Source organism: Callithrix jacchus, chromosome 2 (genome assembly GCF_049354715.1).
Source record: "Callithrix jacchus isolate 240 chromosome 2, calJac240_pri, whole genome shotgun sequence".
NCBI classification, from domain to species: domain Eukaryota; kingdom Metazoa; phylum Chordata; class Mammalia; order Primates; family Cebidae; genus Callithrix; species Callithrix jacchus.
In genome coordinates this window covers 69,836,642-69,980,462 of record NC_133503.1, presented here as the reverse complement: position 1 = coordinate 69,980,462, position 143,821 = coordinate 69,836,642, and the positions used below count along the sequence as shown (strand labels likewise).

General features: G+C 45.8%; 2 protein-coding genes, 1 long non-coding RNA gene and 5 pseudogenes across 13 annotated transcripts; 2 read left to right on the top strand and 6 right to left on the bottom strand.

Moving 5' to 3' along the window:
• Positions 1-13,277: 13,277 nt before the first annotated feature.
• On the bottom strand, positions 13,278-16,222 carry LOC100396119 (putative protein SPATA31J1). The gene is made up of 4 exons (XM_035290676.3): positions 15,891-16,222; positions 15,121-15,178; positions 14,534-14,594; positions 13,278-14,324 (listed from the first exon to the last, which is right to left on the bottom strand). The coding sequence occupies exons 1-4, from the start codon at positions 16,011-16,013 to the stop codon at positions 13,676-13,678; spliced, it is 891 nt and encodes a 296-aa protein (XP_035146567.1). The 5' UTR covers positions 16,014-16,222; the 3' UTR covers positions 13,278-13,675.
• A 43,625-nt stretch (positions 16,223-59,847) lies between these two features.
• On the bottom strand, positions 59,848-61,117 carry LOC144576488 (calcium-dependent secretion activator 1 pseudogene; annotated as a pseudogene).
• LOC100396489 (calcium-dependent secretion activator 1 pseudogene) lies at positions 60,922-63,489 on the bottom strand (annotated as a pseudogene).
• A 71-nt stretch (positions 63,490-63,560) lies between these two features.
• Positions 63,561-67,703, top strand: LOC100396847 (serine/threonine-protein kinase SIK3 pseudogene; annotated as a pseudogene).
• A 463-nt stretch (positions 67,704-68,166) lies between these two features.
• Positions 68,167-69,315, bottom strand: LOC100397213 (PDZ and LIM domain protein 2 pseudogene; annotated as a pseudogene).
• A 10,704-nt stretch (positions 69,316-80,019) lies between these two features.
• On the bottom strand, positions 80,020-125,413 carry LOC144581378 (uncharacterized). 11 transcript variants are annotated; one of them, XR_013532019.1, is made up of 9 exons: positions 114,129-114,457; positions 113,745-113,873; positions 107,442-111,927; positions 97,040-97,159; positions 94,659-94,726; positions 94,182-94,206; positions 90,402-92,011; positions 86,719-86,845; positions 80,020-85,400 (listed from the first exon to the last, which is right to left on the bottom strand). XR_013532019.1 is itself a non-coding variant. In XM_078364694.1 (5 exons), exons 1-5 carry the CDS (start codon positions 107,467-107,469, stop codon positions 91,947-91,949), a joined length of 306 nt encoding a protein of 101 aa, XP_078220820.1. In that variant the 5' UTR covers positions 107,470-107,505; the 3' UTR covers positions 90,878-91,946. The 11 variants fall into 11 exon arrangements, 1 of the variants encoding a protein (XP_078220820.1); XR_013532020.1 differs by having other exon boundaries at positions 80,021-85,400; positions 107,442-110,922; positions 111,669-111,927; positions 113,745-114,456; XR_013532016.1 differs by lacking the exons at positions 107,442-111,927; positions 113,745-113,873; positions 114,129-114,457 and adding exons at positions 100,408-100,452; positions 101,936-103,392 and having other exon boundaries at positions 80,035-85,400.
• On the top strand, positions 120,297-122,444 carry LOC118142789 (coiled-coil domain-containing protein 86 pseudogene; annotated as a pseudogene).
• Positions 125,414-128,616: 3,203 nt separating the features above from the next.
• On the bottom strand, positions 128,617-132,462 carry LOC118151357 (uncharacterized). The gene is made up of 2 exons (XR_004739551.2): positions 131,265-132,462; positions 128,617-128,793 (listed from the first exon to the last, which is right to left on the bottom strand). It is a non-coding gene; the product is annotated as an uncharacterized LOC118151357 (long non-coding RNA).
• Positions 132,463-143,821: the final 11,359 nt, after the last annotated feature.

The window sequence follows — 143,821 nt, the reverse complement described above, 5'->3', positions numbered from 1 at the left end:
ATTTTCTGTATACCGAAAACGAGAGGACTGAGTTACTTTCTAGATCGACAGCTTTATCAGCACTATTTATTAAATAAACTAACATTCTCACATTGAATCAAACTGATCCGTTTATCATATACATTAAATTTCCACAGGTGTTACAGTCTCTTCCGGGCTCTATTTTGGGGCTGGTTCTCTCAGCAGTTTTTCAGGCTCACACGACCTGGGGTTTCCCTCGCCCTCCCACACTCGCCCCTGAGCTGGCCCGGAAAGCGGAGGTCAAATTCTCTGCGCCCTTCCCTTCTACATTCCCCAGTCCTCGCCCACCTCCTCTCCCGCGTTCCCGACCTTCCGAACCCCGGCAGGGGAGGGGAGAAGGCTACAAAAAGGGAGGGGTGCGCACTAAAGGGCTCTTCTCGACGCCCAAGCGCCGGGGTTCTGGCGCCTGCCGTGCCCTGGGCTGAACCGGCGGGAGGTTTTGGAGCTGAACGCCGCAGCCTGGCGCCCCAGCAACCCACCTTAGGCGATAGGGCAGTGTGCACCCTACCAACTCCACCCTTCCCTTCTCAGGAGAGGAGATACTTTTAAAGCTTAAAACCGGTAGAGGGTTGGAAGTCGTTGCCCCATTTGCGATTAAAAAATAAAAGGACTCTCCTTCAAGCAGCTCCACCCTCGCTCCATCCCATTCCTGCCAAGGGGAGAATGCATCTCGGTTGAAGGTGAAGTCATGAATTCGACTTTGCGCTGGGAAATCGCAATCCCGGTTGTTTCAGTTAGGGCTTTTCCCAGCAGGATCCAACTTGTTTAGAAAAGGGAGGACTTGGAGCTGGAAGTGGTTGTGCGGGGCAGGAGCTCTGAGTGGCCTGGCCGGGAGCACAGCTCCCGGGGATGCAGCGATCTGGGCGCCCCTCACCACTGAAGACCCCTGGACTGGGGCGCGGAGACCTGGCGGGGAGACGCGGTCCCCTGCGCGCTCCTGAGGGCAAAAACCCTCTCATCTTGCTCCGGAGCCGCAGCGGTCGCCTTGCCAGACACAAGTTTAACGAGGGCAAAGCGGAACCTTAAAATAGGCAGCTTCTGGCCGGGCGCGGTGGCTCACGCCTGTAATCCCAGCACTTTGGGGGACCGAGGCGGGTGGATTACGATGTCAAGAGATCGAGACCATCTTGGTCAACATGGTGAAACCCCGTCTCTACTAATAATACGAAAAAAATTAGCTGGGCGTGGTGGCGCGTGCCTGTGAAGTCCCAGCTACTCAGGAGGCTGAGGCAGGAGAATTGCCTGAACCCAGGAGGTGGAGATTGTGGTGAGCCGAGATCGCGCCATTGCACTCCAGCCTGGGTAACAAGAGCGAAACTCTGTCTCAAAACAAACAACAACAACAACAAAAAAAAAACAACAGGCAGCTTCTGTACAAGACCTCCCTTGCCTGGAACGTTCCGTCGAGGGTCCGGCTGGAACCCGCGGGGTCCCTCCTGCACCTCAGGAGACACCGGGCCGGCTTTACCCTCTCATCTTCACGGAGCCGAGGGCAGCGCCTTGCTGTGTGCTCCAGGCACTTCTCGGTCCCGGACTCCGGCCCATCTCCGCGCTGTCCGCCGAATGAAAACTGCACTTGGTAGCCCGCGGCTGGGACGAGCTCTCCTGGGTCGGAGCTAGCCCGGCTCTACCCGCCTGCGCCTCCCGGGTGTCCGGGGAGCTGCTTCCCCAATGCGCCACGTCTGACGTCCGGGTCTCCAGCTCGGCTCCCTGTGGTACCAGCTCCAGGGAGGATTGGGGTTGCAAGTCCCGCAGCAGTCTACACCGCCCACCTCTGCAAACCGTACCCCCACTTGGTTCCCTGGGGACCAAGGCTTGGCCTGCCCTTGGGAAGATGGACTCGGGGAATAGCTGGATGGGCTAGAAGCGGGACCCTGGGCTAGAAGCGGGAGAAGGGGCTGTGGCTCCGGGAGGCTGGTGCCCTGGACCCTGAGAACTACCCACCGCTCTTCCGGCACCACCCACCCCGGACAGGCGCTACTGCACGAGGCCCAGGGCTCTCCAAGGCTGGCCTCAGACCAGGAGGGGCTCTGCCTGCTTTTGGGTGGGCATGACAAGGGCTCCTTTTTTCCAGGTTTTATTGAAATTATCTGAACTTCTCCCCTGAAATTGGAGCACCCACATCCTCTCTTATTAGCTGGAAGAAGCTGAAGAGGCTCTCTGAGACTCCTCTTTTGAAGTTGAGCAAAATTAGCCTGGAAGTCTTCCAAGTTCCCACCCCACCAAGATCATCCCTCCCTCCAGCCTGCCCCTCAACTCACCCCCTCACAACCAGCATCTGGACAGCCAGGGGGCGCCTTACTGCTGTCCCAGCACCCAACAAGCAGCCCAAGGTGGAGGAGAGGAAAGGGTCATCCGCACAGAATGGCCATTGCCCGGGTGTGTGCTGTCGGGGAGGATGGGGAGAGAATGACTGTGAGTGTTTGGGGGAGTCTTCAGTATCTGTATATGGCCAGCATTTTCTAGAGCATATGGGCCCATGTTGCCCCAGGGTAAGGAGGACACAGGAACTCCGGGAACCAGGACCTGAGGCCTAAGCGCTGGCAAGGTGAAGGGGGATAGGGTGGTAACAGCCAGCTCCCGACCATATCAGCTGTCCAGTTTCAGGGAAGGGACAAGTGCCAGAGTGAAAGAAGTCAGGTCACCTCACCCATCTCCAGAAGACACCCATCTCCAGAAAATTGACCCTGGGGAAAACGACCTACCTGAGCAGCAGTGGACAAACTTTCAGACCCCAAGTCCACCTTCCCTCCCCTCGTAAAACCTCTTCCACTTTTCTGACTAACTCCTCAGATAGCACAACTGGAATTCTGATTCTTACAGAATCCTGCAGGTATGTATCAGGCACCTACCTAATGCCAAGCAAGGAGCCAGAAGCTGGACATTTGTCTTGGATGCAAGAAGTTCCCGCTGGACACTGGAACACAGCAGGGCAGGATCATGTGAGCCCAGGCAAGGCTTCTAGAGGAGATCCTCTCCATCTCCCGTGTCGGAGACTTGGCTCCACTCTGCGGAGGTCCTCTTCTGAGCACAGCTTTAGACACTGAGTTTTGTACATTGCAGGATGTTGGAGGGGAAGGGAATGTGAGGGTCAGAGAAGCCCTGGCCCAGGACACCTGCGGAAGCCCATGGTCTTGGAAGACCTCCTGCTACACACTAATGGGCAGGGGACTTCCCTTGTGTGCTGACCATCCACAGCCACCACTCTGCAGACCCAACTGTTTTCTGCTTCCTGAGACATCATCCCAGCTAAGCTAAGTGTCCCCAGCAGCCTTGCTGTCCCAGATCCAGGTGGAGGGCAGCAGCAATGGACCTGCCGGGGAACTCTCTTGGCTACTACAAGCAGTGCGTCCTTGTAGCCTTGGGTGGAGCCCTGGGTGCTGGCAGCTGTCCTTCCTTTGCAAAACCTTAGGTCTGTGGTGCCTCCTGGCTGCTTCTTCCTTGGAGGCGGTGCAAAAGGTCCCAGGCACTCTTTCCTCCCCTCTGGGGACCATGTTGGAGGTGAGGGGTCAGATCCCAGGGGAGGTCCTGTGCCCTGGGGGTGAGAAAGAGAATGATGTTGTTGGCAGGAGAAACGGTGTGGTGGGCCAAAGACTGGACTACTGAGCCCGGGTGTGGCAGCGGCTGTGCGTTTCCCCAGATGCCTGAACCCTTGCTCATTTGGGACGGGGTGCAAATGTCAGGTGGTTCGGGGAGGGAAGGATGGCAGCAGTGCTGCTCCTACTGTCTGACTTCTCTGGCCTTTGAAGCAACTTGTCAAACTTCCCATTCCCCTGGCAGAGCCATCCATCCATCCATCATCCATCCATCCATCCATTAGTCCATCCATCCATGCACCCATTTGTCCATCCATCCACCATCCACCTGACCCATCCATCTTTTTGTCCAGCCATTCTGCAAATATAAATAGAGCCCCCACCCTATGCCAGTGTTGTTCTAGGCACAAGGGATACTTCAGCAAGCCATTCATTCTATTTGGGCGATAAACAATAACTAAGCAAATAATCAAACAAGAAAATAACGATAATGCTGTGCTGCAATAAAAATGGAGCCACATCGCCCCAGGACAGCGCCACCCACACCATGATGTACAAAAGTGATGCACAGGAGGGCCAGAGCCCTGGTCCCTCCCACGTTCTCCTCGGCTGTCCCCATGCCAGCACGGACATCCCGCTACCCACTGAGCAGTCCAGAGACCTGGGAGTCCCTAGACTCCTTTCCATCTCATGTACCCACATGACCTCAGCAAGTCCAGGGCAGGTGAGGTCATGTCACACACCCAGTCTTCCCACTTCTCTCCAGCCTTCCCACCATGCCCAGCCCATGCCATCATTATGCCCACTCCCACCACAACAAAGCCCCCTAACGTCCATTTGCTTCAACTTGTGCTTGCCATGGCAGCTGCCCATGTTTCTCAAGTATGACCAGGTCACACTACTCTTGGGATTAAAACCTGCAGCCGAACTAGAATCTGAAGTGGCCACCAGAGCCCATGAGGCCTGGCCTGGCCAGGCCCCTGGTCGAGCCCCACCCTGCCCCACTTCTCTCTATCCCTGGTTCTCTTCTCTAAGCCCCACCGAGGAGCCGCCTTTCACTCTCAGGGCTCTGCACTGCAGCCACCTGTGCTATGAACATGCTCTGCCCGGTCCTTTCACAGCGGGCTCCTTTACTTGTCAGAGGCTCTGGCCTCCTCCACTAAGAGATCCTGCCCCATCTCTCTCCCCTCCTCAGCCAGGAGAGCCACCCCCTTTCCAGTCTGGCTTCCATCAGCCACTGAGTCTTGGCAAACCAGAAACTCCCCACTGGCTGGAGAAACTGACTGATTGGCTGGGGGCAGACAGAGCCTGGCTAAGGCCTGGCTAAGAGTTGAGGAGCTATGTGGGAAAACATGGTTCCAGTAAGTGCTGGGAAGCCTGTAGTTTGGGGCAGCAGCAAGCTGGGGACAGGCCAAGGCTGAGAATGGGACCATGGGCATTAGGACTCAGTTGTGCCAAAGAACTTGGATCCTGCGTGACCCTGTGTGTCCTCATCCCCCATCTGGAACCAGGGAGAAATGAGCCCCCATGTGCTCTCTCTCTCTCTCTCTCTCTCTCTCTCTCTCTCACACACACACACACACACACACATGCACACACACATGCATAGAGGTCCAAGACCTCCCATGAGACTGACAATGGCTCAGGGCAGTCGGCGAGGTGGGCAGGAGGGCAGGGCAGGCTAGGGCAGCCGGGGAGGTGGAAGAAAAGAGAACCCAGGCTTCCCATGTGCTCTCCAAATGTTTTAGAGCCCTCCAGAGCACTGTAGGTGTCTTAATCTGTCTAATCCTCACAGGCCCTCGATGACGACCACAGAAACGGCCCTTTCCAGAGCATGAACTCTGTGCTCAGCCGTTCGAGGTTTCATCTCAGATCTCCACGAGCACTCCACTGATGGCAAAGTGGATGGAGCACAGGGGTGGAGTGCCAGGCAGGGCAGGCTTACCAGCTGCTGCTGAGTGCTCCCGGGGCCCTGCGCTTTCCTCACCTCCTGTCCCACCTCCTGCCTCCTGAAAACACTTGGCAAAGAAACAGCCTCAGTCGATGGACGTTTGGGTACTTTCCACTTTTTGACGACTGTGAATGGTGATGCTAATGAACAACCGTGTACGAACTTTTGGGTGAAAGCATTTCACTTCTGTTAGGCAGAGCTGTTGGGTGGCATGGCAATTCTGCTGACTGTCTGACGGACTGCCACACTGTTTTCCAAAGCAACTGCACCAACATCCGTTCCCACCAGCAGCGAGAGGGCTTGGATTTCACCACATCCTTGCCGCCCCTCATTGTTAGCCCAATGTGTGGTTCCAGCCATCCTAGTGAATGGGAAGTGGTATCTCACTGCACCTTGGACTTGCATTGCCCTGGTGCCTAATGATGTCCAGTGTCTTTCCATGTGCTTCCTGCATATTTTTTCTTTGGATATGGACATAGACATAAATATAGATTTTGTGTGTGTGTGTGTGTGTGTGTGTGTGTGTCACATCATGTGACTGTGGGGGCTGACAAGCCTGAATTATGTAGAGCAGACCTGCAGGCTAGAAATCCAGAGAAGAGTTGTAGTCTTAGTCTGAAATTTGTAGGCTGGAAACCATCAGGGTTTCTATGCTGCAGTCTTGAGGCAAATTGCTGCTTCTTCAGGAAATTTCAATCTTTGCTCTGACTGACTGCATGAGGCCCTCCCTCCCCACCATGTTATGAAGGGTAATCTCCTTACTCAAACTCTCCTGATAAAATGTTTTTTGTTTGTGTGTTTGTTTGAGATGGAGTTTCACTCTTGTTGCCCAGGCTGGGGTGCAGTGCCGTGATCTCGGCTCACCACAACCTCCGCCTCCTGGGTCCAAGCAATTCTTCTGCCTCAGCCTCCCAAGGAGCTGGGATTACAGGCATGCAGCACCATGCTCGGCTAATTTTGTATTTTAAGTAGACACAGGGTTTCTCCATGTTGGTCAGGCTGGTCTTGAATTCTCGACCTCAGGTCATCTGCCTGTCTCGGCCTCCAAAAGTGGTGGGATTACAGGCTTGAGCCACTGCCCCCGGCCTTAAAATGTTAATCACATATAAAACATACAATTACAGCAACAGCTAGACTAATGTTTAGCCAAACAACCAGGCACCGTAGCCCAGCCAACTCTCACGTGTATACACACATGGGTGAGCATCCACACATGGATTTTTGTGCTCAGTCCACTGAGAGGGCCTAGAGCACACCGGAACCTAGCTCTTGTTTTCTAATACCATTCTCCAGTGAAAAGAACCAGAGATCCCTGGAGAATGGTTGGCTTCTAGCACTGGGCCAGGAAATACACAAGATGAACCTGGAGGATCAGAAAGTCAGAAAAATGGTAAAACAAGTAAATGAACCAAACAACCCATCAACCCCCTATGATAAAGATGTGTCAAAGAGACATGGGGGCCCGGGTGTGATGACTCACGCTTGTAATCCAAGCACTTTGGAGGCCAAGGTGGGCAGATCACCTGAGGTTGGGAGTTCAAGAGACATGGGGGTCAACTGGAAGGGTTCCCAGTGGCCAAAAGTGGAATGCTTTGAGCAACACAATACATCAAGCAGTATTGGATTATAGCCCAGAGTATACCATCAGTATCCATGAACCAGTATTTATATGAATACAAATAAATTACTGAATACAGAAATTAATGAAGGAGAAGGACAAATATTCTGTGGGGGAAAATTCCAAACAAGTTATGTACCTAGGCCGCCCTTAAGGAGAGAGAATATAAATCCCCACTCCTGGAGTGGGAGCTGTGCTTAATGACTTCCTTCCAAAGAGTGCAGTGTGGAAGTGGGGAGGAGTCACTGCATCGCAGGGACACCTGCTGAGCACCATCCCAGCCAGATGGTCAAGCTCAGCATCCACAGTGGTAAGCCCAGCACTATCCCCAGTAGCAAAGTCATGAATGAATCCATGTGCCCATCAAGGGTGTATTGGATAAAGAAAATGTGGCATGTATACACCATGGAATACTATACAGCCATCAAAAAGGACAAAATGGTGTCCTTTGCAGCAACATGGATGGAAACACCTGAAAACACTTCCCAAATAAACACTCCCAACTAATGGACATTTCAGTACTTTCCACTTTTTGAAAACACCTCCCAATAAAAAATGGAGGCCATTATCTTAAGTGAATTAATACAGGGACAGAAAATAAAATACCATATGTTCTCACTTATAAGTAGGAGCTGAATCTTGGGTTCACAGGGACATAAAGATAGGAACAGTAGTCACTGGGAGCTGGGCACAGTGGCTCACAACTGTAATCCCGGCACTTTGGGAGGCCAATGTGGGCTGATCACTTGAGGTCAGGAGTTCGAGACCAGCCTGACCAACATGGTGAAACCCCGTCTCTACTAAAAATACAAAAAGTAGCTGAGTGTGGTGGCACATGCCTGTAATCCCAGCTACTTGGGAGGCTGAGGTAGGAGAATCACCTGAACCCAGGAGGTGGAGGTTGTAAGGCACTGAGATCATGCCACTACACTCCAGCCTGGGTGACAGAGACTCTGTCTCAAAAAAAAAAAAAAAATGACTGGGGACTCAAAAAGTGGGGAGAGTAGCAGGGGAAGGGCTGGAAAACTACGCGCTGAGTACTGTGTTCACTATTTGAGTGACAGGTTCACTAGAAGCCCAAACCTCAGCACCACACAGTTACCCATGTAACAAACCTGTACATGTACCCACTGAATGTAAAATTTAAAAAAAAAAAAAGTGGCCAGGTGCAGTGGCTCAAGCCTGTAATCCCTTGGGAGGCCGAGATGGGCAGATCATGAGGTCAGGAGTTCAAGACCAGACTGGCCAACATGGTGAAACCTTGTTTCTTTTAAAAAATACAAAAATTAGTGGGGCATGGTGGCTCATGCCTATAATCCCAGCTACTTCAGAGACTGAGGTAGGAGAATCACTCGAACCAGGACCTGGGAGGTGGAGGTTGCTGTGAGTCAGGATTGCGCCACTGCACTCCAGCCTGGGCTACAGAACAAGATTCCATCTCAAAAAAAAAAAAAAAAAAAAAAAAAGGCGATAAGCCATGTTAATAGCAGATACCCTTGGTGTGATGTGATGTGATGAGGATGACATTTTCCCTGTGGGCTTCCTCCCCGTGACACAGGGGCCACCCCAGCTGTGTTTACAGCCCCGGCCCTGGACAGTATTGAGGCCCCGAGGCCCCAGCACTCGTGTGTACAGCCCCTGTCCCTGGCCCACCACACCTGGCCAGCTCATTTTGACATATAGCTGAGCACTGTGCTGGGAGGTAGCCATGGTACAACCTGTAAGCAGGGCTGTAAATAGTCACAATGGGCCTGTAAATAGTCCAGCCCCAGCAGTATGTGCTGGTCTAGCCAGCTGGCTGCAGGCAAGTTGTTTCTAGAACCAGAGTTTATTTAATGAGAAAAAAAGAAGGGATAGAGCAGTGTGTTCCCAGAACACACCTGCAGCTCCCACAGGCTGGGGTGGGGGTCCGGGGCCCGGCTCTGCTGGCTCAGTCACTTTGCTTCTCCTCAAATTCCCTCTGTGGGACTGCGGGCCACCAGCACGTGCTGCTGGGGCTGGACTGTTTACAGCGCTACTTACAGGCTGTACCATGGCCACCTCCCAGCATGGTGCTCACCAAACCATCTGCTCTCAGTGCCACAGGGTGTTGCTGTCGGTGATTCTACGGCCTCTCCTCCTAGGCTTTGACTGATTCGTTGTTCTTTTGCTGTATTTTTCTTTGCAGGTTTCAGAATTTTCTATTTACTAATGATAATTTTGGAAGGATCCTGTGAGAGCGAAAATAAATGAAATGCTCAATCTGCCAAGTTTCACTGGAGGCTCCACTGATTCTTCCACCATGCTCAAAGCCTGCAGGAAATCTGGGGAATCATCTTTCCTACCCTAAGACCCTGGGGCTTAGCACTGGCCCTGAGGCCCCTGACAGGCATCAACTAATCAGCAAATGTGCAGGAAAAATTCGGGAGCTGCAAGATCAAAGTCAGATTCCCAGTCTCCCTAAAGGCCTGTATTCCCCTAGAAACCCATGGCCCCACTGCCTGGAAGGAGGGGTGAGGACCCAAGGGAATGGCTTTGGGCATTAACTGGTCCAGGCAGGAGGCGGCTCCCCATATCCCACCTTTCCAGTGCCCAAGGGAGCCTCTCAGGGGACCCTCATCACCTTCCCCCACCATCGCAGAGCAGTCCGTACCTGACCTGTATTAAAACACTCTTGTGGGCGCTGCTCTGGGTGTGTTCCCCTTCCCCTGATGCTCCCTTGAACTCTGGAGAGAGAGGCTTACCAGGGTCACTCAGAGAGTCCCTGAACCCACATTCTCCCAACACATGAGGCTTCACTCCAGAGGAAATAGGAAAAGGGAGTGAATCCCATGGGCTCCCCTCACACAAGGAAAGCTGTATGTCACTTGGGTGCAAGGTGGGCTATGAGGCTGGAGAAAGCTCCCAAGGACCACGCCTCCTGGAGTCTTCTTTTTGAGGTGGCATCTTGCTCTGTCACTCAGGCTGGAGTGCAGTGGTGCAATCTCAGCTCAGTGGAACCTCCGCCTCCCGGGTTCAAGCAATACTTCTGCCTCAGCCACCAGAGTACCTGGGATTACAGGCACACGCGACCATGCCTGATTTTTAGTAGAGATGGGGTTTCACCATGTTGGCAAGGCTGGTCTCAAACTTTTGACCTCAGATGATCTGCCCGCCTTGGCCTCCCAAAGTGCCGGGATTACAGAGTTGAGCCACTGCGCCCGGCCACCTCCTGAAGTCTTTGCTTTACAGGGGTCCATCCTTTTGTGGAGCCAGGAGGAGGAGATTCTGCCCTCATCTGCTGGCCAGTGCTCCCACTTCATTTTACTCCAGGGACAGCCCAGCCGGGAGAGGCTGGCCTAGGATGCGCCCACCACCTGAGGTCCTATTGAAGGTAGGCACCCCTTCCTGGCTGGGCTGAGTGCCAGTCTAAAAGACCTGCCTTATGGCAATAGCATCCTCTGGCAGAGTGAGAAACCCTGAAAACCAGGGGTCTTTTCACATCCTTGCAACTGGATGGCACCGTTGCCTTCTGCAGCTCCCATGGGGACCTGGGAGGTGGGCATGAGCCCACCAGGAAGCTGCTCTCCATGTGGGAAGCTGAGGCTTTAGGGGTTTACTTCCTTGCCCCAAATGCAATGCCAATGAGGGACACCATGACCCAGGCTTGGCCTCCCCACCTGCTGTACCCACACCCAGTGGCCTCAGGGATTCAACCCTACCTGGCCCTTTCCATCACCATCTGAATGCTGGGTCTCCTTAGCAGAAATACGCACTGCTCTGCGGTTGGGGAGCCCTGCTGAGTGGGCAGCAGGTGCAGGGGAGGGTAGCTGAAGGGCTGCAGGGTGCTAATGGCACACCACATAGAGACCCCTGCAGGGCTGGGTGTGCCCAAGGTGGTCTCCTGAGGAGCCCGGGTCTCAGGGGGCTCTGTCCTCTGGGAGTCCTTGAGATTCCCACTTTCAGGTGACTTTCAGATGCTAGACAGGTGTGGTATTCTGGGCCAGAGACATCTTGGCATGTGGCCCTGGGCTCTGAGCTCTTCAGGTTCAAGGCAGGCATGGGAAAAACCTGGCCCTTTCGTGGAGGTCAGCTGTCTGCATTCCAGCTTTTCAGCCACCACCTGATACGAGCTGTGTCAGGCACTGTGCTGGGTTCTTTAAACCCTGCAAGGAAACTGCTCTCACAGCCCTGTTCTGTGGGTGGTGGGGGATACTGAGGCTCATGGAGCATACATAGTTTGCCCTAGGCCACAGCTGTTGGAGGGTCTGAGTCAGATTTACAACCCAATGGTTAGATCCACAGCCCAGGGGCCCTCTTTCCATAGTGGTGCAGGCTGCAGGGTCAGCTCCCTCAGCCCACAGCTACCGACCCCACAGACCCCAAGTGCCAGCCAAGGAAGCACAGCCATCCTGCTCTCCATGAGAGGCTCTGCCTGGAAGCACAAGAAATGCAGATCCTTCCTGGGTGCAGGGGCCTCAGGCCATGCCCCTCTTTCAGGCTCTGCATTAGTCAGGGTTTTCCAGAGGAACAGAATCGATAGGATGCATGTGTGTTTATAAAAGGAGATGGATGGTAAGGATTTGCTTCATGAGACCGTGGCACTGAGAAATCCCCAGATCTGCAGCTGGCCAAGTAGAGCCCCAGGAGAGCTGATGGAGTTTCTCCAGGTCTAGAGGCCAGGGGCTCGACACCCACGAAGAGCCAGTGCTTTGGTTCAAGTCCAAAGCCTGGAAAAGACCAAACTCCAGCTCAGGGCAGCCAGGCAGAATGAATTCTCTCCTACACAGCTTTTGTGTTCTGTTCAGGTCTGCGGTGGATGAGGTGGGGCCACCCACACTTGGGAGGGCTGTCTGCTTTGCTGTCCACTGCCTCAAGTGTTAGTCTCACCTAGAACCCCTCATGCACACCCAGAATAATATTTGACCAAATATCTGCCCCCTGTGAGCCAGTCAAGCAGACCCGTGAAATTAATCAGCACAGGCTCTGAGATTCCAGGCCCAGGAGGCCTTCATCCTCCATCTTCCACTGATGTGGACCAGGGGTCCCTAGGGACAGGCTGTGGCTGGGTGGCCTGGATGGGGATGGGACCACTCAGCAGCGTGTCCCCTGGGCATGTCCTTCACACCTGAGCCTCCTTCCTCCTCTGTAAGTGGCCTATATGGCCCATAACTGATGTACCATATGGTGTGCTTTGATGACCTGCCCCAGTGATGGACGTGACACCAAGACCCTGCCCAGGTGTGTCCCCGTTAGCTGCTACGAGATGAGGGCACTGGGGCTGGGAGGGGTCGGCTAGCTGCCCAGGGTTCCATGGCCGGTCAGAGACATAGCCCAGGCAGTCTGGCTCCAGAGGCTGCACTCCCACCCCTAGACACCCCACTGCCTGCCCTCACAGAGGTGGTGCGGTTTCTCCCACTCTTGCTGGCTCCCGGCTGCTTCTGAAAGTGGTGGAGGGGCCCACCAGTCCAGGTCCTGGGATCAGTCCAGGCTTTGTACCAGGAAGTTGAGGCAAAGCAGAGGCCTCAGGGTGGGAGGATGACCCTCTGCCATCGGGAGAGGACCTTGTCCTTTGCCAGGGCCAAACCGGGGCTTGTCATAGGAGGGAGCGCCTAGGGAATGAGGTTGGAGGGAGTTGGGTGGCCTTGAAGAAAGAAGGCTCCTTATGCCCTGGTGAGAGAACCCCCAACATGGAGACCCCAGATTTAGTGTAAGATTCCAGACAGAATGGCCTTCACATGCAGTTGATACAGGCTCTTCAATACTGAAATAGTTCTGGTGAGTACTGAGATTTGTTGGACTGTTTAAAATCCTGGAATGGGTGCATGCTCGTGTGGCGGGGGGTGAGGGTGCTGGTGAGCTTGAAGAGGCTCTAGTCTTAAAAAGGGGACTGGCCCTGAGAAGCTCTCTGACTGCAAGGGAAAGCCTGCATGGTACTGGAGGGTGGGTCTGGGATTCCTGCTTCCTTGACAGTCCCTGAGGGCTCAGGATTGAGGCTTCTGGGGCTTGTGGAAACGCCATGTTTCTGGCGTTACTCAGGTGGAAGCATGATCCTGCCTTCTCCAGGCCTCAGTTTCTGTCTTCTGGCCCCTGGGACAGTGAGGAAGTAAGTTGCTGTTGCTGTGAACCCCCAGGCCTACGGTAGCTTGTTACAGTAGTCATAGGAAACTAACACAGAGGTCTTATTTTCTCTTTAACTTTAATAAACTGCCCTGAACACTTTATCATGTGCACCAGGATGGGCCCGCTCTTGGCCTAGATGCAGCCAGTGTCTCCACAGGGTCCTCTCCCAATCCATTAGAACATGAGCTTCCAGTATCAGTGGGGTGTCCAAACCAGGGAGGGGACGTGCCTCCAAGTTGTCCTCGGGAGAGTCCCAATTGTTGGTGGATGTTGGATGTGCGGTGTTCAGGGTGGTGTCTGGGATTTTGGTGTCTCGTGTGTCCAGCAGCTTTGGCACGTCCAGGCTGAGGAATGTGGGACCTCTGCCTTCCCCTGCCTGCATGTGGGGTCTCCCTCGAAGGAAGCCTTTGGTAGGCAGGTGGGAAGATTAGGGCACTGGAATGGACACTGTGAGGAGGTGCAGAGGCACTAGGCTCTAGCAGCCTCCTGGCTCCAGGAGAGGTCCAGGTCAGGATCACTGCAGCAACCAACGCCTCGGATCACGCGAGGGCTGGAAGGCAAAGGCACCCACCAGCTGTGTAGAGAGGAGCGCTCAGGGGCATTGCACATTGGGCATGTTGTGGCGTCAGTTTGAGAATCAGCCTGGGTGGAGTCGGACCAGGACACCCAGCCAGGGTTCCGATGTCGGGGAGGGGAACGCCCATGTGGCTTGTGTGAAGGATGCTTCAGGGGATGCAAAGGCTCTGGTGGCTGGGAGGAGCTCGGGGATGACAGAGACCCCAGGGATTCTATGGAGGTGGTCGGGTTTGGTAATAGGGTGCCTGCATGTGTCGGGTGTGAAGGGTGCTTCAGGGGACACAAAGGATCCAGTGGCTGGAAGGTGCTCAGGGATGACAGGGACTCAAAGGACTCTGCGGAGGTCTTCGGGTCTGGCGATAGCATGGAGGCCAGAGGAGCCAGGGGAGCCTGTGGAGACAAGCTGGTGGGAGAAGCTTTCCCATGCCTCCCATGTGGCTGGTGAACGCCACGTGGTGGACCTTGTTTGAATGACTCCATCAGGCGGTCTTGGTTTAGAAGGCAATGGAAGCTGCCGTCCCCAGGGAGCTTCCTCAGGCGCCTGCAGCAGACAGGAGGCACAGGCTGCAGCCGGGAGCACTGGGCACCCATGGCCCATGCCCCTCCAGAGCCCCCACGCTGACTTCACAAAGCTCTGCCTACACCTGCCCCAGAGCTTTTGTGACATCCCAGCTGTAACCTCCCCCTCCCAGATCCGCCCCCGGCCCTGGTAGGAAGGAGGACATGAGAGAGAAGGGGAAAGAGCCTCACTTTTCCAGTAGGAGAGTGTGGTTCCTAGCGTTCTCCAGTTTTTTCAAGAGACTTTGGCAAGCTGGAAAGCAGGAGTGGCTTACGGTGGCGAGAGGAACTGGGACTTACAGGAGGCTGAGTGCAAGTGCCCTTAGGGGAGACCCCAGGGAGAGGATTAGATGCTGGAGCCCCAGCATCTGTGTCAAAGGCCACGTGGCCCAAGAGTGATAGCCAGATGCCCGGTGGGCAGTGCTTTGTCATTTACTAAGTGCTTCCTAACGTACCCTGTCATGGGGGTCATAACTCTCTCCTGGGCAGAGAGGACAGGGGCAGTCTCAAAGAGCACTCAGCCTAGCTGAGTTAAACAGCTACCCACATGGACCTGGAACCCCTCCTGCACGTCCAGGCGGTCACTGGTCCCCTCCCCTACAGAGTCCCTCTTGGCTTCATCCCAGCAGGGAATTGGAGACAGATCCCAGGTTCCAATTGTCCTTCCAGGAGCTTCCCCTCAGGCCTCTGCAAATGAATTCCTAGGAGACTTGGTGCTTGTTCCTAGGGACAGGTAAAACTGCCACCTCTGGGGGCTTCTGGGACTCTCAGAGCCTTACCTTTCAAAGTGATCTTTTTATTTCTGATCCTGAGCCAGCCCCTCACTTCAGCTTGACCCTGAGAGACAGAAAGAGTGAGGGCACAGCTGGGTCTCAGGCTCCTGTCCCCACAGCTGCAGACCCGTAGTGCTCGTGAATGACACACTTTCTCAGCTCACAGAGCCCTGTGTGCTTCTCTTTCCTTTCACTTGTTTCTAAAGTGCATAACAACATTTTCTGGTTTCCTTCTTTGAACAGCACAGAGGGGTTTTCTGCATGAGACCTGCCCTGGGCGTCCTCAGTGCCTGTTCTCCTGCTTGGGAAACACACACACTTGTGTCCTGCAGGCGCCTCTGAGCTGGCAGGGAGGATTCTGCTTCCTAGGAGGCCAGAGGCGACTCCAGTCTCAGGTGGGAGGCTCTCAGGGGCTCCGCACAGCCCCCAGAGCACTCCACACAGAGGCTGGGTCCCAAGGCACCTGCCCAGGAAGGTGGCTGATGAGCTGGGGCTCAGGGCCTGTCCTCCCAGAGACCTCACCCCTCTCATGGTTGGGTCCTTGCCGCTGAGTCCCGGGGTTTGTTTTTGCCCTGACGCCTCCCGTGCACCCCCACAGATGGTGTGGGAGCTTGGGATGGAAATGCTGTGCCCACTCCAACCCCTGCCTGCCCTGCTGACCCTAGAGGGATAATGAGACTTCTCATCACAGGAGTGCCTCTGGTTGATTTGGAAAGTGGAAAAGAGCAGGAAAAATAGAATCATTCTGTGCTGGGTGTGGGCTGAGGGTTCCTTACCTTCCCACTGTTCCTCTTTCTGGGAGGCATTGAGGATGGTTCCCTGAAAAAGTAGGAGCATAAGAAGGCCAGGATCACCAGGCTACACAAAACAATTATGTTGAAATGCATCATCCAGAGCATGGTGCTGGAGCTCAGGAGTCAGGGTCAGCATTCAGCGATAGTGGTTCCCATTGAGGCCGAGGGCTGGCTGCAACCTTGCCCTTCTTGTGTGTGAACAGCTGCTCCCTCTTTGGATTATGTGGTCCAATCACCTCTTATATTGCCTAAGCCTAATGCTTTCCAGAGGAAAGAGAGTATCCATGTCAACTGCACTGCACCCTCAGGCAGCTGAGCCCTGGGCATACCCTTTTGGACTAGTTATAAGGGCTCAGGTCCACATCACAGAGCTGGAGCCTCTCCCTCACAAAGGGCTGCTGAGGCTGTGGTGAGCAGTGGGAGGAGGAGGCTGAAGCCAGCCCCACCCACCACCACCCACCCCTGCAGTTCCCTGTACCCTCCTGGCCTTCTAGATCCCTCCTTCCCACTCCACCTTCTCAACCTGTCAGACAGACCCGGTCTGTTTCCTTTTTTTGAGATGGAGTTTCACTCTTGTTTCCCAGGCTGGAGTGCAATGGTGCTATCTCAGCTCACCACAACCTCCACCTCCCGGGTTCGAGCAATTCTCCTGCCTCAGTCTCCCAAGTAGCTGGGATTACAGGCATGTGACACCATGCCCGGCTAATTTTGTATTTTCAGTAGAGATGGGGTTTCTCCATGTTGGTCAAGCTGGTCTCGAACTCCTGACCTCAGGTGATCCACCTGCCTTGGCCTCCCAAAGTGCTGGGATTACAGGCGTGAGCCACCGCCCCAGGTCGACCTGGTCCGTTTTCTATCCTCCCACCCTGGCAAACAGATAGTACCTGATTCCTTGGAGATCTCTGCTCAGGCTCCATCAATTTCACAGTTTTTGAAGATCTGGACTTGTCCCTGAAATTTCTGTTATTTCCAGGGATTATTGCTCTCAGTGTCTCCTCTGCCTGCAATTCTAACTCTTCCACATAATATGTTCTTGCCTTGCATCAACATAGAGCTTCCTTTTTTTTTTTTTTTTGAGACTGTGTCTCACTTTGTTGCCCAGGCTGGAGTGTAATGGTGCGATCTTGGCTTACTGTGATCTCCACCCTCTTGGGTTCAAGCAGTTCTCCTGCCTCAGCCTCCCGAGCAGCTAGGACTACAGGCATGCACCACCATGCCCGGTTAATTTTTGTAGAGTTGGGGCTTCGTCGTGTTGGCCAGGCTGGTCTCAAACTCCTGACCTCACGTGATCTGCCCACCTAAACCTCCCAAAGTGCTAGGATTATAGGTGTGAGCCACTGCGCCCGGCCAAGCTTATATTTTTTATACTTATTTATTATTGTGAATTTTGAATAAAATTTTTATAATTTTTGTTTTAATTAATCTTTACTATCTTCAGCTAGAGAGACAATAAAAATTAACTCAATTTTTATTATTAAAATGTATAGGACTAAATAAGTCATTTTATAAAAATTGAAATAAAAATTTAAAAATCCTTCAAAGGATTTTTTTTAATTGCATTTTAGGTTTTGGGGTACATGTGAAGAACATGCAAGATTGTTGCATAGCTACACACGTGGCAGTGTGATTTGCTGCCTTCTGTCCCATCACCTATATCTGGCATTTCTCCCCATGCTATCTCTCCCCCAACTTCCCACCTCCCACTGTCCCTCCCCTATTTCCTCCTGACAGACCCCAGTGTGTGATGTTCTCTCCCTGTGTCCATGTGTTCTCATTGTTCAACACCCACCTATGAGCGAGAACATGCAGTGTTTGATTTTCTGTTCTTGAGTCAGTTTGCTGAGAATGATGGTTTCCAGGTTCATCCATGTCCCTACAAAGGACACGAACTCATCGTTTTTGATGGCTGTATACTAGTCTATGCTGTATAAGGATTTTTAAATATTTGCTATATTTTTACTTCTAAAATCAATTAAAGTATATAAGAAATTTTGGAAAATTCAGTACATGCACACAAACACAGACACATACCCTGTGACAAATCAATCTAGTTTTTTTAAATCTAAAAATCAAATCTTTCTGTTTAAAAGCTTTCTTTTAGTATTTCTTATAAGGTAGGAGTGCTGGCAGCAAATTTTCTATCTGTTTATCTGGGACTATCTTAATTTTTAAAGGATAGATTTGCTAGACATGGCATTTTTAGTTGACAATATTTTTCTTTCATTCTTTGACTATGCCATCTCATTGCCTTCCCACCATTGTTTCTGATCAGAAATCAATGGTTAATTTTATCATGGTGCTCTTGTACCTGAAGAGAAGTTTTTCTCTTACTGCTTTTCATATTTACTCTTTGCTTTTTCACAGTTTGACACAATATGTGCAGGAGTGGATATGTTGGTTTTTGTTTTACTGATAGTAAACAATCATTCGATAGACTATTTTATATCAAATTTGGTAAGTTTCCAGCCACTATTTCTACAAATAATTTTTTCTTTCCCCTTTTCTTTCTTTCTGAGACCCTCATTCCACATATGTTGTGCTTGAGGTTTTGTAGGTCATTTTTCTTCAATTACTTTTCTCTTTGTTCTTCAGACTGCATCATTGCTATTCATCTGCCTTCACGTTTACTGAGGAAATTTTTTCTTCCATCTCTCATTTTCTGTTAAACCTCTCAATGAATTTTTCATTTCAGTCATTGCATTTTGCAATTTCAAAATTTTTACTCAGGTCTTTTTCTGTTTTCTTTATCGCAGTGGTCCATTACATCTACTTGGGTCTTTAAAAATGTTTTATTTTATTTTCTATAATCCAGGACAGTGCTGACAAAAAATAATGTCTTAAGTCTTTTGTGGGGTTTCTTAGTTGAGTCATTATTGCACTTTCTTTTTTTTTTTTTTTTTTTTGAGACGGAGTCTTGTTCTGTCTCCAGGCTGGAGTGCAGTGGCATGATCTCAGCTCACTGCAACCTCCGCCTCCTGGGTTCAAGCAATGCCTCAGCCTCCTGAGTAGCTGGGACTACAGGCACCGGCCACCAAACCCAACTAGTTATTTGTATTTTCGTAGAGATGGCGGGGGCAGGGGGTAGTTTCACCATGTTGGCCAGGATGATCTGGATCTCCTGAATTTGCAATCCACCCACCTCGGCCTCACAAAGTGCTGGGATTATAGGCGTGAGCCACTGCACCCAGCCTATCACTATACTTTCTTTTAATTTTTTCTACTTGTTTTTGTTCCTTTAACATTCAGTATCTGCTTTGAAGTCTTTGTTCGCTAACAGTGACATCCAGGGACACCTAAAGGCAGTTTCTATTAACTGGTTTCCCCCACACTTTCTTGTTTCTTTTGTCTTGTAACTTATTGTTGAACACTGGATACTTTAGGTCATAGACTGTTCAACTCAGGATTCTGATTCTTTTCTCCTGAAGTTTGCTGTTACTGTCTTGTTTGTTTGTATATAACCTGCCTGGACTAAATTTGTAAATTCTGTCAGCAGTGTGTAGCCACGGCCGTCTCTGCTCAGTTTTTGTTTGTTTCTGTTCTTATGCACTGCTTCCCAGGAGTCACTCCTTTATCTGCCTGCATGGCAGGCAACAAACAGTTGCCTGAATTTGTACACTAACACCTTGAGCCTTGAGTCGATGAGGCTTCCATTGTTTGCTGATGGATCTACGGGTGGACTAGGGCGTGTGCACAGAGCCCAAGCCATCTGCTTTCCACCAGGCATCTCTTCTCACTGTGACTTCTCTTCACATGCACTCAGGCACCATCGTCAGTCAGGGATATCGGGTGGTTTGGGCAGGTTCTGGTCTCTGATGAGACAAGCAGAGCTACTGGTCCTTCCTGTTTGTTTGCAGCAATATCCCTGTTTGAAAATTCTCCAAATCATATGAGTCCCTTTGATGGTGACAGCAAAGCTGCTGGTTTCATGGCTTTCCCTGGCCTCATTGAGCTATCAAATTGACAGAGCATGTGATTAGGGAATTGTTAGCCTCTGGCAAGGATGCCATAGACTTGAATTATTCTTACATGTAGTTCAGTAGTTTTTATAAATAATCATTTCTTATTTTACTGTGCTTTTTTTTGATCAATTACTAGGATATTGCATTTTTTTTTTTGACAATTTTGCCCAGCTCCAGATGGATTAAAGACTTAAACATAAGACCTAACACCATAAAAACCCTAGAAGAAAATCTAGGACATAGGCATAGGCAAGGACTTCATGACTAAAACACCAGAAGCATTGGCAACAAAAGCAAGAATAGATAAATGGGATCTAATTAAACTCCAGAGCTTCTGCACAGCAAAAGAAACAATGATTAGAGGGAATCAGCAACCAACAGAATGTGAAAACATTTTTGCAATCTACCCATCTGACAAAGGGTTGATATCCAAAATCTACAAAGAACTAAACAGATTTACAAGAAAAAAACAAACTCATTCAAAAGTGGACAAAGGATATGAACAGACACTTTTCAAAACAAGACATATATGAGGCCAACAAACATATGAAAAAATGCTCATCATCACTGGTCATTAGAGAAATGCAAATCAAAACTACATTGAGATATCATCTCACACCATTAGAATGGTGATCATTAAAAAATCTGGAGACAACAGATGCTGGAGAGGATGTGGAGAAATAGGAATGCTTTTACACTGCTGGTGGGAGTATAAATTAGTTCACCCATTGTGGAAGACAGTGTGGCGATTCCTCAAGGACCTAGAAATAGAAATTCCATTTGACCCAGCAATCCCATTACTGGGTATATATCCAAAGGATTATAAATCATCTATTTTAAGGACACATGCACACGAATGTTCATTGCAGCACTGTTTACAATAGCAAAGACTTGGAACCAACCTAAATGCCCATTAATGATAGACTGGACAGGGAAAATGTGGCACATATACACCATGGAATACTATGCAGCCATAAAAAACGATGAGTTCATGTTCTTTGTAGGGACGTGGATGAACCTGGAAACCATCATTCTCAGCAAACTGACACAAGAACAGAAAATCAAACACGGCATGTTCTCACTCATAGGCCGGTGTTGAACAATGAGAACACATGGACACAGGGAGGGGAGCATCACACACTGGGGTCTGTCGGGGGGGTGCTAGGGGAGGGACAGTGGGGGGTAGGGAGGTTGGGAAGGGATAACATGGGGAGAAATGCCAGATATAGGTGATGGGGATGGAGGCAGCAAACCACATTGCCAAATATGTACCTATGCAACAATACTGCATGTTCTTTACATGTACCCCAGAACCTAAAATGCAATGAAATATCTCTGTCTCTGTCTCTCTCTCTCTCTCTCTCTCTCTCTCTCTCTATATATATATATATATATATATATATATATATATATGTATATGCACATATATATGTTATATATAAAGAGTATACAAGGCCGGGCGCGGTGGCTCATGCCTGTAATCCCAGCACTTTGGGAGGCCGAGGCCGGTGGATCACGAGGTCAAGAGATTGAGACCATCCTGGTCAACATGGTGAAACCTCGTCTCTACTAAAAAAAAATACAGAAAATCAGCTGGGTATGGTGGTGCGTGCCTGTAATCCCAGCTACTCAGGAGGCTGAGGCAGGAGAATTGCCTGATCCCAGGAGGCGGAGGTTGCGGTGAGCCGAGATGGTGCCATTGCACTCCAGCCTGGATAACAAGCGCGAAACTCCGTCTCAAAAAAAAAAAAAAAAGAGTATACAGTTAGCAAATAAGCATTGAAAAGATTCTCAACCAAAATATCATTAAGGAATTGCAGATTAAAACAACAAAATATCAATACACAGCCAATGAGAATGGCCAAAATCCAAAGCACTGACAACAAATGCTGGGAGAATAGGGAGCAATAGGAACACTCACACACTGCTGGATGAGGATTATTACCATCAACTCCATTTTTCAGATGAGAAAACCTAGACTTAGAGAAGTTACATAATTTTCTAAAGGTCACTCCCTATTACATGTAGGAGCAGGGATCTGACAGCAACCTAATCACACCCAAGAACAGCATTCTCTCCTCCGATTTCCTCCACGGCCTCCTCTGACTCCCAGGAGACCTCCCCAGCTCTGTGGTCCCCAGGGTCCTGGTGTCCATAACCCAAGAAAGGGGAAAGGGACATGATATCTTGAGCTTTCTCACTCTCTGAAAACGAGCAACTGAGAATGACACTTGATTTCGCTTAGAAGTAAAAATAAAAGTGACATTTATTGCCTATCAAATATTAGAAGCAATTTATCTATGTAATGTGCGTTAGTGTCAGTATCCCTTGCTATCCAAACTCTCCTTATTGAACTCATGAATCAAATAAAGTCAGATAACTTTGTAAATAAATCCCTTTCTCTGTACACCACCCTTGCTACTCACCGTCTCAAGACACAAACTCACTGGGACAAGGTGATGTCCCTCCTGATTCAAGCCTGGTGTCTGCATCTCACTATGCAAACCAGGAGCCAGGAACCGGAAAGCAGAGGAGCGGGGCCGCTGTGAGCACACAGAGCATGCCCATACTTCCAGTCGTCCACCCCCACCCCGTCCTCATTAGCTCTGTGGGTGTGGTGATGAGAAACTCACTTTTCTAGTAAATTACTTTGCTGCTTTGACTTTCACAAGCGTGCTGACTTGATGGATTTTTGTAAATATAGCCATCGGTGGATGCCTCCTCTCCCCATCTCAGGAATCATAACCCAGATTCCTGAAGGGGAGCTTGCCGCCCGCATGGGTGGAAACTGAGGCCCTCAGAGATGCCGTCAGCCTCGATTCCTTGCTCTATTCAAAGATCTCAGCATTACAGAGCCTTCCTTGGGGCAACTAGACATTCCTGTGTTGATGAAGCATCCACTCACATGCCTTGGGAACTTTGTAGATTTTACTGTGACGCAAACAATTTCCTATGAGGCCCTCAGTGCCCCAGGGTCCATTGTTGGGTGCTTTTGAGGGTGGGAGCTGGAGGTGTTTCCATTTTGCTTGGGAGATCATCTGCCCTTCTTTCTCCTTTTCCTCTGAGCTGGTGCTCAGATGATGAGAGCACTGTGCTGATGAGGTGGGTGCTGGGGCAGAACCCATGGCTTCTTTGACTCCCAGGAGACCAGGCTGGCTGCAGCAACCCCCATTGACCTGCAGAGGGACAAGAGAGGAGATGACACGGAGGAGCAGAGACCCACTGGGGGCTCCTGGAGGAGTCCATCCGCCTGTGGACAGCAGCTCAGGGCTTCAGCTGCTTCTGGAGACGAAGAGCCTCTTTCTAGACTGAGGCATTGTTTTGGTAAAAGGAAAAATGTTGGTTTTTACACCTTGGTGTAAATTTTTGTTTGTAACAATATGTTGGCTGTGACAGTTACCACTATTTGTTTTTATTTTCTCTTCTTTTTACATTTTTAAAAACTAATGATAGATTTGGGCTCTTGTTATGTTGCCCAGGATGGTCTCAGACTCCTGGCTTCAGTGATCCTCCCACCTTGGCCTCCCAAAGTGCTGGGACTACAGGTTTGAGCCGTGGCACCTGGTCTGTTTTTCTTTATTACTACAGGTGTTATCTGGAGCATTAAAGCCTCCTGGAGTGAGAAGCTAGTTCACAAACACACTGTTTGGAGAGAAGGAAACTACCTGGAATTCTTGTTCTCTAAAGATGTGTAATTATCATCCCAACAACAGCCATCCTTCGATCAGTCCTGGGCACACTCAGGTGTGGTCCATCTATCCCCTAATGTTTCCTTCTGTCCTGGGGATCCTCAGGTGTGGTGTATCCCCGTGTTTACCTCCCACTCCCTCTATTCTCCATTTCCAATCTTCCCACACAGGTGGAGAGAGGAGGAGACCCCCCCCCCCCCCATTGCCTGTGAGGAGGACATGGCTGCTGGTTGGCCCTGCAGATTGTGAAGTTCAAATCCCAGATCCTGGGAAGGTCCCTGTGTGTAAAGATTGTAGGGGTGAGACAGATGCAGGGACCACACTCTGCCCTGCTCTGTACCTCTGAGTGTTGTTCTAGCTGCCTTGTGACCAGGACACTTAGAAGAACCATGAACCCTGCAAGGGGGCAGGTTTGGAGAGAGAGAGATGAGCATACTTGAGTGATTAAAGTGTAACTTGAACCACTGCCTTTGTAAACTGCATGAAGGCATGCACCTGTGTGTCTCTGCGTGTGTGTGCTGGGAGGATGTTTAGCAGCCTCACGGAGGGATAACTGACATACAATAAGCAGCATATATTTAAAAAAGACAACTTGATCAATCTTGACACATGTACACATCTGCAAAACCATGACCATAGTCAAGACGGAGCGTTACGACTCCCAAATCTTCCTGGTGCTTCTTTGGAATCCCTCCCTGCAGCCCCTCTAACCCCATCCCATCCCAAGAAGCCACTGATCTTCTGTCATAATCAGTAGATTTGAAGTTTCTTTAAAGCATTTCTGAGCCCAGGTGCTAACAGCTGTCCTCCTGGGGGCCAGCACAGCTGCTCACAGCTGGCCTCAGCAGAGCCACCCCAGGTGTTAACAGCCATCCTCACCTGGGCCAGCCCAGGTGTCCACAACTGACTGTTTCAGGGCCAGCCATGGTGTTTGCAGCCATTCTCATGGGGTTCAGCACAGGTGTTTGCAGCTGTCTTGGTGGAGGCCAGCCCAGGTGTTCACAGCCATAGCCCATGGGCCAGCCTAGGTGTTAACAGCCATCCTCATGGGGGCCAGCCCAGGTGTTCAAGTGCATCCTCATGGGGCAAAGACCAGGTGTTCACAGCTGTCCTTATGGGGGCCAGCCCACTTGTTCACAGCTATCCTCATGGGATACAGCCCAGGTTCACACAGCCATCCTAGGGCGCCAGCCCATGTGCTCACAGCTGTCCTCAAGGGCCCCAGCTCACATGCTCAGAGTTGTCCTCAAGAGGACCAGCCCAAGAGCTCACAGCCATCCTCATAGGGGCCAGCTCACATGCTCACAGCTGTCCTATGCTCCCCAGCCCAGGTGCTCACAGCCATCCTCATAGGGGCCAGCTCACATGCTCACAGCTGTCCTATGCTCCCCAGCCCAGGTGCTCACAGCCATCCTTATGAGGCCTAGTCCAAGTGTTCATAGCCATTTTTATGGAGCTCAGCCTAGGTGTTCACAGCTGTCCTCATGGGGCCAGGCCAGGTTCTCACAGCCTTCCTCATGAGTCCCAATCTAGGTGTTCACAGCTGTCCTCATGGGGCCAGCTCACATGCTCACAGCTGTCCTATGCTCCCCAGCCCAGGTGCTCACAGCCTTCCTTATGGGGCCTATTCCAAGTGTTCATAGTCATTTTTTTTTTTTTTTTTTTTTAGTACAGGACTCCCAGTGGCAGTGGCATCTACAAAGCCAACATACACTTTTTTTTGGGGGGGCGGGGAAGAGAAAAAGAAGGGGTAAAAAAGAACAAGAGGGAAAAAGGAATATTACTTCATTCCTAAAATGGGTTTCAATAATGGCCGATCAATATTTTGAGTGTTTAAAGTGGTTAATTCATATTTTATGTGTTTAAAATGGAGACCTCTATTGTGTTTATTTGTTCTGGCTCTGAGTTCAAGTCCTGGATATAGTTATCAATTTGTTGTCTCGTTGAACCTAAATCTCATTATGTGTCTTATGTATCTGGGTGTTAAGATCTCTTTTACCCTTGCATCCTTGTAGCTTTGAAATCTATTTTATTAAGTGTGAGAATTGCAACTCCTGCTTTTTATTTATTTATTTTTGCTCTCCATTTGGTTGGTGAGTTTTTTTCCATCCCCTTGTTTTGAGTCTTTGTATATCTTTAGATATATCGTTAGATTTTGTGGATAATGTATATTTTGTGTGTTTAAAATGGAGAGCCCTATTGAGTTTATTTGTTCTGGATCTTAGTTCCAGTCCCGGATATCGTTATCAATTTTCTGTCTCGTTGAATCTAAATCTCATTATGGGTCTTATGTATCTGGGTGTCAAGATCTCTTATTATTACATTAATCCTTTTACCCTTGTATCCTTGTAGCTTTGAAATCTATTTTGTCAAATGTGAAAATTGCAACTCCTGCTTTTTATTTATTTATTTTTGCTCTCCATTTGGTTGGTACGTTTTTTTTTTTTCCAACCCTTTATTTTGAGTCTATGTATATCTTTGGATATACCGTTAGATTTTTGTCTGTATCTTCTGATTGGGAGATTTGGTCTATTTAAATTTAGGGTTGCTGCCATTTGATATTAACTGGCTATTTTGTCCTTTCGTTGATAAAAATTCTTCTTTATGTTAATGCTCTTTACTTTTTGGTGTATTTTTAGAAAGGGTCATACTGGTTGTTCCTTTCTGTGTATAATGCTTCTTTTAAAAGTTCTTGTAAAGCAGGCCTGGTGGTAATAAAATCTCTAAGTACTTGCTTGTTCCTAAAAGATTTTATTTTTCCTTCAAATGTAAAGCTTAAATTGGCAGGATATGAAATTCTAGGCTGAAAGTTCTGTTGATTAAGTATATTGAATATTGGCCCCCACTCTCTTCTAGCTTGTAGGGTTTCCGTTGAGAGATCTGCTGTAAGCCTAATAGGCTTACCTTTATGGGTAACTTGATCTTTCTCTCTGGCTGCCCTTAATATTTTCTCCTTCGTTTCGATCTTGGTGAATCTAACGATTATGTGCCTTGGGGTTGGTCTTCTTGAGGAATATCTTTGTGGTGTTCTCTGTATTGCCTGGGGTTGTATAGTGTCCTGCTTTGCTAAATTAGGAAAATTTTCCTGGATAATGTCCTGGAGAGTATTTTCCAGCTTGAATTCATTCTCTCTGTCACATTCAGGTACACCAATCAAGCGTATATTAGGTCTTTTCACATAGTCCCATATTGCTTGGAGACTTTGCTCATTCCTTTTTATTCTTTTTTCTCCATTCTTGTCTTGTTGTTTTGTTTCATTAAGTTGGTCTTCGACCTCTGATACCCTTTCTTCTGCTTGATCCATTTGGCTGTTTAAGCTTGTACATATTTCACTAAGTTCTCGTGTTGTATTTTTCAACTCCCTAAGTTCATTTGTATTCCTCTCTATATTGTCTATTCTTTTCAACATTTCATCTAACCTTTTTTCCAAGTTCTTAGTTTCTTTACATTGGGTTAGAACAAGTTCCTTTAACTCCCAGAAGTTTCTTATCATCCACCTTTTAAAGCCTACTTCAGATAATGGAACACAGTCCTTTTCCATCAGGGCTTGTTCGGTTGCTGATGAGTCCTCTTCCATCAGGGCTTGTTCGGTTGCTGATGAGTCCTTTTCCATCAGGGCTTGTTCCGTTGCTGATGGGTTCTGATTTTGAGTATACTCGGCCTTCTTAGGCTGCTTTTTTCCCTTCATTGTAGATGAACCGCCTTTCTAATTAGGTTTCTGAGTCGACGTCCGACTTATTGATTCCCAGTGCTGGGATCCGAGCAACCCACTGTGGCAGCCTAAATAGCAGCCATAAGACTGATGGTGCTCTTCTGCCCGGGAATCTCTGGTCTGGCTTCCCTCTTGAGTCCGCAACAAGTGGCTCTGACTTCCCGGAGCTCCAAACTCCGGTCAGTAGGGGAAGCGGTCCCGTTGGCTCTGCATGAAGAGCTGCTGAGCTGAGACGCCGGCAAAACCGCTGCGGCGGTCACAAGAGTCGCACTGGCGACCCGTGGGGCTCCTCCACTGGGAATCGGCTAATCAGTGAGTGACGAAAATTCGTCTAAAGATGTGGCATCGTCTCGTTCTCTGAGGTTTCACTGGGAGCTACAATCCTGAGCTGTTAGTGGTCGGCCATCTTGGATCGATCTCTCATAGCCATTTTTATGGAGCTCAGCCTAGGTGTTCACAGCTGTCCTCATGGGGCCAGGCCAGGTTCTCACAGCCTTCCTCATGAGTCCCAATCTAGGTGTTCACAGCTGTCCTCATGGGGCCAGCTCACATGCTCACAGCTGTCCTATGCTCCCCAGCCCAGGTGCTCACAGCCATCCTTATGGGGCCTAGTCCAAGTGTTCATAGCCATTTTTATGGAGCTCAGCCTAGGTGTTCACAGCTGTCCTCATGGGGCCAGGCCAGGTTCTCACAGCCTTCCTCATGAGTCCCAATCTAGGTGTTCACAGTTGTCCTCATGGGGCCCTGCCAACATGCTTACAGCCTTCCTCCTGGGTCTAAACCCAAGTGTTCATAATTTGGTCGTAGTGAGGTCCAGCATGGAGTTTCACAGCCATCCTTATGAGAGCCAGCCCATGTGCTCACAGTTATCCTCATGGGTCCCTTCCCATGTTCTACAGCTCTTTTCATGGGGCCCAGCCCAGGTGGCCAGCTCTGTCCTCATCAGGGCCAGCTCCGTCCTCATCTCTCCTTGAGGGAGAGACCAGCCTGGGAGATTGTGGAAAGGCAGAGCTTGCCGTTCCCTTCTTTGGGCACATTCTGAGTGGTAGCTGCCATCTTTCTGCTTTGCTTACCACTGTGTTTCCAGCCATTTCCTGTATTCTAAAAATCTGTGATTAACTCTGGTCTCCTGATGGCATCCACCCTCCCTACTCCCTTCTACCTCCTGTAGACTTTTCCTCCTCTGTCTCAAAAAAAAAATTAAATAAATAAAGTTCTTACAAACATTTGTGTACAGATTCTTATATGAATGTAAGTTCATTTCCCTGGGACAAATGCTCAAAAACAGAAATTACTGGATTGCATGGTAACTGCATATTTGCCTTTCTAAGATACAGGCAAACTATTTTCTAGAGCGGTAGTGACATAATGTATTACCACCATCAATGTATAAAAGATCTAGTTACTTGGCATCTGCCAGAATTTGGTATCATCATTATTTTTAACTGTTCTAATAGATGTATAATGATGACAAACATCTTTTTCATTAGCTTATATGCATTCATAGATACTCTTGGCTGAAATATCTGTTCCTATATTTTCCATCTTTTTGTTTTTTGAGAGAGTCTCCCTCTGTCACTACTAGGCTGGAGTGCGGTGGCGCAATCTCTGCTCACTGCAACCTCCACCTCCCAAATTCAAGCAATTCTCCTGCCTCAGCCTCCCAAGTAGCTGGGATTACAAGTGCCCACCACCATGCCCAGCTAATTTTTGTACTTTTAGTAGAGATTGGGTTTCACCATGTTGGCTGGTCTTGAACTCCTGGCCTCAGGTGATCTGCCCGCCTCAGTTTTCCAAAGTGCTGGGATTACAGGCGTGAGCCACTGTGTCCAACCTTCCCCTCTTTCTAATTGGATTGTTTTATTATTTTTCAATTGTAGAATGTTCTTTATATATTCTGAAGATAAATCCTTTATCATTAATCTACTGATAGATTTTATTGGCAATGCCACGCTGTCTTGATTGCTGTAGTTTTAATAATTCTTGAAAAGGGAATGATACTTCTTCAAAGTTACTCTCTTTCTGGCTAATTTTTTTCTTTTGTTTGTTTTGGGCTATTCTATGTCCTTTGCAGTTCTACAGAAATTTTAGAATTAGCTTGTCAATTTCCACCAAAAGAGTAGCCTGTTGGAATTTTCATTTGGGATTATATTGACTATATATTGAAATTATATTTTGAGAGTATAACATCTTAACAAAAATGAGCCTTCTTTTTGTTTGTGTGTATGGCAGTTTCACTCTGTCACTCAGGCTGGCGTTCAGTGGCATGATCTTGGCTCACTGCAACCTCTGCCTCCTGGGTTCAAGTGATTTTCATGCCTCAGCCTCCTGAATAGCTGAGATTACAGGCACACACCACCATGCCTGGCTAATCTTTGTATTTTTTAGTAGAGACAGGGTTTCACCATGTTGGTCGGGCTGTTCTCAAATTCCTGACCTCAGGTGATCCACCCATCTTGCCCTCCCAAAGTGCTAGGATTACAGGCGTGAGCCATCACTCCCAACCGAGTCTTCTGATCCATGAACAAGACATATTTACCCATTTATTTTAGGTCTTCTGCAATTTATTATGGAACAGTTTATAGTTTTCAGTGTACAGGCTTTTCACCATTTTTTTCCGTTTTATTTAGTATTTTAGTATTTAGGAATCTAAATACTAAAATACTACATATTTTTATGGATGGTTAATGTTTTGATTTATTACAATTTCTAATTGCTCATTGCTAGCATATACATATACGATTGATTTTTGTTCATTGCTTTGTGTCCTGAGAAACTTGCTGATTAGCTTGTTTGTAGATTCCAATAAGTTTTCTACATAGTCATTTCATCTGTGAATAAAGTTGTTTCCTTCTTTGCAGTCTGGATAGCCTCTTGCCTAACTGCAGTCGAGCAGTCCCAGTGCAATGTGGAGTCAAAGTGCCAACAGCAGTTGTTGCTCATTTGTTCCTGGCATTAAGGGAAAAGCATTTAGTCTTTTACAATTAAGTATGATGTGAGCTGTAGGGTTTTTGTAAATGCCCAATACAGAGTGAGGAAGTTCGCTCTATTCTTAGTATGCCTGAGTTTTTATAAATATTTTTTGGATTTTGTCAAATGTTTTTCCTATATGGATTAAGATGATCATAGGATTTTTCTTTTTTAGTGTGTTTGTATGGTAAACTGCATTGATGGATTTTTCAATGTTAAACTCTGCATCCCTAGAATAAATCTCACTTGATGCCTTTTCATTATATTGTAGGATTCAATTTGTTTAACTTTTATTTAGAATTTTTGCATCTATATTCATGAAGAATGTTGATCTATAGTTTTTCTTTCTTTTTTTTTTTTTAAGACAGAGTTTCACTCTTGTCGCCCAGGCTGGAGTGCAATGATGCAATCTCGGCTCACTGCAACCTCTGCCTCCCAGGTTCAAGTGACATTCTTGCCTCGACCTCCCAAGTAGCTGGGAATACAGGTACCCACCACCATGCCAAGCTGATTTTTGTATTTTAAACTAGAGACAGGGTTTGACCATGTTGGCCAGGCTGGTTTTGAACTCCTGACCTCAGGTGACCCACCTGCCTTGGCCTCCCAAAGTGCTGGGACTACAGTTGTGAGCCACTGTGCTCAGCCTATAATTTTTCTTATACCATGTTTGTCCACCCAGGGTAACGGTAATTTTGGTACTGGAGTAATGTTGACTTCATTGAATGAATTGGAAAATATTCCCTCCTCTTCAATTTTTGGGAAGAATGTGTGAAGAATTGGTATTATTTCTTCCACAAGTATTTGGTAAAATTTACCACTGAAGTCATCTGGACCTAGATTTTCTTTACAGGATGGTGTATTAACTGCAATTTCAATTTCTTTAATAGATACAGGACTATTCAGGCCATTTCTTCTTGAGTGAGCTTTGCTAATTTGTGTCTTTCAAGGCATGTGTTGATTTCAACTATTCTGTTGAATTTATTGACATAAAGGTGTTCCTTTTTGTTTTGTTTTTTTGTTTCTTGAGATGGAGTCTTGTTCTGTCACCAGGCTGGAGTGTAGTGCCGTGATCTTCTCTCACTGCAACCTCTGCCTCACGGGCTCAAGAGATTCTCCTGCCTCAGCCTTAAGTAGTGGGATTACAAGCATCTGCCACCACGCCCAGCTAATTTTTGTATTTTTAATAGAGATGGGGTTTCATCATGTTGGCCAGGATAGCCTCGATCTCTTGACAACATGATCCACCTACCTCAGCCTCCCAAAGTGCTGGGATTACAGGCGTGAGCCACCGCACCCTGCCTGTGTTCCTTTGAATAGCTGTAGAATCTTCAGTGATGGTACCTCTCTCATTCCTTATGCTGGTAATTTGTGTCTCCCTTTTTTCCCTGATCAAGCCAGCTGGAAATTTGACAATTTAATTAATTTTTTTCAGAGAACATGCTTTGGGATTCATTAATTTTTCCTCTATTTTTTTTTTGTTTTTTATTTCACTGAATCTCATTTTGATTTTATTATTACTTTTGTCCTGCTTACTTTGAATTCACTCTCTTTTTGTAGTTTCTTTTTTTGGGGATGGAGTTTCACTGTTGCACAGGCTGGAGTGCAGTGGCACAATCTTGGCTCACTGCAACCTCTGCCTCCCAGGTTCAAGGGATTCTTCAGCCTCAGCCTCTTGATGAGCTGAATTGCAGGTGCATACCACCACACCCAGCTAATTTCTGGGCTTGTTTGTTTGTTTTGAGGCAGAGTCTCGCTTTGTCGCCGGGCACCAGGCTGGAGTACAGAGGCGCCATCTCCGCTCACTTCAAACTCCGTCCCCGCAGTTCAAGCGATTCTCCTGCCTCAGCCTTCTGAGTAGCTGGGTTTACAGGCACCTGCCACCGTGCCTGGCTAATTTTGGTATTTTTAGTAGACACGGGGTTTCAACCTCTTGGCCAGGCTGGTCTTGAACTCCTGACCTCTTGATCCACCCACCTTGGTCTCCCAAAGTGTTGGGATTACAGGCATTAGCCACCACACTCGGCCAACTTCTGTATTTTTAGTAGGGACTAGGTTTCAATATTTTGGCCAGGCTGGTCTCGAACTCCTGATCTCACAAGATCTGCCCACCTCAACCTCCCAAAGTGCTGGGATTACAGGGCACCAGGCCCGGCATTCTTTATGTAGTTTGTTAAAGTGAAAAGTAATGTGGTTGGTTGGAGACTTTTCTTCTTTAACTATTTCTAATATAAGGGTCTGATGATATATATCTCCTTCTTAGTACTGCTTTAGTGGCAACCCTATATATTTTTTTTAGTTTTCATTAATTTCAAATCACTTTTTAATTTTCCTTTAGATTTCTTCTTCTTCTCCTCCTCCTCCTCCTTCTCCTTTTTTATTTTTTTTGAGATGGAATCTTGCTCTGTCATCCAGGCTGGAGTGCAGTGCCTCTGTCTCAGCTTACTGTAACCTCTGCATTCCGGATTCAAGTGATTCTCCTGCCTCACTCTCCTGAATAATTGGGATTACAGGCGTGTGCCACCACACCTGGCTAATTGCTGTAATTTTTAGTAGAGATGGGGTTTTGCCATATTGGCCAGGCTGATCTCGAACACCTGACCTCATGATCTGTCTGCCTTGGCCTCCCAAAGTGCTGGAATTACAAGCATGAACCACTGTGCCTGGCCTAGGTTTCTTCTTTGATCTACAGGTAAATTAGAAGGGGGTTAATTTCCAAATATTTGAGGATTTTCAAAGATATTTCTAAATTTTTTTTTCTAATTTAATTCCACTGTGGCCAGAGAATATACTTTATATGATAATTCCTTTTCAATTGATATTTTTAATGGTTCTTAATGTGACCTATCTTCACAAATGTTCCACATTCACTAGAGAAAAAAAATGTATTCTGTTGGTGTAGGGTAGGATGTTGATAAAGATCAATCAGGTCAAGTTGATTGATAGTGTTTCTGAAGTCTATTAAATTTTTGCTAATTCCCTGCCTACTTGTGCTATGAAGTACTGAGAGAGGGCTATTAAGACATCTGATAATTATGCTTTTGTCTAATTTTCCTTGCAGTTCTATCAGTTTTTGCTTCACGCATTCTGAAGTGTTATTAGGTGCACAAACATTTAGAATTTTGTCTTCTTCATTAACCACTTTGTCAGAATAAAAAAAAAACTTTGTTTAATACCCGGTAAATGTTTTTTGCTCTGAAATCTATTTTAATATTAATATAGCTGCTCTAGCTATTTTTCAACTAGTGTTAGAATGGTGGACCTTTTTCCATTATTTTACTTTTAGCCTATTTGTATTTTTATATTAAAATTTTAAAATAAATTTCTTTAGTGAAAGATGAGAGATTTATACTCAAACTATACTACAGGGCTGCAGTAACCAAAACAGCACCGTACTGGTATAAAAATAGGCACATAGGCCAATAGAACAGAATAGAGAACCCAGAAATAATACTGCAGACCTACAACTGTCTAATCTTTAACAAGCCTGACAAAAACAAGCAGCAGGGAAAGGAATCCCTATTCAGTAAATGATCCTAAGATAACTGGCCAGCCATATGCAGAAGATTGAAACTGGACCCCTACTTTATACCATATACAAAAATTAACTCAAGATGGATTAAAGATTTACACACACGACCCAAAACTATAAAAACCCTGGAAGACAACCTAAGCAGTAGCGTTCAGGACATAGGTACTGGCAAAGATTTCATGATGAAGATGCCAAAAATCAAAGAACTTTTGCACAGCAAAAGAGTAAACAGACAACCTACAGAATGGGAGAAAATTTTTGCAAACTATGTATCTGACAGAAGTTTAATATCCAGCATTTCTATAAGAAACTTAAACAAATTTACAAGAAAAAACAACCCCATTAAAAACTGGGCAATGGACATGAACAGACACTTTCTAAAAGAAGACATACATTCAGCCAACAATCATATGAAAAAAAAAAAGCTCAACATCACTGAGTTCAACATCACATTTCACACTAGTCAGGATGGCTATTATTAAAAAGTCAAAAAATAACATGCTAGCAAGGTTGTGAAGAAAAAGGAATGCTTATACACTGTTGATGGGAGTATAAATTAGTTCAGTCATTGTGGAAGACAGTGTGGCAATTCCTCAAAAACATAAAGAAACATCATTCAACCCAGCAATCCCATCACTGGTATATACCCAAAGGAATATAAATCATTGTATTATATAGACACATGTACACATATGTTCATTGTAGCACTATCCGCAATAGCAAAGACATGGACTCAATCTAAATGCCCATCAATGACAGACTGGATAAAGAAAATGTGGTGGCCATGTACGGTGGCTTACGCCTGTAATCCCAGCACTTTGGGAGGCCAAGGCGGGAGGATCATGAGATCAGGAGATCAAGAGCATCCTGGCTAACATGGTGAAACTCTATCTCTACAAAAAACTACAGAAAAAAATTAGCCGGGCATTGTGGCATGTGCCTGTAGTCCCAGCTACTCAAGAGGTGGAGGCAGGATAATCATTTGAAACTGGGAGGCATAGGTTGCAGTAAGCCTAGATCGTGCCACTGCACTCCAGCCTGGGCAACAAAGTGAGACTTCATCTCAAAAAAACGAAAGAAAAAAAATGGTACATATACACTATGGAATGCTATACAGCCATAAAAAGAACAAGATCATGTCCTTTGGAGGGGAAATGGATGGAATTGGAGGCCATTATGTTTAGCAAACTAACACAGGGACAGAAAACCGAATCCTGCATGTTCTCACTTATAAGTGGGAGCTAAATGATGAGAACACATGCACACATGGGGAAAACAACACTTACGGAGGCTTTTCAGAGGGTAAAGGGTGGGAGGAGGAAGAGGACCAGGAAAAACAACTAATGGGTACTAGGCTTAATACCTGGGTGGTGAAATAATCTACCCAACAAACCCCATGATGCAAGTTTACCTGTGTAACAAATCTGCATGTGCATCCCTACACTTAAAAATTAAAAATAGGTACATAAAAGTATACTTCTTGTATACAGGATGTAATTGTGGCTTGAAGCAAAGATGAGACCCTCACCACTCTAAGCACATCACTGATTTTCCCTCCTGCCTGCATAGTTCCAGGTGGAGGGAGATAGATAATGTCACAAGAGAAGAATGAGATGGTCACAGCCAGGGGCTGGGCCCCCAAAACTGATTCCTTCTGTCTGACTGGCTGGCAGGAAGCACTGGGGATTTGCAGGCACCCAAGACCTAGGTTAGACTGCTGCAGCCCTGTGCGTATGCAGGATTAGGGTGTCCTTTCCTGGGGCCCAATTAACTCTGTCCAACACAGCAGTGTCTGCCCTCTCTGTTCCTTCTTAGCACAGCCCAAGTCAGCCAGGATGAGTTTTCCAACTAAGTATAGCATTGATGTTTCATGGTAGAGCCTTCCAATGTCTGCTTCCCAGACCTGGTTCATTTCCTCTTTTATTATTCTAAGTCACATCTGTCTCTTTCACACCCACATGAGATATAGGTACATGCACATATAGATATACCAAATATTTATGATCTTTTATTCATGCACGTATACACATGCAAGCAAAATATATTCCCATGTATACTACTTGCTGAGTACCTACTATGTGCCACACACTGCGTCACCACAACCCATCTTCTCTAGACCAAAGGGCTGTCCTCCCCTCCCCCACAGTTCTCCTCCTTACAGGGCAGGACTGAAGTATTTCTAGGCCACCACTTCACTCAGATCACTGGCAGAATTTAGCAAAATATGCACATTCCTAGGCCTGATCCTAAACCCACCATTCAACCTTTCCTGCGGTGAGGCTTGGGAATCTGCATTGACTATACTCCCCAGGTGATGACCGTGTACAGTTAATTTTTGTAGTTTTAGTAGAGACAGAGTTTCACCATGTTGGCCAGGATGGTCTTGATCTCCTGACCTCATGATCTGCCTGCCTTGGCCTCCCAAAGTGCTAGGATTACAGACATGAGCCACAGTGCCCGGCCATTTAATATTTTTAAGTAGGGTTTTTCAATACGGATGCAGGTCTTCTTTCATTCAAAGCTCATACTCTTAATCTCCATGCAATACTCTTTTCCTAAAGCATAACATCTTGAGGAAGGGAACAGGGACACAGGTTTCCACTCCAATTAAGTTTTCCAGGGAAAATGCTTTCAATTGTCAAGAGTTTAATAGAACTGTCAAAACTACCTAATAGCAGCTCTGAAAATTGTATAATTCAATATAAGTCACAGGAATGTATGTGTGTGTGTACATATATGCATATACACATATATACATACGGATACCATATATATAGTAAAGGAACAGTTCAATTTGGCTCTGTGTAGATAGTAGTGTCCTGGAATGAGAGAAAGAACAATGGTGTTTCAGAACCATGGAGAGCAACACTACTCCCACTAATAAACATTAACATCTGCAAATTTTTCTGCCTTGGTAACTTTGTGCTGAATGTCAGTCATTTGTTGGCCCTTAGTTGAGAAAACAGACAGGATGATAATTACAGAACTTGCTTGAATGAGCTTTTCTTCTAAACACTGATTTTTTTTCTTTTGCCAGGAGCATTCTGGGATCTAATTGTTGGACTTGTGAAGGTTGGACTTGGGCCTTATTTGTATGATTGCAGTTTGCCTATGGAACTGACAGTTGCTTGTCTGGCAGTGACTGTCCCAAGATTATCTATGGAGTGCACTTACTCTCTGTACTTGCCTATCGTTCTCTCTCTTTTTTGATTTTGGATCCATACTAGCTATACAGGGAATTTTCCTTTTATTTTATTTTTTTGAGACAAAGTCTGACTCTGTTGTCCAAGCTGGAGTGCAGTGGCGTGATCTCAGTTCACTCCACCTCTCAGATTCAAGCAATTCTCCTGCCTCAGCCGCCTGAGTGACTGGGACTACAGGCATGTGCCACTGTGCCCAGCTAAATTTTTTTTTTTTTTTTTTTTTTTTTTTGAGACAGAGTTTCACTCTTATTGCTCAGGCTAGAGTACAATGGTGTGATCTTGGCTCACCACAACCTCTGCCTCCTGGGTTCAAGCAATTCTCCTGCCTCAGCCTCCTGAGTACCAGGGATCACAGGTGTGTGCCACCATGCCTGGCTAATTTTGTATTTTTAGTAGAGACAGGGTTTCACCATGTTGCCCCAGGCTGGTCTCCAACTCCTGACCTCAGATGATCCACCTGCCTTGGCCTCCCAAGGTGCTGGGATTAGAGCCATGAACCACTTTGCCCAGATGGTTATTCACCTTATTTCTTAATAATGGTTTAAAAATGTTCACTTTGATAGGAGGAGTCCTTTGACTCTCTCTTCTGCCTTTCCCATCCTCATTAAGCTAATATTTTTATTGGCATCTGTAAGACACATGAGGGGAAGCTGACCCAGCAAATTTGATAAGGCTTCTTGGACTGTTTCCCGACTTTGCAGCAGTAAGTTTATGTTGGGAACCCCATTAAAGAGGTGCTCTTATTGACCACGTTTACCATGACCTGGTTATGGACATTTTCAGTGTGTGAATGTCCTGATTATCATAAAGCCAGTCCCAAGTGTCTTGCATACAAAACATATCAGTTGCTTCATCTGGCCATTGATAGTGGGAGACAGGACCATCCTTCTCAGAGTAAACAGATCTTGCAGTAGCCTTCATCAGTCCCGCAGGCTGGCTGTTTCTCAGGAAGAACCTCCTGGGTGCCTGGGTCATTTACAGCCATCAGCAATTCTTCCATCCTGAGCCAGCCCTGGGTTCTGCATCAACCCAAACATGCTCTTTCACTCTACAGCATTTAAGACCAAAACTGTTGTTTCTAAATTAGTTACTCTCACAATCCACCCAGTAAAGCTCTGCAGGAAGCTGATAATACCAATCCACAAAATAAAAAACTCCTTCACACCATACCTCCTCGTCTCTCCCCACTATCATGACTACTTTCTTGGTGACCAGAGGTCTCCCTGTTGTCCTGGCATAATGTTCCCCTTTGTGGGTGGCCTTGATGATAGTGGCCTGAGCTCAGACGCACTGATATCTGAGGTTGGCCCACTTTCCTTTCATTCTGGCTATACATGATAACAATAAACAAGTGATTGGATGTTAGTATGCTTCTTATTTTGCTTTTTTTTTTTTTGAGATGGAGACTCATTCTATGTCTCAGGCTGGAGTGCAGTGGTGTGATCTCGGCTCACTACAACTTCCAAGCCTCCCAGGTACAAGCGATTCTCCTGCCTCAGCCTCCTGAGTAGCTGGGCCTACAGGCATGAGTCACCACACCTGGCTAATTTTTTTGTATTTTTAGTAGAGTCAGGGTTTCACCATATTGGACAGGCTAGTCTTGAACTCCTGACCTCATAATCCACCTGCTTCAGCCTTCCAAAGTGCTGGGATTACAGGCGTGAGCCACCACACCCAGCCTATTTTGCATTTCTTTCTTTCTTTTTTTTTTTTTTTTTTTTTTGAGACGGAGTTTCGCTCTTGTTACCCAGGCTGGAGTGCAATGGCGTGATCTCGGCTCACCACAACCTCCGCCTCCTGGGTTCAGGCAATTCTCCTGCCTCAGCCTCCCAAATAGCTGGGATTACAGGCGACCACCACCATGCCCAGCTAATTTTTGTATTTTTAGTAGAGACAAGGTTTTGTCATGTTGACCAGCCTGGTCTTGAATTCTGGCCTCAAATGATCCTCCTGCCTTAGCCTCTCAAAGTGCTGGGGTGACAGGGGCAAGCCACTGCACTTGGCTGACTTTCTATTTATTTCTTTTTCACATATGCTTTTGCCAGGTGCCTGGAGGTATTAGCAAACTGAGATCATCTTAGTTCATACTTAGGGCATGATGTTTTCTCGGGAACCTGGATGACTCATACCTGGACTATCATTCAGGTAAGGACTGGTTTACTTTCAGTTCACCTTTACTTCTGAAATGCAGTCCTTTGGGGGCTGAGTCAAGTGTGGGAGGTGGCTTATCACCCCCACTCTTGGCAGGTCCCACTTTGATGTTTATCTCCAGCTATGCAAAGCCACCAAAAATGAGCTTAGCCTTTCAGCCATTCTTTTCAATTGGCAAAAGCTTCTAGGACAACTACAGCCTCAAGTATCTGGGTCACCTCTTGGAAATCCTGTTCTCTCTCAGACCTCAACATGGCAATTCTTCACTATTTTGTTAGCTCTGTGATGCTTTTCTTTTTCGAAATGGAGTTTTGCTTTTGTTACCCAGGCTGGAGTGCAATGGCACAATCTCAGCTCACTGCAGCCTCTGCCTCCTGGGTTCAAGTGATAATCCTGCCTCAGCCTCCCAAATAGCTGGAATTACAGGCACCTGCCACCATGCCTGGCTAATTTTTGTATTTTTAGTACAGATGGGGTTTCACCATGTTGGCCAGGCTGGTCTAGAACACCTGACCTCAGGTGATCCTCCCACTTGAGCCTCTCAAACATGTGCCACCATGCCTGGCTTTAAAAAAAAAAAAAAAAAAAAACTACAGAAAGAAAGAAATGGTGGTAGAGTCAATTACTAAAGAGTTGGTTATATAAAGAAATGCAGCTGGGTGCGGTGGCTCATGCCTCTAATCCCAGCACTTTGGGAGGCCGAGGCGGGTGGATCACGAGGTCAAGAGATCGAGACCATCCTGGTCAACATGGTGAAACCTTGTCTCTACTAAAAATACAAAAAATTAGCTGGGCATGGTGGTGTGTGCCTGTAATCCCAGCTACTCAGGAGGCTGAGGCAGGAGAATTGCCTGAACCCAGGAGGCGGAGGTTGCGGTGAGCCGAGAATTACTTGAACCTGGGAGGCAGAGGTTGCAGTGAGGTGAGATTGTGCCACTGCACTCCAGCTTGGGTGACAGAACAAGATGCAGTCTCAGAAAAAAAGTCTATGACTAAAATATTTAAACTAAAGGCCAGGCTTGGTGGTTCTGTTATATCCGAGTGAGTTGTTAGGAAAGCACCACACTCTGAGATCTGATTGTGAGTCCTTTATTGCCCGTGACTGAGAGTCAGCTCACACTCAAAATCTCTCAGCCCTGAGGAAGGGGTTTGATTTCCTTTTATATGTTGCTCAGGGTAAGGGGGCAAAGCGGAATTTTACAGAAGCAGAATAAGCAAGTTAGGGGAGGAGGCTGGTAACTAGGAAGCAAGAGGATCACACGACTGTTGATTAAAGAGGGTATACATAAGTTCCCATGATTGCTGGTTACAAATCGGAAGGCATTCAGTGCTTTCCATATAATCAATCGAAGGGGTATCCAACAGCAAGTGGGCTTGTCAAGCAGGATATGGTTACAACAGTTATATGTTTCTGTAGTTCTAAGAACAACACGACCCGGCACAGGTATGCAGCTCAGGTATGCACTCAAGGGAGAAATGGCAGGGGGAGAAGCCAAGATGGACTCAGTCAGACTCACATCTAAAATGGAGTTAGTGTGGTTCATCTCAGTTCACTCCTGTAATCTCAGCACTTTGGGAGGGTAAGGTGGGCGGATCACAAGATCAAGAGATCCAGACCATCTGGGCCAACATGATGAAACCTTGTCTCTACTAAAAAAATACAACAATTAGCTGTGCATGGTGGCACATGCCTGTAGTCCCAGCTACTTCGGAGGCTAAGGCAGGAGAATCGCTTGAACCTGGGAGGCGGAGATTGCAGTGAGCTGAGATAACACCATTGCACTCCAATCTGAGCATCGCAGTGAGATTCTGTCTCAAAAAAAAAAAAAAAAATAGCACTCTGGATTCTAATCAGGCATGTAAGAAGCTTAGAAATCGCCACTCCTGAAAGATAGATCAAGAACCACAACTCAATTAAAATAGATTTGTAGGAGATGTGAGGATACAGGGCCACTCACTGCCCTCTCCAGATTGAAGAGAGGATGTGTGAATATAGAGAGCCACAATTTACTGCAACAGAAACTTAGGAGATGAAATCTTCTGGGGAACCTGGGCCAGGCAGGGAAACTGCAACTGTAATTGACCTGCTGGAGGCTCAGTGTGGACAAGTCTGAGATGAAAACTCCAGAGGGAACTAGTTACTGGGGGTCCCTAAACTTTCATGAATTTTACCAGCTGGAGCTCAGCCAGGTTCTCACAGTAAATAATCTGAGAAAAAAAAATCCCAGATTTGTGTGTGCCTGGAGTGGAGAAGAAACATTTTGAAATAAATATAAGCATTCTGCTCTTAACAAGATCTTCCCTGAGGAGCAACTATTAGGTTCATGCCAGTATCCCAGCACTTTGGGAGGCCAAGGTGGGAGGATTGCTTAAAACCAGAAGTTTGAGACCAGCCTGGGCAACAAACTGAGATTCCATCTCTATAAAACCTGTTGGTTTGGTTAGCTGGCTGTGGTGGTGCATGCCTGTAGTCCCAGCTGCTCTGGGGGTTGAGGGTGGAGGATGGCTTGAGCCTGGGAGTTCAAGGCTGCAATAAGCTGTGATGGCACCACTGCACTCCAGATGGGGCAACAGAGGGAGACCCAGCCCTCCCCCACCAAAAGAAACAATTGAAACAATTTAACCTTTCAGAGCCTAACTGACTTCAGTGACTGGAAATACCCACCTTCAGTCCCCTGCAGCCATCCTGTCCTTTCCCACCTAAGTAGTTGGGTGTTGTGGGAGGAGGACAACCTGAGAAGCATTGTGAAGTTCAGTCTGGGGACACACGCTCACCACAAGGCTGAGGTCTAATCACAGGGTGTGGCATGCTCCCCTGCTCCCACACCTTATCACCTCACCACTAAAGGCTTGCGTACTGCAGTCCCCTACGAAGCATACCATGTCCTGCTTTCCAGAAACAAAACATACCAGAAGGCAAAAAGCAATGAAAAGCTAGAGAGAACATGAATCAGAACCAGACTCAGATAGCAAGGACACTGGAGTTATCAGACAGGTAGCATAAAACCACTGTGGGCAGGGTGCGGTGGCTCATACCTGTAATCCCAGCACTTTGGAATGCTGAGGTGGGTGGATTACAAGGTCAGGAGTTCGAGACCAGCCTGGCCAACATGGTGAAAACCAGTCTCTACTAAAAATACAAAAAATTAGCTGGGCATGGTGGCAGGCGCTTATAATCCCAGCTATTCCAGAGGCTGAGGCAGGAGAATCACTCGAACCCAGGAGGCAGAGGTTGCAGTGAGCCAAGATCACACTGTTGCACTCCAGCCTGGTGACAGAGTGAGACTCCATTTCAAAAAAAAAGAAAAAAAGAAAACCACTGTGATTCGTCTCTACTAAAAGTACAAAATTAGCCAGGCATGGTAGTGCATACCTGTAATCCCAGCTACTCAGGAGGCCGAGGCAGGAGAATCACTTGAACCCGGGAGGCAGAAGTTGCAGTGAGCCAAGATCGCACCATTGCACTCCAGCCTGGGCAACAAGAGCAAAAGTCTGTCTAAAAAAAAAAAACGACTGTGACTGATACACTAAGAGTTCTAATGTATAAAACAGATGGCAATAACAGATGGACAATATAAACAGAAAGATAGAAATTCTAAGAAAAAAATGCTCAAGTTAAGACAGAAAGGGTTTTTCTTGGAGAAATAAGAGAAAAATACTAAGACAGAGAAAGGGCTGGGCATGTTAGTCTTGCCTGTAATCCCAGCACTTTGAGAGGCTGAGGTGGGTGGATCACCTGAGGTCAGGAGTTCGAGAGTAGCCTGATCAATATGGTGAAACCTGGTCTCTACTAAAAATAAAAAAATTAGTTTGGCATGGTGGCAACCTGTAATCCCAGCTACCTGGCAGACTGAGGGAGGAGAAATGCTTGAACCCAGGTTGCAGTGAGCTGAGATGGCGCCACTGCACTCCAGCCTGGGTAACAGAGTGAGACTTCACCTCAAAGAAAAAAAAAAGAGAAGGAAATTACAAAATTATAAAATCTTTAATCCACCAAGAAGGCATGGCAATCCTAAAGGTGATGCAATAAGAAACAGAGCTCTGGCCGGGCACGGTGGCTCACGCCCGTAATCCCAGCACTTTGGGAGGCCGAGGCGGGTGGATCCCGAGGTCAAGAGATTGAGACCATCCTGGTCAAAATGGTGAAACCCCGTCTCTACTAAAAATACAAAAAATTAGCTGGGCATGGTGGCGCGTGCCTGTAATCCCAGCTACTCAGGAGGCTGAGACAGGAGAATTGCCTGAACCCAGGAGGCGGAGGTTGCGGTGAGCCGAGATCATGCCATTGCACTCCAGCCTGGGTAACAAGAGCAAAACTCTGTCTCAAAAAAAAAAAAAGAAACAGAGCTATAAAAATATGTGAAACAAAACGTGGAAGAAAACAAATAGAGAAATAGACAATTAGACAAGTGCACAATTGTAGCTGGAGGCTTCAACATTCCTGTCTCAACAACAGGACATAACGAGGCAGGATATCTGCAAGGAAATAAAATGATTCAACCACCAACCAAAAGATCAGACATTCGTCAAACACTTCAACCAACAACAGCATACATTCTGTTCAAGTGCCCAGAGAACATATACCCAATAGACCAACATCCAGAGCATAAAACAAACTTCAACACATATAAGAGAATTTTATCAATCAGAGTGTGTTCTCTGGCCATGATGGAATCAAACTAGAAACAATAACAGAAAGACAATATAAAAAACTTTTAGACTTGGAAACTCAATATCACATGTCTACATAATCCCTGGGTCAATAGGAGGTCTTAAGGGAAATCAAAATGCATGGAAGGAATGAAGATGAAAATACAACATAACGAAATGTGTGGGCACAGCTCTAAAGCAGGGCTGAGAAAGAATTAACAACAGGAATTCTTGCAGACTTGGGGGAAGAAAGGAACATGGCATAATTTGTCAGCATCAGTAGTAAAACAAAGACTATTAACAAATCAGACCTTGCAGACATCAAAAAGATTAGAGAATTATGCCAGTTCCTCAATAAATAAATAAATAACCAGACTGCAACAAATCGCCTATTATGAAATAAATAATTGGAATAGACCTATACTATTAAAGAAATTGAAATTGACCAAACATGGTGGCTCACATCTGTAATTCCAGCCCTTTGGGACACCGAGGCAGGTGGATCACTGGTCAAGAGTTCGAGACCAGTCTGGCCAACATGGTGAAATTGTCTCTACTAAAAATACAAAAATTAGCTGGGCGTGGTAGTGTGTACTCCCAGCTACTTGGGAGGATGAGGCAGGAGAATTGCTCCAACCAGGGAGTCAGAGGGTGTGGTGAGCCAAGACTGCACCACTGCTCTCCAGACTGGGCAACAGAGGGAGACTTGGTCTCAAAAAGAAAAAAGAGGCCGGGCGCGGTGGCTCAAGCCTGTAATCCCAGCACTTTGGGAGGCCGAGGCGGGCGGATCACGAGGTCAGGAGATCGAGACCATCCTGGTCAACATGGTGAAACCCCGTCTCTACTAAAAATACAAAAAATTAGCTGGGCACGGTAGCGCGTGCCTGTAATCCCAGCTACTCAGGAGGCTGAGGCAGGAGAATTGCCTGAACCCAGGAGGCAGAGGTTGTGGTGAGCCGAGATCGCGCCATTGCACTCCAGCCTGGGTAACAAGAGCGAAACTCCGTCTCAAAAAAAAACAAAAACAAAAACAAAAATTAGCCATGTGGTGTGTGCCTGTAGTCCCACTACTCGGGAGGCTGAGGCAGGAGAGAATTGCTTGAAACCGGAAAACGGAAGTTGCAGTGAGCCATGATCACACCACTGCACTCTAGCCTGGTGATAGATTGAAACCTAAAGAAATTTTATGAGAAAAAATAACTTTGTCAACTTAATACTGAAACTTTCTTTAGAGATATGTTTTTGTATAAGGAACTCCCTGGACATCTCATACCAAATAGCCCTTACTATGTAAGAGCCCAACTCCCAGTTTAGAAATAGCAAATACATATTTAAAGCAAATAATTCAACAAAGCTCATTTTTCCCAATTTACATTTTTCTTTTTCTTTTTTTATTGAAATGGAGTCTCACTCTATCTCCAGGCTGGAGTGAAGTGGCATGATCTTGGCTCACTGCAATCTCTGACTCCCTGGTTCAAGTGATTCTTCTGCCTCAGCATCCTGAGTAACTGGGATTACAGGCACACACCACCAGGCCCAGCTAATTTTTTGTATTTTTAATAGAGACGAGGTTCCACCATGTTGGCCTCGATCTCTTGATCTCGTGATCTGCCCGTCGGCCTCCCAAAGTGCTGGGATTACAGGTGTGAGCCACTGTGCCCGGCCCACAATTTACATAAGAATATATTTAAATGAAAGATACTTCTTTATTCTTAATTTTTCAAACAAATTTAATTAAATGAAACAAAGTAGGGTAAGGTGCAAAGTAGGGTAAGGTGCTATGTTACATTAATTTATAGACTAAACTTATGTGAAACTTATATTTGAGATTATGACCCACAGCTTGTCAACTGTGAGACACTGGGCAAGTAATGTAACCCCTCTCTGCTTGTTTTCTCATCTGAAAAACAGAGTGAATAATTATACCTACTTCATGAGTTTATGTGGCTTAAAAGAGACTATGTACACAAAGTTTCATAGAGTACTGGTACATAAAGCTCTAAATATTCTAATAACAGAAATATCATACAATAGGTAATTAATGTTTTGGAGTTTTATTTCAATATCTTTCTGAGATTTGAAATAAAAGTATATTATATACCAAAATAATCTCAAATAATGTTACTATTTTAGAAAATATCTCATTGTAAGTACCTGTTAAAGTTGTAATTTTTTAGCAACAAAATTCACTCAAATAAGAGTCAAAGTTTTGGCCGGGCATGGTGGCTTACACTTGTAATCCCAGCACTTTGGGAGGCCGAAGTGGGTAGATCATGAGGTCAGGAGTTCAAGACCAGCCTGGCCAACTCAGTGAAATCCTGTTTCTACTAAAAAAAAAAAAAAAAAAAAAAAAAAATTAGCTGGGAGTAGTGGGCGCCTGTAATCCCAGCTACTTGGGAGGCTGAGGCAGGAGAATTGCTTGAACCTGGGAGGTGGAGGTTGCAGTGAATCAAGATCTCACCACTGCACTCTAGCCTGGGCAACAGAGCCAGACTCCATCTCAAAAGAAAAAGAAAAAGAAAAAGTCAAAGTTTTAATATTATCATAGGAAAGAGAGAATATTTCCAAAGTTTTGGACAAAGAACAATTCCCTATATACACCAAAGAACATTATCTTTATCTGTTTTACTCTACTTAAACAGCTTGGTAGAAGAAGATGAGGGTGAAGGGTGGCCATAGATAAGAAAGAGACACTCAGTCAGCTAGTGAATTAAAATCATCTATCTATCTGAGCACCAGAGTGAAGCCATATTGCCCTGCTATCTGAACTAATTTTGAGTATATACATAGGACATGTATCTTAACTGATAGAAAATCCGGACAGGTCAACAGTTAGAAGGGTGGGCAAACACTCAAAAGGTAGCAAGGACCTAGTTATTAAAATCAAGTTGATAAGTAAAATTCTAATAATTTGGAGGTGAAAGGAAAAGGCAGAAGGGAGAGTACTGAGAATCCAACACTCGATGAGCTCTGCATGAGGTCCATGACAGAAATGCAGGCACGGAGGAAAAGAAAATTCAGATAAGGACTGGGATAATATCTTGCAAGATGATTTAATGGTAAGTGTCAAAAATTAGACCTCCTTAAATTCCTGCTACCGAAACCACAGCTATGGGTGAAGGTCAAATGGCGCCAATTTGAGAAGACAAACCTCCATGTCTGTTGACATCCTGAAATGGAAAGCTTGCTTGGCAGAATACTGCTCAATGGAAAGAATACTAGCAGCATCTAGTGGCCGGCCTCTGTAAGTGCCCCGGGACCCGCGTCCTAAGGTAGAAAAGCGCCATCCTAAACATGGTAATTGATAGACGTTAATGTATTTCTTATTTCTGGGAGAATGACAGTAGAATTAAGGGGAATTGTCCAGACTACCATGTTAAAAGTATCATGGGAAACATAAGGAAGTTCAAATGGTTCCATATAACTCTGTTCCTACTAGAATTTACCCAAATCAGCAAAGTATGGCTGAACACACTTACCATTTCGTATTTTCATCAATCTATATATAGCATTAAAGTAATAATTAATTTAGAAAGAGTAACATGTGAGGTGTTTCCTGTGCTCAAACTACATATGGTTGTAGAGCCTGCTTGGATTCTACTTCTCTATCTACGACTGGTGTTTTTAACTTCCTTATTGCAGAAGTAGTCTCCATATTGTAATATTAAATGGAAGATGGATTTTCTTAATGTTTGATATTTACCTTTTTAAATCATTTACTCTTGGTGATCAACATATGATTTTCATTAAAATTAAATGGTGATCAACATGATTTATTTCAAATGTTTTGAGAATCATTAAGACAAATTATTTGGGAGAAGTATTCCATTGTAGAAGCAACTCTATGACAATTTTGCCAAGCATCTGGGTATGATAGGGCATAAGTGTAGTATTTCAAAGGAGTGCACATTTAACAAAATATCAAAAGGATCTTAAGTGATGAAAGAATCTTCTAGTAAAAGAAGTGTTGGATAACTGTAAAAAATCAATTAAACCTCCTTTTAAAGATAGAAAAGAAATAGAAATTACCTGAATTTTCATTCAGTTGGCTGTTTTAAACATATTAACAAGTCAGTTAAATCTCACCTCTAACTTCTGTATTAAAATTTAGCTTTAATAAATAAGGATCATTCTTTTGCAGCAGAGTTGCAAGTTTCTCGTTAAAGCCTTTTAGAAGGCAGCTGTTTTTTTTTTAAATTCACAGCTCATTCTCTTCTTTTCCTAATTAGTAGCTTGAATGTGATTTTTTCCTTTTTAAAAATTGAGCAGGCTGTGTAGCTAAATGGTGTTTTTGATACTCCTGCACTGGGGACAGATTCAAAATGGAGGCAGAAGACTCTAGAGATTGACTACATACTTCATGGACCCAAATCGAGGCAAATGTTGGTAATTACAGGAATTCGGCCACACTGTGTTTGCTGGCATCTATAATTGGAAAAACAAAAAATAATCATGGACAAATATGATCTGAAATGTGTTTATGGACCCCTATGTTTTATTAACACTGAGCACTGTGGATAAACACCACTTGCTAATTTAAAAATTTCTATGAACTGTGGCAATAAACCTAATAATTATTTAAAGACAGTAATAAAGATGAGACCATCTTGTACTGCATTTAGAGAAAAGGGTAACGAAGTGCTAAAGTTCAGTGTGTATGATGCAATATTTCCTACCTGGAACAATTTGAAATTGGAAACATTTCCTGACACATTCCTCTCAAACTTAAGGATTTATCACTTCTCATTTTGCTTCTTCATTAATTTTTCCTTGTTTTTGTTGTCCCAACTATTTGTTGGGAGATTTTTGTACCTAGATGTTAATTTTATAGTGTTTCCAAACATTCTGGGTGGCTATCAGAAAACAATAGGTCTTATTGAATAAAGCATTAAATATATGAACCTTTTCCTTCAGAATAGCAATTTTTCCCATTACAGATTATAATAAATAACAACAGGAAAGCCAGTTGTTGTCCTGAGTCCTTTGATGGAAAACCGTTTCCAAATGCAGACTTTGTAGAGCCCCAGGCACAGTCCATTGTCTTCCACTGTGTGGACCCAATGACAACAAAAGCAGACTGGATGTCGCAGCAATCAGAAATAACACTGCAGGACTTAAAACACCAACAGACAAGACATCCAACTATTGATCATTAATATTTATTTTAAAGAAAAGTATAATATGTTTCAGCTTAGTTTCCTATGGAGAAAACGAAATGTTTTATTCTCTGTTTTTGTCCCTCCATATTCTTATTTTTTTTTTTTTTTTGAGACGGAGTTTCGCTCTTGTTACCCAGGCTGGAGTGTAATGGCGCGATCTCGGCTCACCGCAACCTCCGCCTCCTGGGTTCAGGCAATTCTCCTGCCTCAGCCTCCTGAGTAGCTGGGATTACAGGCACGTGCCACCATGCCCAGCTAATTTTTTGTATTTTTAGTAGAGACGGGGTTTCACCATGTTGACCAGGATGGTCTCGATCTCTTGACCTCGTGATCCACCCGCCTCAGCCTCCCAAAGTGCTGGGATTACAGGCTTGAGCCACCGTGCCCCGCCTGTCCCTCCATATTCTTATGCTCTACTTTGCAATTCATTGTCATTTCTTGGGTTATTTTAAAAGATAAACTTGCATATTTTACTTTGCAGCATAACAAAATTAACAAATAGCTACGTTCCGAGTATAAACCAAGGAATGTCAAGGTTCATTCATCTCTCTTCTTCCCTCACAGAATAAGTTCATTATGACATTTATACTATAAAAAATTTCATTTCTTTGGCACAGAAAAAGGATGCTGCCAGTGATTACTTCTGGACCAGAGTTTTGTCAACAGAAATGGAGTATGATGACCCCACCACCACCCCTATAACCACAACAATGGCAACAAGGAACTAGACGCGTTCATTAGCAACACTGTGTCTACTGATTACATTCTTCTTGAATTGTCCGCAAGATCACTCCAAACTGTTGGTATGTATTCCATAGTTGCAAAGGCAAGTTCTGTAAAAAAAAGGAATATGGAAAAACGGGTTGTGTCAGTAGCACATTTTCAGTGCCCCTCTCTCTCTTTTATTTATTTATTGAGACAGAGTCTCACTCTGACCAGGCTGGAGTGCAGTGGCGCAATCTCTGCTTACTGCAAACTCTGTCCCCTAGTTCAAGTGATTCTTCTGCCTCAGCCTCCCGAGTAGCTGGGACTACAGGCAACTGCCACCATGCCTGGGGTTTCAACCTCTTGACTAGGCTGGTCTTAAACTCCTGACCTCCTTTAATCCCAAAGTTCTGGGATTACAGCTGTGAGCCACCACACTCAGTCAATGCCTCTCTTTTTTATTTGCACTCACATAGTTGAAGAGGAAAAGAGCTGACCTTGGGCAGAAAGATGAAGTAGGAAATTTAAACCCAGCTTTTTTCTGTGGTCGCTGATCTTCCTGAGTTGTGAATTCATCCCACTTCCAAAACTCCTATCCCTCATCACCGCCACCCCCAACGCATATACTTCAAACTCTCTGTGTTTTGAAGTCAAAGGCGTAGAGCAATTTTTGACTCCCAATACAAATGATTCAAAGTCAAAAACTGATTTTTCCTGAGACATGTGCGTTTTAACTCAAATTTCTTTTTGTGGAATATAAAAATCATGTCCAGTTAGAGACAGGTGAAGTTACTGTTCAAAGACAAAAGGTAAAGCTGAGAGTAGGATTAGGTTAGATTTCTGGGATGAAGTTCAGGTAGGTCTTTTTGTTTTGCCAAAAACTTTCACCAGCCACCTCTCTGACTGATTTCTGAAGGCAAGCTTTATTCAGTTGTATCAATGGAAGAACAAAACCAGTGTGCAGTACATGTGGAAGACCCACACACTTAATCTCATGTTTTCACAAATTCGATTGGGCTGGTCCCATTAGAAAAGAAAAAAAAAAAAAAAAAAAAAGGAGGAAGGAAGAAAGCAAAGAAGAAAGAAAGGCAGGGGAAAGTTACTCCTCACTAGGAGCTATGAGGCTACAAAAGAAACATGAAGCGTATATGCTTCTTCCAGCTGCAGTAGACCCTAATTCCCGGGTCTTACTCAGAAATTAGTTCTGAAGTCTATCAACATGCAGAAAATCAGGTAGAATCCACATTATATTGGATAATATATCAAATCATCAATAATTTTGCTCAATTACGTATGTTTTCAGTAAATTCAACACTGACCCTTCGTGGTTGTTTTTTTCCCTCTAGTCTTCAAGTCAGGTTACTGTATCTTAGTTCAGTACTGATGAAGTTTCAGTGTTACATTGTATGGAAAATATTTGCTCTGATCCTTTTCAGTGTTGTGATGTGTAAGAGGAATGAGACAAAGAGAGAAAGTAGAGTCATAGGTCACATTATGCTGTGCACAATAATACTGAGTGAAGTAGCTGGCAAAATAGCTTACATTTACAGCCATGGAATCTGGAAGCTGCTGTCCTGGAGAACTGGCCCATCAGCCCTGATCTAGCATGAGGATTTAACTTCCTCCAACAGAAGCCACCCATGGGTTCTTGACCCAAAACTCTCTTCTTTAAGTCAATTCTCAACGTTTCCCAACCAAGGCTTTTAAAGACCAAGGCTTTATTTATTTTTTATTTTTTGGTTTTGCTCTTATCACCCATGCAGGAGTACAGTAGCACAATCTCAGCTCACTGCAACCTCCACCTCCAAGGTTAAAGTGATTCTTATGCCTCAGCCTCTTGGAATTACAGGTGCCCACCACCAGGCCCAGCTAACTTTTTAATTTAAAAAATTGTTTTTTAGTAGAGATGGGGTTTTGACATTTTGGCCAGGCTGCTTTTGAACTCCTGACCTCAGGTGATCCACCCACCTCGGAATCCCAAAGTGCTGGGATTATAGGCATGAGCCAACACGCCTGGCCCCAAGACTTTACTATAAGCTTAGAAATTACTGACAACTGAATTCAGCCCTCAAGCTGAGTAGACTCAAGTATTAGGCAACTTCATAATTCATAAAAATATTTCCAAAAATAGTATTAGTATGGGTTTGAAGAAATTATAAATAATATATTATTAGGCGCTGTGATTAAATAATCTTTTTAAAACTGAGGATTCTTAGGAATTCCATAAGCCTTAAAATTGCCCAAAATTTTACTTTGAACTTTTTGTTAAATTTGACTTTCCCTGATGAGTATTAAAACCTGATTTTTAAAGTAAAGATTTAATGTAGCCAGCTTTCCAATATTTGTTCTAAAAGCTGCCAGGTAGAAATATTACATTAAATGTCAGATCCAACTTTTGTTTAAAAAATATATCTGGGTTGGCCAGGCATGGTGGCTTACGCCTGTAATCCCAGAACTTTGGGAAACTGAGGCAGGCAGATCACGAGGTCAGGAGTTCAAGACCAGACTGGCCAACATGGTGAAACCCCATCTCTACTAAAAAAATACAAAAATTAGCTGGGCATGGTGGCTTGTGCCTGTAATCCCAGCTACCTGGGAGGCTGAGGTAGGAGAATTGCTTGAACTAGAACCAGGGAGGCGGAGGTTGCAGTGAGCCAAGATCGCACCACTGCACTCCAGCCTGGGGTACAGAGCGAGACTCCATCTCAAAAAAAATATGTGTGTGTGTGTGTGTGTGTGTGTGAAAGTGAATATGATACTGAGAATTGTGATCGTGGATCATTTTAAAATTCTCATTCTTGCTTGTGTTCTAGTGGTTCTATAATGTTTATAATCAGACAAAAATAAGTTAACAAAGAAAATAGCCAATGCTGAACCAAAAATGTAAAAAAAAGATCCTCTGAGATGAAAGGCTGCATGGCAGGGTATCAATAAAGACTGGCAGGAAGTGAGGAACACGAAGAAAGGTCTGGCATGAGGGTTTAGATAAAACATTGAAGGAACAAATGTATGAGGAACAGGGGTGCTGGTGGTGGCTGGATGCAAAACTTTATCTTTTAAAATGTGTGCACATGTCTGGGTGTGAACATATGATTATTAAATGGTGAATGGTAAGAGAAGAAACTGTCAACTTTGGCATAGTTTCGAGACACTATCGAAGGAATAAACAGAAAAAGTCTGCAAAATTGATTTCACTATGAAAATAAATCTTAGTTATAGAAATTCACATGAATTACCATAAATTTCATAGCATCAATGGCCAAGTCATATTACACTTATTTAAATAGTATGTATTAGATTAATGTTGAAGTGGAAATTTTGCCCAGGATTTTGTTAGCATGTAGTCAGCAACCGTCCCTATTTTAAAACTGCACCTATTTTTGTTAGTAACTGCCCCTTTCTGCTTCTGTACCTCAGCTTATTGCTTACTAACTAAAAGCCTTAAGGAAAACTGCTGCATCATCTAAAACCTGCAGCATTGTCTAAAGTCCTGAGTGACTTCCCCTGCCCCTTTACCTATAAAAACTGTGTACTTTCCTTAGCCGGGGTCCAGGTGTTTGGGTGTGAGCCCTTCTGGGCCTGCCGGCGTAATGAAGTGTGTTCCTCCAATCCCCTGAGTGCCGCTTGGGTTTCTTGTCAGGTAAGATTTTCCAGAACACTGTCGCTTTCCTGGACTTCATGCTTTCTTACGTACGTAGTATGTGCTCTTCAGGATGCCCCACTCATGATTGTTTTTAATCTAAATAACTTGACACATAATTAATTTTGTTTGCCATCATTATTTAAGAATAATGCTTTAAATGTATATATTTAGCATTACTAAGAGAATTAATATAAACACCTTGTCAAATAACTACAAGAAGACTTTTCAAAATAAAGAGTAAAAATTTATGCCAAGCTGAATTTTCTTTCTATAAAAAACAATGCATATATATTGTGACTTATCTATTGCAGTTTATCATATTTATTGTGAATAAATAGTACGGATATTATTTGGATTAGCATTAGCATACCTCCCTCAAATGTCGTTAGTTTGTGATGACAGAAGTTTATTTCACTTAGAAGTTTGATGCAAATATTTCTATCAGAAGTGCTGCTTTCTTCCACGTGGTGATTCAAGGACCCAGGATCCTTGTATCTTGTAGCTCTTCTATAACCTAGGGTGTTAGTTCTCTGCAGCAGCTGGTGAATGAAGAAAGAATATGGAAAGGGCCTATCTGTTTTCTAAAATACTTGCCTTAGAAATGACACATAATTACTTCCACTGATATTCTATTTGTATAAAGTAGCTCACATAGCCACACCTAAATGCAAACAGGATTGTAAAATGTAATTTCTGGCTAGACAACCATATCCCAAAGGTAACTTGCTCACTCCCCAGAGCACTTAATCCAGCCTGTAGTTTTAACTTTTGCATTTTGCTTGACCATAAGGATTTGCTGTCATCATCATTTTTTTTCCTCTTGCTTCATAAAAACTATTTCTTTGTTCCATTTCCAATCAAGAAATCAAGAACACAGTCAGTGAGGACTATTCAGAATAGTGAGAAGATAAGAATAAGTCACTTATTAGTTGTAGGAGTTGCATGGTGGATGACCTAACACCAGTGCAATTGTGGAAAAAAATTCACTTAGGATTCACTAGTCCATCATTTCTTGTTCTATTGGCATCTGCCCTTATCCTGATGGGTGATCTCGGGAAAATACTTGTATTCTTTGGACCTGCATTTTTGTAGTTACAAAATAAGAGAATTACCTTGGATCATTGATTCCCAACCTTTCTGCTATGAAAGACAAACTCATAAAACCAAACCTTGAGATTACAATACTATATAAGCCGACATTGATTAAGGCATAGCCTATATGGTCTTGCCACCAGTATGATTTCATTTATTGTTTTTGAAATATTAAAAATAATTCAGAAACTTTATTAGTACTACCACCACCACTATTATTACCACAATTTGAATTAAACTGTTTTTTGAGTGTTTACTATATTCCATACATTCTTCTAGCTGAAGTTCAATCATCCAGAAGAACTAGCACCACTGAGACACAAATTCCAAGCCAAGTCTAAAATCACAATTCTGTCGCCCAGGCTGGAGAGTAGTGGTGCTATCCTGGCTCACTACAGCCACCGATTTCCAGGTTCAAGCAATTCCCCTACCTCAGATTACAGGTCCACCCAGCTAATTGTTGTATTTTTAGTAGAGACAAGGTTTCACCATGTTGGTCAGGCTGGTCTCAAACTCCTGACCTCAGGTGATCCATCCACCTTGCCCTCCCAAAGTGCTTGGATTACAGGTGTGAGCCACCATGCCCAGCAGAGTAGTATTTTTTAATTAGAGTTCTGAAATTTTTACCCAGTCCAATGATATTATCTTTTTTTTTTTTTTATAGATACAGTCTCAGTCTATCACCCAGGCTGGAGTGCAGTAGCACAATCTCGGCTCACTGCAACCTCCACCTCCTAGGTTCAAGCGATTCTCCTGCCTCAGGCTCCCAAGTAACTGGAACTGCAGGCATACACCACCATGCCCAGCTAATTTTTGTATTTTTAGTAGAGACGGGGTTACACCATATTGGCCAGGCTGGTCTAGAACTTCTGACCTTGGGATCCACCCACCTCACACAATGGTGCCATCTTGGCTCACCGAAACCTCTGCCACCTAGGTTCAAGGGATTCTCCTGCCTCAGCCTCCCGAGTAGCTGGGATTATAGGCATGCACTACTATGCCCGGCTAATTTTGTATTTTTAGTAGGGAAGGGGTTTCTTCATATTGGTCAGGCTGGTCTCAAACTCCGGACCTCATGTGATCTGCCTGCCTCGGCCTCCCACAGTGCTGGGATTACAGGCTTGAGCCCCTTTGATTAGCTCTCATTGGGGTGGGAGGTAGACCTCCAAGTACTTTAAGTTGGGATTTTACAATGACTCATAAGTATATACATTAAGTCTAAGGGAAAGAACGCAAGTTTCGCATGGCAGTTTTTTTTAAAGTACTGGCAAGTAAGCAAGAAAACGAAACGTGCCTTAGGCAAAATTATTTTAAATGGCCAAAAAGAAGAGAGAGAGGTGAGGGTGACTGCAGGGCAACTAACATTTTAATGCTGGAAATACACCTTTTAATTTAATATGGTCGGTAGATATTTTGAAAATGCATCTTCCGTTCGGGCGTGGCATAATCCCAGCACTGTGGGAGGCCGAGGCGGGCGGATCACGAGGTCAAGAAATCAAGACCATCCTGGTCAACATGGTGAAACCCGGTCTCTACTAAAAATATGAAAGTCCCAGCTACTCGCGGAGGCTGAGGTGGAAAAATAGCTTGAACCCGAGAGGCAGAGGTTGCAGTGAGCTGAGATTGCGCCACTGCACTGCAGCCTGGCCACAGAGCAAGATTCTGTCTCAAAAAAAGAAAAAAAGAAAAGAACAGAAAGAAAATGCATCTTCCTTCTCAGAAAAACAAATGGCCTGGAGAGAAAAATTAGATCATGGAATCAATAGTAAACACAAGTTTATATGAGTAGGATTAGATATGAGAAAATATAGAAATGACTATTATTGCCAAAGTTTAAAAAAGTTTAGTAATTAGAAACACTATTTCTAAATTACCCAAGGTTATTTTAGAGACCCAAAATGACTTCTCTCTTACACTAGTTATTATAAAAATGAAGCAAATATATTTTTCTCAAGAACAATGTTGTTAAACATATTGCCCAACATGAATAAAAGCAAATAGCCACGCCAATCCTTTCTATAGTCTCCTAGTGCACACAATTTTTTAATTCTGGAATAATCAAATGAAAAGCAAGAGAAACATCACTTCTCGGCCTTTTGGCTAAGATCAAGTGTGAAAATCAAGAGAAATATTGAAAATATACAGAAAATAATATGAAAAGCCCAGCAACTTTGATCCATTATAAGATAAAACAGATTTCTTCAAATTTTAATTTTGATAAAACCAAAAAATAGTAAAGGAAATATTGTAGACATAATACATTCTGATTCTGAAAAGACTGTGTCTCATACTCAAAAATTAATTTAAATTGGCTTCTATAAATATACGATTCTGTAGAATAAAACTATTTTCAAGGCTGCAAACACCATAATAATAATAGGATTCCATGGGGGAATTGATTACAGGACTGAAAATAAATATGCCTCATTTCCCACCATCTGTAATGGTCTGGAAGAAAGATCATGAAATTTTCAGTTTATGTAAAATTGGGTGGTATTGCAAATTTGCACAAGAATGTAGAAGCTAGACAAATGGATCTGAGTGAAAGGAAATATGGGCAAGGAACAAAATTATATTCCGTTTAGGAATGTCAAAATTAATATTGCACATTACTGGAAATGTAAATAATCAAATACTGGAAAATATAGGAAAGAAATGTCAAATTGAATAGCTGAAATTAGATTAACATTTTGAAATGATGGCAAGATGGGCCTAATCAGACCTAGTTATCATTTCAAAATCAAAGTCCTGAGTGTTTGGAGAATATATCTTTTCAATCAAAACTATTTGTGTATACTGACTCTTTGTCAAACTAAAAGAAAACATAAAATCACAACATACCAGTTTTTGTGTCTGAGATGTTATAAAATTGAATGAAGCTCCTATACATATGCCTACTTCAGCCACTATGTTAAAGATACTTAATTTCATTTTATCTCTGGACGTAAGTGTTATAATTTCAAAAGGAAGGTGGGTAGGAAAAAGGAAAGAAGGGAAGAAGGAAGGGAAGAAAAAAGAAAAAAATATCTTTTTCAAAAGGACCATTTTGATGACAAAATGACCTAAAAATGACCAATTAATTGAATGCTTTCCTTTATCTTCTATTTTCCCAAACACCTTAAAGTAACATCACACAGATAAAGCCAGGAAAGTCTCATTTAGAATCTCCCACACAAGTTTTCATGACCCATACAAATAATTACATTCTTCACAATGTCAAATGACTAAAATCAAGATAAGAAGAGATAGGACATGGTTGAGTATATCCTATATTGCAGACAGGTTACACATGTTATCAAAGTTAATTGTCACAAAAACACTAAAAGTAGATCATTTTAAGAAGGTCGCAGAAAAAGACAGAGAAAAAATTAGCCCAAGGTCAGAGAACTAGCAGGTCACAGAAAATTAATTAAAAGCCAAGTCTGTCTACTCCAAACCTTTCAACTTTTCCACCTGTTCCACAGACTGTATTAAGCACCAGAAAATAGAAAATGTATTCAGCTCTATCACTGAAATAGCAGTTAAATGAAATACACGAAGAAGAATGAAAGGGATGAAGAAGAGGAGGAGAAAAACGAGAAGGAGGAGAAGAAACAGAAGCCACCATGGGCCTTGCCCACTGTTATTTAAAACCCTGTTGAGGAATGAGAAAACTAACGTTTAAAGGCATGATTTGTCAATATATGGTCTCCAAGATTTCATAGAATAAATTTTAGTATAAATTCTCACAGGGAAGGTTTCCTGGAGAAGGAAATTCTCAGTGTGGGAAAGACCTGCGTAGGAAAATCAAAGAGGGAAGAATCCAAGAAAGAAAGCAGCACAAGTTGTAGAAGGAAATGATGGGCAGCACAGAGGAAAGACCATCAGTTCCAGATGTTTTCTGGAAACTCACATCCTCTCATATTTCTAAATGATGTTCATGTTTTATACTTTAACCAGCCTCATTTTCCTCATTTTTTTTCTGTTAATTGACTAGACATTAAAATTCACAGGGATATGCAATACTTAACTTTTGAAATGAAATCATGGCTCATAATCTAAAATCATTCAAGTGAGGCTGAATATTTCATTTGACCAATTATTCCTAAAGAGCTGACATTATTTGTAGCAATGTCAATTCCTACTTTTAAATTCATCCTGATTGAGTGATGATCTCTCTTTTCTGTTGGTATTTCTTTCTATTAAATGGCAATATTATTTACTACTTCAGCCAGAAGTCTGCATGGGACCTATCACTAGAAGCTAGTTTTTCCTGGGATTTATGGTTAAAGAACTGTTAAGTTTTCTAAGCATTACATTAGCAAGGTCACAACCCGTTAATATTTTATGTCCAAACAATAGGTACATTTTTGAGCATCAGAAGTGAATAACTTAGTTCAGCACCAGTAATAAGGCAAAGCTGTTACATAGACTCTTAACCTATCAATATTAGTTATCATTGCTCTCCAAAGGACTACATTCTACTTTTGGAAACTCATTTTCATCTTCTACCACTCTTTTGTCTTTCTCTGGGAGACAAGCAACATCCATTTTGTGTGTATGTGTGTGTTTTAATTAATTTATATATTCATTTAATTAACTGGCATCCACATATGTGGAACAAAGAAGTGAATGTACTTGGTGTACTCACCCTCACATCCATTTACCATCAATGCTCACACACTACATGAATGAAGCATCATTGATCTTTGCTGATAACAGGGACACGCCTAGCGGCTAGACTATGTATTCTCCATAAACAGCATTTAAAGAATGGTGCTCCATATTGCTTGTAAACATATAGACATGGAAATCAGGAAATCAGTGGATACGAAGCTCATTTGCTAATCTTGGTACCACATAGCTAAAAGGACCATTGTATTGATAAACATCTCATGGGCATGGTATTTGACAGAAAATTCCCTAATGGGTTTCACTAACAGACTAAGGATATGAACTAATTACAGGACTGTCGCAGAGGACTCTAGGACCAAATGATCTGATCGTCTCCTTCGTCTTCCTCATCGCTGTCCTTCATGCTGATCCCCTGCAGTCCCCCACCTTCGATCACTGATGCTGTGGCTTCCTCCACAGTGAGATGGTCCTGGATCATTTCATAGGTCTTGCTGTTTAAAGTGGAGTCCAGGGGCTGGGTGCGGTGTCTCAAGCTTGTAATCCCAGCACTTTGGGAGGCCGAGGCGGGTGGATCACGAGGTCAAGAGATTGAGACCATCCTGGTCAACATGGTGAAACCCCGTCTCAAAAAAATAGCTGGGCATGGTGGTGCATGCCTGTAATCCCAGCTACTCAGGAGGCTGAGGCAGGAGAATTGCCTGAACCCAGGAGGCGGAGGTTGCGGTGAGCCGAGATTGCACCATTGCACTCCAGCCTGGGTAACAAGAGAGAAACTCTGTCTCAAAAAAAAAAGTGGAGTCCAGGACCCCTTGCAATCGGAAATCTCTGTAGGTTTTCTTTACCAACCTAATTAGTGTTTTCAACTAATAAATGTGAAGCTGTAAGTCCATCTGGTCCGTCAACCAGGTGCAGCTCATGTTCATGGAACTGTTGTACCATTGTGTACCACTGATCAAATAACCTTTCTATGTACATCTCCTCATTGATCTTATCTCACAGGACATCCTGAGAATGGCGGATGAAAGTCACATAGGTGTCAGCCACATCCATCCCGGGTTTAGGTACATCCACATATTTGGAAGGTGCCTTCACAGTAAATTACAGAAAAGAAGAAAACAAAGTCCCTTCATCATATCTGGATAATTTTGCCAGCACTCCTTCCAAGATAGTAACAAACTTTGCAACCAAGAGTGTTATCATTTCTTTAACGGTTTCTTCAATTAGTTCATCTATTTTTGAATGCTATTGATGCTCTGGGCCCATTCCATGCTGCAGGTTTTGTTGATTGAGCTTTGGCATCAACTATAACATTAAACATGGTGCATATTGACTGTGGGACTCAAAAATCTGTTGATTGACTGTTTTTTTGCAGCTTAACTTCAAATGCAATCCTGGTTTTTCAAATGCAATCATGTCACTTGCCATCAACTTCAGCCATTGTTCCAGGTGCTTTCCAAACTCTTCTTCAGGCTAGTGCAAGTCCCGAATGAAGGTCTGAATTGCGTCAAGTTTCCAGAACAGATCTTCTGAGGTGCCTGACCCATTATTGACTGGTTCCCATGACTCCCGCTCAAAGCCCCTGTGAATGGATTGTGTAATTGAGGACTCCATCAGATCCACATATATAACAACAAGTGGGGCAAACAGATCTTGCAGGTTTTCTGGAAATTTTCCATTGCACAAATTATAGTCAGTATGGAGAAAATCATTCAGCAGCTGAAACAGTGGAAAACTGTCCCATGTGTCTAGGGGTTGCACCTCTAAGGCTGCATCCATCTCTACCACAGGAACGTCTCCACATGCTCCACCATTAAATCTGACCACTACACAAAGGCCTCGGCAGGGTGCTCCTCATTTTGCTGAAGAACTTCAATGACTAGTTGAGCAAGACTATCAATGACTATCTTCAAGCTCTTTGGCAGGAGTGATTAAGTGACCTACATTTTGAATGGTTAAATCCATTACGTGGGAGGCCATGCAGAAGATGGGATGCTCTTACATTTCTCTCTTTTTCCCTTTGATTTTGGCATACTCTGAGAGCCGAGAATAGTTGACTAATGCAGCCTGTTCCAGACATTTACAGATGACTGTTTTTACCTCCTCTTGTGGCACTGGGGTAACAATATCTTTCATCAAAACCCTTTCCAAGATGAGAGAGTAGCTTTCAAAGCACCTTCAGGTCGACAAAATGGAAAGCAATACCTAAAATGTGTAATCTGATTTTCCAACAGAACTTGCAGTCTCTCTTTGATTTCTTCAAAATACGCCTTTTCTTCAATACTCACAGTTCCAATTCCATCAGGCCTTTTCTGCTCTGGATTTGCCTGGGTTTTGGAATCTTTTCTTTTTTTTATTTCTTTTTGGTATCCTTTTTAGCCTCTGGTTCAGGTGGGGAGGGAGTTTTGCTCCCTTCAGGGTCTGTATTTAGTGGCAGCCCACTAAGGTTTACATGCATTTGTTGACTGCTCCCATGGACATGGGAAGCACAGAAGGCAAAGCTGTAGTAAAGAAGGGTGGGGTCGATCATGGTACCATTTTCTGCCTGTTCAAGCAAGTCTCTGAGGTAGCAGAGATGTCGGTGACACCCCCAGACTCCATTTTGGGTGCAGCACTCGTCTACCACAAATACCTGGCCAGGACTGAACCAGCCCAGGTAAGAATAGGAATCATTAAGGCTGTGATCCAAAGTAAGGCATTGTACCATCTCAAAGAGGGATGCATGGTCACAATTACAGGGGTTGGAAGAGATAAATTCATCCATGCCATGTTTTTGAGCTCTATCTGCGTAAAATTGGGAGATAGGGGCATCCAACTGAGGCACATTTCCTCCCTTGGCATTGAGTTTCTGGACTTGGGTTGGGGGCACAGGCTTGTCTGACTGCCCCGTGGCCCGATACATAGCCTGAACCCACAGGATGAGGTCTTGTTCATCGTCACTTGCAAATATCATGATGTCTCCTTCCTTGACGGCATTGAAGAAGGCTCAGCCACCCTCCAAACCTGGCTGGGGGGTTGGTGTAATCCACAGTGTAGCCATCCAATTGTAGAAGTTCCTGAAGCTCCGCTTTCTTCTCTCGATAACTGCACCTGGCAAATTTGTACTGACTGACCTTACCAATACAAAAAATCTTTTTTTCCATCTCTTCCAGACATTCTTACTGATGGCCCGCAAATACCCAGAATGCTTCATGTTTTGAGGCGTATCCATTTGGACGCAAGTTTGATTTTGAGATCTTGGTCAGGGCAGTTTTTGGACACTCTGGTCAGTTTGTGCCACTCTGACTGTTTGGGGCTATTCGGGGTGGGATGGAGAATAACCTGCCTGAGCTCCTTGTCCTCCAAGGCCAGGACGCCTGTGTTCTCTGTGAACAGCTTCACCTTTACAGCTGGCCTTGCATGGGTTGTGGAGAAGTCACCCTGGGCGCCCCAGGTTGGTTTAGAAGCCTCGGCCTGGTCAGTCTGTAGTTTCTCTCCTCCTTTCGCCTCCATTGTTCAATATACGATTCAATTGGAGCCAAGGATTTGAGGCTTTGGACTTCCACCATTACCACCACCAACGAGAAAGACAGCACAATGTCTGACTTGGAGAGGTGGTCTCACTCTCCTCGCCCATGTCGATGATGGAAGCACTGTGGCTGCGTTTGAGTTTCTGGAGCTTGAACTCCCTGCCTTTGGATACCAGCATGCTCTCCAAGTTGGCCATGAGCAGGTTGACAGATGACTTCAGTTCCTCAATGTACATGTTTTCCATTTCTTTGGATACAAACTTTGGAAATTGGCAATCCCTGACTATTTGGTCTGCCATTTGGAGACGTCCATCCAGCTCTCGTCCGATCTGGGCTGACTGCTTATCTGGATTGTCCAGCTAGCAGGCATTGTACAGGAGCTAATGTTCAAACTTCTTGATCCCAAGAATGTTCTGGAACATGTCACAGAGTTAATCCTTGCTCAGAATCAGCTCAGAGGCTGCGCTGGCTGTCATCCGGCCTGCTACTTCCGAGGGTCCTCTTCCCCACGGTAGATGGCATCCAAGTTGGCCATCCAGGAGCTCAGCACAGTCTCCTTGCTGAGGCTGTCAATCTCGGGCAGGCTGCCCACCCTCTTCTCAATGTGCTTCTTGAAGACCTCCTTGGAATCATTGGCAGAACAGCCTCCACTCTGCACCATGCGGGCCACAGGGTCGCTCTTCAGGAACACCTCAAAGTAACTTTGCACAGCGTTCATGATCTGGGTTTCCCCACTAAGGAAAGCCTGAAATCCGTCCTTGACTGTCTGCAACGTTTGCCAATCTGCTGCCGGCGAGCCATGTAGTGGGCTGCTTAGCCTTAAAGGGGTAGGCAATGCCGCGCACCAGGAGCACACAGTTGCAGCCTCTTCTTCCTCTTCTACTCCTCTTTCTGCAGCCGCTCCAACTCTTCCTTCTGCTTCTCGCTCACCACCGACGGGCTGGGGCTGGAGGGCCGGCCGCAGCCAGCGTCCCTCCCCGAGTGACGTCCGCGGCGCCCCCTTTCCCGCCCCCCTTGCCCCCTCCCCCCTACCCGAGCGGGCCCCCCTCCCAGAGCGGGCCCCCCTCCCCCAGGTTTCACTGCACAACAAGATGGAGGCTGCGGTGGTGAGCGGAGCTGGCGGGGCTGCTGGGGCCAGGACTGAGGGAACCGGGCTCACGGGCCACCTGCTGCCTCCGCCTGCGTGGGGACCCCGGCCGCCCCCGCTGCCGTGTCCACCGCGGACGGCCTGCGGCGTCCCCCAGCCCCGGCTTCCCGCGGACCCATGCCCATCCGCATCAGATACTACGAGATCGACCACACCATCGGCAAGGGCAACTTCATGGTGGTCAAGCGGGCCACGCACCTTGTCACCAAGGCCAAGGATGCTATCAAGATCATACATAAGACCCAGGTGGATGAAGAAAACTTGAAGAAGATTTTCCAGGAAGTTCAAATTATGAAGATGCTTTGCCACCCCCATATCACCAGGCTCTACCAGGTTATGGAGACAGAATGGATGATTTATCAGGTGACAGAATATGCTAATGGAGGGGAAATATTTGAACACCTGGTGGCCCATGGTAGAATGGCAGAAAAAGAGGCACGTTGGAAATTCAAGCAGATCGTCACAGCTGTCTATTTTGTCACTGTCGGAACATTGTTCATCTTGATTTAAAAGCTGAAAATTTGCTTCTGGATGCCAATCTGAATATCAAAATAGCAGATTTTGGTTTCGGTAACCTCTTCACTCCTGGGCAGCTGCTGAAGACATGGTGTGACAGCCCTCGCTGTGCTGCACCTGAACTATTTGAAGGAAAAGAATATGATGGACCCAAAGTGGACATCTGGAGCCTTGGAGTAGTCCAGTATGTGCTTGTGTGTGGTGCCCTGCTGTTTGATGAGAGCACACTGCAGAATCTGCGGGCCTGTGTGCTGAGTGGAAAGTTCCGCATCCCATTTTTTATGTCCACAGAATGTGAGCATTTGATCCGCCATATGCTGGTGTTAGACCCCAATAAGTGCCTCTCCATGGAGCAGATCTGCAAGCACAGGTGGATGAAGCTAGGGGACGCCTATCCCAACTTTGACAGGTTAATAGCTGAATGCCAACAACTAAAGGAAGAAAGATGGGTGGACCCCCTGAATGAGGACGTCCTCTTGGCCATGGAGGACATGGGACTGGACAAAAAGCGGACACTGCAGTCATTAAGATCAGATGCCTATGATCACTATAGTGCAATCTACAGCCTGCTGTGTGATCGACATAAGAGACATAAAACCCTGTGTCTCGGAGCACTTCCTAGCATGCCCCGAGCCATGGCCTTTCAAGCACCAGTCAATATCCAGGTGGAGCAGGCAGATACCGCTATGAACATCAGCATTCCCCAGTGCAGCTGATCAATGCAGAGAACCAAATTGTGGAGCCAGATGGGACACTGAATTTGGACAGTGATGAGGGTGAAGAGACTTCCCCTGAAGCATTGGTGCGCTATTTGTCCATGAGGGGGCACACAGTGGGTGTGGCAGACCCATGCATGGAAGTTATGGAAGATCTGCAGAAGCTCCTACCTGGCTTTCCTGGAGTCAACCCACAGGCTCCATTCCTGCAGGTGGCCCCTAACATGAACTTCATGCACAAACTGTTGCCTATGCAAAATTTACAACCAACCGGGTGACTTGAGTACAAGGGGCAGTCTCTCCTACAGCCACCCACGCTACAGCTGTTGAATGGAATGGTCCCCCTTGGCCAGAGAGCATAGGATGGAGGAGCCAACATCCAGCTGCATGCCCAGCAGCTGCTGAAGCACCCATGGGGACCCTCTCCGCTTGTCACCATGACACCAGCAGTGCCAGCAATTACCCCTGTAGACGAGGAGAGCTCAGATGGGGAACCAGATCAGGAAGCTGTGCAGAGCTCTACCTACAAGGACTCTAACACTCTGCGCCTCCCTATGGAGCATTTCTCATCTGTGCGCCGGTTTTCAGTTGGGGCTGCAAGTATCCAGGCCTTCAAAGCTCACCTGGAAAAAATGCGCAACAGCAGCAGCATCAAACAGTTGCAGCAGGAGTTTGAGCAGCTGCAGAAGATGTGCAGGGTGCAGATTGATGAAAGAACCCCGAAGAAGACCCAGCAGCAGCAGCACCATCAAATTCTCCAGCAACAAATTCAAGACTCTACTTGTCCTCCTTAGCCATCTTCACCTCTTCAGGCTGCATGTGAAAATCAGCCAGCCCTCCTCACCCACCAGCTCCAGAGGTTAAGGATTCAGTCTTCAAGCCCACCCTATAACCACCCCAACAACCATCTCTTCAGGCAGCCCAGTAATCGTCCTCCCTCAATGAGCAGTGCCATGATCCAGCCTCACGGTGCTGCATCTTCCTCCCAGTTTTAAGGCTTACCTTCTAGCAGTACAATCTTCCGGCAGCAGCCTGAGAACTGTTCCTCTCATCCCAATGTGGCACTAACCTGCTTGGGCATGCAGCAGCCTGCCCAGTCACAGCAGGTCACCATCCAAGAGCCTGTTGACATGCTCAGCAACATGCCAGGCACAGCTGCAGGATCCAGTGGGCAGGGCATCTCCATCAGCCCCAGTGCCAGACAGATGCAGATGCAGCACGGTACCAACCTGATGGCCACCTTCAGCTATGGGCACCGTCCCTTGTCCAAGCAGCTGAGTGCTGACAGTGCAGAGGCTCACAGCTTGAATGTGAATCAGTTCTCCCCTGCTAACTATGACCAGGCACATTTACACCACCATCTGTTTTCCGACCAGTCCTGGGGTTCCTCCAGCACCTACAGCCCTTCAACAGGACTGGGGTTATCTCCAACCCAAGCCCTGAAAGTCTCTCCACTTGACCGATTCCTTCCCAGTGCACATCAGCAGCTGCCACACTATGCCATATCAGCACTACAGCAAGCCCTGCTGTCCCCCATGCTGCCAGACTATACAAGACACCTGCAGGTACCCCATATCCTTCAAGGACTGTTCTCTCCATGGCATTTGCTTACCGGACACTCATACATCCGGCTGTCCCCAGCAGAGTTTGCACAGCTCATTAAAAGGCGCAATAACAATGGCAGAAGCAGTAGCAACAGCAAGAATACCAGGAACTGTTCAGGCACATGAACCAAGGGGATACGGGGAGTATGGCTCCTAGCCTTGGGGGACAGAGCAGGACAGAACACCAGGCTTTATCATATCAAAATGCTGACTCTTACCACCATCACACCAGCCCCCAGCATCTGCTACAAATCAGGGCACAAGAATGTATCTCACAGGCTTCCTCAGCCACCCTGCCCCATGGGTATGCTCATCAGCCGGCAGTGATGCATTCAGAGAGCATGGAAGAGGACTGCTCATGTGAGGGGGGCAAGGATGGCTTTCCAGACAGTAGGAGTGCAAGTACATTGACCAAAGTTGCCATGACAGCCCTCTGCTCTTGAGTACCAGTGGACCTGGGGACCTCAAATCTTTGCTAGGAACTGTGAGTCACACCCAGGAACTGGGGATACATCCCTAACGACATCAGCCAACTGCTGAATTCAGTAAAAATAAGGTGCCCAGCAGAGAGCCTGTCATAAGGAACTGCATGGATAGAAGCTCTCCAGAACAAGCAGTGGAGCTGCAGGGTCACAACGGGCTCGGGTACCCAGTACGCCCCTCCGTCCAGGAGCACCACAGGCCCCGGGCCCTCCAGAGACACCGCACAATCCAGAACAGCAACGATGCTTATGTACAGCTGGATAACTTGCCAGGAATAAGTCTTGTGGCTGGGAAAGCACTTAGTTCTTCCCAGATGTCAGATGCAGTTCTCAACCAGTCTTTGCTCATGGGTAGCCAGCAGTTTCAGGATGGGGAAAATGAGGAATGTGGGGCAAGCCTGGGAGGTCATGAGCACCCAGACCTGAGTGATGGCAGCCAGCACTTAAACTCCTCTTGCTATCCATCTACCTGTATTACAGACAGGTAATACAGGCACCCTGAAGCTACAAGCACCCCGAAGTCTCCTTCAGCATGGAGCAGGCATGTAACAAGAAACAGAGTTGTGTGTACAGCTTGGGAATGAAAAGGTTGATCGAAACCCCACGGTATCTAGCAGCACTGCGCCAAATTCCTCTTTACCCAGAATATCACAGCTCCTCTCCTCACACTTGGTTCATCCGTGTGCTGGTCCTTTGGGTTCTGAGAGGGTTTTGCCATTGCTTGTATGACCAAGTCACCAAGGAAATAAACAGGAAATCATGTTCTTCATCTTTTATGAAAGTAAAATATATATATATATATAATTTTTTTATGTTCCACATTTTATTTTGTTTTCAAGTTGCATTTCAAGAAAAGATCATTTTTCCCCTCAGCAATATCTCAGAATTCCTCAGATTTTCTTGTTTGTTTTTTTGTCCATATTCATACATCTATAGAGCTCATATGTCAAAAACTTTACACAGTGACACCATTAGCCCCTGGCCCACCCATCTCTTTCCCACTTCTGTGTTCCATCCTGCTTAGACCCTGGCACACAAAGGTTGATCAAAGGCAGCGGCCACCTCAGACTAGCACAGTGCCAGTCCTGCAGGGGAGAGGGTCCTGGCAGGGTGAGGGTGAAGCCCAAGACAGGTCCCAGGCCTTGTCCCACCCAGTGAAGACAAAGGGGCCTTAGGTCCCCAAACTTAGCTCACTAAGAGCAACCGCCCACCATTGCACCTGCCATGCCAACTTGTATGAGCACGACCCTGGCCCAGCAGTGCAGCAGGCTGAGGGCTTGGTGGGCTCAGGCCCCAGAGCTGAGGGTAGTGGGTGCAGAGTAGCGCTGGCAGGCAAGTTTCTCACAGTACAGCTCCTCGCCCACCCAGAAGTGCTCACGCATCTTCAGGTTCAGCCCACAGTCGGTGCAGGTGCAGCAGCCGGGGTGGCAGTACCAGCCCTCCTGGATGCGCACGGCCTGGTTCGCGGTGCTGGTGCTGCACTTCTCACAGGTGTGGAGCTTGGAAGGGTGGCCAGGGCCCTGGAGGCGGGCAGGGAGGACTGAGGGCTCAGCAAGCTGGGCAGGAAGGCTGGCATGCCACTTCTTTCCTCAGCCTCCAGGGCTTCCTGCAAAAGCTGAAAGGAGCTGGACTGTCGGGGGGCCACCCATTCCCTCATGATTTTCCTGTAGCATCTTGAAGACTTCCGAGTCCTCGTCCAGGAGGAGGCTGCCCCCTTCCAAGTTCACGCTGCGCCTGGAGGAACAAAGGCCAGGGCCCGGGGAAGGCGGCAGCTCCAGCACCGCTGAGTCACCAGCGCGGCCGAGGCCTGCCTGTTGGCTTCCAGGGGTGGTAGGGGGGGCTCGAGTAGGACAGGCGGTCAGCGGCAAGGAGGCCTGGGGAACACGCCACGCTCTGGAAACTGTGGCTGATGGCCGCCTCTCCAGCGAGAGGGCTGCCAGCGGGTGGCGGGGAGAAGGGACTGCCGGCCCCTGGGCTAATGGAGGTTGGGCTGGAGTAGGAGGACCTTAGGGAGGACTGACTGTCAGTGTGTGTCCTCACAGAGCCCTGGAAACTAGTCACCAACACTTCCAAGGAGCTGTCCCCATTGGTCTGCCCTGGAGATGCAGTCTGAGACCGGTCCCGCTGCCACCGCAGGGGTGAGGGGCTCTGGCGGATCTTGCTCTGGGTCTCCGCCTGCAGCATTCCCTCCGCACTTTCCTGGTTGATGGCCATGATGACGTATCCAGGCCAGAGGTTAGCGGTCTTGGCTTTGCCCTGCTCAGCCACCTTGGTCACCATGATAGGGTGTGAAAATCCCTGCCCCTTGTGATACGGAAGCCCCAGGGAGCCGGCCCGGCCACATCCACCATCAGCGCCATACCTGGAACCCAGCCTGTAAGGATGAGGAGAGGACGGCCAAGGAGGGGGCACAGGTGACAGCTCAGGGAGGAGGAGCTGTACCTGGCGACCCCCTCCCCGGGGACCTCAGGCCCATGGAGCTGCCTCTCCATGATAATTTATTGTGTCTCCACAGATAATTATCAGAATGGGTCAACGATTACAAGGGTGAAACTATGTAAACTAAAATAATTGTCAGTATTTTTGTAAATCCCAGGGACCCAGTTCGGTCTCTCATTTTTATATCTTCCTTGAAGACCCATGAATTACAGCCGAGGCAATCTCACTGTTAATGAATGTTTCTGTTCTCAGCACACATGAGATTGTGATGAGACTAAGATTCTTAGTCCTCAAAACTCTGCCTTCTATTCATTTAGTCAGTCACTGAACTAATATTTACTTAGCACTCATTAGGTAGTGTTCTGGGCACAGGAGAAAGAGCAGAACCTAAAGTCCCTGCCCTCAAGAAGCTTACATTCAAGTGGAAGGAAACCAACAGTAAATAAATATATAATTAAATGTATAATATGTCAAATAAGTCCTGTGGAGGAAATCTAAGCAAGGAGACTTGTCAGGGAATAACCGAAGCACTGGAGGGAGAAGTTGCCACTTTACATAGCATGATCGGTGGTTGCAAAAGGTCCTACACTCCAGAAGAAACTGAGGTTCATTCTGAGTGTAGAGAAGTAGTATGGATACAGAGACAACGTGGAGATAGTGAGACCATACCTGGGTAGAAAGGTCGCTAATGTGGTATGAAGGACTCTAAGCTGGTAGCTCTTCAATCCCTGAGCCCTAAGGGCTTAACTGAAGTCTCAGTTTCTAAACAGTTGCAATAGTTTAGTTGGACATATGAAAGTCAGAATTCTACCAGAAGGAAGACATTTAGCAATAATTGGAATGTTTGAGAGACAGAAGGCCTGGAATGAAACATGGTTCTGGAAGTGAAAACAGAAGTTAAGAGTCCATGATTCCCAGAGGAAAGCAAATTTAGACCTTGTGATGAACCTTATGGTCCTGACACTGTATCCCAAGAGCTTTTGTGACTTGGCCCCAGGTTGTCAGAAGTGGTGAGATTACATGATCATTCTACTAATAAATCCACAGTGGAGAGGCTGGTAGATGTGGAGTTACAAGACAACTGAATAGGCACATGGTAGCCCCAAAATTTTTATTGTAAATTGGGCCCTGATTTTCTCAGATAAATATTTGATACATTTACCAAGTGTCCATGCATCGGTAAATAGATTAGGAAAATTACGAGATAGTCTGTGAAATGGAAATGTAGGTTAAATCATGGCACAATAATGTACAGCCAGGAACAGAATAACAAATCTTTATATAATCTTTCCAAGTGTCAAGAATGACTACATGAATAACATGTAACTTTTGGGTAAATGTTAGTATGTCCACATCATACCTCTTCCTACTTTCCTACAATCATTTAATTCATATACATTTTATATACTCTGAGAATTCTTTTTTTTTTTTTGAGAATTCTTAAGGTGATTTCCTACACTCTCTCTCTCTCTCTCTGCCTTAAACAAAAAGAAAACAGAAAGAATCCCCCTTAGCTAATAAAATCAAGGGAGACAGTTACTTTCTTCCTGCTGATGGACTGATTTATTTATTTAATTCATTTTTTGAGGCAGGATCTTGCTTTGTCACCCAGGCTGGAGTACAGTGGCAAGATCATAGCTCACTGCAGCCTCTATCTTCTGAGCTCAAGTGACCCTCAGCCTTCTGAATAGCTAGGTCTACAGGCATGCATCAACACACCTGGCTAATTTTTAAAATTTTTTTTGTAGTGACGGGGTCTTGCTATATGGCTCAGGCTGGTCTCGAACTCCTGGCCTCAAGTGATTCTCTCACCTCAGCCGCACAGGCATTCTCACTGATTTGTGAAAGATTGCTTTCACAAATATAGTATAATTACAAAACATGGTCTGTTTTCATAGAAAGAATACAGGTTTGTATACACACCAGCATTGCAACATTTAATTAAGTTAAAGTGTAATCTCTTAGATGAGTAGCCCATAGATTGCTACACAAAATGTAAGTGATTTTGAATAAAAAATACATATTGTTTAATAAGGATTCTTTTAAAATGTAATTATAATATAAAATTTTGGCCATATTTAAGTTTCAGTTATAGGTACAAAATTTGGGGGTTTGCTTGACTAAATTTTAGCCATTGAAGCAGTCAGTCATTCACATATATCCTTCAGATCAACTTCCACTAGGGAAAGCAAGCCAGTAAGAGTCCATGGCAATGCTTCAAACCACAATGAGTCACGGCAGTTTTTTATATTATTTGACCAGTGCTCCAGGTCATTGTAATTTAATGAATAGTAATTCTATTTAAAAATATGTTGCAGGCGCAAGGTGCCTGCTGGGGGAAGCGGTTATGCATGAACAGATCAATATGCATTGTGTGCTTTCAACCATTCAATAGTCAATTCACCCTTGTTATGAGAAAATAAATGCCAAAGTCCCCAAAGTTAATTTCTGAAGAAAGCATTTACAAGGCTACCAAATTATTAAAAGTTTCCATGGGTTTTGGATAAAGAAAATGTGGCACATATATGCCATGGAATACTATTCAGCAATAAAAAAGGATGAGTTTGTGTCCTTTGCAGGGACATGGATGAAGCTGGAAACCATCATTCTCAGCAAACTGACACAAGAACAGAAAACCAAACACTGCATGTTCTCACTCATAAGTGGGTGTTGAACGATGAGAACACATGGACACAGGGAGGGGAACATCACACACCAGGACTTCTTGAGGGGTGGGGGGCTAGGAGAGGGATACCAAGGGGTGGGGGGATTGGGGAGGGCTAACTTTCGGAGAAATACCCAATGTAGATGATGAGGGGATGGATGCAGCAAACCACCATGGCACATGTATACCTATGTAACAAACCTGCACGTTCTGCACATGTACCCCAGAACCTAAAGTATAATGAAAAACAACACTAAATTTCAAAAAAAGTTTCTATAGGTTATCTTATGTCTGTTTATTTGTTCCTGAAATCTCTGTGCTGCATCTTGTTTCATTCAAAAACTATAAAAGATCCTAACAGCAAATTCCAGCAGGAAGATTGGCTACCTTTCCTTACTGTCACCACAGTGCTGAAGGCTTATTTGGACTAAAGCATTTTACAGATCCAACTCTTTTTATGACTCTCTAGTCTTACTTTAAAATATACCAGATGCATTTAATAAGCTATCAAATAAGGCTTTCAGGAGGCTTAACATAAGATGTCAGATCTCCTACTTCATGTGTTATTCAGTAATTTTCAATTTCTCAAATTTGTACATTAAAAGAAGATAACATAATTCTTTAGACTAGTCAGAATCTTAAAAGTCTTAAACATTATGGGCTTTCAACATTTCCCTGTTACCATAGACATGGTTTTATGAAGGACTGAATCTTTGCAGCATAATCGCAAACATTAAATTGGCATATAAAAGCATTCCAGGCTAGCGTCTCTATTGTCTATGTTTTGCTGCTTGTATAGCAGTATTCTTACCAGGCTGTAATTCATTCAGGGAACCTTAAACACTATCTTTCATTAAACTGGATTTCAGAGGACTGTCTTACGCATTGTGCACCCCGTTTTTCTGTCAACCAGCTAAGCTCTCAGTGCATCATATTGCCACATCAATGAGTTTTTCAGATTAGGAATCAAACCAGAGAACTATACACATCAGAGCACCACGTGTAATGCATGACTCTTACTCATCTGACTTCAGTCAAGATAATGTGAGATAATGTGAGTGGTAAATGGGATTCATCCTCTTGGATCCCAATCACATTGCCATAAACAGAAAATGATTAAAAGTTCATGTCAGGGAGTGAATATACTTGCTCACCGAAGTTACTAAACTTAACTTTCTCAAATCTTCTTTCTTAGAAGGTTACTACATAAATTTAAATGGCATAGAACCTATAAATAAAGATGAACACGTTTAGGGTTTCACCTGATTCATAACAAACCCACTCTGATGTTAAAACAGTCCAAAACCATCGAGCTAGTGATCCAGGCAGCTTTAGGAAAGTTAATATTTTGGCACTTGCTCATCTGCCATAAAGTTCAATCAGGATTCCCAACCCTGCTATTTTAATGGCTCAAAACTTGATTTTAACTCCCTCTAGATTAAGAAAGCAGATGTTCTATTCTGCTATCTACCCGAACTGAAGTTAAATTCTTTTTTTGTAACTAAATGAGCAAAAATCTAAAATTAACAACTACTTTAATTCTTCTGTGTGTCATCTTTTATTGCAATCTGCTTGTTGAATAGGCATTGTTCAGCAAATTTTTACCTGGTTGTGGAGAAATAGTTTCATTTGAGCTGATATCAGTGGTGTTACTTTTATGCTTACAAAGGTCAAGTCACTTCCGTAATCCTCAAAGGGGACACTAAATTCATCTCATCCTAACTAGGCAAAGAGAGTGCCCAGTGCTGTTCATCAAAATAATCAAGTGTTGACTGTTTTCCTCACACTTTGGGTATAAAGCAAGGTCAAGAAAAATTAGACCTAGTGATTATTTGTTGATTTTGCAGCCTGGTATCTACTGCCCTTCCTGTGATAATGATGATTCCACTCTCATTCTATTCTTCTATTTTGATCTAGTAAAACTGAACCTATCTCCAGGTATGAATGCATAATTTATACTTAGGCAATCAGAATTTTGCAACTGCTCAGCCACAGGATTGGTTCAGGAAAGTCACAAGATCCACATTAGATCAATGATGGCAAAAGGTCTCAGATCTAAAAAGCAGGTTTCCCTTCCCCCTAAAATTGGTTTTGTGATGCTAATAATTTAGTATTCCTGGAGAAATGAGGCCAACACAGAGAACACAGAGCTAAGGAATGAGAGAAAGTGGAATTCTGATGACAGTTTTTCAGCCCATGAATCCAGTTGCACTCTAAGACCTTTCAGTAAGGTCAGCCATACTGGCCCACGTTTTCTTTCACGTGCAATGGGCAAAACATTTGGCTTCATAATTATAAGACAAATAGTTCTCAAAATTCACTCTGGTAAAGATAGGGACATTATCCATTACATAAAACATTACATCGTGGTGCAAGAAACAGAGATAAAATACGGCTGTGGCCGGGCACGGTGGCTCAAGCCTGTAATTCCAGCACTTTGGGAGGCCGAGGCGGGTGGATCACGAGGTCAACAGATCGAGACCATCCTGGTCAACATGGTGAAACCCCGTCTCTACTAAAAATTACAAAAAATTAGCTGGGCATGGTGGCGCGTGCCTGTAATCCCAGCTACTCAGAAGGCTGAGGCAGGAGAATTGCCTGAACCTAGGGGGCGAAGGTTGCAGTGAACCGAGATGGAACCATTGCACTCCAGCCTAGGTAACAAGAGCGAAACTCCGTCTCAAAAAAAAAAAAAAGAAAAAAAAATACTGCTGTATTCACTTTTTATTTTGTTTATTTTTTTTTTTTTAAGAGATGGGGTTTCACCACGTTGTCCAGATTGGTCTCGAACTCCTGATCTCAGGTCATCCGCCCACCTTGGCCTCCCAAAGTGCTGGGATTAACAGATATGAGCCCCCACGCCTGGCTCACTTTTTTAAAAGAGGAAAAAGATGTCTATCAGAGAAACTTAACTGCTTTCTTAGTTTACAGTGAATTTCTATTTTTCCTCCAAATCTTAACATTTTTGGAAATATCAGTTGTAAGTAACACACAATTTACCTGGCAATGACAATACATTTATGTATTATTTGTTGTGAGCCCACCATGTCATTTGTCTGGGAATAAGGAAAAAATGAGACAGACCCCAGTTCTCAGGGAGATTGCATTCAAGTGGGAGATACCAAAAAGAATCAAGTAGAAGGTATTTGATTCATGGTACCTGTTTGTTTCAAAATAAATTTTAATAAAATAAAACATAGTAAAAAATGGTATTGGACAATTCTAAAATTAAGTAGTAAAGCAAATTCCTCATCTTTTGTTTCATCGGCAAGCCCTGATCATATAGTGACGTCTGAGCAAAATTAAGTTCTGCTTTACTCAGGCCACTGTGATGGCTACTGCTGTGAATTACTTAGATCATTCATCGATTTCTCTTTTAGCAATGTTACATCCGGGGTCATGCTCATGACATGTTTTTATCAGGACTGGAAGTACAACCAACACAAGTTAAGGTCATAACTTGAATTAATATAAAAATCTTCTCTTAAATGTATAACAACATGCCAACATTAGTATGATGCTAGAAAGGGTACAACTTTCAATTCGTCTGAAATATCTCTCTCAGTACTAGTACACCAGGAAACAGGTAAACGGTCTCTTTAGAAATCTACCCTCATTACTAAATTATAAATGATTCAGGCAAACTTTTCATAACACAAAATTCTCTTATCTTCTTTAATCTTCATACTCTTAAGAACATTTCACCCTCTCCCTCCAAAAAAACTGACTTGTTTTAAGCATTTGCACATCACATATAAGCTATTTGCACTAATTAAGATGACAGATAATTTAACACTTAGGACCTTTTAGACTGAACTCTTTCACTTTTCGAACATAGACAAATTAATTCACCTCTTGTAGGATCAGTCTCTTTATCTATAAGGGGAATAATAAGAACTGACCTGATTGATTGAGGAAAAAAAGAAATGAAACAAAATATGTAAAGCACTTAGAAAGGTACTTACTTATATCAGCCCAAATAAATGGTGGCTAAAAATTAAATACACCAATCCAGAACATTATCTTTGAAGAGAGAAACTTTAGCCTAAGCATTGAAAATCCTTTGTGTTATATGGACTATGTCATATTTGCTGTTGTGAAAATTACCAGAAGCTTTTTTAGTGGTTTAAAACAACACAAATGTCTTATCTTAAACTTCTGCAGATCAGAAGTCCAAAAAGGGTCTCACTGGGCTAAAACAACTCAACAGAGTTGCATTCCTTTTGGAGGCACTAGGGAAAACATTTTTTTTCAAGTCCCATAGGCCAACTGCATTCCTTGACTTATGTTATCCACCTTGAAAACCAGCAACATGCGATCTTTAAGCACATCTTCTCTTTCCCTGTTACAACAGGGTCCTTGTGATTACATAGAGCTCATTAGATATTCCAGGATAATCTCTTTAGTGGAAGGTTAGGTGAAAATCAACCTTAATTCCATCTGTACCTTTAATTTCCCTTTGCCATATAATAGAATATATTCATAGGCTCCATGTATAAGGACACAATAGTAACTCTTTAGAGAGCCATTATTTTGCCCACTACAACATCCATCCTTAAATTTTTTATCTGAATTGCAAAATAGAAATTACCGGAGTTAAGACTTTATATTATGAATATTTCTCGTTGGCCCAGAAAACATAGCCACTCTGGACTGCTATAGGAATTAAGTTCAAAAGAGCCAGATTATTTATTATTTATCATGTTTAACTTCATGGATGATTCTAAAACACAAAATTATGCTATTAGCCTGAATATTGCCAAAAATAATCCATTCCCTTATCAAGCATAATTGAAACAGTGTTCTAAAATGCCATGGATCACAGAAACATAGATTTGGAAAACACCTTAAATTTATTGTACTCAAAATATATTGTATGGTTAAAATTTCAGTTTTGGCTAGATTTTTGTAAGCTTGATTTTTAAATATTAATTCTCTGATTTTCTGCATAATGCACACCTAAAATGTATTTGGAATATAAAACTTAAAATCAAACAACAGACTTGCCCGTAATAACAGTGTGCACGTGTATGTGGGTTATGTGGGTATATAGGGTTGGGGGTATGTCCCTCAGTGAGCAGGTAAATGTAAACCTACTCTCAAAGGCAATGAGAGCTGAGAGGCAGAAGAGGCTGACAAACCCAGTTTCTCAGGAAGAAACAATAAGGATTTACAAACACAAGTAACAGGCCTGCCTAGAGCCAGCGGATTCCTATACCCCTTTCCAGAAAGTATCCTTTATACAGCAAACTTTTATAGTAAAGATATGTGCAACTGATCATGCCTCAGACTTATTTGCAAAGATCATAACCACTGGGGAGGTTAGAGAAACATCTTTTTTTTTTTTTTAGAGGGAGTTTCACTCTTGTTGCCCAGGCTGCAGTGCAATGGCCCGATCTCAGCTCACCACAACCTCTGCCTCCTGGCTTCAAGCAATTCTCCTGCCTCAGCCTCCTGAGTAGCTGGGACTACAGGTGTGCACCATCATGCCCAGCTAATTTTTGTATTTTTAGTAGAGATGGGGTTTCACCATGTTGACCAGGATGGTCTCAATCTCTTGACCTCATGATCTGCCTGCCTTGGCCTCCCAAAGTGCTGGGATTACAGGATTGAGCCACTGCGCCCGGCCAAGAAACATCTTTATGAGGAGTTATCTACACTAAAAGCATTGTTTCTTATGGGGGGTTGTCAGTGTTACAGGAACACCTTGGTATGCAGGAGTCATGGTGGTTTTGATTCAAGATGATGTTACCTTTACCATGCAATAAGCTGTTTTCCTACAAGGGGTAAAGATGGGAGAAGAAGCATTCTCAAAGACTATCTGACTCTATAATTCTTGGTTTTTTAGAAACTTGATTTAAATTAGAGGGTTTTTTTCTTTTCTTTTGAAACAGAGTCTCACTCTGTCACCCAGGCTGGAGTGCAATGGCATAATCTCAGCTCGCTGCAACCTCCGCCACCTGGATTCAAGCAATTCTTATGCCTCAGCCTCCTGAGTAGCTGGGACTATAGGTGTACACCACTATGCCCAGCTAATTTTTGTATTTTTAGTAGAGATGGTGTTTCACCATGTTGGCCCGGCTGGTCTTGAACTCCCAGCCTCAGGTGATCTGCCCACCTCAGCCTTCCAAAGGGTTGGGATTACAGGCATGAGCCACTATGCCTGGCCATAGTTTTAAATGATTTTAACAGCTTTGGTAATCTTGGTGAAGTAAAGTTTGACTTTTTTTCTGAATCTTAATGAATGATGAAAGGTTTTGGTCTTCTACAATAAATTTGAGTCCAGATTTGAGGCATTTTCTGGGTCAATGAGCATTTAATAAAATCCCATTTATGGTTTATAGAAATGAATACCTCTTTCTCTCTCAAGTTACTTGGTTGTCAGTCATAGTTAGAACCTTCACACCAAGCAGCACTAGCATTTCCAGATACGCTATGGCACTTTAGTTAAATCTGAATTTCAGATAAATAGATTTTTAATATAAGCATGTTAAAAATATTTCATAAAATATACTAAAAAGTAATCATTTTTGGAGCTTCATAAAAATTCAAATTTGATTGGACCTCCTATATTTTTATTTGCTAAATCTGAAAATCTTGGAGAATAAAGCTCATTCCAGACAATCCTGAGAACCATTTCTCCTTCCCAAGGATGCTTCCACAGAGGTAACTATAGTACTTAAGCCATTGGGTTTAGCTAATCCTAATTTCTAATTCTCAGAGAGAACAAGTTCAGCATAGATCTTGTGCAAAAACCAGGGAAATCCATCTGCTTTCCGGACTGTCATAGCAGGGCAACCTCTAGAAAGCTGATCACATTCTGCATGAGGAGAGTGCTATAAACGCTTCTGCCGGAAGTGGAGGCAGTGGAAGAGCCAAGTGTCAGGTATGTTGGAATTTGGAGAACTTTCTCCTGCTGTGTTGAGGGTGTGCATGTGTATGTGTGTGTATGTGTATGTAGTTTAGCAACAATTTGCCTAGAATAGTGGTTCTTGTCATTAATTTTGAGGATCATGTATTCACTTCGAAGACTGATAACTATAAAAATGCAAGTGCATACAATTTTGCTATTCTGCATAATTTTTAAAGAATTCAAGGGCCTGCTAAAACTCATGAAATTTTGGTTGCAATTCTTTGTCATACACGTGAAAATATATTCTCAGAAGATTAAATTTTGAAAAGGAAATACTGATAAAACTTTCCCTTTATGTTTTAATGTCTCCCTTAAGGAATATTTATTACAACAAAGTATAACAATATCTGCCCATAATCTTTTCTAATTGCTTTGAAATTTTGTTTCACATTGGTTCTATAACTTAAATAGTTTAATTTGTATATGGTATACTGAATTTTCTTTTCCACATTAAGGCCAATTGCATAAACATCATTTATTTAGTAATCTTTCTTTCCTCCCTTAATGCACATCTAGTACATCAAGTTTCCATTTAAGCATCAGTCTGCTTCTGAGTTCTTCTTTTATCAACCATTCTTCATATTATTCTATTTTCTTATTGAACTATTAATGGACTGTTACTTCTTTGTATGAATTTTTAAATCAGTTTGTACATTTCCACAGGAAAAATTACTTTTGCAATTATAATTGGAACTGCATTGAATGTACAGAGTGATTTGGAGAAAAGTTTTCATCATTTTAAAATTCATATTCTCAGGGGCTGGGCACAGTGGCTCACGCCTGTAATCCCAACACTTTGGGAGGCCAAGGCGGGTGGATCACGAGGTCAACAGATCAAGACCATCCTGGTCAACATGGTGAAACCTTGTCTCTACTAAAAATACAAAAAAATTAGCTGGGCATGGTGGCACGTGCCTGTAATCCCAGCTACTTGGGAGGCTGAGGCAGGAGAATTGCCTGAACCCAGGAGGTGGACGTTGCAGTGAGCCGAGATCGCGCCATTGCACTCCAGCCTGGGTAACAAGAGCGAAACTCCGTCTCAAAAAAAAAAAAAAAAAATTCATATTCTCATCAACAAACGTCATACATTTTTCTCTTTCTGCAAATTTTCTTTCATGCCTTTTTATAATTATTTCCATTTTTTTCAAATACCAATAGTATATCCAACATCTTTGTGGAACCCTCTTAATAATTCCAACATCTTACCTTTTTTCCAGTTTGCATGTAGGTGATTATATTATCTGCAAATAAAAACTACCTTTGTCTCTTTCTTTCAGTTCCTTAAACTGTATTTATTTTTGATTACTTAGTACATTATCCAGGTAATACAATATTGAATAGTGGGTATAATGTGGGAATTCCTATGTTGTTCCAGGCTTCACAAATAATTTATTAAGGGATAACCTGATCCCACACTCTTCACGTTCCCATAAACTTTCTGCTTTACAACACTATGCAGCTATTGGCACCACTTTAGTAAACGGATGCATTTACAAGAAACCAACCATGCTCTAATCCTTCTTTCTGGGCTACTCTTTCTCAAAAGTACTTTCCCTTGGACATCCTAGATTATATGGATATCCATGTAGCATTCATACTGAGACAGGCAGAGGAAGGCCTCGGTTTAGGTAGCAAGTTCAATACAAGAGGAAAGAATGAGAAAATCAATATAGCTGCATATATAAGTCATTTTATTTAAGAATCTTTGTCAGAAATAAAGCTGCTGTATTTTATCCTTATCTTTGTGCATCTTGTATCAATTTATCAATTGTTTTCGAAACTAAGAAGAAATAAAGCGGTTTCTTTCATGACTCAAAGGTAACACTCTACTATTCACCATTAGTTATTATTTTAAATATGTTTTAAACACATGCTGTTCATCAGATTGTTTTCTTCTATTTCTAATTTGTTAAGTTTTTGTCATGAACAAATGTTGGAGTTTATCAAATGGTTTTCTACATCTATTGAGGTTCTCATTTGCTTGCTCTATCCTACTTCACTAGTGTAAGAAATTACACTGAGATATTGAATGACTTTCACATCCCTGAGATTGAATCCTACATAAAAGGAGAAGGTGGCCCTCCTCATTTTTCCATTGTCAAGAACGATTTATCTAGGTTAAGGATTTACTGTTTTTTTTTTTTTAACTTTTGAACAAAATTATTTATAAAACAGGTTGGGTCTGGTGCCTTTTTCATATGATTGATTATTACTCCTAATTTAACATATAGAGTAGCCATTGATGATACATGTATGTGTCAAAAAAAATCTTACATTTCATGTTAATTTATCGTATACAAAGCTATATCTTGTCAAAATTGCTATCTTTACTTATTTCTATGTTTTGTTTAAAACACACTGTATATAAAATTTCTCTTTTTTTAAATCTGTGTTGCCACAATTGCTGCTGTTTTATTAGTCTTTCAAAGAATACACGTGAGTTTTGTTGGCTCATTTATTAATTTGTTTGATCTTTTTCTAATGTCTTAAATCTTGAAAACTCATAATTCTTTAGCCAGTGAAAGACTTTAGATCTGTATTAGACAAACAAAAGCCCAAGGAATATTTTTTTAAAATCTTTCTATACATTTGGAAAAGCAACTCAAATTGAAATTCCAAAAGAATATTTCTGCAGAAAAAAACCTAAATATAAAAGTAATAAAATGCCGTGAATACCAAGAAGGTTCATGTTAGAAGGAATTTAGACTCAGTCAGGTGATAATATAGATAATACTTTGTCCCTGGACCAAGACAATGACTAACAAACAGAGAAATGAAAACTGACATTTCACATTCAAAGTGAGTCAATAAAACAGAAAGCAATCAACCAATTATTCAGAATAATGAATATATAGGGCTTGACCAGAAGCTAATCCTTTCCTATCTGTGTCTCTATCAAAGATATATGCAGTCTACCAATATGATTGAAGTATTCATCATACATCATTGTGTTTATAGAGTAAAATTCTTTTTTGAAATACAAAGATTTGGAAATATAAGCATCAAATTTTAGCAGTGATAATCAATGGACTTTGGCTATATTATGAAAAATGTAATGTTTGCAATTGAATCCACCAACACCTTGTAATAGTGTTACGGCATAAAAAACAGTAAAAAAGTAATAGCTTGGATGTTTGCTTTACACTATTTATTTCTAAGAACCTGATGATACACTTTAGAATTTCCTTTATTTTTTACAATTGATTCTTAAATGTGAGAACCAGGCTGAAGCACAATCTTAACATGTGTTCAAATTCTTTCATTCCAGCATGGTTGTGCTTCCTTTCTGTTTAGCAAGGTGAACACTTCTGTATCTTTAGGTTCCAAGACTAAATAGAGAGACAGAAAGATCGGATACACAACTAGTTACCTACAAATGCATCCTAAGGTTCTGTAGCAATCTTACAAATATCATAGTGTTGAGAAACTGACACGTTTCTCCCTGCTTTGGCTGGAGAGCCACCCTAGTGTGACATTCCTGCTGGAAATGAGGTTTGGACAATTTGGTGTAAGAAAAATGAAAAGTTTAGTCAACACCTGTGGCCATCCACTCTAGTTCCCAGAAGCAGTGATGTCATTTAAATAGGAACAGAGGTGCATCAGGGTGGGGAGGCATGGAGGAGAGAGTCTGTGCGGAGTGATGGGGAATGTCTATGGGAGTGTGTGTGTGTGAATTTCTCTAGAAAGGGTGTTCCCCTGTTCAAAGCAAAACATTAGAATGAATGTTCTAGAAACAAACCTCCATCCCCACTGGATACATCACGTTAGTCAACCCTCATACTTTGCCATAGCTGTACAGGGAGGGGAGTTGAACATGCTGAGTCCTGAGATGGGATAGGGTGGAGAGATGAATTACCCAGGCTGTCAACTTCCTGAATGAAATAGGCAAAGTGATCTCAGGACTGGGTGGTGAAGAGTGGAAGGATGGGCCGAAACTCTGCATTAATCAGACAGCCCTGTTGGAAGTTCTCACCATGCCAGGAAGTTCGAGCACGTGTGTGTGCATATAAAAATAGGATATAGCCTTAAAAAATGGTTAGTGAATAAATAAAATGTTTAGATTACAATTCAGTCTTCTTTTTAAAGAAAGGCTGCTTGCTATTTTGTAGAAAACCTCTAAAAGGGATGATAGTCACAGAAGCACCAGAGGTGTATTCTTGGGAGGAAATAAGCTTGGAAGGACTCAGGAAGAAGGGGCAGGTGAGCGTAGGTCAGATTAGGAGGCAGGAGCCCTGAGAGGCTGCAGGGACACACAGCCTGCCCTGGGTGCTGTGCTCTGTTAAAGATGGGCTATTTCATGTTGATGAGGCAGTCAGGGCTAGAAAATCTTTCTTCCCTGCTCCTCCCTGCACCTGCTAACAGTCACTCTGTGTCCTCCCAGCTGACTGGATTGCATCATTAAAGGGTCACCTCGCCGACAGAACATCAAGTGGGGAAGCCTCATCATCTGTTAAGGTCAGGCCACCTGGCTTTGTCTGACAAAAAGTTACTTTCTTAACTTTATCTCATTGAATTAAAATAAGATATGATTATATGTATTATAGCTGACTTATACACTGTCTTTGGTGGGGACAATTTCGAGTGAGAGTGTTCCTCACTGAGGCTCAATGTTAGACAGGAGGAGAAAATGGCAGCATCAGCCACGCACTGAGTGGCTGTGACCTTTTTCCTTTGCAACTTGATTATCTCCTTGGAACAAAGTCACTTAATTGCCAAGCGGCATGGACTTAGAGGAAACACCCTCCAAGAAAAACTTGTGTCGTTAGCATGAGTGGGTTTGTCCTGTTCTTCTTTTGGGTTCCTTTGAGTTGAGCACCTTTTGCCATCTGATTCCTAGCGTCAACAACTGAGGAAAAGACCTGTGCACACAGGACACAGCATGGGCTGGTGCTCAGGCAATATGTTTTCTGTCATTACAGGAGGCCACAGGAGTCCAGAAAAGGGGTACGTATGGGGGAATCCTCCCATGTGGATGAATAATCCAGATGATGAGGAATGCGTGTCTCGCTGGCTTTCCTGTACACAGGCAGCCGGAGTTGAGCTTCCTGTTGTGAATGAGGACCTAGGCCGTGATGGGAGAAGTGGCTGTTCCAGATAAGGATCGATGGGCACATTCTGCGGTCCCTGAGAGCAGCAGCAGTCTCTGTCTGTGGGGTGGGGTTGTGTGCATGGGAGTGGTGTGTGTCTGTGTGAATGTGTGTAGTGTGACCCTGACTGTGCCTGGCTGTGTGTGGGTTTCCCTAGGTACATGTCTCTCCCTTATTAGTGTCCACATTCTTAGTGAAAAATGCCTCACTCTTGTAGCCTGACAAGAGCATAGGTAATTATTAGTGAAGATGTCAGCTTACAACGTGCGTAGTTTATGCATGCAAAGGACACTTCAGTTACCCAAAGGAAATCCTGTCCACACCTAAGCAAATGTTCATTGGGTGCTAATGGAACAAACCTGTCTCAGGATCCTTACTCATTCATTATTTTTTCATTGGGAATCTGCTTCTAAACCTCATTTTCAATAAATGTCACCAGGTAACAGGCCTTCATGTTGCTCCTGGCATTGGAGTGGTCATGACACCTCACTGCGGCCACTTCCCTCCTTCACAAGCCTTTTTTTTGTTTTGTTTTTGTTTTTGTTTTTGAGACGGAGTTTCGCTCTTGTTACCCAGGCTGGAGTGCAATGGTGCAATCCCAGCTCACCACAACCTCCGCCTCCTGGGTTCAGGCAATTCTCCTGCCTCAGCCTCCTGAGTAGCTGGGATTACAGGCACATACCACCGTGCCCAGCTAATTTTTGTATTTTTAGTAGAGATGGGGTTTCACCATGTTGACCAGGATGGTCTCGATCTGTTGATCTCGTGATCCACCCGCCTCGGCCTCCCAAAGTGCTGGGATTACAGGCTTGAGCCACCGCACCCGGCCCCTTCACAAGCCTTTTCTACTCAAGCCCTCAGAATTGATCCTCCATGACCGGTCTTCAGCATGCAGAGTGGGGCGGGGCTCCTTCCTGTGCAGGGAGACCCTGGGGCAGCCCCATGCTATGACCAGTTTTGGTAGGAGACTGAGAAAAGAGGAGCCTGCATGCAGGGTTGGGGTAAAATCACATGACTCTCTCCATTGTGGCCTCATATTGACCATCAGCTAATGTGGCCCAGAATAATGCCGGGGCAATGTAGAGGCCCAGCCTCCAGCACTCAGCCCAGTCATGGTTTCTGTGTGCTCAGCTCAGGGAACACAGCAAGTGGACAAGGGGACCAAGGGCTTTGCCCGAGGGCCTGAGAGGTAGGGTGAGCCCTTGCCTTCCTCCTGGCAGGATGTCCAAGGCTCAGGCATGAGGTGGGAAAGACAAGACTCGGCTGTGGGATGGCAGAGGCTCCATGATGCTTCTCCCGTTACACCCTCTGTTGACAAATGTTCTTCTTTGCCACAGAGCCCTGTGAAAAAAAAGTCAAGGTGGTTGATTTCAGTCCACATGAATATAAAATGAGCCAAATTATGGTTTGAGCATAATTTTTTTGGATTGTGCATTTGGTAGAAACTTATTGTATGCAATTTGCATTGCTATGTATGTGACAGTACTTTCCTACTTTTCAATATAATGAGGCCATGTGATTTTAAAATGTCCCTTGTTTCCCTCGAAAGTATGTCCTCATAACCAAATTCCCCTATTCATCTTTAATCTCTAGAGTACAGTTTTTGTGTGACACCTAAGTGGCCTTCTACTGTGTGCGATTAAAGGTACAAATCAGTGTTACCAACATTGAGGTTCTAAAAATTCATGGTGAGCTGTACAGTGCGCTCCATGAGAGCAGGGCACAGCCTTGGCCTCAGCCTCAAAAGTAACATGATTCAGAGGAGCAGGAAGAAGACATGAGGACATCCATGCCATGGGGAAGCCAAGGTTGAAAGGCCGGGAGAGAGAGTTCAATGTCATGCCCTGGGTGCAGCCAGGATGTTTGGGCCCCATCTATGGGGAAGGAGCAGAGCTTGGACTTCAGGGCTGGCGTGAGCACTGCCCAGCCACCGTTCTATGAGCCTGGAGAGAGGAGCCGCTGTTTTATTTGTCTTCTTCACCTTTCTGTGATGATGGCAATAACACAATCAGAAATTAGTGAGAGGCAAAGAACAGAAGGGAGTTCCTAAGATATCTGACTTAGATGAGGGGATATGATGAGCAGGGGTGGACATCAGGGTCAGGTCAGACATAGCACCATCCCCAGGCCTGCTATCCCTGTGACTGGGACAGAGAACAGCATTTACTTTTCCCCAGCTTCTGGAAGTTTCCTGACAGCTGGTCCTTGTGTAGATGCTGTTGGTCAAGGTTGATTTATCCCAGGATCCCATTTAACCAAAGGAAGCCTCACAGCCCCTGGCCAGGGCAGCTGTGTCACACTAGTTGCAGCAGAGGTGGGAGGAGAGCCAGTTCCAGTGCAGAGTGAGCTCGGGACAGGGAGGGGCTGCCCCAGAGCCTAGGTGTTCCTTGCACATCTCCCTTCTGACCCATAAGACATCACTTCGCCGGTTTTTCTAGATAGGCTTGGAATCATCAGTCTCACCATCTGTGACCTGCCATTCATGAGTGGGAGGATGCTGGCCCTGGCTGGTCACTGTCAGGGCAGGGGCTCTGTCCTTCTTCTTCCTTCTCATCCCAGAGCTTAGCCCTGGGCAGCCCATCTTGGGGGCCCCAGTGATGTTCTCGAGCACACAGCCCTGTACTGAGAAAGCACGAGTGTGAAAAGGCTTCCTGCTCACCCTCTGCAGTCTGCTGAGTCACACAAATGCAGGTTCCTGTGTGGGTTCTGATTCAGGGTCAGGGAGAAGTGCGTGGGCTCCCCTCCGTGTTTGCTGCTGTTGTCCCATCTGCTCCTGAAGTCTGCAACTAAGGATTAAAATAATAAATATTGTGAATAGCTCACCATCATGGCTTAAAGTCCAATAAAATGGATGTTAACTGCAGTAGGAGCATAGGTTTATTTAGGAAAGTTAAGTGATATAGTAACCTTTTTATAAAAAAGAGGATACTTACCAGGCCTCTTTCTGTGTGGAGACCCTGTCCTGGAGTCATACCGTGCACTTGTGTGCTGCCTCTGTGAACACTGCCTACTTCACAGTGATGACGGTGGCTTAGCCAGAGACCTGAGGCTCTGTCCCCCAGGGCTCTCCTGATGGTGTCCTTTGCCTTCCTTCACCACCAAGGAGGGTGGCCCAGCGGCAGCTCAGCCCCTGCTCTTACCCCACCTCCTCCGTACACCAGCCCTGTGTCTTCAGCACCCAGGGCTGCCAGAGGGTCTTCAGCAGCTCCCATGGCTGACAGTGACTCTGTGTTTCCTAGATTTCAAAAACAAAGTGGCAAAAATGTTCGATGTGATGAGCCCAGAAGCTGCCGTAGCTCTTTATTGGGTAAAGTCCTTATTCTTTGTCTGAGATGGGAATTTTATTTCTCTTGGTTTCTTTCCACTTCATTTGAATTATGTCACGCAAATCTCACCATGGAAATTATAGATGAATTGCAGAATTTCTTGGTGGGCAAATGTAAGTAAGAGTCCATTACCAATGAAGAACTGATTCAAGACGGCACCCACAGATGACAGCTTTAGTGACAAACTGCATGGCAGAGCATTTTCCTCATGGGAAATGCATATTTTTTAAAAATCATGGTGACTCTGCAACTAACATCATTTTGAAAATCTTCATGAAACTTTTTTACCTTTCCACAAGTGTCCTTTAGGCTTTATTTTCTGGCCATGGCCTCAAGCACTGTTTCCTTTCTGAGTGTTTAATGTCATCATGTAAACAAAAGACCTGTGCACAGAGGACACCGCATGGTCTGATGCTCACAGTGTTTTCCTTTCTCTCTGCAGAAAAACGCATCTTTGGAAAGCGATACGTACTCTGGTGTCATCCCTTTGCTAAGGAAATATCGTAGTGTTGAAAAACTGACACTTTTCTCCCTGCTTTGGCTGGAGAGCCACCTTAGTGTGACATTCCTGCTGGAAATGAGGTTTGGACAATTTGGTGTAAGAAAAATGAAAAGTTTAGTCAACACCTGTGGCCATCCACTCTAGTTCCCAGAAGCAGTGATGTCATTTAAATAGGAACAGGGGTGCATCAGGGTGGGGAGGCATGGAGAAGAGAGTCTGTGCAGAGTGATGGGGAATGTCTACGGGAGTGTGTGTGAGAATTTCTCTAGAAAGGGTGTTCCCCTATTCAAAGCACAACATTAAAATGAATGTTCTAGAAACAAACGTCCATCCCCACTGGACACATCACGTTAGTCAACACTCATACTTTGCCATAGCTGTACAGGGAGGGGAGTTGAACATGCTGAGTCCTGAGATGGGATAGGGTGGAGAGATTAATTATCCGGGCTGTCAATTTCCTGAATGAAATAGGCAAAGTGATCTCAGGAATGGGTGGTGAAGAGTGGAAGGACGGGCTGAAACTCTGCATTAATCAGACAGACTGTTGGAAGTTCTCACCACACCAGGAAGTTCGAATATGTGTGTGTGTATATAAAAATAAGATATAGCCTTAAAATATGGTTCGTGAATAAATAAAATGTTTTGATTACAAATCAATTTTCTTTTTGAATAAAAGCTGCTTGCTATTTTGTAGAAAACCTCTAAAAGGGATGATATTCACAGAAGCACCACAGGTGTGTTCTTAAAAGGGAAATAAGCTTGGAAGGACACAGGAAGAAGAAGCAAATGAGCTGAGGTCAGATGAGAGGGCAGGAGCCTGAAGAGCTTGCAGGGACACACAGCCTGCCCTAAGTGCTGTGCCCTGTTTCAGATGGGCTATTTCACATTGATGAGGTGACCTAAGGCAAGAAAACCTCTCTTAACTGCTCCTCTTCTGCACCTGCTGAAAGTCACTGTGTCCTTTTACTTCCAACAGAAATTGAAGTGGTAAAAGAATACCATTCAAGATTCTTCCCTGAGTAAAAGCCACCACAGGGGAAGGTCAGTTCACCTGGTTTGGTTGGAGAAAAGATTTCTTAACTTTATCCTTTTGAATTTCAGTAAGGTAGGAGAATCTGACCCTATTTGTCATAGGTGATTTATACAGTGTTTTTGGTGGGGAGAATTCTGAGAGTCTGTTCCCCACTGAGGCTTGATTTAAGACAGGAGGAGAAAATGGCAGCACCAGCCACGCACTTAGTGACAGTGAGCTTCCTCCTCTGCAGCTTGATTCCGTGCTTGGGGCAGAATCACTTCACTGCCAAGTCACAGGACCTTGAGAGGGAATATCCTGCGAGAACGACGTTAGCGTGAGTCAGCTGTCCTGTTCTTCTTCTGTGTTCCTTTGACTTGGACACTCTTTCCCATCTGGTCTTCTAATGTCAACAATGAAGAAAAGACCTGTACACTCAAGCCTCAGGATGGTCTGAAGCTCACGGTGTTTTCCTTTCTCTCCATGCAGGCAGAGGAACCCTCCAAGGAAAAAGGTGTGTATTCTGGGAGCGCTCCTCTGCTCAGGAAAGATCCTGAGTGTGGCAACAGGTGGCACTTTACTCTCCTGCTTTTGCTGGAGGGCTGCTTTGGTTTGAGCTTCCTGACAGAAAAAAGATAGGGGCAGTTTAATTTAAAAAACGCTCAGTCCATCCAGTAAAGAACCGTGACCATCCTCTCGAGTCCCTGGAGGCAGAACTGCCATTTAGATGGAATAGGGTGGTGTGCCTCAGGGCGGTGAGGTATGGAGGAGACAGCCCTGTGGAGTGATTGGAAATGTCTTTGGGAGTGTATGCGCGTTTTCCCACAAAATTCAGAAAAACTGTCTAAAACATTGAATTGCGACTGCACATGTCACCTAAATTCACCCATTCATCCTCCACCACGGCTGTACCTGAAGGTAAATGTCATATCCTCACTCCTCAGACAGAGATGGTGCAGAGAGGGATTTCCCAGGCTCTCAATCTCCCAAATGGAAGAAGCAAATGTGAACTCCGGAAATGGGAGGAGGGTTGATGCTGTGGGTCACCAGGCGGCCCTGGTAGAACTCGTCGTTATGCCTGGCAGTTCTGGCATCTGTTTGTGCATGTGGAAGGATAAGAGTCCTGAGAGGTCCCAGACACTGTCTGTCACTTCAGGGAAGTCTCAAGGGCTGCCTGACGCAGGGTATCAGTAGGTACATGTTATGCTGGACTTTTCTATGTGCATTTATTAATGTGAAACACAGAGAAGCGAGCTCACAGGTGGTTGGTGGTAGTGGTGGCATCATTCCTCAGCTCCTGGTCTGAAGCAGAGAAATAATCAGGGACGTACTCTATTGTGTTCGATAACCCAATTTGCTCAGGTGGGCCGGGTGCATGGCTCATGCCTGTAATCCTGGCACCTTGAGAGGTCGAGGTGAGAAGATTGCTTGAGTCCAGGAGTTGGAGATCAGCCTAGGCAACGTGGTGAAAGTTCATATCGACTAAAAATACAAAAAGTTACCTGGGTGTGGTGGTGCGCATTTTGTGCCAGCTACCTGGATGGCAAAGTGGGGAAGATCACTTGATCCCTGAATGTGCAGGTTTCAGTGAACAGTGATCATGTCACACCACTCCTGCTTGGGTAACAGAGGCCATCTGCCAATTGAAAAAAAAAAAAAGGAATTAGTGAAAAAATGCTTTAGTTTAGAAGTAAACACAGTCAAGACACAGTGCTGACTGTGATCTCAAGAAACCACTTGGGTGTTGGGCTCCCACTCACCTTCCCCGCAGGAACCTGCTGCATGGCTGGGATGGAGAGCTCCGGTCAGTTCCCCCACCTGCTGCTCCCCTGACAGACTGTTCCAGTGTCAGAGCCAGTGTGAGTGTGAGCAGCAATGGACTCTTGACACACACAGATGTTGCATTGAGAAGGTCAGTGCAAGGACAGATAGCACTTGCTAAATAGGGGCGACCTTTAAAGGAGAGGATAACTAAGTATTTTCAAAGCTTTATTGTCTTCAGTACAAAAGATTCGTGAACATACCATGTATTTGGCTCAAATGAGATGTCTCAGAAGAAAGGTTGCTTTGTACCAAGTATAACATATTGCAGAATGACTGATGCACGCAGAAGCACCAGAGGTGGATTCTAGGGGGGAAATGAGATTGGAAGGACTCAGGAAGGGAGGGCAAGTGAGCTCAAGTCAGATTAGGAGGCAGGAGCCTGAAGAGCCTGCAGGGACACACAGCCTGCCCTCGGTGCTGTGCCCTGTTTGAGATGGGCTATTTCATGTTGATGGGGTGGCCTGGGGCTAGAAAACCTCTTTTCCCTGCTCCTCTTCTGCACCTTCTGACTCGCTCTGTGTCCTTTTACTTCCCACAGAATACACCGTGCTGGAAAAGTTCTCCTACCAATCCTCAGGTGAGGAGGAACCATCACAGGGGAAGGTCAGTCCACCTGGTTTGGTTGGAGAAAAGGTTTTTTAACTTTATCCTTTTGAATTTCAGTAAGGTAGGAGAATCTGACCCTATGTGTCATAGGTGATTTATACAGTGTCTTTGGTGGGGAGAATTCTGAGTGAGAGTCTGTTTTTCACCGAGGCTTGATTTAAGACAGGAGGAGAAAATGGCAGCACCAGCCACGCACTTAGTGACAGTGAGCTTCCTCCTCTGCAGCTTGATTCCGTGCTTGGGGCAGAATCACTTCACTGCCAAGTCACAGGACCTTGAGAGGGAATATCCTGCGAGAACGACGTTAGCGTGAGTCAGCTGTCCTGTTCTTCTTCTGTGTTCCTTTGACTTGGACACTCTTTCCCATCTGGTCTTCTAATGTCAACAATGAAGAAAAGACCTGTACACTCAAGCCTCAGGATGGTCTGAAGCTCACGGTGTTTTCCTTTCTCTCCATGCAGGCAGAGGAACCCTCCAAGGAAAAAGGTGTGTATTCTGGGAGTGCTTCTCCGCTCAGGAAATATCTTGAGTGTGGCAACAGGTGGCACTTACTCTCCTGCTTTTGCTGGAGGGTCGCTTTTCTTTCCATTTGAAAGGTTTTTGTCAGTTTCTCAACACTAAGATATTTTCTTAGCAAAGGGGTGACCCCAGAGTACGTACCACTTTCCAAAGCTGTGTTCCTCTGCAGAGAGAAAGAAAAACATTGTGAGCAGCCGGGCGCGGTGGCTCAAGCCTGTAATCCCAGCACTTTGGGAGGCCGAGGCGGGTGGATCACGAGGTCAACAGATCGAGACCATCCTGGTCAACATGGTGAAACCCCGTCTCTACTAAAATTACAAAAAATTAGCTGGGCCTGGTGGCGCGTGCCTGTAATCCCAGCTACTCAGGAGGCTGAGGCAGGAGAATTGCCTGAACCCAGGAGGCGGAGGTTGCGGTGAGCCGAGATCGCGCCATTGCACTCCAGCCTGGGTAACAAGAGCGAAACTCCGTCTCAAAAAAAAAAAAAAAAAAAAGAAAAACATTGTGAGCATTAGACCATGCTGTGAATCCTCACCTACTGGGTTCAGGCAATTCTCCTGCCTCAGCCTCCTGAGTAGCTGGGATTACAGGCACGCACCACCATGCCCAGCTAATTTTTTGTATTTTTAGTAGAGACGGGGTTTCACCATGTTGACCAGGATGGCCTCGATCTCTTGACCTTGTGATCCACCCGCCTCGGCCTCCCAAAATGCTGGGATTACAGGTGTGAGCCACCGTGCCCGGCAAAAAGGAACCTTTCTATAACTCGAATAAGAGGGAAAAATAAAATTAAGTTAAAAAGCAACCTTTCTTTAAAGAGAATATTTAATTCTAACCAAAATACTCTATTTATTTACTAACCATTTGTTTTTAGGACAATGAAACAAATCTTTGAAAATCTGTTTTCCTCCCATTTAAAGATGACCCCTATTTAGCATATGCTATCTGTCCTTCCACTCTGTTTTCCATACACCGTGTGTGTGTGTCTGCGGAGTCCTTTACTGCTCACACTCACACTGGCTTCAACGCTGGGGCAGAACGTGGGGGTGCTGACCCTCTCTAACCCAGCTGTTAGAGATTCCAGAGGGAAGGTGGGCACCAAGCTAACACCCTGTCTCTTGGTGTCTGTGTTACTAAGCTGGAGCATTTCTAAGGCTGTGGTCATCATGATTTTTCTTTTGGTTTGTTTTGTTTTTCTGTGACAGGATCTCACTCTGTTTCCCAGATGGAGTGCAGTGGCACAATCATGGCTCAGTGAAGACTCAACCTGTCTGGCCAAAGCAATCCTCCAGCCTCAGCCTCCTGAGGAACTGGGACTTCAGGAGCACATCACCACACCTGACTAATTTTTGTACTTTTTGTAAAGATGTGGTTTTTACTGTGTTGCCCAGGCTGATCTTAAACTCCTGGGCTCAAGTGATCCTCCTGCCTCAACCTCCCAAAGTGCTGGGATTATAGGCATCAGCCTCCCCACTGGGTCCAATTATATTTTTAAATATAATAGGACATGTCCCTGATTATTCTCTGCTTTTGAACAGGAGCTGAGAAGTGACCCCACCACTGCAGCCAAAAGCCTGTGACTCCCCATGTGTGTTTCACATTAATGACCACCACAAAGTCCACCGTACTGCTACCTTGCCTTTGGCCATCGCTGACAACATCCTGTACTCATGGCTAGTATTTGGGACCTCTCTAGGCTGTCATCCTTCCACATGCACACACAGATGCTGGCACTCCCTGGTGTGGTGACAAGTTACATCAGGGCCACGCAAGCCCTGCAGAGTAGCAGCCCATCACATCAAGCTTTCACCCATTCCTGAGTTCACATTTGCCTTTTCCATTCAGGAAACTGAGAGTTCATTTCTCCACCCTCTCCAATCTGAGGACTGGGGATATTAAACTACCCTTCAGGTATAGCTGTGATGAAGCATGAAAGTGTTGACTGATGTCGAGTGTGCAGCGGGGATGGGATTTGGTTTCTAGAACACTGATCCTTGGGTCGTGCTTTGCACAGGGGGACCATGGTTTCTAGAGAAATGCACACACGCTCCCAAAGACATTCCCCATCACTCCACACAGACTCTCTCCTCCATGCCTCCCCACCCTGATGCACCCCTGTTCCTATTTAAATGACATCACTGCTTCTGGGAACTAGAGTGCATGGCCACAGCTGTTAAGTAAGTTCTTTATTATTATTTTTTTTCACGAAACCGCCCAAACTGAATTTCCAGCAGGAAGCTCAAGTTAGTGTGACTCTCCAGCAAGAACAGGGAGGAATGTGTCCCCTTTCTTACAATTTTCCATGAGCAAAGGGGTGATCCTATGGTACGTACCATGCTTCTGCACAGCTGATATCATCTGCAGAGAGAAAGGAAAACACTGTCAGCCTCAGACCATGCTGTGTCCCATGTGCATGGGTTTCTTCACTTGGTGACATTAGAAAACCAGTTGGGAAATAGTTCTCAAGGCAATAACCCCCATATAAAGCCTAGAGGACACTTGCGAAAAGGCACAAGAATTTTGCGTAAGGTTTTCAAAGTGATTTTGTTGCAAAGTCACCACTATTTTCCAGAAGAATGCATTTCCCCTGAAAAAAATGCTCTCGGCCATGCAGTTTGCCAGTGAAGCTGTCCTCTCTGGGTGCCATCTGGAACAAGTTCCAAGCTGGTAATGGACACTCACATACCTTTGCCCACCAGGAGATTCTGTGGCTCATTTATAATGTTTGTGGTAAGATTTATACATCTTAATTCAAAATAAAATTTAAAAAAAGGAAAAATTTCCCATCTCAGACAAAAAAGAAGACTTACAGGCTCACACTCCTCAATGCATTGTGCAAAAGCTCTTGCAGAGGATTTCTCCCAGTTTATTGGATGTTCTAGGAAACAGAGAGACACTGTCAGCCATGGGAGCTGCTGAAGGCGCTCTGGCAGCCCTGGGTGCTGAGCACACAGGGCTGGGGTGTGCAGAGGAGGTGGGGTAAAAGCAGGGGCTGAGCTGCCACTGGGCCACCCTCCATGGTGGTGAAGGAAGGCAAAGGACACCATCAGGAGAGCCCTGGGGGACAGAGCCTCGGGTCTCTGGCTAAGCCACCCTCATCACTGTGAAGTAGGCAGTGTTCACAGAGGCAGCACACAAGTGCATGGCATGACTCCAGGACAGGGTCTCCGCACAGAAAAAGGCCTGGTAAGTATCCTCTTTTGAAAAAAAGGATACAATGTTTAATGTTCCTGAATCTACATGTGCTCCTGCTGCATTTATCATCTATATCATTGAATTTTAAATCATTATTGTGGTGAAGAATACACAATATGGATTATTTTATTAAATGCACACTTCAGTGGCATTAGTTCCATTCACAACGCTGTGTAGAAAACTAAAAGCAGGCCGGATGTGCTGGTGCATGCCTGGAATCCCAGCACATTGGGAGGCTGAGGTGGGTGAATCACCCGAGGTCAGGAGTTTGAGACAAGCCTGACCAACTTGGTAAAACCCCAGCTCTACTACAAATACAAAAATTAGCCAGGCATGGTTGTGGTCACCTATAATCCCAGCTTCTCGGGAGGATGAGAAAGGAGGATCGCTTGAACCTGAGAGGTGGAAGTTGCAGTGAGCTGAGATCCTGCCACTGCACTTCAGCCTTGGAGACAGAGCAAGACTCCATCTTTTTTAAAAAGAAAAAACTAAAAACAATCTTAATTCAGTGTTCTTACCTTCCACCTAGGAAACTAGAGAAAAAAGTATAGTGTAATGTAACCCAGACATAAAAATAGAACAAACAATTTGCAGAAATCATTATAATAGAAATAAGAAAATAAACAGAACTAAAAAAAAAAAAAAAAAAAAAACGAGCTGCTTCATAGAAAAAATAAATAGAATTGATAATCCTCCAGCCAGGCTCACCACAAAGAAAAGCTAGAAGACACAATTTATAAAAAACATAAATAAAAAGAGGAATGATTCCTGCTGTTCCCATTAATATCAAGCAGATAATAAAGAATACTTAGAACAAATCTACGCTCACAGATTTGACAGCCTAGATGAAAATGACGAATTCCTCCAAAGGCAGAAACTATACCCAAAGGAGAGTCAGATAACCTGAGCAGGCTTATATCTACTATAGAAATTGAATCAACAACAGCTTTATAAAAAATACCCATGTGACTTTACTGAATTCTTCCTAATTCTTACAAAGGAAGACATTGTCTTGTTATATAAACAACCAATTAAAATTGTAAACATTTACCCAGTTAAATTTTAAAATTATGCCCATCACAAAATCCGCACAAGAATGAGGGCACATGTATTCATAATCGCCTGAACTGGAAGCAGCTGAGATGCTCTTCAGGAGGTGCGTGCACCAACCCACACCGTTACATGGACCCAAGGGAATATGACCCACTGGTAAAAATGAGTAAGCCATTAAGCTACTAAAAGACATGAAAAATCTTGCATGTATATTGTGAAGTGAAATTAGTCCTAAGTGGCTGCATGCTTTATGATTCCAATTCTATAAAATTTGGGGGAAAATGTATAGAGGCAGTAAAATAAATGATCTATAGCAGTCAGGGGTCCTGAGAAAAGAGGAAAGGGATTAAGAGGTGCAGCACAGGTCATGTTTTGGGTGCAAAACTCTTCTGTCTGGGTGATGAATGACATGAGTTTGTCAAAATGCACAGGCTGCACAACACAGGGTGAGCCTTAATGTGAACTCCAGACTTTCACTAATAAGAAGATATCACTATCGGTTCAGCCACTGTAACAAATGCACCACATTCGTGTAAGCTGTGATCACAAAAAGGGTACTGAGTGGGGAGGGCATCTGGGAACTTTCTGTAGTACTTCAATTTTTATGTTCATTTACAAGTTTCACGTGATGTCCATTTGTTTGAAAATGGGGCCACACTATCTCAGGAAGAGTTCCATTTTAGCTACTGTCTAACAATCAGCTAAATATCTAAACCTTGCATTGAGATGTTCTTTACTATTAAAAGCGAACCAAGCTGGAAGTGGAAATACATCTTCACTTCTGCATTTGTAGCACTAGTGATTGACTTGATACATTTCAATTTGAACACCTGAAATAAAGAGGAATAAAGTGCAGCAGTTGTAGAGCTGTCTGCAGCGTGGGACACTGAAGAATCTGGAATCCTTATGCTTGCAAGAGTGAGAAACTGAGTTTCCACAGTACCTCCAGGTGGCAGAGGGTTGGTGCACAGACGATAAAATTGTCGGGGGGGAGGGGATATTTCCTTTGGCGGTGTTTGCTCAAATTCTGAGGGAATCTCTTCTTCCTCTTCAAGGCAACATTCTGGGAAATGTATTAAAATAAAGACAGCTGTTGACATCTTGCTGCAGAAGACCATAGAGAAATGAGTAATCATTTATTTACAGTTTAACCCATTTCCTGTGTCCCCAAGAACACCGTGCTGCCAGCAAGCTGCACTTTTATTTTCTAAATGGGAAATAGGTTAAATCAGGGGTCCCTGGCCTCTGGGCCACACATAGTTGTGGTCTTTTAGGAAGCGGGCTGCACAGCAGGAGGTGAGCAGCTGGCTGGAGCAAAGCTGCATCTGTGTTTACAGCCACTCCCCATCACTCCTGTCACCGCCCGAGCTCCGCCTCCTGTCACAGTAGCCATAACATTAGAGTCTCAGAGGAGCACAAACTCTACTGTGAGCTGCACAGAGATCTGGGCTGCATGCGCTGTGTGAGAATCTAACGGCTGATGATGTGTCACTCTCTCCCATCACCCCCAGATGGGACTGTCTAGTTGCAGGACAACAAGCTCAGGGCTCCCACTGACTCTACATTATGGTGAGTTGGATAATTATTTCATTAACTAAAATGTAATAATAATAGAAATAAAGTGCCCAATAAATGTGCTGGAATCTTCCTGAAAGCACCCTTCCACCCCCCCACCCCACTGAAAAATTATCTTCCATGAAACTGATTCCTCCTGCTGTCAGAAAGGCTGGGGACCACTGGGTTCCATGTTTGATCCATGGCCCACTGTCCACCATCTGCAGGGATAAGCCTCCTGAATCTGAGTTGGGCATTAGGAAGAACTTGCACTGTGGGCTGCATTGAAAACTGTGCAGACCGACTGTGCAGGCAAACCCCTGTGCTGAGATGAGACAACGTAGAAAGGTGGCAGATGGAGTGACCAAGAGTGCAGGGCCTGGTGCACAAAGGTCTGGCCCTTATGTGGAAAATACTTGAACCTGAGGAGTTCTACAGACCTTTCTGTGCCTCAGTTTCCTCTTCTGAGTGTCACATGTTCATAATGGGCTATGTTATGTCCTAAGGCCAAAAGTAATTAAACAGAGGTAATGCCTGAAGCAATGCAGTGCCTGCTGAGTGCCGTTCATGTTCAATCATTACATGTCTGAAAGGAAGCCAGGCCCTTGGCAGCGGTTAATATGACAAGGTGCTGGGGGACAGGGCACCAGAATAGTAGAGAATAAAATTTTCTTCCTCCTTCACATGGGCCTGATGCTTCAGCGCTCATGGACAGTATCTGTTATTTCCTGTGATGTCCACATAGCTCCAGCTAAATGGACAGGCCAGGGCCCACCACCCACAGTTGACAACTCAGGAAAGTGAAATGAAAGATTTGAAGTGACCTGCCTAGAGTCACAGCACTCAGGGTTGAAAGATCTGAGACAAGAATGTAGATGATTCTCCAGGAAAGAGGTCTCTGAATACCTGAGACCTCTAAATCCCGGCCTGGACCCTGAACCAGGAGCTCTTTTCACTCCCTTTCTCAATCCTCCTCCCCAGGGTCTTTTCAGGAAGGTGGATGCCAGGAGGTGGCTTAGTCCAGAAAAAAGCTCAAGTCATTCAAACAAAATTTCTGTCTCTAGATTTTAATTCTTGACCTGAACTATGGCACCTTCCTGCAAACAAAGCCTCCCTGATTAACAAATTTAAATGTCAGGCCATCCTCCCCAGCAGCTTCACACTGCCAGCTGCCTGGCGGTGAACACCCCCATGACCAGTGACCACCCTGATGGACCGGGGGTCTGCTTGGCCAACAAGAACATTCTAAGCCAACTGCCATCTGATGGCTGTGCCAAGAATTGGCTTCCCTTCAACTGACCAACCCTGCATGAGCAGTTAACTGAAAACATGGCCATCAGGGCTGGCGCTTAAGTGACTTAATGAATGAAATCTGTGACCCCCCCCTCACTGTCTCACTGACTACCCATCTGAGCAACCCTCTGAGCAGGCTGAACTAAGGCCTGCCTGAGAGTGAACCAGTGTTTAAATGAAGTCTATTGAATACCTTAGAAGTCACACCTGATGAGAAGGGCACTCACATTTAATGAGACACAGCATGTGTTCAGTCATGAGTGAATGCTGAATTACAGACGAGTGTAAGCAGAAGAGCTAGTAACTTGAGCAGGGGAATACCTGGCTCTAACTAACAAACAGCATGGGAGGTTTCCTGCTCACCTGAAACATTAAGACATACAAAAAGGCCAAGAGTACAAAATCATGTTACATCTGAGACCAACGTTAGTAATTGGGGCCTTTAAAAATAAGCAGTTTAGCATTACAGCAGCAGAATTAGAACCCAGGTTGGAGGGGGGAAGTAAGTTAATGAAGCTGATGAAAATTTAAAGGTGAGAGTTATCATCCAAGCCAAGTGTAAAGATGCTCCTTTTCCAGGAGAAAAGAAACAGAAGGCAATGATGTGCGACCTGTAAATTACATGTAAAGAGACACAGTAAAATTTGAACCTCTGAGGTATAAATCTGAGAGGTTTAAAAGAAAAAGCAGATTTTGGAATGAAAATTATTACCTCTTGTATTTCACTGAGAACAAATTATCTATCTTAACAAAAGCTTATTTTTTAAACCAAAATTTTAGTTTGGTATTAGTGTATTTTTAATATTGTAGCTAATTTTAATAACACCTTACAAATAAATCTATCTAACCCAGTCCATTTTGACTGCAAAGTAAGATTTTCATCTACCTTTTGTAACCTCTAATATTAATTTTCTCTATTTTGTAACTTTTTATATCCACTTGATTGTGTTTATCTTTTTAAAATGCCTTTAATTTAAAACAATCCCCAAAACTTCTTAACTACGATACTTTTTCCTTCAGAAAATCTCAGTTTATTTTCTAAAAATCTGTGGAGTCAAGCTTTTCCACAATGTGATTTAGGAGTTTCAGAACTGAGTTTAAAAGACGTTGGCCTGTAATCTCTCTGCCTTTCACGGAATGGCTCCTACTGTATTTGGTATTGAGATCTCCTGACATGATTAAGGCAAGGTTGTGGTGTTTCTTCTGGATCTATTCTATGAATGTGTGAACTAAATTGGCCTGGGAAACAGTACATTTTTCTAAACAGAGAAAAATATTTAAGGTAAAGAGTTTTACAGCAGAATCAAAAATACAAATTGAGACATAAAACTCTAAAGCAAATTTGTACATCTGTAGACAAACTGGATGTACAAACCTGGAAAAAGGATAATGCAGGAAGACATTTTCAGTACAAGTGGCCTAAAATCTGAAGAAAGTGCAGTGAGAAGATGGAAATGAACATACCTCCAAGGCAGGAACAGAGGCCTCCCATCTTGACTAGTAGTCTAGCTGAGAGTTGAAACACATTGTCAGTTGGGATGAAGACAGGCTATACATCATCATGTGACCTCAGCGACAGGTCATCAGAATATGCAAATGAACACAGGGGTCCAACTGCCGCTATCTAGACCAGTGCACGTTCACAAGGACAAGGGTCACTCAGAGTCCATGTTTCATTTCAAAACTGGAATCCCAGACCCTCAGTATTATTCTCTGTGTATTAAATAAATGTTAAATGAGGAAAAAAGACCTGCCTTACAAACATATTTGATAGGGAAAATTTCAGGGTGATAAGGGTCAAAATTAATATATACTCTAGAACTTAAAGTATAATAATAAATAAAAAGTGCATTTGTAAGAAGCCAACAAAGTCCACACTACAAAGCAGATGATGAAACTGTGTAAAAAGCATTCAGGCCATATCTGCTGGACACATAGGCAGAAACAGGCTGGCTCAAGCTCCCCAATCTCCACGTTGCACAGAAGCCACAATTGGCCTTCTCCAGGGCTCTGGAAGAGGCCCCCAGCAAGGCACAGGCAAGCCAGAGGCCCTGTCACACACTAACCAGCCTCTGGCCAGCGGAGCCCTCAGGCTGGGGCTGCCTCATGTGAGCAAAGCCCCCAGGAGCTTGGGTGGGCACAGGCATGAATCAACCCACCATTCCAAATGTGTCATCACAAGGTAGGAGGACTGATTTTCTGTAGCAAAGGGGCTGCTGGGATCCCGGGCTCTCTCCCTCCAGCCCGGAGAAGGCCTGGGGTTCCCTGGGGAGAGGTGGGAGTCTACGGTTGAGCCAGGACACAGAAGACAGATGTGGGCTCTGGCAGGCTAGTCTTGTGTTTGGCTACCAGCCCCACACACCACACAGGGGCATGCTGTCACCCGTGGGTGCATGCTGTCACCTGTGCAGATGGGAAGCCCAGACTATTTGGGTCTGGGGTAGAGGGGGGAAGGGCACCCCCTCCATACTCCCGCCATGAGGCTGAACATGGTGGACTTTCTGTGCCACCTGAGCACTGTACACTGGCCGCTTGGGCCTCATGGCCTCAGCTCCTCCAGCTGACCTGATGGGAGAGAGGCTGGTGACAAGGCAGATGGGCCCTGAGGGGGGTCACAGAGTACAGCCAGGCATTCAGCCTGTCCAGCGTCAGCCAGGGTCTGGCCAGAGTGGCTCCTGGGAGGTGTGGGGAGGGGGCTATTCAGGCCCACCCCTTCCCTCTTCATTCTCCTGGGAGACAGTCACAGGAGCTTGTTTGCCATCCAAAGTCCCCCACAGCCCCTCCCTCCCTCCCTATGGATCCCTTCCCTGGGCATAGGCCTGAGTATGCAGCCTGGATAGCTGCTAGCACCAGAGATGGGGCCTGTCTGCACCCAAGGGAGTCCCCTGTGGTCAGTTCCAGTTTTGTAAATCCTGGTGGGAGTGGGAGGCAGGCAGCAGGGGGTCCAGTGGATTAGAGTAGCTCTCTTGGGCTGGCTGCCCACAACACCTACCCCTCAGCAGGCCGGCTCTGGACACAGTAGTTGGCCAAGTCCCAGCCAGCCTGTCTTGGCAGCTCCTCCTCCTGCCTGCCAGGGTGACTTTACTTTTTCAGATCTGCTGAGCAATGTGTAGATCACTGATTCAGTCCTGAGCTCAGCCAGGACACAGCAGGAAGAGGAGGGGCTGGCTCTGCAGCACCCCAGGCCCAGGATCCTGGGCCCTCCACCCCAAGGACATTCTTTCTTTTAGGTCAACAGGCAGCAGTGGCTGGTAAGTTTCAGCTCCCTGCTGCTGCTCCCTGGGAGGTTTCCTGATGAGAGGCCACCATTGAGACAATGTAACTTTAAGACTGGGATGATCAATTTCTATGTTTATTTAAAGAAGCAGTAAACTTCTTCTATAGGAGAATGTGGCCATGTTCAGCCTCATGGGGGGAGTGTGGAGGGGGTGCCCTTCCCCCCTCTACCCAGGAGAACACAGTCTTGAAGAAAGTTACATTTGTCTCAATTGCATTGACTTCTCAGGAAACCTCCCAGAGAGCAGCTGCAGGGAGCTGACATTTACCAACTCCAGGCTTGACAGTGGGAGGCCTGCCCCTCACCCCTCCTAACTGCCTAAGCCATCACTGCCTGTTGATCTTTAGTCTCCCAGGAGAATGAAGAGGGAAGGGGTGGGCCTGAATAGCCCCCTCTTCACACCTCCCAGGGGCCACTCTGGCCAGACCCTGGCTGACGCTGGACAGGCTGAATGCCTGGCTGTGCTCTGTGACCCCCTCAGGACCCATCTGCCTTGTCACCAGCCTCTCTCCCATCAGGTCAGCTGGAGGAGCTGAGGCCATGAGGCCCAGGCGGCCAGTGTACAGTGCTTAGGTGGCACAGAAAGTCAGAGAACCCCAGACCCAAATAGTCTGGGCTTCCCATCTGCACAGGTGACAGCATGCACCCATGGGTGACAGCATGCACCTTTGTGGTGTGTGGGGCTGGTGGCCAAACATGAGACTAGCCTGCCAGAGCCCACACCTGTCTTCTTTGTCCTGGCTTACCCACTGACTTCTAGCTCTCCCCAGGGAACCCCCAGCCTTCTCGGGGTTGGAGGGAGAGAGCCCGGGATCCCAGCAGCCCCTTTGCTACAGAGGATCAGTCCTCTGACCTTGTAATGACACATTTGGAGTGGTGGGTTGATTCATGCCTGTGCCCACCCAAGCTCCCGGGGGCTTTGCTCACATGAGGCAGCCCCAGCCTGAGGGCACCGCTGGCCAGAGGCTGATTAGTGTGTGACGGGGCCTATGTGGACTTGATCAGCTTCTTACAAATGCACTTTTTATTTATTCTTATTAGACTTTAAGTTCTGGGGTACGTGTGCAGACCTTGCAGGATTGTTACATAGGTATGCACATGCCATGGTGCTTTGCTGCCTCCATGCCCCTGTCACCTGTTAAGTATTTCTCCTAATGTTATACCTCCTCAAGCTCCCCACCCCCTGCCATCCCTCCTCTAGCCTCCCACCCCTCAAAAGACTCCAGTGTGTGATGCTCCCCTCCCTGTGACCATATGTTCTCGATGTTCCACACCCACTTATGAGTGAGAACATGCAGTGTTTGGTTTTCTGTTCTTGTGTCACTTTGCTGAGAATGATGGTTTCCAGCTTCATCCACGTTCCTGCAAAGGACACAAACTCATCCTTTTTTATGGTTGCATAGTATTCCATGGTGTATATGTGCTACATTTTCTTTATCCAATGTATGCTTGATGGGCATTTGGGTTGATTCCAAGTCTTTGCTATTGTAAACAGTGCCACAGTGAACATACATGTGCATGTATCTTTATAATCGAATGATTTATAATCCTTTGGATATATACCCACTAATGGGATTGCTGGGTCAAATGGAATTTCTATTTCTAGATCCTTCAGGAATCACTACACTGTCTTCCACAATGGTGGCACTAATTTGCACTCCCACCAGCAGTGTAAAACTGTTCCTATTTCTCCACATCCTCTCCAGCATCTGTTGTCTCCAGATTTTTTAATGATCGCCATTCTAACTGGCAGGAGATGGTATCTCAATGTGGTTTTGATTTGCATTTCTCCAATGACCAGTGAGTTGTTCCTGGAGCTCCTGTTTGAGGCTGTGCCTGAGGTGTGTGTGTTACTGAACCGGAGCATTTCTAAGCCTTGTGGTTACTATGTTCTGAAATAAAACAGAATATGTCCATGATTTTTCTCTGCTCTTGACCAGGAGCTAAGGAATGAACCCATCATGGTGCCAAAACTCTCTGAGCCCTGCAAGTGTGCTTCACATTAATGACCACGCCGGATTCCACTGTAAAATGTAGCTGTTCCCACCCTGGGGTAGGTGACCACTAAGACCGTCCTGTGATGAGTGTGTAAAATCTCTACAGGCCATTACACTTGCACATGCACACATAGGTGCTGTGCCAGAGCTGTCTGCCAAATGCACAATAGTAGCCTTCACATCAATGTTTCACCCATTCTTGAGTTCACATTTGTCTCTTCAGTGTAGGAGCCCAAGAGCTTGAAAAATTCATCTCCACAGCATCTCCACCTGAGGAGTGAGGACATGAAACTTACCTTTAGGTAAGCTGCCACGGAGGATGGAAGGGCTGATTGACGTGAAGTGTGCAGTGGTGATGCAGTTTGTGTTTAGAACAGTAATCCTTGTGTTGTGCTTTGCACATGGAAACGTGCTTTCTGGGGAAATGTGCACAGGCTCCCAAGAACACTTATGATCACTTTACATAAACACAAGTGCAGGGCATGACTCCAGGACACGGTCTCCACACAGAAAGAGGCCTGGTAGGTATCCTCTTTTTTATAAAAATGTTACTGTATCACTTAACTTTCCTAAATAAACCTATGCTCCTACTGCAGTTAACATCCATTTTATTGGACTTTAAGCCATGATGGTGAGCTATTCACAATATTTATTATTTTAATCCTTAGTTGCAGACTTCAGGAGCAGACGGGACAACAGCAGCAAACACGGAGGGGAGCCCACGCACTTCTCCCTGACCCTGAATCAGAACCCACACAGGAACCTGCATTCGTGTGTGACTCAGCAGACTGCAGAGGGTGAGCAGGAAGCCTTTTCACACTCGTGCTTTCTCAGTACAGGGCTGTGTGCATGAAAATATCACTGGAGCCCCCAAGATGGGCTGCCCAGGGCTAAGCTCTGGGATGAGAAGGAAGAAAAAGGACAGAGCCCCTGCCCTGACAGTGACCAGCCAGGGCCAGCATCCTTCCACCCATGAATGGCAGGTCACAGACTGTGAGACTGATGATTCCAAGCTTATCTCAGAGAAACCGGCAAAGCGATGTCTTATGGGTCAGAAGGGAGATGTGCAAGGAACACCTGGGCTCTGGAGCAGCCCCTCCCTTTGTGAGCTCACCCTGCACTGGATCTGGCTCCCCTCCCACCTCTGCTGCAACTAGTGTGATGCAGCTGCCCTGGCCAGGGGCTGTGAGGCTTCCTCCAGTTAAATGGGTTTCTGAGATAGACCAAACTTGACCAACAGCATCTACACAGCTCAGGGATGTAAAATGAGAGATTTGAAGTGATCTGCCTAGAGTCACAGCACTCAGGAGTGACAAATCTGGGACAAGAATGTAGATGGTGCTCTGGGGCAGAGGTGTCTGAACACCTGAGACCTCTAAATCCCAGCCTGGACCCTGAACCAGGAGCTCTTTTCACTCCCTTTCTCAATCCTCCTCCCCAGGGTCTCTTCAGGAAGGGGGATGCCAGGAGGTGGCTAAATCCAGAGAAGAGCTCAAATCATTCAAACAAAATTTCTGTCTCTAGATTTTAATTCTTGACCTAAATATGGCACTTTTTGGCAAACAAAGCCTCTCTGATGAACAAATTGAAATGTCAGGCCATCCTCCCCAGCAGTTTCACACTGCCAGCTGCCTGGCGGTGAATACCCCCATGACCAGTGACCATCCTGAGGGAACAGGGGTCTGCTTGGCCCCCAAGATGGCTAAAACTCAGAACATTCTAAGCCAACTGCCACTTGATGGCTGTGCCAAGAATCAGCTTCCCTTCAACTGACTAACCCTGCATGAGCAGTTAACTGAAAATATGGCCATCAGGGTTGGCACTTCAGTGATTTAATGAATGAAATCTGTGACCACCACTGTCTCACTGACTACCCATCTGAGCAACTCTCTGAGCAGGCTGAACTAAGGCCTGCCTGAGAGTGAGCAGTGTTTAAATGAAGTCTATTGAATACCTTAGAAGTCACACCTGATGAGAAGGGCACTCACATTTAATGAGACACAGCATGTGTTCAGTCATGAGTGAATGCTGGATTACAGAGGAGTGTAAGCAGAAGAGCTAGTAACTTGAGCAGGGGAATACCTGGCTCTAACTAACAAACAGCATGGGAGGTTTCCTGCTCACCTGAAACATTAAGACATATAAAAAGGCCAAGAGTACAAAATCATGTTACATCTGAGACCAACATTAGTAATTGGGGCCTTTAAAAATAAGCAGTTTAGCATTACAGCAGCAGAATTAGAACCCAGGTAGGAGGGGGGAAGTAAGTTAATGAAGCTGATGAAAATTTAAAGGTGAGAGTTATCATCCAAGCCAAGTGTAAAGATGCACCTTTTCCAGGAGAAAAGAAACAGAAGGCAATGGTGTGGGACCTGTAAATTACAAGTAAAGAAACACAGTAAAAGTCGAACCTCTGAGGTATAAATCTGAGAAGTTTAAAATAAAAAACATTGCAGAATGAAAAATTATTACCTCTTGTATTTCACTGAGAACAAATTATCTATCTTAACAAAAGCTTATTTTTTAAACCAAAATTTTAGTTTGGTATTAGTGTATTTTTAATATTGTAGCTAATTTTAATAACACCTTACAAATAAATCTATCTAACCCAGTCCATTTTGACTGCAAAGTAAGATTTTCATCTACCTTTTGTAACCTCTAATATTAATTTTCTCTATTTTGTAACTTTTTATATCCACTTGATTGTGTTTATCTTTTTAAAATGCCTTTAATTTAAAACAATCCCCCAAAACCTCTTAACTAGGATACTTTTTCCCTTCAGAAAATCTGTTTATTTTCTAAAAAATCTCTGGAGTCAAGCTTTTCCACAATTTGATTTAGGAGTTTCACAACTCAGTTTAGAAGACGTTGGCCTGTAATCTCTCTGCCTTTCATGGAATGGCTCCTAATGTATTTGGTATTGAGATCCCCTGACATGATTAAAGCAAGGTTGTGGTGTTTCTTCTGGATCTATTCTATGAATGAGTGAACTAAATTGGCCTGGGAACAGTACATTTTTCTAAACAGAGAAAAATATTTAAAGCAAAAAGATTTATAGCAGAATCAAAAATACAAATTGAAACATCAAACTCTAAAGCAAATTTGTACATCTGTAGACAAACTGGATGTACAAACCTGGGAAAAGAATAATTCAGGAAGACATTTTCAGTACAAGTGGCCTAGAATCTGAAGAAAGTGCAGTGAGAAGATGGAAATGAACATACCTCCAAGGCAGGAACAGAGGCCTCCCATCTTGACTAGTAGTCTAGGTGACAGTTGAAACACATTGTCAGTTGGGATGAAGAAAGGATATACATCATCACGTGACCTCAGTGACAGGTCATCAGAATATGCAAATGAACACAGGAACAGGTACCACACTCTGGGGTCCAACTGCCGCTATCTAGACCAGTGCACTTTCACAAGGACAAGGGTCACTCAGAGTCCATGTTTCATTTCAAAACTGGAATCCCAGACCCTCAGTATTATTCTCATTGTATTAAATAAATGTTAAATGAGGAAAAAAGACTTGCCTTACAAATATTGATAGTGAAAATTTCAGGGTGAAGAGGGTCAAAACTAACACGTTCAGAATAAAATGAGATTCCTACCCTGACATGAAGTACTGTCTGCACCCATTCTTACTATTCCTGTGTCAGCCACAATTTCTATATTCAACAATTTCTATTTTCAGCAATTTTAAATTTGCTCCAGATTAAAGTTTAATTTGCCTTAGTATAAATTTAATTTTTAAAAGTTGATCTCTAAGAGTACAACTCACAGTAATTGTATAATGTCTTCTCTCATCAGCTGTCTATATTATCTACTATTTTTCTCTGTGTGCAACTAAGTTACAAACTTACTAATTTCTGAATCTCTTTAAGATCTCTCTGTGAATGTACACATGAAAGCCTGGCTGTTCACACAGAGATGAAGAAAAAAGAAGCATTATATGTTCACCAATGTGTTGTATGAAAATATATGAAGAATGATTTTCTGAGTGGGGTGTTCTGATAACCTCAGACTCCAGGATTAAATGTGTTCTGGCTCATCAGTCAACACCCAGTCACACCCATTCTTATTATCTCATCATGAGAGTTAGCACCTGGAAGGCAACTGACAAGCCCCACAAAACATGGAACAGCTGAAAATTAGAGAATAAAAATGAGAGCGTTATCCTGTTTATAACAAATACCCACTAAGATAGGAAATGGTTCAGTGCAAATTTCCATCACTGCAGATCCATCACAAGCTTTAAGAACTATTAAATCAAATGTGACATTGATGAGGTATGAAAGCTGCATTAATACAGATGTTTCCATTTTTCCAGGGACTACCTAGTTGAGGTCACTGATGGGATTTGGGAAGAAACAGGTAATATTACCTGTCTAAATAGAGAATTATAATTGCTAACAACTGAACAGAAAAATGTGTTTGCACATAATACACACCATACATGAATATAAATACACACATATATATGCATATGTATTCATGCATGAGACAGAGAAAAAGAGTCAGTGGTGAGACCTAAGAAAAAACTGAAAAAGATTCACATCTCCAATGAAAACTGGGGAAGAAATTTTTTTTAAAAAAAGAGAGAATAAGTTAAAAAAAATAAAACCCGCTGGGCGAAGTGGTTCACGCCTGTAAACCTAGCACTTTGGGAGGTCAAGGTGGGCAGATCACAAGGTCAGGAGTTCAAGACCAGCCTGGTGAATATGGTGAATCCCTGTCTCTACTAAAATACCAAACATTAGCCGGGTATGATGGTATGTGCCTGTAGTCCCAGCTGCTTAGGAGGCTGAGGCAGGGGAATCACTTGAACCCAGTAGGCAGAGGTTGCAGTGACCTGAGATCGTGCCACTGCACTCCAGCCTGGTGACAGAGTGAGACTTCATCAATAAATAAATCTTCATAAAAAATTAAGGAAAAATGTACAAAAACTTAACAGCTGTTACATTAGAGGCAGGAGCTGGCAGGCTGCCCAAGAGGGCAAGGCAGAAACCCAGATTTCAGTGTGCCGCCTTCTGTACCTTGTGAATGTGCTATAAGTGTGTTATTTCTGGTGCGTTTGTTGTGAATTTATTTTTTTTTAATGAATACTCCAAAATACTGGTATAAAACAACCTTTTTGTTTTGCTCATGCTTCACAGGGATAGGAATTCATGCAAAACAGAAAAAATAGCTTCTTGCTACTTCTTGATGTCTGGGGACTGCAGAGAAGGGTCACTGGCTGGGGCTGAATGCACAGCAAGGGTTTGGCGTCATCTGGAGGTGACATCACTCACAGGTCTGCTGAGATCAGTGGGCTTGGCTGGAGGACCTACAGGAGACTCTCTGGTGTCCTGGGCTTCCAAGTAGCTGGGCAGTCTCAGGACATTCAGAGCCTTGACTTGGTAGCCAAGGGCTCCACAGGTGAGTGACCGCAGTGAACCAAGCAGAGGCTCGTGGCCTTGTCAAACAGCATCCCCTCCACATCACCTGTCTGTGACAAGTGAGCACTAGTGTCCAGCCCCACAAGAGGAGGCACAGACCCCCACCTGTCAAGAGGAGAGCAAAGAAATTGCAAACTCCTTTAAAAAGCCAGATGCAAATTCCTGTTTGAAAATCTCCAGCACAGAGATACCTCTCAAACATGAGATAAAAGACCTGCCGCTCTATGACACAGGCCAAGGGTAAGACAGGGGTGGTTTTCCTTCTGCCTCAGCCACTGTTGAGTTGACTGACAAGTGAACAAAACATTCAGGGAAATTAACCAGAGGGTTACAGAGTAACAAGGAAAGAAAGCTAATGTAGACCTGAAATGCTGCTCTACAAAGGAACCATTTAATTCACTCCATTAACTTAAAGGAAACACAAGATTTATACATTCAGAAAACAAGCAGAGACTTTTTTCCTCCACTTCACTTTAGGTTCAGCTTCATGTGCAGTTTGTTACATGGGTAAATCCTGTCGCTGAAGCCTGGTAAGACCTAATTAAACTAAAGAGCTTCTGGGAAGAGACTTGATTTCTTATGAAAGCCTATGGCCCCCAAGGTGGCCATCCTGCAGGCTGGAAGTGTGCCTCCTGCCCAGGCCAGACCCTGGTACATGGGCAGAGGAGCTGGGTGGGACAGGAGCTTTACTCTGGACAGGCTGGCTGAATAGAAACCTTCAACAGGTTACAGGAGGAGCCATGGATATTCATGAGGTGGTCCTGATGCATGCAAACCTAATACACATACATGTAACACGTGACCCAGGTTCACTATGGGGTGGAGACTTAATATTTAAATTTATTACAATTAGGCCCTATACTTCAAAAGGTCTTTTCAGGACACAAAGGCACACAAGGGCACAGCCTCTGTAAACCGGCCAGAACCAGTTCATGGCAGGTGGTCTCTTCCCAGGGCAGAGTTGCTGAAATCAGTCTCTTGTCCAGTTGGAGCTGTAGCTACGGCTGCTGGAACAGGGGTTGGGGGCCATTTAGTCAGTGCCGGACACTGAGCTACAACTGTGAATAGTGCTTATTTAGCCGCTAGAGAAAAAGAAACCCCGTGGCAGTCAGAACAGTTTATTCCTTAAGTTGAGGGGGGTGTGTCTCAACCCTTGCCGGGCCTGGCTTTAGGTGCTGTTTACACTTTGGTACCTTCACTGCCACAGAATCCGTTCTGTCAGTCTTATGCCCTTGACTGGAACATGCAAGCTGGGCAGCTGTTGTGTCTAAACATAAAAGGAAGGGGCATAACGAGGCATCAGGTTGCCCATCGCGCCATGGTCTGATGCCGGGCACTGATCAGGTGTGGAGGAGAGGCCTGGGGCAGGCTGGAGTGACGGGATGGTCCTTGGAGCCTCACTCTGGGAGCAGCTGCCTCAGCTCATGGCTTCACGGCCCAGTTGCATTCATCTATAAGCCAGGGCCTCCATGCGGAAAACCCGACAGCCTTTCCCATTTTTAGTGCCCTGAATTTCAGCATCTCTCTGCCAAACCATCAAGAAAACCCTGGGCTCTGCAGATGCAGGCACAGCCTAGTGCATACACTGGGCACTCAATAAATGCCAATGGCAGCTACCTCCCTGGTGTCTGATGAGGACAAAAGTCACCATCATGGCAGTGCAGCCTCCATCCCAGACTTAAATTCCTTCTTCACAAAATGCAGAGCAGGGGACCCAGTGTGGAGTACAGGGCTTCTGCAGACACCTCTCCTCCTGGGCCCCCAGAGGAGTGGCCTGGAGGAGCAGCGGGAGGAGCAGAGATGGGAGCCAGCCCTGGCCTTGGAGGTGCCACCATCCCTGCACACACAGGCACAGCCCTCACTTCCTCAAGCTCTTCCTCCAACACCCGGCCTGAGCCACCCACTGGAGAACACGGACATCCCTCTCCCCATTCTGTGCTGGGAAACAAAGGCCCAGCACTCGACTCTCACACTCATGGTGGAACTGTGACTAGGACCCAAGTCTCCTCACACCTCTAAAATGACATGAGCTGACGTTACAGGGAAGGTCTTCTGAGGTGTTCTCAGAGTTCCCAAGGATGGTGGTGACTCTGTGCCCACAAGAGAAATCAGATGATCCTACACCTGCTTCAAAAGGGACCTGGGGCTCAGACACTGATGGAGACGCCTCTGGACGAAGCTGCTGCTCAGCACCCCTGGGTGCAGATGGGACAGTGAAGTCAGCCACATGGCAGGATGGCCACCCAGGAGACACAGTCACTTCTCAGAAGCCCTGGATGGAGACATGACAGCAAAGTAAGCCACATACCAGGATGGCCACCCTGGGGACAACAGGCAGAGGCCTCAAAGAGATGCCGCTCCAATGAGATGCAGCTGGCCAGCAAGCCCAGGAAAAGATGTCCCCAGCACTGTCACCAGGGAAAGGCAAGCCAGAGCCACAGTGAGATGGCCCTGTGCACCCAATGGGTGGCCAGAGTTAGACACACACCAGAGAATAACATGGGGAGGTGAGGACGTGATAAACACTGACCCCTGTGTGCTGCTGCTGAGAATAAAACATGATTCAACCACTGTGGAAAACAGCGTGGCAGCTCCTCAAAAAACCAAACAATTACCCAGCAATTTCACACCTGGGGCCTAGGTACATACCCAAGAGAACTGAAAGCAGAGACTCAGATATTTGTAACAGGGATGTCCCTGACAGCACTTTTCATAATCACCAAAGTGTGGAAGGCACCCACATGTCTGTCCCTGTAGTGGGGAGATCCCGTAAGCCCCGAGGCAGGAGCAAAAGGCCTCAGCCTATTTTCATATAAATAATGAAGAAGAAAGTAACTAGAAATATAACCATAGTAGTTATGAGTTATTCATATGTGATCTTAGTTATTCATGGGTGATCTTAATCCTTTTACTAATGCCTCTCAGGTTGGAAGTGTGAACGTGGGGTGACATTGTGAAATGAATGACAGTAAGGCAAGACTCAGTCCTCCATCACCTGGGGTGACATTGTGAAATGAATGGCACTAAGGCAAGATGCTTTAAGTCCTTGCATAAGGGCTGCTGGAGGGCGCGTGGGCTGTGGGGCAGCACCAGCACTGGGAAAGAGCCTGCTGTTTAGCCAGCGGAGATGACCAAAATGGCCAAGACATCTCCTTCCTGGGGAAGTTTGGAGAAAACTCCGCTTCTCCAAGCTCCTGTGGTAAGGCCTGACGGCTGTCAGGTAGACCTGCAGACATCCGGGGGCTTAACTGTCCTCATATGATGCTGTGCTTCAGGGGTCACATTCCATGTCTACTCTTTCATTCCTTTTTCTTAGAACAGGCTGGTGCCTGTTCCTACCGGAAACGTGCCATGCCCATCCCTTGTGGCCAGTGCTCTCTGAGCTGAGGCCAGGTGGCCTGAGACACTCAGCCCCCTGCCCATCACAAGGAGAAAGGTGCTTCTCAAGGTGCTCTGTATGCGGGGTGGCTCTTATAAAGACCCAGGTTACTGAGTGCCCCTCCATACAAATCCTCACTAGAACCAAAGTCCCCGAGAGGTTCTGGTGCAGGTGTCTGCTTGGAGTGATCAGACCTGAGTCTGAATTTTGCCACTCAGAGTCATGTGACATTGCACAAGTCACTTTACCTCTGAGCCTTTTTTTGTCATCGGTTTTGTCATCGGTAGAATGGGGGCTGAAATGGTGTCCCTGTCTGGGGGCTGTGAGGAGTGACTAAGATGGTGTTTCCCAGGTCCTGCCCAATACATGGTAAGGTGCTCACACCTTCTCCCTGCAGCACCTGGGAACTTGGAGGTCCCTCCTGGCTTCTGAGCAGGGAAGGATGACTTGGAGCCCCTGGGGCCTGCCCCACAGTGCCAAACACAGCACAGGGAAGGGAGGGTGGAGGTCATGCCCAACACAGATGGATATGTGAGCAGAGCCTGCAGGGTCTGCCCAGCAGCAGGAGCTGGGGCAAGAGGTGGGTGGGAGGCTGCATCCTTGGATCAGGTGAACATGGGTGGGTCTGGCCTCACTAAGAAGGCCATGAATTGGAGTGAGGCTGAGTGCAGGGATGGGAAGACTTGGCCCTGGGGATGTGTGCGACTTACAGGAAGAGGGAGACATATCCAGGAGCACAGCCCCATCCTGGCCACGCTGGAGGCCAGGCAATGCTCCTGGAACTGCTGACTGAGGCTTCCAGAGTGGGCGTGGGCAGGGGTCCAGGTTCCAGGTCCCTCCTGTAGGCAGAGTGGCATGATGGTTGGAGGCACTGATTCTGAGGCCAACTCTGTGCACTGTTAGTGAAGTGCTCAGTGCCTCCGTTTCGCCATCTGCCTGCCGCTGCCCTCTGCTCTTAGGTGGGCTGTCGAGGTTAGGGGCAGGTCTACTATTTGCCTCCCTGCCCCTACTGTTGGCCTCTCCAAGGGCAGCTGCAGGGAGGAAGCTGGTGCCCACCAGCTGGCTCTGAGGGCAGTGGGGAGAGGGGCACTTACCAGCCCACCATGTCAAATATGCTGTCCCCTTGAACTTGCTCAGAGGATGCCCAGCTTGGGCTCCCAGGGCATGGCTGTTGGCACCTGAAGCCCACAGGCAGGTGGAACCTGCACAAAGGTAGAGGCCTCAGCAGGACCTAGGAGACCTCCCCCTTTACCCTCCCTGGGACCTGACTATGAGCAGCATGCCCGAGGCCTGAGGCCCTGGCTCCTGAGCACAAGAAATAGGCCTGCGTGTCCTTCAGAGATTCTGGGAGGCTCAGAGAAAGCTCATACCCTCCTCCCACTAAACCATCCACCTGCTCCTACTAAACCCTCCACCTCATCCCACTAAACCACCCACGCCCTCCCACTCAACCACCCACCCCCTCCCACTCAACCACCCACCTCCTCCCACTGAACCATCCACCTCCTCTACTAAAACACCCACCTCCTCCCACTAAACAATCCACCACCTCCCACTAAACCACCCACCTCCTCCACTAAACAACCCCCTTCTCCCACTAAACAACCCCCCTCTCCCACTAAACCATCCCCCACCTCCCACTAAACCACCCACCTCTTCCCACTAAACCATCCACCCCCTCCACTAAACTATCCTCCTCCTCCCGCTAAATCATCCACCCGTCCCACTAAACCACCCACCTCCTCCCACTAAACCACCCATCTCCTCCCACAAAACCACCCATCCCCTCCCACTAAACCACCCACCTCCTCCCACTAAACCATCGACCTTCTCCCACTAAACCATCCACCTTCTCCCACTAAAGTATCCACCTCCTCCCGATAAACCATACACCCCATCCCTAAACCATCCACCCCCACCACTGACACATCCACCTCCTCCCTCCTCTTCCTGACACGTCCACCTCCTCCCACTAACCTCTCCACCCCCTCCCACTGACCTGTCCACATTTCGTCCCCTCTCCCTGCCATCTCCCTACCCCTCCCTCCCTCTCTGTCTTCCTCCTCCTTTCCCCTCCATCCCTTTCACCCAGCACTAGAGCTAGGCTAGCCACATCACTCAGTAGCTTCTGTGGTCTTCTCTGGGCCTCGGGCTCCTCCTCTGTGGATGGGAATGATACAGGTACTGCCTTGAGGGAAAAGCACAATGATGCATCAATGGGCTCGGCACATGGTGGTGTTTCCTGCCCCTCTCCCAGGGTTCCCTCTCCTCCAGGAGGCTGTCTAGCTGTGAGCTGGGCCAGTGGCATGGTGGGGACTCTTCAGGGAGGCTCTGAGTGTGTCCTGGCTCTCTCATCCTGTGACCTTAGTAGGCTACCCAGAATCTCTGGGCCCCAGTGGGAAGGCAGAGCTCCTTCTCCCCAAACTCCCATGCGACCAGTCAGTCCACGCAGAGCCCTCAGCACAGGGCTCCAGGCTGTCAGCACGGGCTGCCCTAACATCAGCCTCTAGCCTGTCAGCTGGAGGAACTGAGGCCCAAGTGGCCAGTAGATGGTGCTAGAGTGGCACAGAAAGCCAGGGGGCCCAGGACAACAGACAGACTGGGCTTACCCTCTTCATAGGTGACAGCAGGCACCTCTGTGCTGTGTGGGGCTGGTGGCCAAACTTGAGACTGGCCTGCCAGAGCCCACACCTGTCTCCTGTGTCCTGGCTCAGCCACAGGCTTCTCACTCTCCCCAGGCGATGCTCATTGTGCAAGACACGTTCACGTAGCCACAGCCGATGTCTGAGGTCACGCTGGGCGTCTGCACCAGAAACAGCAGCTACTGCGCTGATCCCAGCTGTGAACCCTGGGAGTCTGTGAAAAACCAATGAGTAGCGCCTCATTCCCAATGAGAAAGTTTCAGGGAGGGAGATTTGTAATTTTATTTTTCCCAAGTGTATAGAATAACATAAAGCAAAAGGAGCAATAGTCTCTCATGCCTGTAATCCCAGCACTTTGGGAGGCTGAGGTGGGCAGTTCACAAGGTCAAGAGCTTGAGACCATCTTGGCCAACATAGTGAAACCCCATCTCTACTAAAAATACAAAAATTAGCTGGGCATGGTGGTGCACACCTGTAGTCCCAGCTACACAGGAGGCTGAGGCAGGAGAATTGCTTGAACCCTGGAGCCGGAAGTTGCAGTGAGCTGAGATTGCGCCACTGCACTCCAGCCTGGGCAACTGAGTGAGATGCCGCCTCAAAAAAGAAAAAAGAGAGAGAGAAAGAAAGAAAGAAACACATGAAACAAGTGCACGCAAGCCCTTCGTAAGGCATAAATTATTACATAAGTTCAAGACAGTTAAGATGTTATTTAACATTTGAAAGGCAAAACTCTAGGTGCAATTGTGCTCGTGTAATGCTCGATGTATTCATTTTGCCTTCTGTTTGTGGAACAGGTTAAAATAGGAGAAGGGAATATGAGGCTGAAATGGAGGCAGAAATAAAAGATGATGAGTTGGCCAGGCACGGTGGCTCAAGCCTGTAATCCCAGAACTTTTGGGAGGCCAAGGTAGGCGGATCACAAGGTCAGGAGTTTGAGACCAGCCTGACCCACATGGTGAAACCTTGTCTCTACTATAAATACTAAAATTAGCCTGGTGTAGCAATGGAGGCAGGGTTGGTGGTGGGGTGGGTGTTTGTGCAAGAGGAGTGCATTGATGGCTCTGAACTTTTGAAAACTGCTGACCTGAAAACCAAGTTGTACACTGGTTTTCTCCTTTGGTGCCAATCTTATATTTTAAAAAATACATAACTTTCATGAATATCATCATTAGTGTTATAAGCACAGGGAAGTGTAATCTTATAATTAAAGTATAAACTGTAAATATTTTAATAATGTGCTTTATATACTTCATTTTCTATGCAAGATTAAAAGGGGTCCGGCATGGTAGCCGATGAGCGAGTGTGGGGCGTACCCTGGGGGCCACTGCAGTGGAGTAGACGCAGAGGCGGGCAGATCACCTGAGGTCAGGAGTTCGAGAGCAGCCTGGCCAACATGGTGAAACCCCATCTCTACTAAAAATACAAAAAGTTAGCTGGGCATGCTGATGGACGCCTGTAATCCCAGCTACTCGGGAGGTGGAGGCAGGAGAATCACTTGAACCCAGGAGGCAGAGGTTGCAATGAGCCGAGATTGAGCCATTGCACTCCAGCCTGGGCAGCGATAGCAAAACTTTGTTCCAAAAAAAAAAAAAAGTCATTTGCTTTCTTGTATGGCAGCAATGAACAAGGGGAATTTTAATTAAAGACACAATACCATTTACATTAGCACCAAAAACATGAAACACGTATAAATCTAATAAAATATGAACAAGATTAATATGAGAAAAATTATACAATCTTATAAAAGATACTAACGAATAAATCATGAGACATTCCATGTGCACAGGTAGAAAGACTCAGTACTGTCGAGATGTCATTTCTTCCTAAATTCATCTACAGATTCAGCACAATCTCAATCAAAATGTCATCAAGTTACTGTGTGGATTTTGACAAACTGATTCTAAAGTTTACAGGAGGAGGCAGAAGATCCTGAATTGCTAACTCTGTCTTGAAGAAGAAGAATGAGGTTGAAGAACTGATGCTACCTGACTTCAAGACTTGCCATAAAGCTACGATAATCAAGACAGTAAAGTATCAGCAAAAGAACAAACAGATAGAGAAAGGGAACAGAATATGCGAGCCCGGAAATAGACTCCCACAAATACAGTCAAACGATCCTTGACAAAGCAGCATTTTAAAGAAATGGTGCCAGAACCACTGGACATCACATACAAAAAAAAAAAAGAATCTGGGCCAGGTGTGGTGCCTCACACCTGTAATCCCAGCACTTTGGGAGGCCAAGGCAGGCAAATCACGAGGTCAGGACTTCGAGACCAGCCTGGACAACATGGTAAAACCCCGTCTCTACTAAAAATACAAAAATTAGCTGGGTGTAATGGTGAGTGCTCGTAATCCTGGCTACTCAGGAGGCTGAATTAGGAGAATCACTTGAACCTGGGAGGTGGAGGTTGCAGTGAGCCGAGATTGCTCCACTGTACTCCAGCCCGGGTGACATTTCAAGGAGACTCTGTTTAAAAAAAAAAAAAAAAATCGAGACACAAACCTTACATCCTTCACAAAAATTAACTCAAATGGACCACAGAGCTAGATGTGTTAACTGCAAAATTATAAAACTCCTAGAAGACAACAGGAGAAAATGTAGGTGACCCTGGGTTCAATGATGGCTTTTTGCACACAAGGCTCAAAAGCAGGATCTATGAAAAAAATTAAGTTGGACTTCATAAAAATTAAAACTTCTACCCTTCAAAGGACACTGTTAAAAGAATGAAAAGACAAACCACCAACTGGAAAAAAATATTTATAAAATACTCATCAGATAAATGACTTGTATCCAAAATATACTAAGAACTCTTCAAATTCAAAAATAAAGCAGCAATTCAAGTTTAAAACAGGCAAAAGATGGCTGGATACAGTGGCTCAAGCCTGTAATCCCAGCACTTTGGGAGGCCGAAGCAGGTGGATCACGAGGTCAACAGATTGAGACCATCCTGGTCAACATGGTGAAACCCTGTCTCTACTAAAAATACAAAAAATTAGCTGGGCATGGTGGTGCATGCCTGTAATCCCAGCTACTCAGGAGGCTGAGGCAGGAGAATTGCCTGAATCCAGAGGTTGCAGTGAGCCGAGACCGCGCCATTGCACTCCAGCCTGGGTAACAAGAGCGAAACTCCGTCTAAAAAAATATATATATATATTAAAATTACCTGGGTGTGGTGGCAGGCACCTGTAATCCCAGCTACTTAGGAGGCTGAGGCAGGAGAATCACTTGAACCCAGGAGGCAGAGGTTGAAAAAAAAGAAAAAAGAACCACCACCACCAACAAAATGAGTGAAATATCTGAACAGATACCTCACCAAAAATATATATATATTGATGACAAGCATATCAAAAGATGATCAAAATGATATGTCATTAGAGAATTACAAATTGAAAACAATTAAAACAAAAATACTACTACACACCTATTAGAATAGGTAAAGTCCAGAACACTGACATTTTTAGGGCAGTGAAACATTCTGTATGATTCCATAATGGTGGATACACGTCATTATGCATCTGTCAAAGCCCATAAAACATACAACAAGGAGTAAACCGTAACATCAAAGATGGACTTTGGTGAATGATAACGTACTAATATTGGCTCATTAATTCGAACGTGTACCACACTAATGAGAGATGCTCATAAAGAGAAAACTGTGCGGGGAGGGGTATGTGGAAAGTATACTTTCAGCTCAAGTTTTCTATAAACCTAAAACTGCTCAAAAAAGGCATATTAATTTTTTAAATATCCTAACAGTGGATCAGAGGATGACCAAATAAAGCCTGAGCAAAACATGGCAGAAAAAGAGCAAAGTAAGACAGAAAACATTTCTTTTCCTGCAAGTGGTTGTTGCTGCTCGAAGTAGCTGGTGCAGTGATTCCAGTTGGCAGCAGAGGTTTACTGGTTGAAGGGAGAGAGTAGGGGTCAAGGGGAAGCTGAAGGATGGTTTGGAAGAGGGAGGGGGAGTTGTTCAGGCAGAAGTGGGTTGGATGGTGACTCTACCACTCACTATGCGACCCTGTCAAAGAGAAACAAAATCGAGCTTCAATGTCAAGGGTAAGGGAAGATTTTCATCAGTACCAACTGTTGCACTAGGGAAGCGTCTAGCCTGAGCTGCACTGAACTTGGGTTTGTGGAGGGGACTTTGAGTTTCAAAGGGAGAATGAGGGAATCGGGAAGGAGTTGGGGGTGCTGTGCTCAGGAAATCGAAAACTTGCAAAGGGTTAGTGTGAGTGCTGTTAGGCCCCGGTGCTGCTCCCCGGCCCTGACTGGAAACTGTCATCCTCCCAGATGGACTGGAGACAGAGGCCCTGTCTCAGGTGCCAGCCAGAACAAACAGTACATCCTTTTGGTAGCATCATTTTTCTCAGGCAGGCAATTTAAGGGGCGCCTGAGTCATCTCAGGAGTGTGACCTCCAGCGCTGGTAACTGTTAGTGTTTGTTCAAGTCTCCATAGGCCAAGGCTAAGGCCTGGTGGAGACAGCGCTCAGAGGGGCCTCGCTGAAGTCTGGCCCAGGAGGGAATCGTCGTCAATACAGCGAGTTAACCCAGCGCTGGGAGCCTCCGTTTTCCCTAACATATCTGTGAGGAGATGACGTGATCCAGGAGGCTGCCGCTCCATGAGCAGGGTCCTAGCTGGGTCCCTCGCCACCCTGGTGGCTCCCGCTCTGGGAATCTGCGGGCCTGGGAGCACCCAGGAAAGACCTTGCATTCACACCCCCCAACAGGAGCCAGAGAGGTGCCAGGCTCCGGCGCAGCGGAGCCACGGTCAGGCAGCCCAGGGAGGGCGAGAACGGTGGCCGCCACCCGCTCCCCACCCGCAGCCACATCCTGCAGACGTGGGCTCTGCGGCTGCCCTTTCTCATAAACGAGCTCGGCGGGCACCCCGACTGCGCCCACTGGAGACCCTGAAGCAGCGGCTCTTGGAGCGCGTTCTGCTGGAGCCCTGGGGGATGCCCCAGATCTGGAGGCGGTGGCAGGAGTCCTGTCACATACTCGCCTTAAACCCGGCGGGGCCAACGACCCGGCCGGCCTCAGGCAGGAGGCTCAGTAGCCCCCTTTGCAAACTGCATATTTCCCACCCGCAACTGACCATATGCTCCAACTGACCAGAGCTGGAGGCGACAAAAACGCCATAGAAACCTGAGTCCCTGCCTGGGGATAGTGATGCTCTTTACTGATTGTAAAGTCTGTGTGGATCTTTGCAGCCTTGGCTCAGAAACGCAGCCAAGCGTCCTGGAGGGCTGTGACCAGAGGACATTGGTGGGGGGGCAGTGCCCCCTTGTGGTCAGTGCGTGCTGGCGTCAGTGACGGGAGAACCTTAAGGCTGGTGACATTCAGTACCCCAGCAGGGAAACCACAGAGGCAGGCGGCTGGGGGTGTGCAGGGCGAATGGGCAAACTAGAGCAGTAGAACACTGTCATTCCTCTTAGACCAGAAAACGTTTTAAACACAGATAACACTCAGGGCTGGCAGGTGTGTAAGGAAGCTGGCACTGCCATAAACTGCCAGAGGAGAAAGGAAAGTGGGTACTGGCCCTGGGAGAGGCTTTTTGGTTTGTTCGTTTGCTTCGCTTTGCTTTGGGGAGGTTGTTTGTTTCTTTTGCAGAGGCAGGGTCTCACTATGTTGCTTAGGCTGGTCTCAAACTCCTATCCTCAAGTAATCCTCGTGCCTTGAGTTCCTAAAGTGCTGGGTTACAGGCATGAGCAACCAGGCCCAGTACCTGAGAGCCTTTTGGAACTAAGAATCAAAAGTCTTTCTCTGGGGTGTGGGGTGGGGGTGGTGCACCTGCGCAGGGGTTTGGAAACTTTGTGTCTGGTCCGTGGATCTCATGGCCGGAGAGCCTCAGTTCCGCAGAGGAGATTGGCTCTTGTGGAGTTCAAGACCATCCCAGAAGAAACAAGGAAGCCTAGGTCTCCTCCAAATGTTCAGCAAACCAGCCTGAGCCCCCCCTCAAAGGCATCCAGAGACAAGCCCAGGATCACCCAGTCTGCAGCAGGGTGCAGGTTTGGGGTCCCCCCAAAGGCAGCCAGAGCCAAGCCCAGGGTCCCCCCAGCATTAGCAAGATCTACACCAGCAGTCACCTCAAAGACAGCCAGAGTCAAGTCCTGAATCCCCACAATATCAGCCAAAGCCAAGTGAGGAGGCACCAAAGTGTTCTCAGTGCCACGGAGAACTAGCCTCGGAGTGGGCCCAGAGTCCAGAGGAGCTGCCCAGGGGTGGGGGGTGGGTACCGAGCAACAGCTATACCTGGGCCCAGGATCACCAGAGCCTTACCCCAGTCAGCAAGTGCCAGGGAGAGGTGAGAGGCAGCCATGGAGCAAAGAAGCAAAAAGGTTCTTCAGCCCAGGCTCCAGTATCCAAGAAGTTGAAGGAGGCGGAAGAAGAGTTTCCTATAATCCAGAAGGGGAGGCCCAAATTGGGGTGGGTGTGGAAGGACCACTCCAAGGAAAGGTTCTCCCAGATGGTTCAGGACAAGCACCTCCACACATGCTGGCAGCGGAAGATGAAGGAACAGCAGGAAAGGAAGATGGCCAAGGATTCTGCCCCTCACAGAAGGAAAGGCGCTACCAGGAGAAGAAACAGCACCAGCCAAGAACGTGAAACGTCGCCTGAAGAATGAGCGGAAGGCAGAGATTGTCCAAGTGATCCAAAACCCCACCAAGCTCAAGCTGGTGAAGCAGAAGCAGCTGCACTCCACTGAGAAGCAGGACACCCTGGCCCTGCTTCAGAAGCAGGAGCCCCAGCAGCCAGCAGCCAAGATCTGAGCTCAGGACGGCCCAGAGGCCCTCCACGACCAACAACCATGTCCGACACAGCATTGGGCCACTGGCCAGATGCCTCTGCTAAAGCCAGCACTCCAAACCTATGGCTGCAAAACGGTGACCCCATCCCAGGCAGGGCTCCTGGGCCTTTGACGTCTTGTAGGCAGGTCTGTCTGGGTGGGACAGAGGCCCAGAGGGGCCCTGGGACCTGGCAGAGATAGGGGTGGGAAGAGATTCAGCCCCTCCCTCCTTCCCCTCCTTCTCCAAGTGCCTTCAGACCAAGAACAGTATATTCTTCAGTTCCTCAGTGAGCTGGTGACTAGCAGGTGACTCCCCCAGATGTGTATGTCTCCCCCAACCCAGGCCCAAAGGCCAGCAGTCAGGAATCCAGATTCCTCTACACTTTTCCAAAGGCTGCCCTGGGCACCTCTGTGCCCCACTGGCTCTGTCACTGAGCACACTGAATCCAGCTCCTCCGCACTTTTCAACACGGAAAGATTAAAATGGGGAGATTGCAGGGAGCAGTTTTTCCCTAGCACCCCCTTTCCCAAGCCAGACTCTCAGAAGCATCAAAGATCTAACTCGTGTCTACCCAGTCTACAACAAAAACATTTATTGAGTGGCTATTGCATACAGGCACAATTCGAGTCACCAGAGAATACAGACAAAGACAAAAGTCCCTGCCCTCAAGGAGCTTTCACCCTGATGGAGGGAAAACATCGTAAACAAGCAAAATGTGTCATGTGTCAAAAAAAAGTCTTTCTCCAAATGCATCCACTTTGATCTAGCTATTCCACTTGTAGGAATTTATTTATAAGACTCTAACAAGCATAAAAAGAGGTAGGGGCCAGACCTACCCCTTTTTATAGGGGGTAGGAGCTCATGCCTGTAATTCCAGCACTTTGGGAGGCTGAGGCAGGCCGAGGTCAAGAGATCAAGACCATCCTGGCCAACATGGTGGAACTTCATCTCTACTAAAAATAAAAAAGTTAGCTGGGCGTGGTGGCATGCACCTGTAGTCCCAGCTACTTGAGAGGCTGAGGCAGGAGAACCACTTGAACCCAGGAGGCAGAGGTTGCAGCGAGCCAGGATCATGCCACTGCACTCTGGCCTGGTGACAGAGCGAAACTCTGCCAAAAAGAAAAAAAGGGGGTAGTCAAAGAATTAAACAGAAACATTAGTTATTAGAGCAAAATTAAGAAAATATGCAACTGTTTAAACACATTAATAAGATTCATATTCAAGTAGTAAAATGATCCTATTTTGTCATTTAAATAGCTTTATGAAATATTGATAAATTAAGTAAAATGAGGGTTTGAAACAATATGTGCACTTTGTGTCACAGGCCAGGTACCCCAGAGCAGGGAGTGGAGGGCCTGAGGCATACAAGGGACCGATTAGGGATAATCTTGATCTCTTGACCTTGGCCCGCCTCAGCCTCCCAAAGTGCTGGAATTATAGGCATGAGCTACTACCCCCTATAAAAAGGGGTAGGCCTGGCCCCTACCTCTTTTTATGCTTGTTAGAGTCTTATAAATAAACCTATGAGAAAAGCAAGCAGAAACAAGCTTGAGAAGAGGGAGAAGTCAAAACAAGGTGCAGGCTCAGCAAAACCTCAGCCAGCCAGTCAGGACGCCAGAACACGCATCGCCCCTCAGAGGTGGCTGGGCCAAGAAGAGGTGGCCAGATCTTTACACCCAGGCCTCAGGCACATGAGGGGGCTCCCCCGGGAAGGCCCTGAAACACTGGGGACACTCTCTTTGGCTCAGGCACACCTTGAAGCAGCCAGCCAGACGCTCAAACTCCCACAACTGGGCAGCAAGTCCTCCCGAAGGGGGATCCAGGCAGTACATCTCTGCATCCACCACATTCTCGTACAGTATTTGTTTTCAGGAAATAAATTGCACCTATCTATACAGTAAAAAATAAGTACATGGAATCCATAGGTGTAAATATTTATAAGACAATTAGAAATACAAGAAAATTGTTGAGGTAAATAAATATTTAAATTCCTGGAATAGGCCCGGCACAGTGGCTCACACCACTAATCCCAGAACTTTGGGAGGCCAAGACGGGCGGATCACCTGAGGTCAGGAGTTCGAGACCAGCCTGGCCAACATGGTGAAACCCCTGCCCCTACTAAAAATACAAAATTAGCCGAGCATGGTGGTGCACGCCTGTAGTCCCAGCTACTTCGGAGGCTGAGGCAGGAGAATGACTTGAACCCGGGCTATGGAGGTTGCAGGAAGCTGAGATCACACCGTTGCACTTCAGCCTGGGTGACAGAGCAAGACTGTCTCAACAAATAATAAATTCCTGGGATAAATCCCGCTTGGCCATTTTGTATTAGTCGAGGTTCTCAGGAGAAACGAAACCAATATGTAGGTGGAATAACCCTTATCTGAAATGTTTGGGATTTCGAATTTTCTCAGGTTATGGAATATTATTCACACATAGGTTATGAGATGTCCTGAGGTGAGACCCAAGTCTAAACTTCCTGGATAAGCAGGAAGAGGTCGGCTCAGAGCCCTTCGGGAGCTCCCACTGCCGTGCCCCCTCGAGCCTCCTTCTTCCCTCCGGGCTGCGCCGTCCCCCGCCCCCGAGCCCCAAGGTTGCCCTCCTTGAGACTGCCCAGACCCTCACTCGACACAGTCCTGGCCTTCTTTCCCCTCCCTCACCTCTCCCCGAGCAGAACTCACGCGAGGAGGCTGGTCCCCCAGGCAGGCCACCTGGATCCTCCAGCTGCACCGTGACGCCCCCGCGGCCGCCCGTGCGTGGGGTCCGCCGCACCGCCTTTCGCGTGCTGGGGCGCGCGCCTCTCCTCCCAGCCTTCACTCCGGTCGCCTAGTTCTCTCCGGTCGCCTTCCCACTTCTTTCCCTACAAACTCCACTTTTCTCTGCCGTCCAGATACTCTTAAAATGGGTTTGCTCCACGTGCTGGTGCAGCAGCCTTCGGAGGCGGGCTGAAGTCCGGGGGCGGGGCGGCCAGGGGCGGGGATATGCAAATGAGTCCTCCTTTCAGCCCGGGAGGGGCGGCGCCTTGGGTTCGCTCAGCGTCTTCCCGCTTTCTGCGTCCCTTCCGTGAACCCTGGGTTTCTTCCCGGTCCTGCCCTCTCTGGCCCCCATTCTTTCTTTTTCTTGCTAATTCTCCCCTCTCTCTCTTGCGTTTTCCACCCCGAATAAAACAGGTTCGCTCGCGCTTTGATCATAAAGGGCGCCTCTCTAAAGGAGGCGGCCTCGCCCGCAGGACCCCGCCCGCGACCCTCCGGCCTCACCGGGTCCCGCCCATCAGGGCCTGGGACCCTCTGAGAACGCTACCGTGGGGAGCACAGCCGCCTCTTCCCAGGTCTCCTTCCTTTCTGCGGACGCAGATGTCGGGAAGAGTTCCCGGCACACCCGCGCCCCTTTAGGTTTGTGAATTGGTGGGTGGCGCCCTGTTCTCCCACCCACCGACCCTAAGCAATGGTTGCTTTGAATGGAGACGAGCACGTGGTGATAGATCCTGCTTCCAGCGATGATGCAGGAAAATGGCTCCTCGCATATGTTACAGGAGGAAACATGTTCCAGCTGTTTTTTGGAAAAGGATTTTCCAACGGCCAGTAGCATTAAAATACATCCACCCTCAGACCCAGTCATCTCATTCCCTGGGGTTATGGTCATAGATTTAAGACCTAAAAAGTTAAAGATGATGGGAGGTTGCTTAGGTGAAGGATGCACCTAAGGCCCTGACTTCACGACGCGACATATGGTAGCAAAATTACACTTGTGTCCCATGAATACATGCAAATAAAAAGAAATAAAAAACTAAGGCCTTAGGGTTAGGATTTGGGTTAGTGCCTCTGAGTTAAGGTTAGCCAGGTTCTAAAAGAATGTGCTAGATCTCTGCCCACTTTCTGGCACAGCTCTCCTGGGTGTGTTGTTAAGGGAGGAAAGATGCAGAAAACTGCACAGTTTGCAATCTCGTTCCTGTAAAATAAACGGTGACCAACTTCTTCTGGTTCTCTTTATGTTTAGTAGTAATACACATTCTCACTGGAATGTTTTAACGTCAGATAAAAGGCAGGGAGAGGATGGAAAGAGAAGAGGATTTTTAAGCCGAATTTTGAAAGAGGCACCCACCTCTTTTGATCCCACTGATCTCACAAAGAAGCAATCACTGGTCTATAACCCCCTGGTTCCTGGACCCATGGAGCCCTAATTCCTGGAGCCCTCTAAATACTGATCCCTCCTGTGTCAACCAGACTTCCATAACCCCCAATAGTAGCATAGTTCAGACCCCAAATTACTGACACCCGTAGACTCAGAATTCCTGAAACCAGTGGCCCCTAATGAGTCACCCCAATGGCCCCTAATTAACTTAAGAAATGCCCATTCACTGCTCCACCATCTCCCAAACTCATCCGTCATAAAATCAAGTCAGGATATTCCCTGTGCTGAGGAGAAGAAATCCAAAGCCCTAAGCTGTGAGCTCTGTCACTCCTCATCCCTGTGGTGGCCATTCCATCCACTGCCACCGTCTTTAAAGATTCTGACTTTTCTTGAGCAAAAGACTCTTCCAGTATTTCTACATCACACATGTGAGACAGAAGTGAAGGTTTTAACGAGATTTTTACCAAAGGCTCTGGGTTAACACATGAACTGGAAATAACAAAAAGCTTGGTCATTTGAACGAGAAGATATGGCCCTGTTGCTTCCAAGTGTCCAGCCTGCCCATAAATGGTGGTATCATCTTAGTGCCCCCAAAGCGATAAATATTCCCTCTCTTGCCTGGCTGTCACTCCCCTTTTTAGTATCGAGTCATACATCCTTAGACACATTAAGGTATAAGATGATGAATACAAATGGTATCCACATCTGTCAGGAAAGAGCCACACCCAGCCCCTCCTGGTCACAACAGACAAAGTAGCACATGAAACAAAGCACAGCATCCCAGAACATGAGCAGAAGACCTCTGAAGACAGCTCACACACACAGAAGCCAGGGTGCCACGTTTCTGAAAGAGAGCTTTTGGAGAAGGCAGCGGCAGGGCCCCTTTCCCAGGTCAGCCTGTTCAGAAGGCTGCTGCTCTGGGGAGCTCAGGGTCTCCACTTGTGCTAGACACTCCCATTTCACTTCAGTCTTGTGGAATTTGGCTAATGTCTGATGAGTCATCTGTCCTGTCCTGAGACCCTGAGCTTCAGGCCAGCCTGCTGTGCATCTGTCTGACCGCTGCTTGGGAAGGAGGAGCCTGGCCATAGCTAGCCTCCGGATTCCCTGGTGCTCTCACCACTGGTACCACAGCCCAGCCTCAGCTGTGGGAAACAAACACCAGGCTCTGTCCTGAAGCAGTAAGGGCCGTGCCATTCCCCAGTGAGTAAGACAAGCCCAAGGAAGGCTGCTGTGGAACCCCTCCCTCTCCAAACCCATGAAGGGGCTTCTGGAGGATGGTTAGGGTAGAATCATTTTTTCTCTCTACCTAGCACTGTCTTCCCCTCACCAGATCTGCCCCTGCCCCAGTCTAGAACACTTAGCCCTCCTCCAGCTCTGTCCTCACAGAGCACTGGGTCCCTGGTGCTGGTGTCACATCTTGCCTCAGACACTCAACAGCCTTCCCCTCCTCTTCAGGTGTTTGTCTTGGATTCAGGCCCTGTACTCTTCTTGAGCTATGAGCTCTGCCCTGTGGCTCCCATTATCCCGGAGCAGGAAACTAAGTTGCATTTGAGGGGAGAAGTTTAGCTGAACTCACAGATGGCAGGAAAGGGGAGAGCAGATGGGAAGAGGTGGAGTGCTGGGGAACAGGCAAAAGAGAGGAAAGTGGGCATGCGCCCTGTCATCTCCTCAGCTTCACGTATCTGACTTGAACACCTGTGGACGCAGGGGCAGAAGTGGAGGCCAATGGTGCCAATGCAAGGGCTCTAATGCATGATGCTCTGGACATACATACAGAGGCTCCTGTGGCATGACACTGTGAGAGTGGCTCTGAGGGGAGGGAAGGGGCTTCCCTCCAACCTTGAGGAAAGGGGACTGGGAGCACCCTGAGCCAGCAGCCTCAACCGACACAGGACCATTCTCCTAATGGGCAAGGGAGACGGCGGATTCTCTAAGGGGCTGTGAGGGCATAGCTGGGGCCAACCAGAGGTAGTCATAATAAGAGATAGCACGCCCCAAACACTTTAGTGTAAATCAGACATGGCAATTGCACTCCAGATGATTATTTTATTTAGGTATCAAAATGGCCCTACATGGAATGGGATATTGCACTGCACGTGCAGGGTACGGACTGGGGGCTCTGGTTTGAGGGCCAGCTCACATGCAGGGGAGTCATGTGGCTGTCCTCAAGATATCTAATTGCTCTGCATCTCAGCTCCATCATCTGTAAAAGACAAAAAGAATAGTGATTATGAAACTCTTACTTGTCACGCTTATCCCCATCTTATTTATAAGAAATAGTGGATCAGTATCTTACCCAAGACACACACTGGTAGGTGCAAGAGCTGACATTTGAATGACAGACTTCCTGACACCAGAACACAAAATCTTACCCATGGAAATGTATTTGCCCAAAAGATCCAAAATTTGCAGTGTTGGCTGGGCATCATGGCTCACACATGTAATCCCAGCACTTTGGGAGGCTGAGGAGGGGTGGATCACTTGAGGCCAGAAGTTCAAGACCAGCCTGGCCAACATGGCAAAGCCTCATCTCTACAAAAAAAAATTTTTTTTAATTAGCTGGGTGTGGAGGCATGCACCTGTAGTCCTCACCCCTACTCGGGAGGCTGACACAGAGAATTGCTTGAACCCAGGAAGCAGAGGTTGCAGTGAGCCAAGATTGTGCCACTACACTCCAGCATGGGTGACAGAGCAAGACTCCATCTCAAAAACAAAAAAAAAGAAAGAAAGAAAAGAAAAAGAAAAAAATCCAATCCCTGCCTTTTTACTGAAATTGTAAATCTATTTACATGTAATGTAATTATGGTCATGGTTGGACTTAACTTTTCAATTTTGCTACTTATTTTCTATTTGCCTCAAGTCTTCTTTCATTTTGCTCCTCTGTTCCCCTGGTATTATCTTTGTTTGTGCTAAATAAGTTTTTTGTTGTATCAATTTTATCCATCCATTTTGAACTTTTTTAAGCAAAAAAAGGGATGGATTAAAATTTTCAAAATGGAAAAAGTTGCTAATTGCAAACAGTATCCATAGGGGAGCTGAAGTAACTATAGCAGTATTTGGAAAAGCTGAAGTTACGGCTAAAATATTTCTACAGAGACAAAGATTTCTTAATGATTAAAAGATCAGTAATCAGGAAGATTTAATAATTTAAAACTTACACACAGCTAACAACTGGGCCCCAACATCCGTGCAGCCAAAACTGACAGAATTGATACATGAAATAGACAATACAGACAAATATTTTAGGTCCTGTGAATAAATGTGAACCTGAAGGAGACAATCCTTCAAGATGTATCCCAAGTGGCTAACTGGACCAAAATTTAAAATAACACCAAGCAAACATTTGCAGACTAGCAGTCACACACTCATGAGTACCCCAAAAATCCACATATTTTATCTTTGAGACTTTCAGAGTTCAAAAATTTGTAAAAGATTAAACTTGTCTAAAGATGTGGTTTCCTTTGGGAGGCCGAGGCGGGTGGATCACGAGGTCAAGAGATCGAGACCATCCTGGTGAACATGGTGAAACCCCGTCTCTACTAAAAATACAAAAACTTAGCTGGGCATGGTGTCACATACCTGTAATCCCAGCTACTCAGGAGGCTGAGGCAGGAGAATTGCCTGATCCCAGGAGGCCGAGATCGTGCCATTGCACTACAGCCTGGATAACAAGAGTGAAACTCTGTCTCAAAAAAAAAAAAAAAAAGATGTGGTTTCCTAGCACACACCATGAAACATCTGGCCCACAGAGCAGTCAAGTGAACCCGTAAAAAGCAGAGGAAGGAGCCCATGCATGGGCAGCCATTCCATGGGCTCAAACCCACAGAAATCAGGAGTCAGCACCTAGAGCAGTAACACTGCTGTCCCATTAGCTGGGTCCCAGGAAACCATGCATGTAAATCAATTCCTCCACTGTTAATTCAAATAGCAAAGACACAAGAATACTTGGTAAATGAACAAAAAGGGGTGTGTGTGTGTGTGTGTGTGTGTGTGTATGTCTCAGAAAGATTGACAAGGGCCAAATTAAGCAAATGGAGAGGTAGGAAGAGGCAACCACACTAGCAGTGGGTGTCCTGCCTGCTTCTCCCTGGAGGAAAACTGGTCCAAAGTTCCTCTTTTCTGTTGCAAGAATCCTGACTCTGGGGTCAGCCAGCTTAACAACCTCCGGCCACTCAACCTTCTGGGTATACCTAGCAGAAAATAGGATGGGAATGGACACTGTCTCTCTGGGGGAGTTAACCACCTTGGGGAAAGGGGGTGGGGAGGATGGGAGCTTCCCTGGGCTGGAAGGGTTCCCTGGACTCCCTTCGAGAGCATAGCTGGACTCATGATAGTCTCTAGATTGCCAAGGAACCAGCGAAGGCCAAGCAGCAAGGTACTGGGGAACAGATACCCTCAAGTGGGCCTGGGGGAGGGAACCAATTTCTTCACAGGCAAGCCAGGCCAGACCCAGGTTAGGGAGAACTAAGACAAGCAGCCCATAGAGGCAGCCACTCCTCCCTAGCACATTATGGCAGGCTCTGGGCATGGGAGTTCTGCATCTTCCTGAAGCTGTTCAGCTGTAACTGAGTGCTGGACTGAAGGGGGCGCTGGCGCAGAAAGCCAGGGAAGCAGGCAAGGTGGAGGAACAGGAAGGCTGAAAGGCGCTCCGGTCGGATATGGCCTCCATCTTACCATTCAAGGCCTAGTTGATCCACTGGATCGCGGCTCTCTGCTCTAAATCAAGGTCTTCCGCGGTGACTCGATAACTGAGCTGGGGGAGCGCCGGCAGGGCCAGGGGGTCATTTCTTCAATAGGGCCACAGCAGAGGAATCCTGCGTTTTGGGGGCCAGGAACCATCAGATGGAGCTGCACAATCCCTCCGGTTTTGTTTCTCCCCGAAGGAAGCATCTGCAACTGTTTCATGCTCGATCGTCCCTGGTGGTTCCACCGGGGCAGAAGAAGAGCTAGCCAGACGGTCTTCCTCCCTGGCTTCCTTTTCATGCACCTGGGAACGGGGTGGGGCTGGGCACGGCGACTCCAGGGTGCCTGGGCCGTTTCCCCCCTGCAGAGGTGGGGAATCCTCCAATGGAACTGGATGAGCTGGTGATGGCATTGTGTTTGCTGCATGAGCTTACGGAGGAGGTCTGGGCTTTCCTAATCAGACTGTTTGCGGAGCTCTTAGAACAGAAGTCTCTCTGTAGAGGCCCAGGCCTGGCCGCAAAGGAAGCGAGGACACCTCCGACCATCAGGCGTCAAAATGGCGACTGTGCGGTCCCGCTGTCCTAGGAGCCCAGAGGTGGGTCGCCCTGCCTTTCCGGGAGCGTGGGTCCCTCCTCGTCCTTGGCGAGCGGTTTCCCACCCTCCCCGCAGAAGGCCAGGTCCCTCTCTTCCTTGGCTGTCTCTTGACTGCTCGCTTCCAGGACCCCAGTCAGGCTCTCCTTTGCTCAGGGGATTGAGAGGTGGCAGGCCAGTGAGGACCATACAGACACCACTGACTGCTCCAGGGCCAAGTGGAGCGTCAGCTGGCCCCCAGCCGAGGTCTTCTCCAGATCACCGAGGTGCACAGCATCCTGGAGCCAGAGGCCGGCAGCGCTGGCTTCTCATGGCCGCTCCAGGGCGCTGGGGAAAAGACCGCAGAAACAGCCACTGGGACTGCCCCGCGGGATAGTGCTGCCTGTAGGCCGCGACGCACGCCCGCGGGTGCCGACGACAGGACCCCCACGAGCGCCTAGCACAGCGGCCTGCGAGGCAGTTCCGGTCACCGCGCCGCCCAGTGGGCCCGGGAGGCCTGCGGAGCGCACTTCCGCACAGTGGGCTCCCTGCAGTGGGGTCGGCGGCGGGGCGAGGTTGCAGTTGGCTGCCGAAGCGGCCTACGAGGAAGCGCGCTGTCGGGAGCGCGCACTGCCGGGTGACACAGCCCTGGAACGCGTGAACGGAGGAAGGGCGCGCACTGGGATGTCTCCCTGACGCTGCCGACGAAGGTGCGGGCGCACGGGGATAGGCGCTGCACGGGGATGGGCGCTAAGTAGGCGCGGGGCGGTGGTCCCTGAGTCGGAGAACCGGAACAGCGGGGTGCGGGGCGGCAGGCTGAGCAGCGCCAAGGCGAGGCGGAAGCCTGGGGTGGGCGCCTGCACCTGTGCGTGTGCCAGACCTTCCCCCCGAGCACGCAGTGAGAGCCTCTCCGAAGCCAGGAGCTGACTGGTCCCGCTGGACCGGAGATACCCCGGCGCGGGGCCGCGCGGCCGCGCAGGAGGTGTCCAGGCAGGAGGGAGGACTCCGGCGTGGAAGGCGCCAGGAGATCGTTAGAGCCCAGTGGCTCTAACTCATCCCAGGGACTTTGTGTAACCCAACATGTCAAAGGGTACGTTAATGAGATCTACAAACAGCTTCTAAAATACGGGCGTTTGACTTTTAGCCATTTTATTAACTGACTTCTCAGTCTAGGCAACGCAGTGAGACCCCGCCTCCACAAAAACTAAAAAGTTAGCCGGCCGTGGGGGTGCGCGCCTGTGGTCCCAACTACTCAGGAGGCTGAGGCAGGAGGATCTGAGTCTGGGGAGGTCGAGGCTGCAGTGCGCCGAGATCGTGTACACTGCATTCTAGCCTGGGCAACAGAGCGAGACCCTGTCTCAACATTAATAGTAATAATTAATAATAATGAATAAATAATACGGACTACTCAACCGTCCAAATTTTTGTGCCTGCTGTGCTTCAAAGACCATTCTAAAGTGAAATAAGAGAAAAATTCATGGCAGCGGTTGATATGAATGGAATTATCTTAGGTGTTTAGAGGGAGTTCTAACACTTATTTAAAATTATATTAAATATTTAAATTATTAAATGTTTAAATATGTAATTAAAATATTAAGTTTATTAATTGGACAAACTGCATACTCAATTTAAAATAAATCATGGATACTTTAAAGTAAAATATAATGTTTTTGTTATTCTTCAAATGCCACCTTGAATAGTTTTCAACCATAATTTTTTCAACAGCTTCATTGAGGTACAATCTACATACTATAAAATTTACCCATTTTAAGACTACACTGCAAGGATTTTTAGTAACTTTACAAAGTCTGTAACTTTCACCAAAATCTTACTTTTATAGCATTTCTATTTGCCCAAGAAGAAAATTCAATGCCCTTCTGCACAGCCACTCCCCATTCTCACCCACAGGCCCTGGGAACAACTAATGTACTGTCTGGCTCTATAAATTTGTCTTTTCTCAACATTTCTTGCAAGCGGACTCTTACAGGCTGGGCGCGGTGGCTCACACGTGTAGTCCCAGCACTTCGAGAGGTCTACAGGACTGTTTGAACCCAGGATTAAGACCAACCTGGGCATCATAGCAAGAACCCTGTCTCTACAAAAACATAAAATAAACAAATTAGTCGGGCATGCTGGTGCACACCTGTAGTCCCTGTCTTCTGGGGATATTGAGGTGGGAAAACCACTTTAGCCGGTGTAGGGGGGCGGGTCAAGGCTGCATGAGCCATCATTGTGCCACTTCGCTCCAGACTGGTCAACAGACCAAGACTCTGTCTAAAAACAGGCAAACAAACACAACACATAGTACATTCCTTGGAGGGAAGCCAGTAGATTTTACAGGAGCAAAAACCTCTTTCTCATTCACCCCCTGTATCCCTAGTGCCTGCCACGTGGGAGCAAAATAAATAACTGTGAAATGAATAAGTAAATAAATACATGCACAGAGCACTCTGCATAGAGGCTGGCTTGGAGCCAGTACCCATCGAGTACAATCAGCATGCCTGGAGCTGTCACCTGCTCTGAAGACAGGTTCTCTTCTCTGGGTACAAGCATCCCATCACAGGTGGAAAAGAAGAAGACTGGCCTTCTAGCCACACAGAGGTGGCCACAGTTTTTGCTGTAACTAAGCTCCAGTTTCTCCTGGTGTGCTCTTATTTTCTGTAGACATAAACTATGTGAATTTAAAATTGCATGCCCAAAACTGCTCATAAAGCCTCACTTTGTGCACAATTTTTGAAGATAATGCATCTCACTTCAATTTTTTTTTTTTTTTTTTTAATTACTTGGAGGAGTGATCCTGTAGATAACAGGTCTTGGGCATGTAGACACGTGGCACAATATGGCCACACGGTGGCGCCATGCAAGCAGTCAGCAAATTGTTGCCACAGTTGCTTCCTCAGCATCTTTAGTACTGGCAGCCCTGTCCCAGCAGCTCACTTTCAAGTGCTGTCCGTGAGCACGCTGTTTCTCAGCGCTTATCACAGTGAGAAATGGGCATGCTTTCAGTCGCAGCGCTGCCAGAGCTGAGAAACTCCAACGACACTCAATGTCTGAGAATATGTGAGGTAGAAGACAAGGTCGTGGAGAAGATGAAAGAAGCTCTTAAACTGGAAAGATATGACACACGCACACACGCACACGCACACACACGCGCACACACACGCCTAAGTGAAAGATTCGTCTTGATAAATGTGTATATTGAACTGTGTAGGATCTTCAGCAACACGTTGCTTCAGGTAAAATGGAACCACCTTGAACCTTTGGTGCATGGTTCCAGAATCTGTCCCAGAGCTCAAAAGAGGGAATCCAACCTCGTTTCCCACAGAGCCTTTTAGTTGTTTGGGGATGGGCCGATAGCCCCAGGTGGGCCGGTTTCAGGAGGAAGGAAGTCAGTGACAGGCGTGCCCTGAGCTGTGGGGGTGGAATGAGGTTGGGCCGTGGGTGCTGTGGGTGCTGGAGACTGCCTGAGTCTTCCCTTCCTTCATGCAGATAGGCGCCCTGAGCCTGGGCCGGCAGCCACCCTGACCACAGGCAGATGGCTCAGCTGGCAGGCCCCAGATTCATTGCTTCCAGCCTGCCGCTCCCTTCCTCCCTTCCTTTCTTCTTTCTCCCCTCTTTCTCACTTGAGGGGGATTGTTCTGTCCCTCTAGTTCTGTCACTTGCCTTTTCACCCAACGAGACCTCATGGCCATCTCTACACCTCAGCACGCAAAGACCGACCCCTCCGCTCCATGGCCTCTGGGAGTCCACTCTGCGAAGTCTGTTATGTGACCGAATCCCCTCTTGGGGCTTTCCTCTCTCACATAAATGTGGAGGTTCTGACATTTACACACTACAACTCAGAGGCACAGAAGTTCTTTGTCCATCATCGAATGAAATTGCTGTCGGCACCATCCCCCATTTCCACAGATAGTGTCAACAAACAAACTTGTGCCTACAGTTTGTTCAGCTGTTTCTAGATTAGATCCGAGAGGCTCCAAGGCTAGCAGGGCTCCCGTGGGTCAATGCCTGGTCTGTCCAGGTTCCCCCCACCCTCATTTTCTCCCTGCCTCTCTGAGTGATCTAAGTCTGGATGTTGCACAGGCTCTTCAAAGTTCACTGTCCAGCACCAGGTAGGGTTGAGGCCTCTGTCTTTGACCGTGACAGTGTGGCCGCCTGATGCTCTACCAGGCACCACTGCAGGCTGTGTGCTGACGGGACTGGCCCAGGGACCCCTCTCCAGCCTGCCCGGCCTGCACTGAGCAGGGCTTTCTCTGGGAGGCATCCTAGGGCTTATCACTGTGGGCACGGCCCTTGGCCCTCGGATGCCTGCTCTCCCTGGCCAGGTGCTCCTGCACTGTGCGGGATGTGGGGTTCTGTGCAGGGCTCACGTGATAAGCCCCAAACACACGGAGCACTGCCTCCACACCCTGAGATGTCCTCTACCCACTGTTGCACGGACACCTGTGTCTTCCTGGGCCAAGGCCCAAGTTCTGGGTACACAGAGTCCCTCAGAGGCCCCAGGTCTCACCTGTCTGCTCCTAGGGTCCTGTATCATTCTCCTCTTCCTGTCTACCTGTGGCATGCACAACTTTCCCAGGGGAAATGGCTCACAGGCCATAGCTGCTTCCTTTCCTACTTTGTGGTGTCACTTGATAAACTCCGAGGTCTGAGTCCTCCAAGTTTGACTTCTTCAGAGTTCAAAACAAAACTATTTCTTTGTCTATCACCTGACACTTGCAAATCAAGAGTCTTTCAGTTTTTAGGATGTTTTCTCTGCTCTGCACTTTGGAACATTTAATCAGAAATTCATTGAGTCATTGATCCTTTGTGATCCTCCTCTGCTTCCCATCTGCCAGCAGGCTAACCTAGGTATGTACATATGGCAATGGCAGTGTTATAGGACTCTAAAGGGACAAGGTCTTCACACTGTCACTTTTGCTGAATTACATTAACTTGGCTAAAGTAAGAGGCTGTTTCATTTTCAAAGAGAGGAGAAATTGACTTCAATTATTTTTTTCTCTGTCACCCAGGCTGGAGTGCAGTAGCATGATCTCAGCTCACAGCAACCTCCACATCCTGGGTTTGAGCAATTGTCCTGTCTCAACCTCCCAGGTAGCTGGGATTACAGGTGGCCGCCTCCACATCTGGCTAATATTTATTTATTTATTTATTTTTGAGATGTAGTCTTGGTCTGTTGCCAGGCTGGAGTGCAGTGGTGCGATCTTGGCTCACTGCAGCCTCTGCCTTCCAGCTTCAAACAATTCTCCTGCCTCAGTCTCCCTAGTAGCTGGGACTACAGGCACGTGCCACCACACCCAGCTAATTTTTGTATTTTTAGTAGAGATGGGGTTTCACCATGTTGGCCAGGATGGTCTCAATCTCCTGACCTTGTGATCTGCCCACCTCAGCCTCCCAAAGTGCTGGGATTACAGGTGTGAGCCACCACACCTGGCCAATTTTTGTATTTTTTAGTGAAGACATGGTTTCACCATGTTGGAGAGGCTGGTGGAGAATTCCTGACCTCAGATGATCTGCATGCTTTGGCCTCCCAAAGTGCTGGGATTATAGGCGTGAGTCACCACACCTGGCCCTTGACTTCAGTTCTTAACAGGAGAAGCTACAAATGCACATTGTAAAGTGCATGAATATATGGAGAAGTACATCGTGGTGGCCATCTTTGCCATCTGCCACATTAATAGAAGAGAAAGAATGAGGCCAGGTGTGGTGGCTCACGTCTGTAATCCCAGCACTTTGGGAAGCCAAGGCGGGTGGATCATGAGGTCAGGAGATTGAGACCATCCTGGTCGACATGGTGAAACTCCATCTGTACTAAAATACAAAAAATTAGCCGGGCATAGTGGCACACACTTGTAATCCAAGTTACTCAGGAGGCTGAGGCAGGAGAATCACTTGAACCCAGGGTGTGGCGGGGGGGAGGCAGGCAGAGGTTTCAGTGAGCTGAAATCATGCTACTGCACTCCAGCTGGGCCACAGAGCAAAACTTCATCTCAAAAAATGAAAAAAAAAAAAAATGCAGTGATTAAAAAAAACACTTGATGGATCCATAAAAAGTAAGAAAGAAGAAATAAATGAACAACAGAATGATGAAACAAATAGAAAACAAATAGAAACCCCATCTCTACTAAAAATACAAAAATTAGGGGCACGGCACAATAGCTCACGCCTGTAATCTCAGCATTTGGGAGACAGAAGGGAGCAGATCACCTGAGGACAGGAGTTTGAGACCAGCCTGACCAAAATGGAGAAACCCCATCTCTACTAACAATACAAAATTAGCCAGGTGTGACAGTGCATGCCTGTAATCCCAGCTACTCAGGAGGCTGAGGCAGGAGAATGGCTTGAACCCTGGAGGCAGAGGTTGCAGTGAGCCAAGATCACGCCATTGCACTCCAGCCTGGGCAACAAGAGTGAGACTCCATCTCAAAAAAACAAAAAACAAAAATTTGCTAGGTGTTGTGGTGGGCGCCTGTGATCCCAGCTACTCAGGAGGCTGAAGCAGGAGAATCACTTGAACTTGGGAGGCAGAGGTTGCAGTGAGTCCAGATGGCACCATTGCATTCCAGCGTGGGTGACAGGAGCAAAACTCCATCTCAAAATAAATAAATAAAATATTGGAGTTTTATTCAATGCAATGATATATTACAGGGGATTTGAGCATAATGTGACTTTTGCATTTTTCATTTGCAAAAACACTAAGTGAATGCAGAAAATTATGCCCAGTCGAGCTGATGAAGCAATGTAGAAGTACACAGAAAGCACACATGCACACCCTTCCAGCACCTACCAGCCACCTGACTTTACTATGTGTGTTATGAGCCACAGCCATGCATTTTTGGCAGGACAGACTTCCACCCCATCCAATTTCAGATAACTGCCCTTCCACCACCTCACAGTAAACCATAGACTATAACCAGTCAAAAAAAACTCGCATATTATATGATTTCATTTGTATGAAATGTCCAGAGTAAGAAAATGTGTAGTAAGTAGATTACTGGTTGCTTTTCTTTTCCTTTGGTATTTTTAGTAGAGATGGAGTTTCATCATGTTGGCCAGGCTGGTCTGGAATGCCTGATCTTGTGATCCGCCTGCCTAAGCTTCCCAAAGTGTTGGGTGTAACCTTAAGGTCTTCTCATGCCTTTTCTGAAATGACACCTTTCCCTGGGCATGCTTGGTAACTTTCCAATTTCCTCTGTATTTGCAGTTGCTTCTGAATGTCCAACTTTTTAATGTCTGGCTCCAAGAAGGGCAAATAAAGAGAAATTAAGGGGGAAAAAGTCACCAGTTCTTTAAGTCCCCTGGAAGTCACTTTAGTCAGCAAGGGAGGGGCTTGTAACAATGGGAGAAGGTGCAACAACCATGGTTGCTACCTCTCTGTCTGTACTTCTGTAATCAGGTGAAGTAATCAGTGATCAGAACAGATACTCAGTATCTGGATGACAGGGTCTCATGCCTACTGTGGCTCCTGCAACTGATCTGTAAGCTGCTACAGGAACATGTGCACGGCTGCCTGCTGTGGGGATGAGAGGTCGAGAACAGGCAGCTGCAACTGTGCTGAGAGCTGACTGACCAGAATTAACCACAATTTACCATCTGAGTCTTTTCCTGGAAGCTGCAGGTCTTCAATGGACTTCATAGGTCCAAAATAGACAGATTCTCTCAGTATTGTTGTCTAGGCGAAGAGAGAGATTTCTCAGGCTTCCTGCTCCTCCATCTTCCCAGAATTCTCTTCTTGGTGATTCTAAGACCATTCACCAGGGGAAGAAATGGCCTCCCCAACAAATGGTGCTGTTATCACTGGACAGCCACAAGCAATGAAGTTGAAACTTTACCCCACACTGTAGACAAAAATTAACTCAAAATGGATCAGAAATTAACACAAGGCCTAAATGTAAAAGCGGAAATATAAACTTTTGAGGAAAGCAAAGTAGTAAATATTCATTTAGCAATGAAAGCTTAGCTAGGACATGAAAATTGCATACAAGAAAAGAAAAAAGTAGGTAAGTTGGATATCAAAGTTAAGACATTTTTGTGCATCAAAGGACATTATACATCTTTTTAAAACCCCACAGAATGAGAGAAAATATTTACAAATCCAATGTTTGATAAGGGGCTTTATCTAGAATCTATACAGCACTGTTACAACTCAATGATAAAAAGACCACAAATAACCCAATTAAACATGGGCAAAGGATCTTAATAATTTCTCCAAAGAAGATATGCAAATGGCCAGATAAGCACATGAAAACATGCTCAGCCTCATTTTCCACCAAGGAAATGCAAATATAAGCCATGAGATACTACTTTATTCCTACTAGGATAACGGTAATCAAAACAATGGGAAGTAAACACTGTTGGCAAAGATGTGGAGAAATGAGAGTTCTCATGTACTGCTGGTGGGGATGTGAAATGGTGCAGTCACTTTAGAAATGTTACGGTGCTTCCTCAAAATGTTCAACATCGAGTTACCATGTGACCCAGCAATTTCACTCGCAGGCATATGTATATCCAGGAGACATGAAAATGTAGGTCCACACAGAAATGTGGACACAATATTTATAGCGTCATTATTCAGAGTAGCCCAAAGATGGAAACAATTCTAATGTCCATCAACTAGTGAATGGATAAATAACACATGGTATATTCATACAGTGGAATATTCTCACATGATATGAAATGAAGTATAACACAGATGAATCTTGAAAATATCATGTTAATTGGGCCAGGCACAGTGGCTCATGCCTTTAATCCCAGCACTTTGGGAGGCCGAGGCGGGTAGATCATGAGGTCAGGAGTTTGAGAACAGCCTGGCCACGATGGTGAACCCTCATCTCTACTAAAAATACAAAAATTAGCCAGGCACAGTGGTAATCCCAGCTACTCGGGAGGCTGAGGCAGGAGAATTCCTTGAACCTGGGAAAAAAAAAAGAAAAAAATTCTCAACAAAATACTGGCAAACTGAATTCAGCAGCATATTAAAAAGACTATAGAGCATGACCGAGTAAGATTTATTGCTGAATTGTAAGGACAGTTAACATGACAGGACACAGTTGATTCATGCCTGTAATCTCAGCACCTTGGGAGGCCAATGCGGGAGGATCACTTGAGCCCAGAAGTTCAAGACCATCCTGGCAATACAGCAAGACCCTGTCCCTACAAAATCAAACTTTAAAAACAGGACACGCTTTGGCTATGCGGGCTCTTTTTTTGCTCCATATTAATTTTAGGATTGTTTTTTCTAGTTCTGTGAAGAATGACGGTAGAATTTTGATGGAAATTGCACTGAATTTGTAGATTGCTTTTGGCACTATGGTCATTTTCACAGTATTAATTCTCCCCATCCATGAGCATGGGATGTGTTTCCATTTGTGTCATCTATGATTTCTTTCAGCAGTGTTTTGCAGTTCTTTTGTGTGTTTTCACCTCCTTGGTTAGGTATATTCCTAAGCATTTTATTTTATTTTTGCAGCTATTGTAAAAGGGGAGTTCTTGATTTGATTGTCAAGTTAGTTAATGTTGGTGTATAGCAGAGCTGTTGATTTTCTTTCTTTCTTCTTCTTTTTTTTTTTTTTTTGACAGAGTCTCTGTTGCCCAGGCTGGAGTACAGCGGCAGGATCTCTTGGCTCACTGCAACCACTGCCTCCCAGGATCAGATGATCCTCCCACCTCAACCTCCTCAGTAGCTAGAATTACAGGCAGGCGCCACCACTGGCTAATTTTTTGTAGAGACTGAGTTTCACCATGTTGCCCAGGCTGGTCTCGAACTCCTGGGCTCAAGCAATCCTCTCGCCTGGGCCTCACTTCATGAGCCACCGCGCCCAACCCATTTACTTTTCTTTTACACCGGGGGATCATCATCTCCCCTGGCTAGGCGGGAAGGCGGGAAGGCCGGAAGGAGGCGGGGAGGTGGGAATGGGGAAGCTGCTAAGGAAGCAGGGTGGGAGTGGTCTCTGATAGAGGAAAAAGAAAAGGGGACATTGGGGGCTTACTGTAGGCCGGGCAGGCTCCTTAGTATAAGAATGTGGGGAGGAAGAGGGAGAGAGGCCCAAGTCCTTCTCCATCTCGCGCCCTTCACTTCCCAAGGTGCAAGAAAGAAACAGAAACAGAACACCCAGAGGTGTCCTTGGTTCCTTCTTGCCCTTCCACCACCGTTCAGCAATAAGGCGAGAGAAATCAAGTGCAGGAAGGAGGAGGCGAGCAGTCAGGAGAAAAACAAAAAGGTGAGCTGTGTGCAGGACTCACGTGCACAAAAGAAGCCACCCTCCTGCGGAGCGGCAACGGCAGGCCAGGCACAGGGAAGGAGTTGCTCAGGCCTTAGCACTAGCGGCCAGGGTCCGCAGCTTCCTGGGCTGGGCCACTGTTGCCACTGTCCCGCGGGCGCAGCACGCACCTCTCTACGTGGTCTAGAGTTATTTTTTATTTTGAGACAGAGTCTCACTCTGTCACCCAGGCTGGAGTGCAGTGTTGCAATCTCGGCTAACTGCAACCTCTGTCTCCCGGCTTCAAGCGATTCTCCTGTCTCAGCCTCCCGAGTAGCTAGGATTACAGGCACCTGCCACCGTGCCCAGCTAATTTTTGTACTTTTAAGAGAGAGAGGGTTTCGACATCTTGGCAAGGCTGGTCTTGAACTCCTGATCTCATGATCCACCCACCTCAGCCTCCCAAAGTGCTGGGATTACAGGCGTGAGCCACCGTGCCCAGCCTGGAGTTATTTCAGCCTGGAGTTATTTTTAACAGGTATAGAACTTCAATTTTGCAAGATCGAAAGAGATCTCAAGATATGGATGGGGGTGACCTTAGCACGACAATGTGATCATATTTAATGCCACTGAGCTGCATACTTAAAAGTGGTTAATGGTAAATTTTACAAGTATTTTGCCACAATTTTAAAAATAACAAATAGGAATTTAAACTAATTAAGAAGCAAAAAACAAACCCCATTTAAAAGTGGGCAAAGGACATGAAAAGACACTTTTCAAAAGAAGACATACAGCCCACAAGCATATGAAAAATGTCCTGGACATCACTAATCACTCCACCATGGGGACAGAGCAAGATCCTGTCACCAAAAAAGAAAAGAGAAATTAAATGTCAGATCTATTAAAAAATAACTAAAGCTACCATAATTGCTGTGAGATACATTGTATAAAAAGACATTAAGTGCAGCATCAAAACCATAAACCCTGGGAGGAGGAAGAGTGAAAATGGAGAGTTCGTGTATGAGATCAAAATTAAGCTATTACCAGCTTAAGTTAACTTGTACAAGTGCAAGACGTTTCATGTAAGCATCAGGGTAATCACAAAGCAAAAGCCTCTAATAGACACACACGCAGGATAAAAGGAAAAGAACCAAAGCACTCCACAGTAGAAAGCCGCGAAGCCACAGAGGAGGAAAGCAGAAGATCTGCAGAACAACTGGAAACGATTTATCAAAATGGCAGAGTAACTACAGGCCTGTCAATAACAACCTAAAATATCCATGGATTAAATTATCTAAAAGATGTAGAGGGGCCGAATAAGTAAAAAAGCAAGACCCACTTGTATGCTGGGACCGTGTTGACTGAAAGTAAAGGGATAGGAAAAGATAGTCCATGCAAATGGAGACCAAAAGAGAAGAGTAGCTACACTTAGATAAAATAGACTTGAAGTCAGAAACTGTTAAAAGATACAGATAAGGTCATTATATTATGATGAAGGAGTCAATTCAGAAAAGGGCTATCACAATTGTAAATATAAATGTACCCAATTTCAGAGCACCCAAATGTATAAAGCAAATATTTACAGATCTAAAGGCAGAAACAGCCTGCAGTATGGTGAGAGTATTGTTACACCCACTTCCAGCAGTGGGCAGATGATCCCAAGAGAAAATCAATAAGGAACGCTGGAGTTAAACCTATACTCTAGACCAAATGCACATAACTGATATTTACAGAACGTTTCACCCAACAGCTGCAGAATACACATTTTTCTTCTTTGCT

What these genes read in the sequence shown, in the direction of transcription:
- LOC144581378 (XM_078364694.1), bottom strand. Translation starts at nt 107,469, where the DNA reads ATGGGAGGCCTCTGTTCCTGCCTTGGAG. An exon ending in CAACCCTCTGCCACCTGGAG is followed by an intron (nt 94,727 to 97,039) that starts GTACTGTGGAAA and finishes TCTGTTTCCTAG; the next exon opens with AACATCCAATAAACTGGGAG. An exon ending in GCATTGAGGAGTGTGAGCCT is followed by an intron (nt 94,207 to 94,658) that starts GTAAGTCTTCTT and finishes TTCTCTCTGCAG; the next exon opens with ATGATATCAGCTGTGCAGAA.
- LOC100396119 (XM_035290676.3), bottom strand. Translation starts at nt 16,013, where the DNA reads ATGCTCTGGATGATGCATTTCAACATAATTGTTTTGTGTAGCCTGGTG. An exon ending in GAAAGAGGAACAGTGGGAAG is followed by an intron (nt 15,179 to 15,890) that starts GTAAGGAACCCT and finishes TCTGTCTCTCAG; the next exon opens with GGTCAAGCTGAAGTGAGGGG. An exon ending in CACACTCTCCTACTGGAAAA is followed by an intron (nt 14,325 to 14,533) that starts GTGAGGCTCTTT and finishes TGTCTGCTGCAG; the next exon opens with GCGCCTGAGGAAGCTCCCTG.